The 121,896-nt window shown below is 39.4% G+C and overlaps 2 protein-coding genes across 4 annotated transcripts; both read left to right on the plus strand.

Moving 5' to 3' along the window:
- The first annotated feature begins 52,782 nt into the window (after window positions 1-52,782).
- INTU (inturned planar cell polarity protein) lies at window positions 52,783-87,698 on the plus strand. 3 transcript variants are annotated; one of them, XR_010027823.1, is made up of 16 exons: window positions 52,783-52,916; window positions 56,927-57,513; window positions 65,372-65,457; window positions 70,577-70,771; window positions 74,026-74,144; window positions 74,431-74,520; window positions 74,901-74,978; window positions 76,185-76,368; window positions 78,553-78,606; window positions 79,720-79,782; window positions 80,797-81,018; window positions 82,197-82,601; window positions 83,120-83,217; window positions 83,842-84,031; window positions 85,902-86,067; window positions 86,879-87,017. XR_010027823.1 is itself a non-coding variant. In XM_063157088.1 (16 exons), the coding sequence occupies exons 1-16, from the start codon at window positions 52,789-52,791 to the stop codon at window positions 86,988-86,990; spliced, it is 2,766 nt and encodes a 921-aa protein (XP_063013158.1). In that variant the 5' UTR covers window positions 52,783-52,788; the 3' UTR covers window positions 86,991-87,698. The 3 variants fall into 3 exon arrangements, 2 of the variants coding, with proteins under 2 accessions (XP_063013158.1, XP_063013160.1); XM_063157088.1 differs by having other exon boundaries at window positions 85,913-86,067; window positions 86,879-87,698; XM_063157090.1 differs by having other exon boundaries at window positions 76,233-76,368; window positions 85,913-86,067; window positions 86,879-87,698.
- Window positions 87,699-95,926: 8,228 nt separating this feature from the next.
- Window positions 95,927-120,126, plus strand: HSPA4L (heat shock protein family A (Hsp70) member 4 like). The gene is made up of 19 exons (XM_063157091.1): window positions 95,927-96,090; window positions 99,254-99,311; window positions 99,934-100,074; window positions 101,086-101,208; window positions 102,511-102,610; window positions 103,848-103,981; window positions 104,595-104,839; window positions 104,923-104,999; window positions 106,146-106,297; window positions 106,747-106,853; window positions 107,213-107,346; window positions 108,528-108,730; window positions 110,798-110,899; window positions 111,383-111,520; window positions 111,869-111,994; window positions 112,595-112,702; window positions 113,588-113,707; window positions 114,054-114,215; window positions 115,043-120,126. The coding sequence occupies exons 1-19, from the start codon at window positions 95,984-95,986 to the stop codon at window positions 115,235-115,237; spliced, it is 2,532 nt and encodes an 843-aa protein (XP_063013161.1). The 5' UTR covers window positions 95,927-95,983; the 3' UTR covers window positions 115,238-120,126.
- The last annotated feature ends 1,770 nt before the right edge of the window (window positions 120,127-121,896 follow it).

Here is a 121,896-nt window from a genome sequence, read left to right on the forward strand (position 1 = left end):
TGCTTGTGTCTAGAACTGCCTTTGGTTCAGGGGAGGTAACTAAAGCATGCAATTTAACCTCCACAAAGAAAGCATTGACCTGGGTTGGTTTTGAAGGAAGGGGAAGAGGGAGGTTGTGCTCCATCCAAAGGCTCTAAGCCAAATAGATCTGAAATGGAGAAGTGCCCAGATTTCTTACAGCATACATTCACTAAACCATAGTAACTCATTGTGTACTGTAATTCCCTGCAATTTATCAGATGGCTGGAAAATGGTGGTGTCAGATTTTGAAGCCCTGCAATGCCCATATTCACAGCCCTGGGCTGCAGAACAGGGGGTCAGTGTTCCCATGTCTGCACAGGTCAGCTCCAGATCATCTAATTTACAGATACTTTTGATATGGTTGCATCAGAAACACAAACTAAGCTCACAGACATACTTGGAGTCGTTCCAAAGGCCCGTCCCAGGTTGCTCTGCATAAAATAAACTTTAAATTGATTAAAGAAACAGCTCTGTCATGGCTCTATTTGACTGATGAAGGTGCCAAAGTGCCCTATCTGTTGACTTTCTTACCATTCCTGTATATGAGAATCTCACCAAGCATGCCATGTGTCCTTTCTATTTCTGATATTTCCTGCACTTCTGAACCGGACCTTCTGTCACTAAGCCAGCAATGAATAGATTCTCTATGGCTTGTTGCAAAATATTTGGAGGAGAAGAACCATATACTCATATATTCACACAGAATTACCCCACAGTTATCCCACAACCATATGGCAGATGTTCATATGATAAGAAGGCACCAGGCAAAACATATACTCTGCATGGATTAATTCAAAATCAGATCTTCATTTCAAAGCTCAGATAATGTTTGCACCACATCAGGGAAGGTCTGTGATAACTTGTGTACCTGGAGTTCAACATCCACAGTCTTTGATGCACTCCAGAATCTTCTGCTCTAAAAAAAAATCCCTTAGAGGAACTTTTCCTACTCTGTAAAACCAGTCATTTTCTTGATGGACAGAATACTGCTATCTCTTTTATAAGGTCATTTTGGGAATTAATTAATCTGCAAAGTATTTTGATTGTGTGAGTTAATGATACATAATAGCAATTTAAGTACCAATCTTAACATTGTGGTTTTAGCTATTAATCAAATGAAGTAATGCTACCCAAGGGTTCAGTAACAGCACATTAATAAAGTCTGCTGCTATATTACAAGCAATTTTTATCCAGTTGAGTATTTAAGGATAAAATCTAAAAAGAGGAATGCTAGTGTCTTTCATTCTAAATTTCCTAGCTTTGTTTCACAAATATTCCCCTCCTTGGCATTGTCCCTAGCTTTTAAGTTATATTTCATCAATATTAGAAGAAAATAATTAAATGATGTGCACATTCTCTGTTGTAGTGATGAATTAACCAATAAGAGGCAGGAAGATCATTTATCTTGGCATTCCAAACCATGTTAGACAGTTGATCTCATAGTATGAAGATAAACTGCCATAGAAAAGACAGGGATACACAAAAACCTTTACCAAGAAAGGAAACTGTGTGATATAAAGGGAGAGAGGAGAAAAAAGATAACATAGACGTTTTGACATTGTCTGTTTTGTAAAGCATTTCAGAGTTTTAATTTAACATTTTATTTCCCTTTCAGAAACAAGTATACAAAGTCCTAAAAAACTTTACACCCTTACCTGTAAAATCTGTAATGATTTTCCTCTTAGAACTAGACATCCAAAATATTAAGAAAATTTAACTTTATAATGTCTTGGTATTCTTTTCATGGTGGCTCTTTCTCTCTCCTTCTATTTCCTTACCAGACTTCAAGTTGATCAGTAGTTAAAAAAAAACCCAAATTCCCTGTATTTTTTGAGGGATAAAAGAATTGGAGGGCTCGGACTTTAGTTATTAAATACTGTACAAATATTCCTGTGAAACTTGCAATCAAAATTTAGTATTTTGCACATAGCCCTTGCTTCTGGAAAAGAGAGTTTATATCAAAATCTTTCAGGATTTTTAAATTAACTTTTCAGACCTTGAAAAACATAATAATAAAAAAGAATTAGAACATCAGAAATCAGAAAGCCTTTAACATACAAAATTACTGTTTCTACTTAGCAAATGAAATTACTCTGGAACTCCACTAATTTTTTTTTTTTTAAGTGTTAAAGAAGGGATAAATTATATAATAACCAGTGTCAGCTCTGCAGCTGCAAGAGCACAATAAGGAAGGGGAGAAACACATGGAGAAGAATGTTAAAAAAAAAAACACTTAAACCACAAAGAAAACAGTTAGGTGAAAAAAAATCAGACCCAAACTATGATTTTGAAAAGCTGTTCATGTGTATAGGAGTTCTAGTGTCCCTATTTTTTTCCCATGGTTTGGATTCCCCAGACAGCTCAGATCTCTCATCACACACTGCAGCCTGGGACACTCAGAATGAATTTATGTTGAGCAACGCAGACTTCCAATGATGTTACAGTTGTACAATAGTTATACAATTTCTGTCCTGCTAATAACAAAGCCTATATGAAGCAATAGTTGGAGAGGATGCATAATGTCAGGGGAGCTGAGAAACAGTTACTTAAACACAACTGTTTGTCATAGAGATAGCCATGGAAATGGGAGATGATCATAGCCCACTCCTTTCAGTGTCCAAACTCCTCTTTCTGTAAGGTCTCTTCTTCAGGCCTCTCTATTTCCTGGCTCTCAAGCCTCTTTACTTGTTCTTGTAACTGCTGCATAGAAAGATTCCACATAATATTACATTTCCATAAGGCACTGTGCTGTCATTTCTGCTCTGCACTGACTGCCCAACAACACAATTCCAGCCATATTCCACTATGCCCTGAGGTTTTCAACAAGAAAAGGAATTATTGTAGCAGATTCAGGTAAGAAACAGAATGATTTAGAACTATAAATATATCTCATTTCAAACTTGAAGAAACCTGAAGGAATGTGTACCAGGAACTGACAGAGACAAGACTGTCAGGAAGATGCAGCACTGGGCAATATTGGGACCTCTATCAAGCAGAATTTTTCAGCAAAGTCTGGGAAGAAGAGAAGGAAATAATGATCAGGACATTTTTAAAGCACATGTTGAGAAATCCAGCAGTTTGCAGGATAATGGGAAGAGTTAAACTCACCAGTTCAGTGAGTTCTTAAGCTCCACTGTGACAGCACTAACAGCAAAGTCTGGCAATTAGAAGTCTCAGAACATCCAAAGAGGTTTCACTAAGCAGAGTTTTGGGGATGGAAACCTTTCACAGGAGTTGAGGGATGAGAGGGAATTTCAGGGCACTCCTTCAGGTGTAAGAGCCACTAACCAGGCTGTGATGGCAGCGAGACAGTTGGGTCTGTGTCCCACCCAGACTAACACGAACAGCTGATGGTCTGTGCTAAGCCAGCCTGATTTTCCACTAGCACCTCTCTTTTTCAACAGCAGGTTTAAAAATTATGTAAACTTAACATTTTGTGAAGTCATTTAATAAAAATCCTCATTTGTTAAACAGTGGCCCATTTAAAGTGTCAAAACTTGCTTTAAAGAAAAATAAGTATGAGCAGGGGTGAGAACCATGGGAGCCTCCCACTTGCTTAAGTGAATAAAATTGAAAAAAAATGTAGTTCCAACAATTAAAAAGAGGTCTTGTTTTTCTTAAAAGTGATTAATGCTTGGAGGATAACTCAGAGGCCTGAAAAGTAGCTGTTCATGGACTTGGAAAAATTATTTTTTATAACTGACTCTTAGAACTGTTAAGCAGCTGGGAAATTAGCTATTTTTATATATTTTATTTCAAATACCATGGAACTTTCTTTTAAAAAACATATATTTTACCTCTAAAACTAAAAAATGGTTTTGTTGTTTGAGGAGGAAATATAAATGCAAATATATAGAAGTTATTTTAATCTTCTTTCATATGAAAATTTCGAAAGCCACATAATATCCATAAGCTGATGTCCATCATTGAAGTCAAGGTGGGAAGCATCCCAGGAAGTGTCCGCTAGATTAAGATTCATAACATCAGGCATCAGTTTTTAGCAGTATAACAAGCAAAAAGTGAGAATAAAACTTGAAATATTCTTAAAGATAAATAATTTTCAGAGATTGTTATAAATCTGAAACATTTTTCTATTAAGATTGAACTTAACAAATAATTATGAGATTCTGAAACCAATCTTAAGATTTTAGATCCTGGTTCTGTTTTGCTCTCATATGATGATGAGAAGTCTTTTAAAAGCAATTGCTTTGCTAATGCCAGAACCAGACAAGTGCTGGCTTCAGAAAACTTCCACTGTTTTTCTAATACAGGCCTCCATTTAGTAAGACATACATGTTTTTTAATTAAATTTCCTATGAAAAACAGTGGTTTAAATTGAGGGAAACTGTGCCTCACAAAAATTCAGCAATATTATTGAAACCAAGAGCTTATTTGAGAAGACAGGATTTTTCACAAAAATCCTAAACATACTTGTTTCTCTATTTCTGAAGGTAAACAAACCCTTCACTAATTCCTGCTCAGGTTTAGCCATTTGGGATTTTCTGGGTGAAGAAGAACAAGCAGTGCTTGGTAGCACTGGAGAAGTGGCAGGGCTGGTCTGCTGGTCCATATTCCCAATCCTCCATGCCTCCCCCAGCCACTCAGAGAGCCCAGGCTCATTGTACCTCCCTCCTGTCCTGGGAAGCCAGAGAGGAGGTGAGGAGAAAGGAATGCAATTCCCTATCTCATTGTAATCCGGAGAGAGGATTTGAGCTGATACCTGCAGCCAGGAACTGCGGAGTTCTCACAGACCAAGCTGCTCAAAGTTCAGGAAAAGCCAAACAGAAGAGCAGCAGAGGAAAACACGCCCTGCTCCACAGAGAGAAGCACTGCATTTTACACCACAAACAGTCTGTGCACTTTGGTAATGTCCTGCCATGAGCCCCACGACAAGCACAGACACAAAATCTCAAAACATTGGCTTTGGAATTCCACCTGCGCACAGCTGTTCAGAGCAAATGTGTCCAGTGATGTCTCTGTCAGGAGAAAACAAGTGCATCTACCTCCAGCTGAAAACAATTGCTGTGTCTAACTCCTCACTTTTCCTCCAGACAGCTCCCCAGGTAGCTCACACATCCACACCACAGCCCAACATTTACCTTCTTCTCACTCACAGGAGCACAACCTCATTCATTCACTTAGGAACAGCAGTTCTATTTACTCCTTTTTAGTCAATAAACACCTTTTTTTTTTTAATTACCATGTTCCAAATGCATTGGATGCCATGTCTTGAATGGGCAGTGTTGTTACCAATGATGAACAATCAATTTCCAAATTTGGTGCAGCAAAATTGGTAACTTAAATCAGCACAGTACCTTTGTAATGTCTTAAACTATTTTGCTCATTTTGTTGCCTCTCAGCTCTGTAGCCAGTGTCTTTTATTTCTTATGGAAATATGTCATATAGAAACACAGTAAATCTGAAGGCCTACAAAGCATTTTAAACCATCATAAATTGGACCTGACATGGAAGGCCACCTTGTCAACTCCTGCACCACTCCATCCCTCAGGCCACCTCAAGCCTTTGGGATGCAGCAAAATTATTTGGATTAATCCCATTGCCTACCTGTTATCCAGGTTAAACATGCACAGCTTTTTGCTGGGTTAGGCTTAACCCAGATCATAATTACACCAGCTCAAAGCTGGAGTAAAATTGCTGTGGTAAAGTGAAAGTCACCTGTTGACATGAAATCCAGATGTCCTTTGGTCTCTCAGCCATCACCATCTAAAAAGCAGCACAGATATCTTGGCAAGAGAGTGGATAGGTCTTGCAGCCCTAACTACCTTCTCAGGTTATAAGATCTAGTAAAGCTCCAAGGTAATTAGGCTAATATTCTTCTAAATACAGGTATTTTCCTCCCCATTTTGGGGACATTAGTTTTTAATGTGGACCTCTGCTGCATAAAGCAAACCCATTTGTAGAGGGTTCAAAAGACAAGCATTAAGTTCTTACACTGTTAGAACTTCTTATGCAAAATGAGGGGAAGGTCTGTTTGTTTTCCGATTTGCTTTCTTTAATTTACATTGACTTCTTTAACTTGTGATGTCAACCTCAGAATCCACATTTGGAAGTTCAGGGTGGGGAAATCAAGCTTACTACAGCAGGAAAATGCTTCTTGTTTCATTAGCCTCCATCCAGGAAAACCAACACAGAGCAGCAAGGCCAAAACTGCCAACTCATGTTCCAGAATAGTTAATGGTAAATCATCAGATATGGGAATGGTGAGGGTGGAAAGAGAAAAGAATGGAATTGTTTACTCCCTTGTGGCTTTAATTGAATAAAACACACACACACAAAAGAAAAAAAAATCTAGTTATAGCAAGACAAGGAAAAAATCTTGGCTTGTCTAGAGCAGCCCTGGGTTTTGGACAGAAGCAATGTTATAGTGTATAATTATATAACTTGCTTCAACAGTTGCTTTCCATATGGGAAGTAACAGATTTGCCCAACTGCATTTTGGCAAAGGCTGAATCTACCATTATTCAGGGTATAACAATTTTGCTGAAATTTGGAAGTCTTACAAAGATATTTACACATTTCATTGATGGTCTTTGACAATACTTCTCTTCCTAAGAATAATACATGGCTTCAACCCTTTTCCAGAAGTCCTCAGCCATATTTACCTCCCAGGATTGTCAGCATAATTGTGTTCTGACTACAGATGACTGAATCAGCACTATCCTCCCATGATGAAAGAGCATGGAGCTTCAGGATGCATGGAAAAGGTACCTTTGAAAGTTTCATTTGGATTTTGGAAAATCCTCTAAACACACAGATTTGGTTCAGCTGCTTTGTCATCTTCATCTCAGGTTCTTCTGTGTCTTTCATATCAGTCAGGAACTGAAGTAAGGAAAAATATCTCAGTCTTCAGGAGTCTCAAAGCAGCAGCCAGCATTTGCTGCTTATTTCAGTAGCTTAGCTATGACCCTGAGGTTGATTATACTTCTTAAAATGCTGCAGAATTCCAGACTTTCAATATCTATGAACCTGAACTAACAGTGGCCAGGACTATTTTTTTGTCAAGAGTCCTTCTCCAATAGTTAGAACACTAATTGATCTCACCAGGTTCTCAGCCACCCATTCTAATGTCAAGAATTGGGAGATTTTCAAAATAACACATAGGAAAGTAATAAGCACAGATGTTTGGCATGTATAAGCAGGATATAAGTTGTTGAGTGTGAAACTCAGCAGAGAAGCCACAAAAACTGTCACAGTTTCACAAGACTGATGCCAAAGTGACCTAGTTACCTGAACATCTGAATTCTCAAGTGTGAGTCAAATACATATCAATTGGAACTTTGCTCACAGCCAGCCTTTCAAATACTTGACAGGACATTACTCCTCAAAAAAAGTATTTTACAGGTTTATTTCACCTATTGTTGTAGGAAAAAAGCAAAGGTGTCCAACTTCAAAAAAGAGAATGCAGTGTGAGTTAAGAGAGCACCAAGAAGTGGTTCCACAAGTGCCACTGTAGTCTCCTGGGGAGCACAGCAGCCATGTAGCCTGTAACATTTTCAGTATCCCAAAGGGAAATGACCTCAGATTTCCTGTGTTCTCATTTGTCTGACACGTGTTTTTGTTACATTTTATATCTTTAAGTATTTTATACTCCATGAAATCACTCCAAAAAGCAATTTACCACATAATATTACTTTCTGCTATCTTTATATATCATCAACATTTTGAGAACTAAAACTACTGTGGTTTGGAGAATCCATGGAAGGCATCTGGTACAATTAGCAGAGCTAAAAAAGAGAGTGCTTTTGTTGCCAGATGGTCCTCTGTATTTTGCACGAAACAGTTGTTGAATAATACACAGGAACAGGCCTGGGACATGGAAAAGAACTGAGGCATGTGGGTGAGAAGATTGAATCCTCACAGGCAGACAAAGGAGCTGCACAAGTCTCCATACATCCTGGCCAGGTGCCACAAACCAGAAATGTACCAATGTCTCTCCCAAAGGCAGCAGTCCTGAGTGAAGGTCTCAAGTGGGTGGGAATCCTCCTTGGACCATATGAGAACTCAAATGTAGCATTCACCCTGCCTTTATCTGTCCCCCTGTCAGTGATGGGGGGGCAGATAAGTGTGATCAGCACAGGAGCTGCTCTGGCTCCCCATGTGTTACTCAGTGCTTTGGACACCAGTTTGGGTACCAGCTACTAGCTTGGCTCTGATCTTTAATTTGCAGCTGAGTTTTAAATCCAAACCTTGACCACGACTCCTGGCTGCCAGTGAATACTAGGGAGGAGAGGAAATTGGAGGTGGAGGCACAATTTCTCCCAAATGGTAAATACAGTGAATTGTCCTGTGAAATAACAACCTTCCCCACAGTATGTATGAAGAGAAGCAGCTCAGGACAGACACTCTTCTATGAGGAAGAAACAAAGTGAGGAAATGCACCACAATTCATGCCTTAAGGAGCACCTTTAAAGCAACTAAACAGCTGAACACATTGTCTTATGGAGACACAAAATACTTCCTCTACAGGAGTCCTGCTGTACAATCATTTTCTGAAGTGCAGAATTTTGCTGACTTTACATTCCAGCAAGTGATCTGGAGTAGCTTACAAGATGTTGCCATATTTATGCAGAGGGAATAACTTCAAACTGCCAGCGTTCCACAGGCCATGAAAACAAACCTTCCCCTCAACCCCATAGTTCCTACTTTGTGAACTTGAGTCACTGACAATGTATTTTAACCAGTTCCTCAACAACTGCCATTCTAACTTGCTGCCACTGTCAAAAACTGGGATCCTCTGTGTTTTCAAACAGATTAAATAAAACTTTCTGTAGTTTGATTGTGTCCATTTGATACATATGAAGACAGACACACAGTTCTAATCAGAAGCTTTGAAAGAAAATAAAGTAAGATGATAGAATATGCAAACTATCCTCTGGCCAGGGATGGGTTAATGCAGTGCTCTGGGCTCTGCCCCCCTGTGCTAGTAATAGGAATCAGGCTTCTAGGGAAGGATTTCTTGGAGACTGGCCAGGAAGAGAGCCTATAATCTGCAAAAGATGGGCTCTGGGGCCGAGTCAGGAACTGCCTGAGAGCCTTCTGCCTGTCAGAGCCCAAGCCTGCGTGCAACACCCAGGGGTTCTCACCGAGCCCGTCCTTCTTTGTCATGGAGGCAGCGCTGTGCTGAAAGCCAGGAACAGCCAAACAAAACGTGCTGTGTCCTACAGCCCTGACTTTTGGGGTTGAGACACTGGGGATTGTTATTCCAATTGCTTCTGAAGTGACAGTGCTCAAAGGCACACGAGGTGGGGACAGCTTTGTGTCCTTTGGTTAACTCCAAACAATTGGCTGCCTCAGGGAAATGACCAAGCAGCGCTGGGACTGCAAAACAAAGAGCCAAAAGTTTTGTTACTGGGGAGTCTGGTAAGGTGTAACTCACAGAAGGAAAGCACTTGGAGCAGACTCTCTTCAGAAGGGTCCATACCAAGTCTAAAAACAGATGAAATAATCTGGCAGAGTGAGAAAGGCTCCAAAAAGTTCATTATCACTATAACCCCTGTCCACTAGGGGAAACTGTGATTAGTGCTCAGGTGTTCACTAGCTGAGTCAAAAATCACTCCTATTGACACAGGAGGTCACCAGCAAACTCCCAGAAAATGAGCATTTTGAAATCTAAGCATTTTAGAAAACCCCCAGCATGAGCATTTTGTGTGTTCATTTCAGATGTCTCTATGAATACACTATTTCCATTAAAATCAGAATGGCCAAATACACACAGAGGCAAATACTGAACACCATTCTCTGTTAAGTCAGGATGCTTTGCGTGAAGTAATCACACGTGCTTACTGGTAGAGGTCTTGAAACAAAAACAAAAGAATAACAACCTCAGAAACCCGTTGTTTCTGTGCATTTTACCCAGTAGAAATTTCAGACTGACAGAATCAAGAAAAATACATAAACTAGAAAATTCGTTTGTTCTCAAATCCAAAAAGAGTCGTGGTGTATCTTCCTATTTTACACATTTTACAAAATCAGTGCAATAATCTTTGTGCATAATTAATACCAAGATTGTTGATTAGCTAGAAAATATATACCTGTTTGTGATTTCTTCTGTAAGAAATAAATCAGCATTTTTCTTCTGAAGGTTTTATTCTCTTTTGCAGTCCTCGGTGGTAAAAGTTTAGTAAGGAGCACTCAAAGAGCCAGAGTGCCCTCTCGTGGTCCTGTGTCATATCCCTGTGACTTCATTTTAGGAACAAAGCAAAACAAAAACTGTAACAAATGGAAAGGCTGGGTTGTGACTACTCCACACAGAAATCTTACAGCCATCAAGCCAACATTCCTAAATGTTCTCTTAACAAAGATAATTTTGAGATCTAGACAATTAAGTATGCAGATCCAGACTGCCAGATGGCAGCCATGTAAAATGAAGTCAAGAAAGTAAAGCCCACACTTTATCTCCACCAATTCCAGACATGGCAACAAAGTGAAATGCAAACCACAGCTCAGATAAAGTTATCAATGGCTAACTTGGTTTGACAATATAAACACCACACTGGCATGACATAGAAGTGAGAAGAAGTAAGGAAACAAGTAAGGAAAGTGAAGAGAGGCTTCCATAATGAATTCTGCTGTAGCCAAGACAGAGGACTAATTCCTTCCAGGAGCTCCTGCAGTGGTACCTGCTGGGGCCAGGTTTGAGGCTGTGTTGGGCACACACCTTCAGTCACATTTTGGGCCCCCATCACTGTCATGCCCCACAGCTAATACGGACTGGGATGAGTCAGTTCCCAGGGTATTGCTGCCCTGCAAGGAGGAAAGGATTGAGTCCTTCAATTTGTCCATCCCTCAGCTGTTTCATGGTCCTTCACAGGCTATCTCCAGTTTTCATTCAGGAATGGCATCTTCCCTGCAACAGCAAATGGAAAATTCAAAACTGAGAGACCATCTCCCAGTTCAGAGGAAGAACATCCTGCAAGCAATCAAAAGCAGATGGGTATTTTAATGCCTGGCTCCAGCAAGCTGCCAGTCATGGCTGGACCACAATCTGCATTGGAAGTGGTGCCACTGTGGGCAGAACAGTAAAATATTCTGATAAAGAATATGAGCTGAGCTGCAGACCATGTGCTGCTAGGTCACCACTGGCACACTGCTGGTACAAAAAGAAAATCTAAACTTGCAGAACTAATTCAAGGATCAACAGATATCACCAACATCAAAGGCAACTAATTCAATGTCTGCTCCCAAGAACAGCCCAGCAGAAACACTCACTGAGAATACTTTAGATCATTTTCCATGGATCTCAAACTTTTCATACTAGAGGTCCAATAAACAATCCATTTCATTCTTCTAATGTGTCCAAAAGTAACAAAACTAACACTCAGTCTCCAATAGGACTAAGAAACTAGTTGCAAAGCAAAGCAGAACTGGAATTAATACATATTTTCTAAACATCAGATGTTTCAGTTCCAATACAGTTTTACCCTCGGACTATAAAACAATGATTTAATATACTACTGCCAAAGTTGCCCAAAGAGAGCAAAAATACCCTCTCTGGGCAATGTGTGTGCAAATGAAACAGCTTATTAATGCTTGCTTAATTGAGAACAAGTAAACAAGGGTCTTAGCCACATTGAACCAATTTCTTGAGGCAAACTCCATGGTCTGAGTTTCCAGAAACACACTGGAAAATTAGCAAAAGGGAATGTCTTTCACTGCTTTGTTTTAAGCCACAGACAACAATTTCAGGCCACACTCACAAAAAGCTCCAGTTGACTCCCTCTGGCTGTAAGAATAAACACAGCTTTCAGGGGAAAGAAAAATATCAGGTAAAAAAAAATCCCTGTTTAGTACATATTCCAAACCATTATATGTCACAGAAAAACATCAATATCATTCTGAGTCCTGAAAGCCTGATGGTGGTTTTTACATTCTTTGTTCTTGTTACTGATTATCAGCATCATAATTATCAAAATTTCCTGTTCCTCAGCTGAAAATCATCATCTTAATGGTGATTGACTTACACAGCTTTGGCAATTAACCTGTCCCCATTTGGCAGTGTCAGCTGAAGCAAAAAACATGAATTACCAACACAAACAGACAAGAAAAAAATGTGTGGTTCCTCTCTGAAAAGTGGTTTTCTAAAATAAATAAATAAGAATTATTTCTTGCTCAGTACAAACTGCTTTCTGCTGCTGAACTTGGACCTGCTCACACTACCAATATCAACACCTTTACTGCTAGAACAGTGCTATGATCTGGAAATTGAATAGGGTGAGGTGCAGACAAAATAACAATAACTCAGTGCTTGCTAATTTCAAAATATTCATTTTGGATTGTTAGGTCAGTGTAGCATTCGATATTGTATTCATAACTGTTACTCATAATGCCTCAAGAAGGGATTTTTCTGATGGTACCACAAAGCCAAGCTGAACACACTGCATCTAATTAGGCAAGTTTTGCAAAGGAATGTTGAAGATTTAAAGGAATTGTCCTTTACTCTAAAAATGCCACATGCCAGGGAAGGGAAACCGCTCTTTAAATCTGAAGAATCACTAGAGAAAATATCAAGAGGTCATGCTGGTAGTTTATAGTAACACAAAGAGGTGTAAAACCCCTTTATTTGTGACATGAACACCCTTGAGGTCACCTAGAAATTTCACTGTACGAAATGTGTGGCTGATATACAGAGAAATCTAGAAGAATTAAGGGAAATGGGTGCACACCTGGAAAACTCTTGTGTCATGACAGAAAACTACTAGCAGAAAATACTTTTTCAGTAATTGCTAATGCTTACTCAAAAGATCTTATTTCTCAGTGGTTCCACTTAAATGGTTACTGTTGGTGAACAGAGCAAATAGAAGATTTTAATTACCATAAAATGAAAACCACAGGCATCTGAAGCAGCCTTTTGGTTAATTTTCTTATCAGTAAAAATAGGGACATCAATGAGATTGATTCAGTTAGGAGAGCTACTTGGATAAGTGGAGCTTTAAGTCTACTCTAGCTTTTATTGCCAGCTAAAAGATCTAGCTAGACCTTTTAGCTGGCAATAAAAGATCATTTCCTGAGTAAACAAGGATGTAATTTTGCAGTTTGCTCCATTTTTCTGGCCCCACATCTCCTTTTTTCCCCAAGGGTGAACATTCTTAAAATTTCAATCTAGAACAAACACATGAAAGTAACTGAGTAAGATATTCTCTGGGACACAGAAGAATTTAGAAACTTATCTGCTCTATAATTTAGTGCTTAATCTACCAATAAATCCAACACATGCATGTAAATCAAACCCAAATAACTCCTGTGTTTGGGGGTTGGGCACATGGGTATTCATTAGCAGTGCCACAAAACTCAGTAGCAGTGATGTTTCCTTTCCTTGCAACAGTTCTTCTAATCACAGAGGTGAATTTAGCTGGCAAAGCAACCTCACCTAGTGCAGGCAAGAGATGAGGTATAAAATACAAATCCTTGTTTTTTACATTTCAAGGACAGTAAGGTTCCTTTTCAGTTCACAATTTCTGTTGGCAATTACTGAACTATTGAAAAAATGCTCTGGTCAATTATGATTTACAGAAGTTACTCTAAACTACTTCATCTTGTGGGATCTCCCATTCATTTTTTGACTGGTTCTCTGAATTTTCAAACTTGATGCATTTCTGGGCAATAGAGCTGTTCCATTCAAATTTATGGAGCTGTACATCCTGGTGTGGCTGCACAGAACAGGAACTTCATCCCAATTTTTTTCCAGACTTTTAAATTCACGGAACAACACCTTTAGAGAAACCAGCTCTTTTGAATGCACTGAAGAACAAGGATGCCCAGATATGCACATTGTGGGGAGAAGGGGGATGACCCCTCCTATGTGAGTGAAACTTGAGCCAACCGTCTGAAAAAGTTTTCAGTCCTTCCAAAATTGTTGGATCCAAAATAATCTGACTTCTAAAATGAAGTCTAATTCTTTTATGTTGATTTCTATGTTCCAGTTAAAGTTTGTATTTTCACCAACAGGTGGAGCATCAGTTCTGAAGTCCTTATCTGTTTGTGATCTAAAACAACCTAAAAATTTACTAAACAATAAAATAAAGTGTTTCACATCCCTGCTGCTGTTAAAGCAAGGAAAGCTACACGAAGTGAAAAGGACCAACTATTGAGCCAAGATAGGAAGAGTAAATAGGGAAGTGTGCCAAATAGAAATATAATGCTTCAGTATCATCATGAAAATATTGGCTGTTTTTAGTCTGAGCTGTACTAAGTCTTTTCCCTTCTTAACTGATTTTCTGGAGCAAAAGTTTCTACAGCCAGTAAGAGCAACTTCTAAATATGGCCAAAGAATTATGAAGTTTGATGGCAGAGAAGGTGAACAAGACAGACATGTCTCAGAAGTTTACACACATGGATCACACCGGAAGAATAGTTTATTTTTACTCAACAACACCGCTATTTCTAAATTTTGGACAAGTTGTTAAATTTCAGAGCTGAATTCTACTTCTGTATAAGTGCAACTTCCATCAACTTCTTAAAATAGCCATTCCCCCAAAAGTTACCAAAAATAACATTCCCAAGGAACTTCATATTCATCAAGCTGTTATTTTGGGTCTACTTAATAACAAATTTTCTGTCTGCTGAAGTATCAAATTAAGATTTCCATACTAGAATACATTAAGCTTTCACATACAAATAAGCAGAAACCATTTCCTTGCTGAGGTTTTGGCTTTACTTCTGTTTATAAACCGTGTAAAGCAACAACCCTCTGGGCAACATTTGAGGGAAAAACATGAATAATTACTCCGTGCAGCACTGCATAGGTAAAAATACTATCAGACCATTTACAGTGCCCTAGAGGAGCAAAAAGTTTTTTTCCTTAGTGCAAAACAAGGTGTGCAGGCACTGCAGTTTACAGCAAAAAAGAGCTTTGTTGGGCAGGGAGCAAAAGAAGAAAGGAGAATTTTACCAAGTATAGGAACTTAGCTGAAAGGAGAGGGATACATTCTCAGTTTAAGTAAATCAGCATAAATTCATTGATACTCAGTTGATGTCAGACTGAGAATTTAAGAGGTAAACACAGGCTGTGTTCTGGTAACCCAATTAATCAAACAAATTTACCTTCTTCAATAAATTCCAGCCTCAATAATGCCTAAATAAAATCTCTAATCCAACATTACAACTGCATATTCCTACAATTTCTCTAGTAAAATCATATTACCTTTATTCATTTAAATATTTCTTAATCTTACAAACCATCCCTACTTTCTTCAATGCAAACAAATTCATGAGTGAGGACTGAAGGACCAGATCAGGGTGTTCCTTCACTCTGGAAATGTGTTTATATAAAGTTTTCATAAATCCTCTTTTTGGGCTATGTGTCTTTTCCTACTCTAAAGAATCTTTGATCTCTTTTCTCAACAGGGTTAGAAGAATTGACTGAGCTACTGATATATCCAAACAAAACCAAAAAGCACAGACCCTGTACAATCTGTATAACACAGAATAATTTTTATATAATAGGATATATATGTAAATGTAAAAGTTATTGTAGCATATATTATAGAATCATAGAATGGTTTGGGTTGGAGGGGACCTTGAAGATCATCTAGCTATGCCTCCCCTGCCATGGGCAGGGACACCTTCCACTACCCCAGGCTGCTTAAAGCCCCATTTAACCTGTCCTTGGACACTTCCAGGGCTGGGACATCCACAGCCTCTCTGGTGGCCTGTGCCAGGGTCTCACCACCCTCAAAGTAAAGAATTTCTTCTCAACATCCAATCTTCACCTACTGTCTTTCAGTTTGAAGCCATTCCCCCATGTACTGTCACTAAACACTTTTATATATCTTATTATTTCTAAGAGGTTTCTAAATTTTATATATTTTTAACAGCTTTCATAAACAAGATAAAAGTTTCCTTCAACTGCAAGAGATTTCAAAGAGTGACAACACCCTTCCTGCAGAGGACTGTGCTATCTTCTAATGATATTTTTTTTATTTAACACAAATTTTTTTACACACTTACCTACTCTGTGAAAATAATAAGTTTTCAAAATAAACTATTTTTGCCTGGTATTGCCATGTGATGGTACAATCATGACAGGACTGGGTAGATCACAGTCAAGATAAGAATTTGGTTGGTACTAAGGTCACTGAGATAACATTTTTTAAAGCATCTTGAGAGGTCAAAAAACACTCAGAGTAAGAGGGAGTATGAGGATACAGGCTGGGTAAAATTTATCACATCATTTGTGTCATAAGCAGATTAATGGAATGTTTGCAAAATAAAGTGAACAGTAGAAATATGTTACCAAATCTACTTCCCAAGCAATAAAGCAGAAGTCAACTCCTTTTGATCATCTTCTATGTGACTTAAAGGATGGGGATATTGTAACAGTCCATTTTCTTCAATCAAATTCAATCATTTTGAAAAACGGCATCCATGAGAGTTTCTTTTATTGTCTTGGGAGTTAAAAATCCCACCCTGAGAAAAATATCCAAATACAGCATAAGCATTTTTGCAGCCAGTGACATGAGAGCAAAGGTTTTCCTGAATATGCTATTGTTGAGGTCTATGTTCTTAGCTAACGGATGCCAGAAAAAACAAAATTTAATAAATGAGCTGAGACGACAAAGTTAAATTTAAGTGAGGAAATGAATTGGCAAAACCTTTTACTGACATATGAATCTGAACATAATGTAATTTAATTTTACTTTGTTAATTACCCCAATGTATTTAACTTGCTATTTTATATGTCTCTTCTATACATTATGTATTTCTGAAGAGAAATGTTTTCTTAAAACATATTTGAAATTAATTTATCTTGATTAGAAGCCCCATTTCAACCCCAGTGATATAATGCTCATTAAGTTTCAGGGGGAAAATGAATGCAAAATAAAATCTGTTGCATGATATGTGAAGAAAAGGGGCAGGAATTGCTGAAGGTCATATTTACGAAAGCTTGAGAGGAGATTAAAGTCATGCTGCTGATCTTCTGTTGGTTCTTAAACAGAACCCCCCACAAATATTTAATTACTAATACTTTTACCATGCTGAGAGAATGCTGCACATAGATTACTGTGGAAAATTGTTACTTAAAATATAAGATTTGAAATCAAAAAGAAATCCAGTAATTCCTACCAGGGTTATGTTTGAAATTCCAGATACCACCTTCACTGCTACACAGGCAGACTCATTTTAATTCTCCCAAGTACAAAAGATATAAACAGCCACAATACAAATTAATGTTAATCTGATTACAATGTTAATGTGTGATAGATACATGAATGCTGTATCAATTTTCTCTATGTTACCTAAAGCAAAATGATTAGACTGTATAAATTAGAGTTCTAGTTCCAATGGGCAAATGGAATTTAAAAGCATATCCACAGATGCATCCAGCAGCTAGGCATTATTTTGCTGAATAATCCTCATTATTTTGCTGAATAATTCTCAGATTTTTCTGACAGACATGTAATCATTTTCAGTAAATACTTCTGTCCTTTGCTTTGTAGTTTATTTTATCAGTTATGTTCATTGGCAATGTCCAGTTTTCAAAGCCTTTTCTCTGCCTTTTGAGCTGAATACTGAAAATAATCCCTCATCAAGATCTGGCAGGTCACAAGTGCTGGAAACAAATTCCTCTCATAGACCCTTGACCAAAGCAGAGTTTTTATAGGTGTGCTGTAATGTAATTTTCTCTAACTTCTAATCTTCTGATTTGCATTCTGTGGCTCACATTACCAGCAAAGAGGCTGTAACACAGCGGCAGTCTCCTGAGCGTTGCAGAAGTTGCAAATGGTTTCTGGAGTAGAGTTATGGCTTGTGCCATGTGCTCTGCTGCCTGATTAGAAACTGTTTTATTGCTGGATTCGTGTGCTCTCTGGGATATTTGTTTCATGGCTAACATTTCACTGGCTTCTAGTTCACCAAAAGAAAATTGTGACTTTCTAGTTCACCAAAAGAAAATTGTGACTGTCTCTGCTGACAAAAAATTTTGTGTAACACAAAAGGAACAAGAATCTTTCAGCAGTGTTTTTTCATTTTTTTCTTTAAACTGATATGAAATACTGTTATATAAGAAAGCTACAGGACTAAACAAAAGTACTGAGTTTCAAAGCATTTGATTCAATTCATGACCTCCTGAAGACTGCTGCCTTCCATATAACCACTTTAAGAGGTAAAATACTATTTCTTAAAAGTCAAGAAAATGTCTTATTGTATTCAGTCAGTTGTTTGTATTAGAATCACAGAATTACTATTCATTTTGTGCAAGTCAAGTGGTCCAAAGTGCAGAAGGAGTCAGAAACTTCTAGGAAGGGACTTGTCTGGTAAATGAGAATCTTAAAGAGAGAAATAGCTCCTACCCCTAATTTCACAACAGTTAAAGCACTTACTAAAACAGGAACAGAGACTGTTTGACTTTGGGAAAAAATACAACCGGAGCACAAGTGTGCTGAGGATTTTTGTAATTGACAGCCACCATTTAAATCATGTTGAAAAGAGGTGGGAAAGCAAGGATAACTAGACAGAAATAAAAGGAGAGCATGCTGCTTTCCAGTGTCGGCTTAAATTATTCTTCAAAAGCAATCCAGTGCTACAGCAATTCCCTGATGCTTCACACAACCTGGGATTTCTTTTCTTCTTTCTCTAAGTAGAACACACTGATGAGCAAAAAGCAGCAGCCTACACTGACATTTACATTTCCACTTCATCGTGTTATCTATTTTCCTACAGAAATGTAACTTATTTTCTATTCTCCTCTAGAAATACAAGAGATTTATGTAAAAGAAATAGTCACCCTTGCCTCTCAAGCAATAGCAGTTTTAGGTTTCCTGTTCTTTCTTCTGTTTGGTGTATTTTTTAATGAATAGATACATTGATGGAAAAAAACCCAGCAAAATTCTAGCTAATAGTAAGGTCAGAAGATACTTTGAACTGTTATAAGCAAAAGAAGGAAATATCTATTAAAATGCATTTCTGCAACAATAAAATCAAAAATTCTTAAAACCTTCCCAGTATTATATTCAGGATATGCATTGCACCTACATTGAGAGATCTTGAAGGAGTCTCAGCACAGACCAAAAACTCCTCCAAATTTTTCATATACTTATTCTTATAAATGTATGCAAACTACTCAACCCCAAACAGTTAAAGATAAGTAATTATATCATTTTTAGGTAAAAAAAGCAAGCTGCAAAACTAGCGGCTTTAGCATTAGCCTCCTAGAGCTAAAGTCTTCCTACCTATGTAAATTCCATAATAATGCCAAAGCCAGGTTATCCTTCCTTGACATTTCTCTGTATTAAGGGACAAATGGGTTTCTAATTCATGATCTCATCAACTTGCAAGTGTTACTCCATTGAATTCACTAACAGAAAACAACAAAGTCTCAGGTTCACAAACACATTTCAGAAAATCAATTGTTTTAATGAACGCCTTGATGGAATCATTCCTGTAAGAACTACATTCCACACAATAACAGCCTCTCAGGGCAAACAGGTATTTGTGCTTGTCCATTCCATGGTGCCCTACTTTTAAAAGAAGTGATTTAAAAAGATAAAAAGAGCATTGATGCAAGGGCCAGGGAAAGCAACATAATTTCATGAAGGTAAGGGGGGGGGGGGGGGTGAAAAAGCAAATACACAACTTTCTCAACCCCTTAAAACACCTCTGGTTTCTTCCCCATGCAAACTCTTACTAGTTACCCCTCTGTGTATGCCTCTCTCTGACTACCCAACACTTTTCACTTTCCTTCTCAACTTCCCTGTTTTTTTTAGGCACTCTTCTTATTTGCACCCTCTTCATCTGTTCCAGTTTTCATTGATCACATCCAACTGCTTTTCACCACTTCTGCCAGAATCACGACTCCACAAAACTGAACTTTGCCTGCACGGTTGAGAAGCTCTAACCCAGTTTTGCCTTCACTGTCAAGGATCTTTGATCCAGTTTTCATTCTCCCAAATTTGGAAATGTTGATCTTGTCTCCAGTTCTGCAAGGTCTAGAGCAGAATCACTCTGCTCTGTACTAAAGTATCTTTGCCCAAATAGAAGTCTAAAGCCAGGCATTAGGAGAGAAGATTCACCCTAACAGAAAGCAGGTGATGCTATAGATACCAGCTGGCTCTGTAGTCCTGCATTCCTCTCTTCATCCTGTGCTTTATAAATTTGTCTTTGACCCTTCTGCATTTCTTTCTCACATGGACACAATCAGTCAAACAGCTTAGTGTTTTACTTGGCTAATTAAGCAAAGAAATGTATAGAGTTTAATCTAAACAAAATGCAGAAAGTTGACACAGCATGTCTTTTTACCAGGTTTCAGACCACATCTGAAATTATGCTCTTCCCCTCTCATTCCACAATACTAAAGAAGAAACTTAAATTGCATTATTCTTTTCATAAATGTGTCTGTAAATACTTAGACATTGATCAAACCTAGTGCTGTTCAACAGATGTTAGGAAGAATGGAAGCCAAAACACTGAAACTGTTGCATTCCTAATGAGCAAACTGTTCCCTTTTTTATTGTCTTAGTAGTGGTGCATTGCTGGAAGCAGCCAGCCTTGATCCATGGAATGATGCAGAGATAGTCAAACACTGGGCAGGTGTGCCTTGTTAATGTCAGATATGGAAAGATGGCTCCTCTGAGACTAGAGACTTATGGAGCTGAATGCTTTGCATACTCTGTGCTGGAACAAGCTAGGTGCCACATGGCTAGGCCAAAGCAAAGCCAAAGTTCACAGCTAGACTCTGCAACACAACCAGCAATCAGCCATCTGAAAATGGAAAGCAGAACTTCTGCTTGCAAAGTACCATGGGACATAAACTCACATTTACTTCCAAATTCCACTGGAGCTTTAGTCAGAAATTTTTTTCTTTTTTTTTTCCCCAAGTTTCTCACAGGAAAGGGTAAAATATTATTGCAAGAAGAAAAAATCCTGTTTTGTTTTTTCCTCAGAGGAGAACACACCATTCAGTCCTGGGATTAAGTTGATCACCAGTTCTATGGAAGAGGGCAATGGAAGTTTTAGCCTGCTGTCAGTGCTAACTGGTATGGACTGCAATTCCTCATAATGTGGCACAGTCATGGCCCTGTGGCTTCCTCTGGCACAGGGTCCTGGGGTGATCTTCTGATCCTTTCCATTAAAATCGTAAAAACAAAATCAGAACCAATTGGGCTTTTAAACTCAGATGCTATGACTCTTCTTCCCACCATGGACTAGAATTTGCTGCTCTTATTACTGAATTTTCCCATGTGGCCCTAATAGGTGACTCATGTAAAAAGTGAATAGATCTTATTAATGTTTTAATAAGACTAATCCAAAAGCCACAGATTAGCTCAATATCTATGCCACACAATAGAGCTTTGATTTTAAACTTCATTCACCTTTTCAATTTAAAAAATCTGGAACCTATTCCAGTTTTAAAAACCCACAAAACTGTTTCATTTAGTGCAGGCAATTGAACTGGAGTTTTGGAATTTAAAAGATTCCTCACTCATTTTTACTTCCAATTTTCCTGCTCCCTGTCAAACTTTTTCTTTTCAAACTGATAGGCTAAGTCCTACTGAAAGTGGCACAGTAAGAACTTTCATGGACTGTCAGTATACAAAAATATCAGCAGACATCCACCTACTCTCCACAGAAGCAAGTGGGACACAGAAGAAAGGGAATGTGAGGATGTTTTTTGTACCCCCTGATGTGCCACTGAGTGCCAAGGAACCTGTGCAAAGGCGGTGGTGTTCATCTGGAGGTACTGCTTGTCTAGTAGGACAGGGAATCCAGGATCCTTCAGCACTTCTGTGCAATGCTCCCCTTTCCCTATCATAGGATATGACTATTGACATCTCTTGGTATGAATTGAATTATTATAGCTTATGTTTAATGCAAGCATCTGTAAGTACTCCTGTAAATATTAGAAATTTCACTGCACACATGTTCCAAGGTCTGACCTCTTCAAGGAAGGAGAAAGGGAGGTTAGCTTCCAAATATAGAGGTGTTTATCTTATAAATTCTTATTAAGAAAGGCTGCAGTTGTCAAAAATATACAGTTTTTCATTTGAATGCATATGCATGCATTATGGGTATTTCCAGGTTCACAGCAATGTGAATCACATCTCCAGCTTCGAGAGGGGACTGCAAGACTGAAGTGTTTTGGCAATACAGAAAGACTTTTTCACCTAAAAAGCAAAGTCCAGCAATTTTGCTGGATTTTCTCTACATATATTATAGAAGTCAGGCTTGTCCAAAGTCAAACAATTTGGGAAAGAAGCCAGAGATTCATAGAAATCAATTCACTTCTTGAGAAAATAATTGCTGTGACAGTGTTCCCAGCCTGCTGGCTGCATGAGTTCAGAGAGGTGCCAGGTCCAAAGCAATCTGGGACAGTGGATGTAATACTCTTTAAATGGCAGATGTTCAGTGAGGGTTACAGATTGGTACATGGATCCTTGAAAGGTGCTGGAGAGGATGGGTCTGTTTGGTCCATGGTTAGTCAATGTTGTGTTACTTTGAAAGGCTGAGCAGCTGGGAGAAAAGCTCCCTGTTCCCATTGTCCTGTGCTGTTTTCTGGGCTGAGACAGGAGTGTCACACCTCAGAGCAGGTGAACTTGCTCAGCACAGAAAAGGCACACTTTGTAGTTCAGTGCTCGTCTCATATTTAAGAGGAGAGCTTCACAACAGGGAAAATGGATCACAAAGGCACCTTTAAATTCTGAGTGCACTGGAGTTCTGTCCCAAATTTTCCTCCTCTGGTTTGCTGTGGTTTCATGAGCTGCCAATACAGAAATAGAACTTTCATAAAAGGCTGCTGGCTCTGAGGCAACCTGAGAAATTAAAATGTATCATTATTTTCTCTTCCCACCAAGACCAGCAACAGTTCCAGAGTGTTGCCATCAGCAAATCTTTGGCCTGTCAGAAAGCATGCAGCTCTTAAGTGAGAAGAAAAAGATTTAGCTGGGTATGCCATTAAAGAAAGAGAACAATAGAGGGGAATTAATTCCTCTGTCAACACCCTTCAGACCAAAGAACAGCAACCAGCATCCCACAGAATAATGCAGGTCATCCCTGCTGGCACCAACATCCAGCCATGGATGCAAGAACCACAGGGTATTGATACACTCAGTGATGTGGATCCATCAATTAAATTAATCTGATCAATAAAATAGAATGAAGCTTTCAAAAGAGTTTCTTTTATCTCAAGGCCAGATAACTCCAGTGGAAATTTCGCACCTTGTGCTCAGGGCAAATAAGAGAGCCAGTGAGATTTTCTGAAATCCCCACAAGTAGGGATTAACTTGTAACTCAACTACAGTCATGTAAACCACTCACACACTCAAGGCAGCTGTGTGACATCAGATCAGATCCTCACAGCTCTGACTACTGTCAGCACACTGGGTTTTTTGGATAATAAACTCCATAGCAGACTGGGGATTTGGGAAGCTCTCTGATCCACACCATTGCCAGAAGGCAGCATTAAACAGATATAAAACATTTCTCATACATGTTTTTCCAACCTGTTCTTAAATATCTACAAGTTCTCTCTGAGACCTGCTCTATGTTTATCTAAGCTACAGAATACAATAATTCAATATTTGATCTCATAAAAGCACAGTCTCTGATTATTCCTACCTCAGTGCAGTGGGGTTTATACACCATGAGTGATTTGCACTTTTAAATACTTGAAAACTGCTGCAATTGATCAAGATACCTTAAAATTCTAAGATTATCTGTTAATTCCAGTGTGAAATTATTAAATCTAAGATTATTTTCTCCACAGGAACTCCAATAAAATATTCTATTCCACCATTCAAGTTATTAATAAAACAGTGAACAACAACCAACACAGGAGAGAACCCTGAAGAACTCCACTTGGTGTATTTTTCCATTTGCTTGGCATATTTTATGCAGAGAATATTACTTTGCAGCCAAATCTGGATTCACATGGGAGTAATTTAATCTACACCAAATTGCACTCATTTGTTTAGCTGAATGCCATCTGAGACAACCTCAAAAGCTTTTTTAAGGTGCATGTGACATGCTGTTTCTAATCTACACGAGGAATCCTGCCAGAGATGAAAATTAGACTGCTTTAATATGCTTTATCTTCAAAGTTCCATTTTTGCTCTTTCTAGTCAATTACCTGCTGGAAAACCGCAAATAGATCAGCTGATTGTTTCTTTGCCTATTTTTCTGACAGTTTTAACTTGGGATGATTAATATATAGTTTTCTTTTAATAATTTCATTGTGAAGCCAGGGAGGATTACCACCAATGAATCCCACCTCTTCTTTATGAGTCCTCAAATACCTTAATATTTTATTTATATTGTATTGCTAAACCAATTTTATCTTCAAAAAGAAAGCTTGGGGAACTAAGGTAGATCTGCATGAATAAGGAAAGAATTTCTTAGCATTAAAATTTAGCTGACAGAGCATATTAGAACTTGAATGAACTCCTTAAAATGCTCACTTTTGTCTTTCAGAAGATCTGAAAGATAATGTTGCACATCTTGCCACATTCCTGAAGTCTTCCTCTATTTCTAAACTAAATTCCAAATGATAGCAGTTTAGCTCAAACTGGTGGGCTGCAGCCATTTGCCAGGTTTCAATGCAGAAGAAAACTCAGGCATCCTTACCCTACAGAACACTTGCTACTGCAATGGTGAGCACCAGATTGCCTCCTGGTTCTCCATGCCTTTCTGTATTTTGTACTAGACAAACAATTTCTCTAGAATTTAATGAAATGGCTTTTCTGTCCCTGGGCTTGTAGATCAGACTCTCAAACTGAATTTGTCTCAATTTCAACCAAAAAAACAATATGACCACAAAAGTACTGCCAGTATTCTACACAAGATTATCTGTTACAGCCTTTTGTGAGAGCACAACAAAAGTGTGTGGCTATCCTCTCAGCGCAATAACTTCAACCAAGAAAATAAATAAATTCTACTTTAGTTGAAAAACCCTGTGTGTTTTAGAACTCATTTTTGAATAAAGGGTGGGGACATGGAAAGTGAAGCTGAGTGCTACGAACAAACTTAGCCAGACTCCAAAATGGGAGTGTGGAAAGCCTGGCAAAACTGCACTTGCTTTTAGGTTTCACAACTAGGGAAAAGCCATTCCACCAAAAAGCACTATCAAAGAGTTGACATATAAACCATTAAAGCAGCAATTTCAAACCAAACTGAAGAGCAGATTTCAGCTATTATACTACCCAAGGCCATCACAAGAAGGCATCAGGAATATGTGACAGTGTTTTTCACATGGCAATATCACAGGCATGACAGAGTTGCAGCTGGCTCCCACACAAAGGAGAAGGCAGCAGAAAATGGAGACAAAAGGCAAGAGAAAATATGTGGACAACACTGCCAAAGAGGTTGAAGTGGTTGCTGAAAGAAGGAATAATAAATCACTTTATCAATTTAATAAAGTTACAGTAAGTCAGTTTACACTATCTGAAAATGCCAATAACACACAGAAAAAAAACTTGAAAACTGAGAAGAAAACTCAAAAAGTCTTACTTTTGAAAGACTAGCTCAGCAAGCATCACAGGACACTTGACCAATGAGATGACATTCCCAGAGCTCAACATTAAACATGTCTCACCACAAAGTGATAATTGGAAGACCTACAAACAGCTGAAGTTTGTGAAAATGAAGAACTATATGGGACCAAAACAAAACCTTTGGTATAACAGCACTTGAAATTGAAATACCAGAAGAGGATTTTCACATGAGTGTAACTTACTGTAACAGTGATCGAGGTGAGCAAAAAAACCCCACGAAACTATGTGCATAGTCCTTTTAAGCACCTTACTATTTCTTTTACAGCTGAAGTCAACCAAGAACAAGCTACAAGGACAAGCTGCATCTCATGTGTTGGACAGATTTTCTACCCTCAGTATAAACATCAAAGAAAGCATCAAATACTGTTTTTACCACTCAGCACAAACTTCATAGATTCCCCCAGCACATGGAGAGCTTCTATCACAAACCAGTACAGAACATCTTGAATTGTTATTATGTTCCAACAAAAAATATTGCCATCAATATAGTGGGGCTTGCATAGATCCATATAGGCTTGAAGGAATGGTTAATCACATAGATCGATATTAATTAATGGTGTTGTCATGTTTGCCACTGACTTTAATATTAGAAATAGAGATATTACACAGATTTTGAAATCTAGACTTTGTTGATGACATAGTTTTAATTTCTGGCTCAATAAAAGGGAAAAGACAAAAGCAGTCTCATATTACTACCAAAACATATTTTCCTATTGTGAAAAAAAAAAAAAACCAAAATCTAATTAAAACCAAGGAAACTGCAACTCAATCACTTAATTAGAAAGACAAAGTAACTACAATAGGAATCAGTCAATTTCCATACACTGGCAGTAAAGAAAAATATACAGGATTTTCAGAAAGAAATCTTTAATAAATGGGCAAGGTGGCAAGTGCATTTACCAACCTAACCAAGATTTTATCACTAAAATGTCTAACTTCAAGACTGATCTGGGAATTCGTAACACACATTATTTCCATCATACCATGGATCTGAGAGCTAGACATTGACCAGAGGTACAGATATATATAGATTCTATCTTTAAACTTACCCATAAAGAAAATGAAAATATTCAGGACACGTTAAAAGAGTCAATCAAACTGATCAAAATTACTTATTCGTAAATCTACTGGGACAAGATAGTGTATAGGAACTAGGACTCTTGTCCCGTTTTCATAGAATGGTTTAGGTGGGAAGGGACCTCAAAAATCACCTAATTGCAGCCCCTTGCCATGGGCAGGGACACCTTCCACTAGATCAGTTTCCTCAGAGCTTCATTCAGCCTGGCTTTGAACAACCCCAGTGATAGGGCACCCACAATTTCTCTGGGCAACCTGTTCCAGTGCCTCACCACCTTCACAGCAAAGAATTTCCTCCTAATATCTAATCTAAACCTACTCTCTTTCAATTTCAAAATCTTGTCTTGTAATTCCAGGCTCCTGTAAAAAGTCTCTCTCCATCTTTCTTGTGGACTCCCTTCAAAGGCACCAATGAGGTTATCCCAAAGCCTTCTCCTTTCCAGGCTGAACAATCCCAATTCTCTAAGCCTTTCCTCACAGATGTGCTCCACCCTTCCGCACTCTATCCAACATTTTGTCTTGTGCTGAGCACCCCAGAGCTGGAGGCAGCACTGCAGGTGGGTTCTCACCAGAGCAGGGCAGAGGGGCAGAATCCCCTCCCTTGACCTGCTGCCCACAGGGCTTTGAATGCAACCCAGGACATGGCCCAGAGCCACTTTGAGCCACAGCAGTGAAGCCCTATTAAACCCAAAGAAACCTCTGATACCACAGAAAGAACTCAGACTTCAAATAATCTATTAAAGGTATAAACCAGGCATATTTTAAAAAGATTTACTTGGATTACATCCTATTTATAGTTCTTGCAATTGCAAACACTTACTGAGAATTCAATGTAACAAGAAAGAAGCACAACATACTGGATCAGTAGCTACAAAAGAACAGAAGTCCATCTGGAAACCATGTAACAAATATTAAAACACTATCTATAAATGGAACTTTAATTTAAAGTGTTTCTGAGATTTGATCCTTAAAAACTTTTCCATTTGTTTCAATTGGGCCAAGTCAGCTTTATAGCATGTATGAAAATACATAGAACTGCTTCAGATTATTGATCAGACATGCTGCCAAAGCCATGTTCTGCATTTGGGATTAAACTTCCCATCATAGTGTTACATTATATTGCAAAGGTTCCACATTGTTATCTCCTTATTGCAAGGGCTTCATACCTCCTTGGTGTTTCCCAAGGACAGCTCCTCTAAGCACTGACTCTTCCTTCTTCTCAGAGCAGCCAACTGACTCCAAATCCCCTCTCACCCAGCCACCCCACCCTTTTATAACACTCTTCTTATTGCTTACAGCTGAGGCCTGTTAAAGTCAGGCCTGCTCCTAATCTTAAATAATTAGCCCAGCTGCAACTCCTTAGGGGTAAGATTACTTTCTATACTACCTTTATTTTCTTATATTCTATCCCTGTACATCATAGGAGGAAGCTCTGCTAACAGAAAAACCCTCACTTCCAGCCCTTTTTTACAGATGCTTATTAGCCAGCAGGGCCAGCCAGAGCCACTGGAAGAAGCCATGTGCTTGAAGAGTGGCAACTACTGTTATGTTGGATACCCTAGGGCATCCAGGAGTTTTGCCTGCCTGGGTCTGACAAACGGCAGAGCTGGGCTGGAAGAGCTGTCCTGCCTTATCAGCAGCTGGAAACCAGCTGGGATACACCAAAGCACCTAAAATAACACTAGATACCTACACCTCAGGTATCTAACTCATCCTCATTTTTATATTCTCGTCTGTCTTGTTAAGGTACCAGCAAAGGAATCACAGACTGATCAAATTGTGTACAGAAAGAGGTACAACTTATAGCCATAACTTAATAACTTATGGACTAGGACCATGCACACACATCAAATAAACTGATGGAGGGAGATAGTTTCATTTTCATGTTGCTGCTGTTAATCTGAATAATATTAGTTTGTCTGTACTCATGGCACATATCACTGTTTAGATAAAAATATTTCATTTGGAGGAATAGGTTTTTGAATAATTTTATCCAGATGTTGGATAAAATTCCAAAATAAAAGAGTTTACAAGTACTAGATCTTATTGCCCGTTATTTCTTATCACAGCTGGGCAGTAGAATGTTGTCACCCAAATATCCAGTGTAAGACCACCTTGTTTGACACAGACAGATTTGGAAGTAACTAGTCCTGGTTATGAAGAGGAACACTTAAATGGGATTTAAGGCCCAGTTCTTGTTGTAGCCAAGATATTATTAGACAAGGAATGAGTATGGGCAGAGAATGACAACAAAAGCAAAGCAAACAATCACATCGCTTCCTCTGACTGCTCTGTTAATAATTACAGACAACCCATTCATTCTTCAAGAACCTGTTACCCATCCAAAAAAGTCCCAGCTGTGTTTCAGCCAGCAAGCAAAATGAAAGACTTCACAAAACTACTACACAATGCCTGGACTGCTAGGTTTGAAACAAACTAAACAAGATGCCAGGAGAAAACAGTGCTAATCTCTTCTCATTTCCAGGATTTTTAGCCAAGTACTGCAATGACTTTCACTGAGAGTTTTGTATCAGCAGGGTAATCTATTTTTAGCCCATGGAATTTCCTGTATCACTTTACTCTGTCAAACAGAAATGCTCTCAATGAATCTAAGCAATGACATCCAAGCAATGACAGAAGTTACAGAACGTTGCTTTTTCCCATCCAAGCCTTTTCTCTCCTGCCAAACCTAATAATCTTTTATAGAACCACTGCCTTTCCAGTTTTGTGTCATTTTATCCAATGACCTCACAAGGCTTAGCCTCATACTGTAAAATCCCCAGTAAACATTTAATTAAGGACACAAATCATTGTAATCAATTATTAAGAAAATCATCATGAACATCCAATAGGAATGAGGTGCAGTGCTTATTGTTTTTTAAACATACAGTTGCTGGTTTGGGCACACATGAACAGGGTTTGAGATGCTTTTCTATTTTCAGAAAAGATTCTCTAACCATATTTTATAAGGGTACAAAACCTCTCATACATGTGGAATATGTGCAAGAGCAAGTCAGTCCCCCAAGGCAGAACAGACTATCATGTCCCAATACATTTTTAATAGCAGGTATCCTTTTTATCAGTTCCACTGACATAGCTTTGAAGATATCAGATAGCAAAAGCATAACCTGATAAACCACTCCCAAATAAATGGAGAAAATTTAATTATTCTGCACATTTCTACTCCTATGCCTCTGCAATCCTTCCATGGATAGACATTGCCTGAATTTTTGAAGCCACAGAGAGACTCCCTTGCTGAAGTGAATTCATTCCTGTCCTGTCAGGTGACAGGTGATGTTTTCTCAGAGCTTTCAGTAATGTAAAATCTGGGAGTATTTTCTTTATTTTCACTTGACATAGCATGTATTCTACTTGATATACCCAAGTCACTAATGACATCACAGAAATCTTAACTGAAATATTAATTTCCACCTTCCAAATGAAAACTCTGTATCAAAACCACCTCCAGATAAGAAATAGTGAATTTTCCCCATTACTTTCAGAGTTTCACTGTAGGCACCGCTAACAAAAACTAAAAAAACCCCACATTTCCTCAAATTTCCAAATTCAAGGAAAACAGCCTTTGTGAATTAAAAAAACATACATACTCCTATAAAATGGCCAACTAAAACTATGATATTGTTTTTTCATCTGTAAAAACTTTGGTATTCATGTTTTAGTCTAGCACTTCCTTTTAATTATTCCTATGTGTGAAATAGAGCTATATTTAATTCTCACTACAAGTGTAGCTAACTCAACTTCTGTTGCAATAAAACTAGATACAGCAGCAATTAAAACTTTTAACAGGAGAGACTAGTTCAAAAAAATTAAGATGCTGCATGATAGCAGACACATGAAAGAGACAGTCATACATATATGCATTAAATCCCCAGAAATATTTCTGCTCTGAGATTCTTTCCTTACTGTCTTAATGAGAAAACACCATCTCCCCCTCTTGATTACAAACAGCCTCAGAAAAGTCACTGGTGTTAAAAGGAAAGCATTTGACCCACTCTATTGACAGAAACAATTAGCAGCTTGTTGTAAGAGCAAATGGATTAGGTTAAGGTTATGGAAATGGGAAAGAGAAAAGATTTGGAGCCCTGGAATCAGTAGAGTGGGAGGCAGAGAGTGAGGCGAGCCAGCTGTGATCTTACACTGGAAAAGCTGCATTTGGGTTTAAAAACAACAGGTGCCCTTTGTCACCTTCAGAATCACTCCAGACACACAGCTCAGGGTGAGTTTTAAGATGAATTATTGATATATGACACAAATACATATGCTAAGAAGGAAAATTCTAATGAAAACTTGTTGAATATGTTTTTCTAAATACTTATCTTGGTAACTTCATAATGCTTTTCCTTCAAAAAAGAGAAGTGAAGGTCGCTTTCCTTATATTTAATGCATTTCAAACAAAAGTGGCATGGTTACTGACTTTTCTGTGTGTGCAAGGATGATGCAAATTGGCCTGTATGTCCAAAGAGATTCACTTCTGCTTCACTGTTATTTTTGAAAGGAATTTCTTCAGCAATGCCGTTCAAAGAAAGAAGCCTGGTTTTTTTTCCTCTGTTGTTGCAATTCAAATAGTAATAAAACCTAGTAAAGAGAATACTTCAGAGTCTCTTATTTTGTTATTTGAAACAGGATTGCTGATTTTTAAATAGTTGTTTTTCAGCTGCTTGTTCAGAATCCCTTATACAATTGACTATGCCAGCTTGCCTGTTACTGATGTGCCTGAGGCAGATTGCTATGTTTTCTGAACAAACAATTATTAAAACACACATAGAATTCAGCTGAATGTTAAAAACAAGGCAGTGGAGTCTGTTTACAACTCTCAGCAATGTTTTCACAACAATTGAGACATTTTATTTTATTAAACCAATTTAAAGTTCTGTTTGTCACAGAATTTCTATTGATGTTTTCTCCCTGGATGATCTATTTAAATCATCATTAAGTGATACAATGAGGCTGGTTTAAGTCCTACTTTAGCACTCTCTTTTCCAGATTTTATCAATCTGATGTTTCTGGACCATGGAGGGAAGTGTAACACCATTTGCAAGGAGAATTTTGACAGAGCAAAGCTGTGACTCCAATGATTATATCGTGTGTACAAATACAATCCTACCACTCAAGAATTGTTTCATTTTGAAAAGGGAAACGTGTCATGTTAGATAATTATTTTTTCTGCCCTGCATTTGTGCTCTTGAGAATGCTAACCATTCTCAAGTTTTACTTTATTTTTCAAAAACAGTTAAAATCCTGGATTAATTATAATAATTACTAATACATATATAGTATATATAATATTTTTTTTGCTGAGACTTGAGGGGCTTTTTGGTGCAGCAATGATTGTAGGTCATGTGGAAATCAGTAATGAATGGCGTTCTCTTCATTAATCAATGTTCACAACTTGGTGGCATGTCCTGTGAAATTGACTATTTATCAAAAGAAACATTTTCTTGCTGAATTTGTCCAGTTCCTATTTTTGCCTCAACATCTCACCTGGAAGTGTTTTAGGGGTAGGCAAGCAAAATGAAGAAGTTTGTGGTGGCCCCTAAAATACAAGAGATCCCAGCTGCTGTTTCTGAGATGCTCTAGATCTTCCTTGTCTCCTATGGAAACAGTTAACTGTCCCAAATATGTGTTAAAGAATCATTGGAACAGCAACTGGCTTGCTGATAAAATAAGAGCTCTTGTCACCAGGTCAGAGAATTGTTCTCTCTCAGTCCTTCTGAGTCAGGGCACATTTCAGTATCTTACAGAAAATTACACAGCTTCTGCAGCAGTGCCTTTACAGAGGTACAAGACAGCCCTGCTCCAGTACAGTCATGATCCTGGGAGACAGATTTTTCAGGATCAAATGTAGAAATATCTCCCATTTTTATTTGTATACTCCATTTGCTCTATTTGTAAGCTCCCCAGCCACAGGACTACTACAGAATTCCCTAATCTGCAATACTTATGGGAATTTGAGTTGAAGGTTATGTGGTTGTATCTTCACTTAGTGACAACTTAAGAGAGAGGGTCTTCAGAAAATTCTCTATTCACATTCCTTTCAATTCAACCCCTGCTCACTGAAATATAACCAGCTGTTAGTAAATACATGGATGTGCTGGTGCCCTTATCATTCCTCTGAAATGGGCAGCTCTGCAAGGGTCAGCTGGCTCTTGCAGAGCACAGTAAATGATCCCCACAATGTCAGACCAGGCCAAGCTAAATTGCAGATGAACTGTCCTTTTGCTCTCAAAGTCTGCAGGCATGTTTATGAAGTACAGGAAGAAGTCAGAAGCTTGTGTTGGAAGGAACAAGCTTTAAAAGGGCTAATGAAAGCATAATTAGATCCCAAATTTTGTCCCTTCTCAGCTGGCCATCCTGAACTTTAATTTTTTTTAATTAACTGCATAACTACTGTAAGCTTGCTTTATTTAGATAAATGTAAACAGTGCCTTAGGGTACAGGATGTAGCAAACACTACATTTGGTAACTGGTTACACCTATCTTGCTCCTTCCATGTAAGAGCTACCTTGTACAATCTGGGACATGTTTTACTCCAGCCTTGCTGTATCTGAGCAGGACTTCAAGATGCATTAGTCATTAACACAATAACCTGATAGGACTTAATTGAGAAAGCTGCTGGTTCTTTGCAACAATATCAAGCTTTAGTCTGGTAATTCAAAGTTCTCAAATATCTGAGACAAGTTGCTTTGCCTTAAACTTCCTTTTTGACCTTTTCACTGGCATATCCTTTCGCCTTACACTCTTTTCCAAATAATCTCAGCTTTTTATTGACTCCAGTCCAAAATGTTCTGTTTGAACTCTCTCAGCAACAATTTCTCCTCTACACAATTTGGTGTTATCTGCTTGGTTTTTCTTGTTTTCTTTGACATTCAGCAATCAGCAGGCCTGGCCTGGGATCAAATAAGTGCTAGAGCTGAGTCTCCCTGAGCACATGCAGTGGCTGCTGACATCACAGGGTCAACTGCAGGATACCCTTTCCTGGAGCTTTTGTTATAGGGTATCAAATGGGCTGTTAATGGCTCTTGTCCTGAGACTTTATACCCATTCTTGTCCTATTAATACAATCCAGGAAAATTCTATGGGCTGAAATTGCTGGAGCAAGAAAACATTTACCAGTGGAAGAATATTTTCCAAATATTTCTTTGGAAAAATATTTACCATTGCCAAAGATTTTCATTCACTGGTTCTTCACGGTAAGGATTTTAGTACTGACCTGTTGATAGCAAACCAGACTCTAAGCAATTTTTATGCAATGCAGGGTCTCAATGCCTTATCCTCCACACCTGTGCGTAGGAATCACCATGAAAATCTCATGCTCACATTTCCTCTTAAGACTATCTTGTCCCAGTCTAATTCTAAACATTCAAGAATCAGTATGATAAGTTCCAGCTAGGAAAAACTTGAATCTTTAAGTTATTTAAGGTCTTGCTCCTCTACATATACAAATCTAGTTGCACTCTGTGGTCAGTTTAGGAATGTCCAGAGAACCAGCCAACCCAAACAGTCTGAGAGCCTGAAAACTTGTGAGCTAATGTTTTTCTCATTTGTTTATCAGGAAATAGGCTTATTTATATAATTTAAATTCAGGCATGGTTGGCCTTTCTAGATACATAAAGAATTAGATCTGATATCCTAGTGGAGCCAAAAGAGATGACATACATTTGGGAAAATGAATACATGGCCCTTACATTTCCCAAATCATACCATTAAAACGAGCTTTTTCCTTTACATACAAAATAACCATACCTCTTGGAGTTGCTTCCATGACTGTTCTATTATAAAAATTGAGCTCTTAGGAAAGATAAGATGACAAATTAGAGCAGCAAATACTGAGTGTTGGAACAACAAGGAAGATGTGTCAGTAGTACAGGACAAGAAGGGAATAGAATGGAGAGAGATGAGCTGTTAAAACTTCCGCAAAGGAAGCAGAGGGAAAAAATAGAATCAATACCAAGCCTGAAAGAGGACTCTAAAAAAACCCCAGAAAGATGGCTTATTTTTGTTGTAGAAAGAAATATGTTCAAGGCTTGGGGAGGAAGGAATAATCAAGGATAGAAAGCTATAAAATTATGAGTTATTGCCTGGAATTTCATCTGAGGCTTTGTGACTTCAGTTTCACTGTTAATAATTTAAGTTAATAGACCCACCCGCTATTGTGATAGAAAAATGGCCCCTTGGTTTAGAGTGGACTGTTTATTCTATATTTAATACTCCCTGTAGGTGATGGAACACTTGAGAGTGCCGACTCTCAGCACAGCCATCTGACATTCAGAATTAACAAGTCAATAAATATGCCCCCTTTGTTATGTGCAAAAGCCCAAGATGTTCTTGTGTCTTTGATTTTTCCTATTCATTAAAAATACACAGCCTTTCAAAGCATTCCCTGTCAAACAGAGATAATGGAGATTTCATTGGCCATTGCCTTGTACATGCTGATATATCCTCTAAACAAAAGTGTTGGAATGTTGACACAGGAGGAATCCAGCCAGCTGGAGGGCTTTAGTGAATAATAAAATATAAAATTAAAGCATTTGTAACTGTTGTGTTTAATATAAAAAATCTGCAAAAGTTAATGACTGGATGGGTAATTTAAAACAAAAGCCCCAGCAGGCAGAGAAACATAACTACAAGCTAGCAAGGGGGATTCTTGATCCAGCTCTCTGGAGAGCAGAGTTGGAACATGGCATGTATTTTTGCAATACAAACAATTACAGGCATCTCCAAACAATGACAATCCATAAAATGTTCTGGTGTTCTGATTATTTTTTTTTTCATTAGATAAGGTTGAGAAGTTACAGGATCCCATTTCATGCTGACAGCTCTCCACATCTGATAGGAACACTAGGAGATAAAAATGCTTAAGTAATCAAATGCTGTGCATATTTTTAAATGCACCCATTATGTTTAGTACAGCATCATGAAAATAAATATGTGAACTTGTAAAAATTGAGAGCTGTATTGGTTCCTTAAAAAATCAAATTCAGTGCCTGTGCACATGCTGAAACAACCCAAAGTTCAGCCAGTGAAAGAGGTGAAACATCACAAAATCAAATCTAGCCTCTAATAAGTAATCTAAATTGACTTTTACAGGCTCCTGTTGATGGTGACCATATTACCCACTGTGGGAAAATCATTCATCTTGTCTCTGCAATGCAATGGAAACTTTCAATACTCAGATGTAAAAGGGATTTTCAGAAATTTGAAAACCAGGATGTCCTGCTTCCAGATTCACTCTACAGAAACAAATCAATAGCAAACCTGGTTTTGTAAAGCTACTTACCATTTCAGTTAATCAAAACGTGTTAAGCTGTTCCTAATAAGAAATTTTAAACATAAATGAAAAAATATATGGATTCACTCATATTGAATTCATCACAGAGAAAAATAAAGAAGTTTTCCTTGATTTACATTTGGCTTTGGACCACATTATAAACTGAATGGCAATATGTGTAGATTTTTTAATTATACCTGAAAAAAATATTTTTTAAAATAGCACATTAACTTAGCTTGAGAAAAATCTGTTTATATATCTCAAAGTGTGTATCCATTAGAAAGCTTAATTCAGTAAAACTGCATCTGATAAGATTTTCCTGCTATTAGGCCTAAGTTTACTGATATTTAATATTTTGAGCAGTGATCTGGAAGTAAATATAAAATTGCAGTGGATAAAATGTGTGGAATCCATGAAGAGTGCCAGAATGGAAGTTTGAGGGATGAGCTGGAGAAGGTAATGCCACAGACATGAAGGCACATTCTGCTCTCCTTGCATCCCCTTAGAGTGAGAGAATGTACATTGGTCAGCCTATTGATTTTTAAAAAAAGAACCAAAACCCAACAACTGAAGCATTTTCATCTCCTGAAAAAGAAAAAAGACAAATTCTCTTTAACAAGAGCAACGTGCACAATGGCTGTAGCTGAAGGAAGACAAATGTAAACTGGAGATAGGGTGCAGATTTTTAACTGCATTCACCATTAAAGGATTAAATGCCTCAACTATAAAACATACAACAAAATACTAAAGAGTTTATTATTCTTCACTATAGAAGGACAGGAAGGCAACAATATTGTCCCATTTGACTTCTTAGAAGTTTTTAAACTTAGCAGTTTAAACTTAGCATTTTATAAGTTAGAATGCTGGCCAGCAACTAAAGAGATAGCAAAGTAGGGAAGGAAATCTCTCAAAATGCTTCTTGTTTTCCATTATACCTACAAGGTTGGTAACTACCTTTACCCAAAGGAAATCTTCCATGATTCAGTAAACATGAGCACAACTGTGAGTTGAAAATGTCTAGGATTTTGAAAGTTCACGTTCATTAACTGTATCAGATAAGACAAAAGAGATAATGATCTGTGGTGCAGAAAAAGGTTATCGGGAGCTTCTTACTGACATATGAAGTGTGAAGTAATTCCAGGCAATTCTGGTCAAACAACAACATACAAAGTAATTTGCAGTCAGCTGTTTCCTGGCCTCTCTCCTCAGCTCAGTTCTCAAGAAAAGTTCCCATGATTTCTGGGGATGCAGCTAGCTGGGGCTGTTTTCAGTGCTATCTGCAGACTAAGGAGAATTCACTTCTTTGAATCCTGTACTTGAGAAAGCTCTCTATTATTGAGCACAAAGTATGAGCTGGAATGTTTATGTTTACATCTGAAGAAACAAAAAATTTTTCAAATACAGAAATATTATTTCAAGATTATCTATAGTATAAGTTGTTAGGTATAATGACTTATTAATTTAAAAATAATTTTTTACAATTGATGAAATAGGTACTGGTTTTAAATCTTTGTTTAAATATCTTTTAAAATTGCACAATATGAATTTTTTTCTTTAGTCTTCTGTGAAATCATGTTGTCTGCATTTTCCAGCCTTTAATCAGTAACACCCTGCTGTCACTGTTGGCCTCTTTTGTGGAGGAGATCAAACTGGGATTCTCTCCAGAAATGTAACTCCTTAACCTTTACAGAATTCCTTAACTGGCTAGAGGGCAATTTGTCGTGTTCTCCCTTTACAGAGCTGAAAGAGCTGCCTCTGCTGCCCTGCAGAATTATGAGAGCAATCAGGCCACATCCAACCTCAAAAAGAATTCTGGAAAGTAACTTGTTAGTAACTTTATGTTCTCGTTTGGGGGTGCAAAAGAATGCCCTGGACTCACTCTCTCAATGCATTCCTCAATATTTAGCATGAAATCAGAGAGATTCTTCTTGAAAGCTCTGTCTTCTAGTCAGATGCTGAACTACCCTTTAAAAATCTGCATATACTCCAAAATTATATTTATTATGGAACTGATGCAATATAAATGACAAAATTTTATTTCTGTTTTCATGAAAGTCCTTAAAGTTGAGAATCCAAATGTCCAAGTTAAAGAATGTGGGTTTAGTTACTTGATCAGCTGCTGCTTTCAGAGCTCTTTAACTATTCCTCTCTGTTCTGAACATCCATTTTCAGTGACAAAGAAGAAAACTGGATGCTTTAACCAGCAAATATCCAAAGATCTGCACAGCACCACTACAGGGTATTTGTCAAAAAAAGGCACCAGAGCTACTAAGATCCACGAGCTTTGAATTGTTTGTGTATTAAATTATTTTTTAAAAGCATTTTTGAAATAATGCCTACATGTAATACATGCAGAAATATTCTAAATGTTTCAAATAACACTTGAGGAAAAAAAAGAGGAGTATTTTAGCGTTCACTATGAGCTGGAAACTAGTGCATAATCTAAACAATATGATTGCACCTTGCCCTTCCAGCGATCTCCAGTAAATCCATGGCCTGACCTCATCAGTTACCAATCAGAAAACATAAAGCTAAGCTACAATGTGATTTTATGGCATACCTTGTCACTGATTTATGACAATAATGAAGGTCTGTTATGCATCTTGACATAACTGGGCATTAATAAAAGCAGAGTTGCATTAGCTCTGCCTTTATAAATGTTTCTGGAATGTATCGGTATTATTTTGGCATGCTGGTTTAAATTGAAGAGATGTGCTCTGCTGTACTGCAGTTCCATTTTTTTTCCTATAAACCACTTGTGCTTAAGAGAGCTCCAACTAAACATAAGTTGCAGTGCTTTGTGCAACAGGTACCAGATATTAAAAAGAGTTTTAAGCTAGTCTATGTTCCAAATTAACAGAATATTTCCTTTTTCCCTGTATATATCATGGCAGTCTCCTTCAACATGGCCTGGAGTTTTCATATTGCTTTCCTGAATCAGGAAAGCAATATGAAAACTCCAGGCCGTGATTGGCAATACCTGATCCAAACCCCAATACCTGATTGTCAAAGGATGATCTGGTTTCTCTTCTTAATAATCTTCCTGATGAATCCCAGCCTTCTTTCTCAATAAACTACTGAATATTAACAGGCAGTCACACAGTTGTTCTATGCACATTAAAAATGTACATATAATTTACAGATTAAAGCACCTGAGATTCTCCTGAGAAGGAAATGAGGCTTTATCTTGCTAATTTAAAAATGAAATTACATCTGCATAAAGTACACTGTGACTTTAATGTTCAACTCAATGGACTAGTTTTCCTGTTGAAGTCAAAGGTGTTGTAGCAACAGTCAATAAAAAGTCCTTTAATGCATTTTGGCCAAGTTCTGGTTGTGCATCTGACTCTTCAACCTGGCTACAAACACTTGTCCCATGTTTCACCTGGTCTGTGCCAGGAATGTGCTGGAAACCCTGCCACGGTGCATGCCAGGGAGAGCAGACAGTAGATATTAAAGTTTATGTTGTTTGGAACCTGAAAGCTGCAAAGCTGCAGATCAATGCATGGATTGCTGTGGCAAGTTCACCACCAAACAAGCAGAAATAATTTTCTGAGTAGCCACAGCTAGAAAAAAATGATTCTGTGATTTGCCACCAGCTGGAATGGATGACAAGTACAATGAACTGCCCAAGTTCTTAACTACAGCTGATTATGAACAGAAGAAATTTTTGAGAGGTAAAGAAAACTAGATTTTAAGATTAATATAATGACAAAACGCAAGGTATTTCCAGTGGAGAAGGTGCAGCTACCATGTTTGAATTCCTGAAGATCTCTCATTTAGTAACTTTCATCTCATCAGAGATGGGCTTTAGCTGACCTGCCAGCACCTAAATTCCCTGTCATACCAAACAGCAGAACCCATGGCATCTGACACTGAACAGAAACATTTTCAAATCTTACAGTGCAATTCTTCCAGTGAAATCTAGAGCTAGTGGCCACTCCAGCAGTTTTTCATAGCAAGAAAGAGAAAGCAATTCACAAAAGCCTGAACTGTCAAACACAAATCTGATGCTGCTCCACTGGAAAACACTACAGGAATTCTGGTGCTCATTTTGTAAGCTTCCACTGCAGATTTTCTGTAATTTCCAAACATCTCTGTGTGACCTCAAGCCTCACAGACTTTTATTGACAACTTGTGAAGAATGCAATAAGATGTCTGCTATTTTTGTAAGCTTCAGGTCTTTATGACAGGTAGAGAGAGCTCATTTGATGTTCTCCCTTGCTGAAAGTTGCTCTTTATTCTTATATACTACAACCTTGTCACAAGTGTTCTCAGAGCTGATCACATTTCTCTCCTTGTTTATCTTGAATTATCAGATTTTTTGAAAGTCAACTTGAAACACTAATCCAGTGATGAAAAAATTTCATTTGCCTTTCTTTCTCCCTACAAAACATACTTTTTTGAAATTGTATACAATATTGTATATTGTACAAGTATAAAATTCAGGTCCTCAAAAAATATATTTTCTATTTATGAAAGCATGACTTTAGACACCATAATTTTTATCTGCAAGTCATATGCTACATTCTACATTGGATTTTGCATAAAAGCTTTCATGAAAAGAGAAGTGTTGTCTGCTTGTTTTCTGTATTGCAGAACTTCCTAGAATTCCTCCCTAGGAAGGAATTTCATTCTCATTCTCTAAAGGGAATATGCCTTTGCTGAGACTGGTCTAAAGTCACGGGAGGCAAATTTCATTGAACTGGCTTTCTGATTTTCTGATATTCCTGATAATGACATCTGTGTTTGTATGTATCCTAGTTCTCCATTTCCTGTGATTTTTCCAAAATAGAAAACTGAGTTAGAAAAATGAGTAATGTATTTTTCTTTATATGAAATCTCCAATATTCCTGAGAACAGTTCAGTTCTGACAGACACTGTTAAACAGCTCCATGGGCTGGGTAAATTACCAATGTGCAAAATGACTAAGGAAAAGCATCCAGGCTTTATAATTTTTGGTTAAACACTAAAGCTCTGTGCAGGTTTGCCAAGCTCTCAGGAATCAGGGAAGCAGGAAGAGGCTGCCTTTCCTTGCATCACTTTGCATCACTCACTCACCCCTGACATTGTGGCACCATTTGCACTTTCCAAAAAAACAAACAAGAAAGCCAAAAAAACAACCAAACAACCCACAAACAAACAAACAAAACCACAAAACAAAAAGTAAAGCAAACTAAAACCAAAACAAAAACAAACAAACACAAACCTCTTTGAAGTCTGACACATGCAGACACAAAAACAGATAAAGAGATAAGGGAGGGTAAGCAACTTGTCTCCTCAAAGGAAGACATTCCTCTGTGCATCCCATTTAAGCAATTCTGCCTCAAGAACCCTCTGTGTCCTTGGAATTCTTCCTGCACTGTTATTTCCGGGAAGAACAATCAGCGACATTTACAGGGGACAGAAGCTTCTGAAAAGCCTGAATTTTTGGCAGCAGGATCAAAGAAGAGTCTTGCAAATCCTACTCCCATCACTGACTTCCAAACTACTAAAATCCCCCCTTGGTGTATATGTATTCTGTCTGTACTTTTCCTCTCTCTTTATAAAAACACATGCACAGTTTTGAAGTCACTTAAAACTGACCCTTATGAAATTATCAGCATTTTTTTTTTAATTTTGAACAGAACTTGTACAATGCATATGGGGAAAAAATATTCTACTTTTCAGCCCAGAGATGGCTTAGGATATATAACCCTGACAGGTGCCAGTCACAAGTTACACAATTCTATTTGCAGAAATTGATGTCCTTAACATAGTTTTGCTTCTATTTTCAGAGAAATCCATGTGCAGCTTCACATTATATTGGTTTTGATGGTGTGTGCAGCGTGTGCTTGCTGACCAAAGAAAACACTGTATTTGTCATTTAAGTGGAAGAAGTGTTTTTGCAGTCTGCAATTGGTCTCCACAGCTTTTCCCATCATGTTAGCAAGCTTTTATTAGTTAATCTGAGTTATTTATTAGTTAACTGAGAAGACTGCTGTTACAGAAAAGCATTGTGGAGTTACTACATGGATGAGCACAGAACTTGCAATGCCCTCTAGTGTTTCTTACCTGGAAATTGAAATTTAGAGTGAAATTTTGTTAGCAAGCTTGGTTAGTTGCACTTCTAAGTGCCTTGGTGGATATTGAAAACAAACCCATTGTAAAAACAACCACACCATGAAACACAGATCCTCCATTAGATGGAAAACAAACAAATAGCTGAGATTGCAGAGACCACAAGAAATTAAAGTTGCACTGTAGTTTGATGAGAATTGCATTATCTCAGAGACAGGGAGAGCACCCTACCCTAAACCACCCTGAATTTTATGTGAGTACACACTGAGGAACAGCCCTGATGCTGGAAGACAACAGCCAAGCCAAGACATGACACAATGTATTTACAAAGTTCTCTCCCAAAAAGGCAGAAATCATAAAAGCTACACAAACATCAGGATTCTGTCATCTAGCTAGCAGCTATCTAAGAAATAACAATTATTTTTGGAGCAGTGGCTGCTTTGATTTGACATGCAGCACAGCAGCAGCAATGGATCACTACAGCACTGTGCCCAAGCTAAACAGCTTTGATCGTGCTTTTATGTTCAAGCAACTCTCTCACAAAGTATCACCCTTGCTCTGCAAGGTCCTGGTGGCTGACATCTCCCCACCCTCCTGCTCTGTGCACTCAGGAAGATATGTCCCAAGTATCTCTTAGATTCCTAGTCAGCAATTTCTTAGTTCTGCTTCATTAATCTGAAGAAAAGTACATTTTTACTTGGTTTTCATACTTCAAACACATCAAAATACAACAGAAAAAAGCTTCCAAAACAATGTTGTGGCAAACTCCCAAGCTATCCCCTACTCATTTGTGAGGGTTTAACTAGTTGTTGGTTTGAATGTGATGATCTTTATTTCAGGAATGTGTTGGCTTTATAATTTTTTTACTTCACAAGAAATGATAAAAAATTCATTTTTAGATAATGAATATAAACAAAACAGTGTCACACAAAGTTGTGTTTGTGGGACAAAGTGACCATAACAATACATCAATCACTGAGAAGCAATGAATAGGGAACTTCTTTCAGAAATAAATATATAATGCCTAGAAATTGAATTCTTAGGGATTCATCCTCAGGCACCTTCCTGCCCATTGATTTCAACAGGTTTTAGGCAGCTGAAGTTCTTTCAGGATATAGAGATTGACCTCAATTATGCTTTTATTTCTGAGTACCACAAGGAAGCCCAGAAATAATTAGAAAAAAAGAAAAAGAGCGGTGAAGTTCACTTTTATCTGGAGTCTCTGATCATCCTCAAATCTAAACCACCTGAAGAAAAGCCTAAAAATCATATTTAAATCAAAAACTCCTTACACATGTCCAGAATGTTTAAACTAGAACTTTTTCTAGAAGTCCCTAAAAACTGGTAAATAATGGATAAAGATTTAGAGGGAAGAAAGGTCTACAAGAAAACGGAGCCAAAGATTAATAATAGAAAGAGTGATAAGGTTATTTCTTTATCTAACCTCTAGTTGATGTTGTGAAAGCCACTGGTTTATCCATACAGCAGTAATCTCAAACTGAGAGGCTGGAACTGATCGTGAAAACTTTGATCAGCACCAGGTGGTGCTATTTTGCTTTTTTAAAATTTTGTAGCTTGGTAAAATATTTACACTTATAAATAATAATCTCTGATGAAAACTAAATGAGTGAGAAGAGTATCTATTATCTCATACTGTAAATTATTTGTGGCTGCTTTTGGTGTTATGCATTTATATATTTAAGAAGTGGAGGATTCCCAACATACCTGATAGGAAAATTAAAACTGTCTTTAGTCTTTAAAATAATTCTACTTCTCTCACAATTAAACTAGTTTTATAAACTGTTTAATTCATAGAAATTCTACATATGCTTCTCTCATATTTTCACGTTCATGTTAAAAAGTTCATGTTAATCGAAATCCTGTTTTGTGAGGTGGCACATATAAAGTAGGTGTATTTGGTTATAAGTTTTTAAATTACAGACATGCTGTTTCAAAGCAATGCACTAAAGTTTGTGCCTCCAGAAACTCAGACAAGACCAGAAGCTGGGGATAAGAGGGAGAAAAAGATTTAAAATCAATTCTAAAAAATAAATCTGGAGTCAAAATTCAAAGATTATTTTTTTATGTAGCATGTTTGCCACATATTCCTATACTTTGCCCAGATGTTCCTATAAAAAATACATTGCCCCTTTTTATGGTTCTGATCTATTTCTCACAAGAGCACATGGCCACAAACTGTATTTATAGACAAGTTGACAAGAACTTTATCAGCTTCAGTTTAACAAAGTCTAATCATATTTTATCAGTCTTTGCAATATATCAGTCATGTAATAATTTTTAGGGTGGCTTTTTCAATGAGGTTTAGGTTTCTTGTTGGTATAAGAACTGTCTTAGAGGAAGTAATAAGAATCCAGCAAGTTGTTTTAAAGGCCATGAAGTAGCCACATGTTGCCAACCTATCCACACTGAAGATTCTTGGCAGAAGTGAAAGATTGATATGAAATGAGTGACATCATCCAATGCTGCTCTTCAGCTTGTCACTTACTCCTTGGATTAAAGGTTTCCCCACAGACTATAAATTTGTATTTCCAGGGGTTCCTGTATTGTTGACTTCACCAGTTTGCCAAAAGCATTGCCTTTGTGGCTGCTTTTGAAGAGAGCCCAGAAGTGCAGGAGATTTGTTTGACAAATAAATTGGGTTTTCTCTCTTGCTGCTGCAAGGCTGGGCTGAAGGCAGAGCCTGGAATGCACAGAATGTTTGGTGCCCCTGCAGTCTGACAAGAAGAGATCATTAAACTCAGTGCAGCCGAGCTGTTCCTTCTGCTCTCTGCAGTGCAGTGCTGATGCAGCACAAGGCAGGTAACAGGACAGCTTGGGCAACCCAGCTGTCTCCACACAGACACAAAACAAGGAGCTGTTCTTTGAGTGATGCAGTAACACCAAAATCTCTGTGTGTTTAAGGGTTTTGTTTTTTGGTTTTTTTTCAGATGCCACTAGCTTCAATAAGAATATAAGCAAATCCAGAGGTAGATGTCCATACCTGATTGTGTCAGAGGTGAAAATTAGAGTGTTGCCTCTGCCTTTTAGAATCTTTCCAGTTGTTTGTGGACAAGAGGCACAGCCAGGAAACATCCTCTTGGAAAAATTCCCTAGCAATCCCACTCCTCAGTCTTTTAAACATGGCAACAGACAGGCAGCAGCAGCCTGAAGGATGCATCTGGTGAGGGAGAACCTCCCCTGTCGTCCAAGAACAGCAATGCCCACACCACAGAACTGCCAACACTATCCACTGTTAATCAGCAAAAGATCAATCATACTGATTTTCCTAATCCCTGTAGATTTAAGAAATGTTTCTAGACAGAATGGCAGAACAGGAAAGTAACCTTGTACCCTAACAAACATTTGCCATGGCCCTTACTTTGGGAATGGAATACAGTAAAGTACAGTGTCCCTTACTCACAGGTATGACCAAACAGAAAACAAAAGAAAAACAGGGACTTTCTTCCTTCAATTCAAAGAATGAAGTCTTTCCCAGAACATTTCAACTCTCCCCATCATGTGCTAACATCTCATGACTCATGACATAAATGACACATCATACATATGAAGTAATAAGCTGATTTCCACCTTGTGCAGCCCATAAATGCTGATTAATCTTTGATCCCTGGGTACACTAAAACTCACCAGCCAAGTCAAGGAGATTAAAGGTGTTTGAATACTGCAAAAGTAGCTTTACCACCTCTTTTAGTCTTTTCCAAAAAGGGATTATGACTCAAAAACTTCTGATCTTGTCAGCATAGGAAATAGTTGCAGAGTCTGCTAAAGCCTAACATCAGCTGGAGAAAAAACACAGTATAATTTCAGAAAGAGGAGTGTGTCATGAACACAGCATCAGAGTATTTTGTTATTTCTTTTTTTCTTTTCTATCAGCGACACCAGAATTGTTCTGTAACAAAGCAGAAGGGTTTTCACAAGGCAGTTCAGCTGGCAGCAAAATTACCACAAATAGAAGTGGAGCCCAGGTATGCTATTGTTACTTTGTAGGCAGGCTGTCTCTTAAAATTCTCTACTATTGTCATTTCTGTGTGTTTAAACTGGTTGGATTTCCTCCTTCCCCAATCCCTATTGGTTTGGTTTTGTCTGCATTGCAGGATTTTATAATCTTTCTCCAACTGCACTTATTTTATGGATTCAGAAAAATATCCTGTAGTGCCATGTTCTCATTTGTGTACCAATACAAGAGCTGACAAACTTCAAATGGAATTGTGACCTTCCTTTTAAGTTGCCTAAAATCTTGCAGAAAATACAATGCAATTGCACTTTGTATTTTAGTGAAACTGCAATCTCCAAAACTCAATAAAGTAATTCTTGTAAATGTCAAAGGCTGGGATATCTGCGGGATTGATGCCAGCTCAGACTGTTGTCTTTTAACTTTAAAAACTTATGTACAACTAAGGTAATGCAAATATATTCAGGAAAAAAAATATAGGGCTCTGAAAGTAGCCACTGTATCACTTTTTACTCTCTGCTTCTCTTTCATTTTTCAGTCATGTCACCCCAAAATATTGAGTCTAGGTATACTAAATGTGGTAGAAGTTGTAATTCACACCCAGAAAAACATTCTATTTGATTTTAAAATTAGCCATGTGGCTGTTTATCAACAGTGTGGTGCTATGTGATCTTCCATTTCATAATCTACAAAAAACCTAAGTTACCTTCTTTCATTTTGGCACATTTCGGGGGTCTCTATTCTTATATTTACACATTCTAGCTTTGTTGAGTTGTAAGCAATTCTAATAAAGACCTTCACAACCAATTTTAAACCCATGTAAAAGTAAAATACTAGTAGCAGATGATACTACCATTAAATTCAGCATTAGCTCAGTAGCTTAAGAAACACCAAAAAAAGAGTCTCCCAGTGAGAAGGAGCCCAGGGAAAAAGAAAAGCTGACAAGGAGCTTGAAAAGGCCTTCTGGACACACAGGGTGATTTTGATGGTAACATTTGGGGGTTTTGTTGTTTTCTACCGTCAAATTCCTCACCCAGATGTGGAGTTGGTGTTGTCCTGAGTGAATAGGGAAAACACAGCCCTGTTGTGTACAAATGAAACATTTCTGCTCCCTCAAGGCATGAAAAAGGTAAAAAGGCTGAAATATGGATGGTGCCTAAGTGTTTTTCTAAGGCAATGGTGACACAACCACCAGGAATTCTCCATCAGCTTTCTGAAATCAAATGTGGGTAATGCAAAAAGTTCTTTGCTCAGTGCCACTGTGGAAGCATTATGCTGATCTTGATACTGTACACATCAAACTCTTCCAGCCACTGCTACTTAGACACAAAACCCTGGTGTCCATTCAGCTTCCCTAGCACCCTGGTGCCAGTGATTTTAATTTATTTTAGTCCTGCTGCTGTTGCTCACGTCAATGGAGGATGGTGGTTCTGCATCTTTGACAGCAGTGGGATTCAAAGGGGATTGTCCTTCTCTTAAAATTTCATGCTGGTATCAAAGAGAAAAACAAAACAAAATTTTAAGAAAAGGAAAAAATGTTAAGACACCTAAATACTCGAGTCACACTTCTTGGTGAGAATCCCACCCACAGACTCAGGGTAATTCCGCATTCACCCTCTCCAAACTGAGTTGTTGCCACCACCTACTCAAGCCAAAGTCTCCAAAAAAGCTGAAGCTTTTGCTCCATGTGGTGGCCACCATCCCACAGAGTGTGGTGCTAAAAATATTCTGTGGTTTCCAGTTTGCTCTCCATTGCCTATCATGCCAGTGGTCCTCCTCTTAATGGTCTTTCTGGGAAACTACTGCCTTGCTGTGCTTCTGTTACAACCTCAGGCACAATCTCTGAGGGAAACTAAAATTCATGGGTTTTATAACAGATTGCAAGACTTTATTAGCTATTGATTTTATGTCAGCTGTCAGAGAAAACCTGGAGGAGATGACCACATCTTGAAAAATTAGAGAAAGCTAAACCCATAAAAGGGAGCAGAGAAAATCAATTATAGCAATTCACAGGAAAGAATAAAAACTGTGAAGATATAGGTTTTATACATTCATGTCCCTGTTCATTCAATATACTGCATCAGAATTTTACAGACGGGAACACAGTAAGGAGTCCTGTGATCATCTGAAATCACTTGTAACTAGTATTTTGTGAAAGAGGGAATAAAGACCGGATTGGATTTTGTGCGATTGGTAATTATTCACATTGTTACTTAAGGAAAGAGGATCAACCGTAATTCAAAATTCGAAATTCAAATCGATTACTTTGACCAGCAGGAAAATACACGGGGAAGAACTATTTTCTCACATAGCAGGCGCTGGTCATGAAGCTCTGGGTGGGGGGGAGGTGCAAATTTTCGGCCGCAGCTAGGAATTGCTTTACTTCATTCATCTCAAACCCTGCTTTTCACGCTTGGCGAGTTCCTGACACAAACCACACACGCCGTGTCCCAGCGCGGCGGAGCAGGCGCGCTCTCCCGGCCGCGCTTCCCCCGCGCCCCGCGCCGCGGCGCCGCTGGGCCCCGGAGCGGACAGACGGACGGACGGACGGGCGGACGGGCGGACAGACGGGCGGGCTGCGGGGCTCTCTCCACCTGCCCGCGGCCGCCCGCAGTGCCCATGTTCGGGGCGGGCAGGTACAGCATCCCGCGGCCCGTCACCAGGAACCTGGAGGACCTGGACTCGGTGCAGAGCGTCCTGCTGCACAGGTCAGTGCCCGCCGCGGGGAGCGGGGTGCCCGGCACCGCTGCTGCCCGAGATCTCTTCTGCCCGGGATCTCTTCTGCCCGGAACGGCTTCCCCGGTTCGGCAGCCTCCAGGACCCCTGTCCCTCCGCAGGGCAGCGGAGCCACCCGAGCCCCAGCGAGCTCCCCTTTTGCCAGGGCTGCCCCTCTGTGCACGGCAAGGGAAGGGAAGGGAAGGGGAGGCTGCAGGCAGGGAGCCGAGGCGCCCTGGGGTTCCCCTCCCTCCTTCTTGGAGAGAGGAGGATGTGCAGGTGAGGGGCTCTTACATGTGCAGAGAAACGTGCGGATACTCTTTAATGGATTGTTGCTGTTGCATGCATGCCATAAGCGTTTTGAGCCCTTCGCTAAGGGCAGGGGATAATGTATTCTAACTCGCACACAAATCCACGAGGAATGGGAAAGAAGTCCTTAAGTGGATGTACAGGAGGCGGCACACTCTACGAGAAGCAGCTGCTTTTCCTCCTGCTTTCACCATCCTTAACTTGCGATTTTCCACGGTATCCCCCTACAAAGGCATCTCGACAATAGGATCTTGCCCAGATCTGAAAGCCACCCTTAATGGCATTTTCCATGTGCTTAGCTGAGAGCCGCAGAAACTTTACGCAGAAAAACGCATCCCATTCAGCAGAATCCAAGAGAACTCATCTCCAGTTCTGCTAAAGTGTTTCCTGTTTCTCAGCCACGCTGGTTCATTTCCAGCTGCACAGAAAAAGCTCACGGGCACTTCCAGCGCCAGCTCCAAGCAGCTCTTGCTATGGAAACTAACAAGTGGTTGTTAACGGCTCAAGGCGTGTGAAATCCATTCCTGGGAGCGCTGGGGATGCAAACACAGAGGGCACGCTGCAATCAGCCTGTCCGGCACGGCTCTCTGAGGCTGCTTTATGCACAATAAATGTGCTCTGTGCAAACAGAACCCCGCGGATTTCTCAGTGACTTAACTGAAAATGTTCTGTTTCAGGGCTGGATTAAAAACGTGCTGCCCCGTGGTATTGCTTACGTTCATGTACTCTTAAGTGGAATAAGGCTACTCATGCTTGAAACATTTGCATGTTGACTGACTGCAAATAATGGCTTTCTTTCATGCCTGACATGCCTGCTATGCATAGCAGGTGATCCTAAAAAAAGGGCATTTAAAACATGTAAGGTGAAGTAAAAGCAGTAGGAAAAAATATGAAAATTACAGCTGCTTTTCATTCTGGAGAAAACTCTTAACTCTATGAGACTGTTTTTCAAAAGAATGGGATGAGTTGTACTGCTCTTCCCAGTTTTTCATGGCTGTCTCCCTGTTGGTTTTGTGTTCTTCTGAAATACCTTCTGTGACCAGAGCTGATACAGAATGCTTAAGAAGTCAGAATATTCTGTTTCATTTATTGAGCACTAGAGTGTTTGCTCACAAAATTTCTGTCCCTTTGGTCCCACAGATAGCTTTCATTCTCTGTGGAGTCTGTTTATATGTAAATATGCCAATTAAAATGACAGCCCAGTGTCACTCTTCAATTCATGCCACTTTGCTGTGGATGGTCTCTGCACAGCTCTGTCAGAGGAGATTTTTTAATCACAGTCTTACAGAGTTTTATGGAAACCTGGTAATCAAAAAAAATCTTAATTATTAAGGAATCCTTGTGAAATATGTATTTTGTCCTTTAAGAAACACTTGGGCAGGCGAGGAGAAAGTTGTGTTGTTGTCATTAATCTTTAAAAAAGAGGGAATTATTTCTGACATATTTTGCTCATGCTGTTCCCTGGAGAAATAAAAAACCCCAGGAATCAATAGCTGAAATATAATGTCACTCATTTTTTTTCGCTAGCTTTTCTTTCAGTAAACAGGTGTTAGCAAGAAACACAACTGAAAAACAAAGATGAAACTATTTCCCTCTTAGTTTTATCTGCTTTATCTGTGTATCATTTGTGTCTGTCCATCAGTTGTTGGTAGAGCCTTCCTGGAAATATTAAGTGATGTGAAATCAAGAAAGGAAAAAATGAAACATTAACAAATCACTTAGGGCCTTCTTACCTCATTATCACTAATGAAGAGCTGCAATTGGAAGCATGGACACCAGTGTGTCCTATACCCTGTCTTCTTTTAACTTCAGTTTCCTTCTGAATACAGGCATGGATCAAGGCAGGCTGTTCTTTTTAAAGCACAACAGCTTCTGAAACAGGTTAAGCCAAAAAAAAAATAAAAAAAAGAAATAACAACAAATAACAACAAGGAACTCTTGCTCAGGAAATAAATTTCCACACATGAAAGCTGTTCTTTGCAGGAGCAGCAAATCAGAACAACCTTCAGGCTTTAATTATCCACTGCTAAGTGCTCATTACCCAGTTGTCCAGGGAGGGTGAGCACTGATACTGATGCCAGTGATACCCCCTGGCAGATTTTTACCATTTTCAAGTTAAAAACAGCAACTTGGCATAGAAGGCTCATGGATTCCTTAGTGAGGAGCATCAGCCCCAGCTCCTTGGATTAAGTGTGAAGTGTCTGCCAGAAGACAAATTATTTCAAGTTTCATCCTAGTATTTATGCCCAAGAAATGACAGGCTTTCCTCTCAAGAGGGATTGTGTGGGAAAATCTGTGTCTTCACTAAAATAAGATCCTGCTGTGTGAGATATATATCCTGCAATCTTTAATTGTTCCCACAGCAGCAGAAATTCCACATTTGTTTCAGGAAAGTCTTTAGGTGGCTCCCAGCTACTCCTCTCAGAGGACCCAAAGCCTTCCATCATCCTTCCATTCCCAATATGCTTATTCCTATAAAATAGCAAGTGGTGTAAAACCACTGGCTCCTTGAGAGAGAGCCTGTATTTCTCACTCAGTGAGCAAACAACTGGAACCAATTAATCAGCTCTTGAACTCAGAGAAATTTAACTAACACAGCACCATCTGGCATTGACTATCACTTCTCTACAGAAACACTCCAGTGTGCTGCTCTGTGTATTAGAAGTGCTTGCAAATGTAAGCATAATTAGGGAGGGTGGGACAGTGTATCTCACCTTCTAAACGAAACCATAGTAAAAAAGATTTTTTCTTCAGGAAGTGTTTCTGTCTCCCTCTCTGGATAGGTTTGTAGTCTTAATAACCATGCAACAGTAATTTATCTGTGAAATCAGGTCTTCGTCAGGGACTTCAGAACGGCCCTTCAGTACTTAATATAGGTATTTTTACTCCAGTTGAAGCCTTAATCACATGGATGTGAGTCCAAAACATTTCTGTCTGTTAATTCACTTGAAATCACGCTTGCTAATGTACGCTTCCCTAAAGCAATTTCAGGCACAGCAATTTCATCCCAGGATTCTGTCACTCCTCTGTAGTGTTCCAGGGCTATAAAACCTCACTGCTGAAGCTGTGCAAATATCCCACAGAGCAGAGATTAAATCCAGCCCATGAAACATGTTCCAACAATTACTCTCCATCCCTTTCCCCGCTCACCATGTGTGTCCTGATGGCTTTACTGACACAGCTACCCTGCAAGCTGTCTGCAGGGCTGCCATTGGTCTTGTTTTTCATGGATGTGAATAATTTAAGTCCTGAAAACCGAGTGGGGGGAGTTTTTTTGTGTGTGTGTCTCGGCTGTGCATGATTTTACACGTGTAGACTGCAGGGGCTATTTTAAGGTATTTGTTTGGGCCTGTCACATCCTCGCTTCTCCTGAACAGCCCTGCTAAGGAGAAAGTACCTTAATTCCTCACAGCTCGTTAAATTGATACAACGGCACATAAAATAAAGCACAGAGGCATCCTATTGCTTACCAGCTGCCCTCAGAACCTCTTTTTACCTCGTGTTTTACCCCTCCTGATCAGTGTTTTGTTACAACGCTCTGCGCCTCACCGCAGGACACCGGAGTTTCACTGCCGGTGTGTTTTACGGGACGGCTGCTGGGACCTTGCAATGGGGCAAGTAAATAAAGTGTGGTGCGGTGCTGTTGAGGCAGGGAAAGGCGTGGAGAGCCGGGGGATGCCGGGCACACGGCAATTCCCGCGGCCATGGAGGGTTCGCCCCCAGCGCGGAGGGACGGCCTCTCATGGCCGGGCGCGCGCGCGTCCCTCCGTTCCCATGGCGATCGGGGCCGCCGGCCAATGGGAGGGCGCGGCGCGCATCACGTGATCCCCGCCCGGCTCAAGGCTGTCATGGCGTCCGGGAGCGGCGCTGCCGAAGGGATGGAGGCGGCACGGGGAGAAAGCGCCGAGCCCGCGGGAACCGGCAGCGACACCGACAGCGGCTCCGACAGCGGCTCCTCGCTGGCCGCCAGCTCCGAGTAAGGGCGGGGACGGGAAGGGCGAGCCGCGGGAGCTCGGCTGGGTTCGCGCCGCCCGTGCTCAGCAGAGGCTGCGGGAGCGCCCCGGCGCTGCTGGGCTGGGCTGAGCTGGGTTTAGCTAAGCTGGGTTTAGCTGAAATGAGGTGGCTGTAGGAGCAGAGAGCAATGCGAGGTTTCAGTGCCTCCCTGCCGAGCCCTGGCGATATCGCTGTATGGGCTCAGGGCGGTCCCTGCGCTGGCTCCTGCATCAGCCCTGGGAAACGGAGGGCAAGGAGGGACTTGGCACAGGATGTAGCAGGAAAGGTGCAGTTGTTCATCTCAGTGTCCTAAGTCAAAAGGGAGTTCTGTATAATACGTATTTTTAAGTACCTCCGGGGTTTAGTTAATTTCTATATTTTTTAGTCGGGATGAAGTTAGACTTAAAACATCAGCTTGGTTCCCTGTGTTAAGACAGCTGTGCTTTACACTTCGAATGTGTATTTCACACATCTTCTAAGTCAAAAGATAGTTCTGTAATAATATGTATTTTAAAGTTACAAATGCAACCTCCAGAGTTTTAGTTATTTGTATATTTTTTAGTTTGGATGAAGTTAACCTTAGAACATTGACTTGGTTCCCCGTGTTACGACAGCTGTGCTTTACACTCTGAATGTGTATCTCACACATCTTCTAAGTCAGAAGATAGTTCTGTAATAATACATATTTTAAAGTTAAAAAAACACCAACAACCTCTGGTGTTTAGTTTATTTGTATATTTTTTAATTTGGATGAAGTGAAACATACAACAACAACTTGGTTGATTGCAGCTTACAGCAATGATTTGGTTCCCTGTGTTAGGACAGCTGTGCTTGACATTTCCAATGTGTATTTCAGGGTCTAATCAATAGCATTTCATTCAGCATGTTAATTTCATCAGGCTGTGCAGGGCAAGGGGAAAAAAAAAAAAAGGTTTAAATGGAGAAGTTAGAATTGTGTTCAAGCCTAGTTTTATTTGTAGTTGCCCTGTACCTCTGGCTCAGAGACAAAGCTGTTGTATGTACACCTACCTTACTTTATTCCTATATTTATAAGCCAGAAGTCAACTGTAACGTTTCAGCCTGAAGCCATGGGTTTCTAATATTTTTTATGTTTGGGTTTTTTCTTTTCTCAATTCTTTCATCTGAAATGCCATTTTACTGTAATTCTTTATGTATGTTTAGGGGATAAAGCTGTACAACAGATTTCAGCACATAACATATGTCTACTACTTGTAATAATTTATCTGTATAGCAATTTATCCAGCAGAACTTGAATCCTTTCTAATTTATCTTTCTTCCATGAATGGACAATTTCAATCAGCACAGTTTTTCAGACATTTATCCCAAAGAGGAAATACCTGTGTGGGATCAGTGAAACTATTCTTAGAGAAATGCAAGCCTTCAAGTCTTTTAGCTCCTTTGACTGAAGCTTCCAGTCCTAGAGGCAAGTTGAGGTTATTGTGTAAGCATTTGTTTTGACACAAGAGAAAACAGGTCAAAATTAGGGGTTTTTTCTTTTATTTCTTCTTGCCTTGCTTGATTTAAATTTATTGTGATGCTACAGCATTAGGAGGGAAAACCTCTCATGCTAGGTGCTGACTTGTTTCAGATTCGCTTTTCCAGATGTCTGTGTGGATTTCTGTTGGGAAAGTGAGAATTTTTGGGGTTTTTTTACAGTACAGTTCCTTCTTGACTTCTCTCTGGAGTGGTTCTGTTTGGGTGAACACAGAGTAAACACCAGACATGCCCACAGTATTTTTTTGGCCCATATTGTTCTAATCAAAATAGAGAACAAAGCTGGAGGACATGAGTGTATGAACTCATGTCCAGGCTGAAATTTTGACATCTACCCCAAAGAAGAAACAGCTTTTCCAAAGATCAGTTTTCTTTAAAGAGGGAATAAAATGCTATCATACATAACAGGAGTTTTTGCTAATCCAGATGTAATTTCTTTGTAAATTTCTAGTGGTTCCTTTTTTGTTTCCTTTTTTGTTTGGGTTTTTTTTGTTTTTTTGGAGGGGGTGGAGTTGGTTGGTTGGTTTGAGGATTTTTGGTTTTTTGTTTGTTTTGGTTGGGTTTTGTTGGAGGCTTTTTGTTTGTTTGTTTTTGCTTAGTTTTGCTTACACATGCCAGAATGTGGGAGTACTCCTTAAAAAACAAACCAAGGAAAAACTTTTCTCGTGTTATTTCTTGCCTACCACATTCTGAGAGAAGTTGGATCAGAAAGAGTGTGCCCTTGCCAGCCTTTAGGTTCTGTCAGCATTCTGATACTTTCTTGAATAAGAACTCAGGATTTTGGAAATCACAAACTTGGATTTATCCCTCAGGTATTGGCAGATTATCACAAGTGGTGGCTCTTCTTTTAAACTATCTATTTGGGCAAAAAAGCTAAAAATGCAGAGGACATAGATGATGTTTCTTCTTGTCTGCAAGATCCATAGACTTTTCTCAATAACTGGAGCTCCAGAAAGAAAGTAATGCCAATGTTTGCTGTATTGTTAGTCCAGCCAGATCCTCTTGTTGAGCCCTTAAAGGTGTTCTGGTGCAATGTCTGTATAATGTTCTCCATTCAGCTAAACTTTGTCATTTATCTGTGTTTTCAAATTAATGATTCTCTATTTTTTTTTTACTCTTTTTTCAGTAAAAGTAGTTCTAGTGTAAAATGTAGGAATGTGTGTTAACTTGAAACTATTATAATAATTATGATGTAAATCTCCAGTCTCAGTTTTCCTTATATGCTTTGTATGAAAGAGAGAGACCTCTTTCTCATTGGTTAGGAAGAATTAACTGGTTTTGTCTGTTCCTGAAAATCTTCCATGCAGAACATCCCAGGTAATTAAACCTCTGAGGATTCTTCTTACTTTGGCCATTATGGATTCTCATCTATCTGGAGTAACACTCCATGGTTCTCCTTGAGGTTCATTTGTTTTTTGCCCTTCAGCAGGCAGTTTTTGGTTTGTTTTGTTTTTCCTCAGCCAAAAGAGTATGATTTCCTTCAGTCTCCTTCCATTTAAATGTGTTTATAGGCTACATAGCATTTGTCTCTTTATTCTGGGTGTGTTCCAGTTATTACATCTTCCTTAAAACCTGCTATCCAAAACTGGACATGGCTGACACATCACTGTTGCCAAATTAGGACAAAATTTTTTTTGCACTGAGCTGATGATGTTTCTGTTATATCCTAGAGCTGCTTTGCAGAAATGTCTTGCTCTTGCCTTTGGGTGATCCACACCAGCTGCCAGATCTGTTTCTGTAGCAGTGCTGCTGCCTCTTTGCATTTTTAGTGTGCATTTCTGCAGATGCTATTTGGAACTTGGGTTTTAAAAACTGTTCCCTAGATTTCATCTTAGATTGTTGTGGGGTTTCTTTTAATGTTAAATCGAAGTGATTTTTAAAATGTTTATCTTCTTTTTCCAAAGGGCTGGCAGTGCAAAGTGTGTTCCCATAGCATTACAGAATATCCTGAGTTAAAAGGAGCCCACAAGGATAAACAAGTCTATCTTCAGGCTCTGCACAGGACCACCTCAAAAAATCATGCCATAGTTATATTACAAATGCATAAAGGAAAAAATAACAGGAGAGAACAAACAGAATGGATTTTTTTCTCTTAAGAGAAAATCCCATCATGCACATGAATGTAATTACTAATTAAAACTTGCACGTCAAAGAAATGTTTGTTTTCTGAAAAGAGAATACTGCTTTTTGCAATGGCTGTTTTCCTCTAAGGAAAACAGAATAAATTTGAAGAAACAATTTTACTGGTGAGAGGGATGTCTCTCCTTGCCATATCCATCATTTATCTAAAACAAGCTCTAATCCTTGTGGCAGACTTAAAGCAGTTGAGCTGTCAATGTTCAGGAGGCAAAAATTATTTTTCCTGCTTTTTATTCAACCCTTGCATTCTCTCTGTCCCCTCCCTACTTAAAATAATCAGATCTCACTTGCACAGTGATCTTCCTTATCAGAACTCATTGATCATTCTTTCTTTTCCAGTGATCTTGAGCCTGAGTGGTTGGATAGTGTGCAGAAAAATGGAGAATTATTTTATTTAGAGTTGAGTGGAAGTGAAGAAGAAGTTCTGCTTCAGAACAGCTGTCCAGAAATGCCAGCAGTGAATCATGTCAGGTTTCGTGAAAACGAAGCTGAAATCATTCAAGAGGGATCACGAAAGGAAAGGAAGTACGAACTGAAGAAATGGACCAAAATGCTAAAAAAGAAGAGTCTTTTACCAAAGAGTTCTGGTAAGAAAGGCAGTGGAAGCTGCAATGAGCACCCCTCTGGTCCTACTTCCATACTGAAGCACCGCTCTGCTCAGAAAATGGGTGTCACTGTTCAGCACAAGTACAAAGATGTGTCTGTGTATGTAAATCCCAGAAAACTCTCCAGTGCTGGGGAAGAAGAGCAGCAGAGGCTGCTGGAAGCCTTAGTAGGGATTGTCCATCAGTCCTCATGGAGCAACAGAAGAGTGGAAAAACAAGGCAGGAAGGATAAAGCTACCAGAGGAGCCAGTGAAGAGAAGCTTGTGGTACATGGCTTGGTGCCAGGTAGTTCTGCAATGAAAACTGGTCAAATCCTGATTGGTAAGTAACTGAAGGAATAGCCAATTGCCGCACTCTTCCTTTAATATGAAGATTTGTGGGATTTTTGCTGGTTGAGGCAGCTGACTTGAATATTCTCGAGACGTAAGCAATTACATCAGTTCTGCAGGGGTTGCTTTATGTCATTGCATCTGATGGTTTGGTACCCTGTCAGTTTTACTGTGTTACTGCTTTTTAGAACATGTGGCATAACATAAAAGGTGTTAGTTAATACAGTGAGGAAATGAGCATCCCTTAGTGTTCAGAGACTGAGCAGCTTGGAGCAAGAAATACCCCACCACCACCTTTGACTTAGGATTTTAGCTGAGGATTTCCTCAGTAGCTAAGTGGGACTGGAGCAAACCTATAGCCTGGCATATACTGTATGTAGATTTCCTTCTTCTCCACAGGATCCCCCTTAGATAAAAAGCTTTGCTTATATATGCTTTAAATGGATTTTGTATCATAAAAATGAGGGGAGAAACACTGAGTAAGATACATTCTTACATTACAAACTTTCCCCACAGCCTTGTTTGGTTATTTTTCTATTTAGCAAGTCCAACAGCAGCTTCCTCAGCAGTTGTGACTTTGGGAGGCTCCAGATCCATGGCAGGGCTGCAGTTTGGGGAGGCAGTGAGCCAGTACAGCCTTTGTGGTGGTTTGGCAGTCAGGCCCTTCCATGAGCTGATGAAATAAGCTGGCAGGAACCTCACCCAGAAGAGAAATTGGCTGTCTAGTATTTTGCTGGTGCAGTAAGTTAAACTTGGGTCACAAAAGGTCTGACAGGCACCCAAATGTGAATGACGGAGGGGAATAAACTGCTGTCAGGGGTAAAGAGGGAGCAGAAATTCTCCCACTCCCAGCACTGAGGCCACTCAAAACTTGGCACTCACAGGACATCAACCTCAGAGACAGTAAATGTGAGACAACCAGGCCACATTTGTAAAGGGTGAAAAATTATTTAATTACCCTTGAAGATGGTTGCTCACAGAGTGGGAGAGCAAAGATGTGAGATTGGTTAGAAGATCATTAAAAATCTTAATGCTATAAGTGTAGGGGGACACAGTATGGGTAAATGAAGATGGTACAGAAGGTAACCTTATCCCCCAACAAGTTGCAGCTGAGCCAATTACTAAAGATTAGGAGCAGGCCTGATGTTAACAGGGCACACCTGCAGCCAATAAGAGCAGTGGTATAAAAGAGTAGGTTGGTGGGATCTGGAGTCAGATGGCTGCTGCAAGGAGTAGGAACAGTCAGTGCTCAGAGGAGCTGCCTGTGAGAAACATCGAGGAGGTATGGAACTGTGGTGATATGGAACTTTTGTAATGTACTGATAATAGAACTCCTGCAATATAATGACAACAAATGGTGGCCCCAACATGATTCAGGAAAGAGGACTTGACTATATGACCTTGTGGATTTGGGATAGCCCTGTGGATTCGGGGAAACAGGATTTGACCATATAACCCTGTGAATTTGAGGAAGAGGACTTGACTACTAAACTATTGGTAAAATATATCAATTACAGCTATTAGTGTTTGTTAAATAGGAGTATAAAAGATTTTGAAGAAAAGTACTTTGTAAACTGAGAAAAGCTACAAAACTGACCCAACACTCAGAAATATCTATTTGTCCTGTGATATGTTGTCTGAGCATCTGTATAACTATTGGTTCTGAATGAAATATATGAATATGTCATAATGTTAATTTATTTGAATATGTATTTCTAGAAATGCTGCAACTCTGTAATTAAAAGAAAAAGGCGGAATTGTAGGGGGATACAGTATGAGTAAATGAAGGTGGTACAGTATGTAATCTTATCCCCCAATGAGTTGCAGCTGAGCTAATTACTAAAGATTAGGAGCAGGCCTGATGTTAACAGGCCACACCAATAAGAGCAGTGGTATAAAAGAGTGGATTGGTGGGAACTGGAGTCAGATGGCTGCTGCAAGGACCAGGAGCAGTCAGTGCTCAGAGGAGCTGTCTGTGAGAAACATTGAGGAGGTATGGAACTGTGGTGATATGGAATCCTTGCACTATGATAAAAAAACCTTTGGTATATAAGACAACACCCTTGCACTACGATGATAATAGAACTCTTGATATATAAGACAACATCTAAGTAGCACAAATCCCACAAAGTCAGCATGAGTGCTTTTGAAATTCCAGTGTTGTGTGTGTAAAAAGGCACATAAGTGCTTCAACTGGCTGATTGCTCCAGCATGAGTTTTTGGTAGAGATGCTGAAGAATACTCCAGAGGGAGAATTGGATAACTTTCAAGTTTTATCAGCAAGAACTGATTAGTCAAGAAGTGGGGGATGTGAGGGAGGAGAGAGCGAGTTTCCACTTGATCTGCTTAAGGGTGTTTAATCTAATTAGTGTAAGAGTGGGTGTTTGTAACCTGGGAGTTAATTTGGGGACACAGATTTGCATATAACATTTTTGTGAGAGCAGGTGTGAAGTCTCACCAGTGTAGGCAGGTACCAGATCCAGGAGATCAAGGTGTCCTAACCAGAGACAGTATTTAATCTACTGCACTTAATGCTTCCCAGATCTAGTGGGGACAAAAACTGTGGGTTTGCTTTTTGCTTGTTTGAAATAGAAGAACATTTAACTTCATCTAAGAGGAGTCTTGCACTTTATTATGTCCCAGGCTATCATCAGCCCTTTTTTTTGCACATTGGAAATGAAATAGTTTTAAGCATACTGTGGTTATTCAGCTCTTAACTGGGAAAATGAGCTGTGTTCAGTGCCAACAGTGGGAAATATGTAATTTTCATATAAAAATACTTTCAAATTATATATCTATAGTGAAGCTGACTACTCTGGAATTTTTATGTGGTGTCTAGAAATAGGGATGCTTTGCATAAATTAGATGCTCAGATTTCAGTCTTGTCTGCATAAAGAGTATACAGTAAAAAAAATGCTGTTCTTGTCAAAAATCTGTTTGGTTTACTGCTTCTGTACTTCACATCACAGGATGGGATAGCTCTGGTGTACACCTAGAGCCTGTTTTAGAAGCAACTAGAGTTCAATAGGTAGCTCCTCAGATCATCACAGCAGCTGAAGCTGGACAGAAAGATCAAGCACAATAACAGCAGAACTTTGCCTTTCAGTTGTTGTTGATCAAAGCAGGTTTTAGGAGTCATGGAGAATTGCAGAAACAGCCAGTAAAGGATGTTTTTGTGCTCAGTCTAAAGCTGAAGAATTAGCACAAGTGAGCAGCTTCTTAGGTCATCAAAATGAGGAATACCTTATCAGCACAGCATGATGCCTGCTGGCTGCTCTGCTGATAAGTTTGTTTATAGCCAGTGACCTGTATGCGTATAAACATTAACCTGCTCTTGTTTAGCTTTATAATATTTCAGTGGTCCAGACCAGCTTGGCAGTAGTCTTTTGTGAGCCAAATCCAAATTATCTTTAAAAATACATGCTTTAAAATGACATCTGGTTGTCTTCCTGGTCACCAGTTTGCAGCACTCATTTGGACTCACAAAGTGGTTTATGCTTCAGCATTTTTAGAAGTAACTTCTTTTTCCATCCTTAATAATCACTTTCCTCAGGTGGCTTCCCCTATTTGTTTTGAAATGTGTGTCCTTTATAGCTTTGAACACTTCAAACATCTGTTTATTATTTGCACAGCACACTTTAATTTTTGGTTTGAAGGTTGCATATGGAAGTCGTAAGTCTTGTTGCTGTACTTTATTAACCAAGTGGAATGCAGGCACTGACCATATGAAAGTAAACACAACAGTTTTGCAAGCTAAAAAACCCTGCTGCTTTGTAACTCAAAGAAGATGGCACTCAATCCATGTGTTGTTTATCAGTTTCTTTATTTTTTTTTTACATTTAGCAGGCCAGCATCCATCTTAAATTTTCAAAACAGAGAAGCCCTCATTGATTTTTAAACTCGCTGCCACTTTGATTTTGGTTAAGATGAAATACAGTTGCTTCTATCTTATGCTTTTTAAGTGTCTTTTGTATTTTTGGCAAAACATTTTCCTTACTTCGCTTAATTTGTAACATTATGCAGAGTTTGGTCTGCTGTGGAAAACTTTGAGCATATCTTCAAAAATGAAAACCTCAAAATACGTTTAGATCCTCACAAAAAAGGGTTATGATAGGTAATGCCATTATAATTTGGTTCCCAGTCCCCTTCAAATTGAAACATGTTGGCTTCATGCCAGGGAAAAGTTCTTTTAAATGCTGTTGAGCATAATTTTTATCATAATAAAAGTAAAAAATTAATTCCAGTGACACTGAAAATGCAGTAAAGCTCTTTTCACCAGTGAAATGTACTGTTGTTATCCTCTTTGAAAGAAACTTAATGCTCTTATAGCCAAATAGCTCAGCATGAATCTTCTCAGTATGATACTTTATCAGTGTGTACAATTGTCAAAAAATTGTGAAAACTCCCCCCTGACAAGAAGTAATTGTGTTTGATAGTAAAGATGGGCTATAATAATCCAGTTTTGAACATGTATGCAAAAGCTACAGCTGCTATTGCAGATTTCAATTGAAAGGTTTATGTCAGAGTCCTGTCAGGAAAAAAAGCCCTTGAAAGGACCAAAATACTGGGAGAGATTGTGATTTATATGTGGAATTACCATACATGGTGTATTTGTTGAAAAGACTCTCCAGAGTAGACATGTTGGGCTCACAGGATGGAAACAGAGTTTGTGTAAGCTTTGCTGTGCTCTCGCTGTGGCATTTGGGATGCGGCTTTTATTCTTTTACTCGCCTCTTGAGGCACAGCAGCACTGGTGTGGATGAAAGCAGCCTGCTAACATATAAAACAAGTAATTGATCTGCCTTTCTTCAGTAGGAATGCATTCCATAGTTTGCCTTTTTTGGAAAGGCATATGGGAACTTTTCTAAGTGCTCCCACCAACTCATTACCAAGAATGGAGCAAACTAAATATCAGCATTCCGTGACAAAAGTCTCCTCCATCCTCTCCCATGGGAACAATTTGATTTTCATGATATCAGGAGAAAAAATGTGCCCTTCCCGTCACAATATGGAAGTTGTGCTCAATTGTCAGTCAGTGTCCCTGGGCTTAATCCAGTGGGCATCTACTTTTGCAAATGGTGCTTGCAGGTTTGTCTCTAGGGAAGGGATGGTTAACAGAAGTCATGGTCTTGTGCCTCAAGTGGCAAAGAGATAGGCAGCTCTGAAATAAACGTTCTAGGGATGTCAGCAGTGCCAAAGTCTTTCCTAAACTCTGTCCTTAAAGAGGCAGGAATAATTCCAGCAGCTGTGTGCAGACTGGGTGTTTGAGATCAACACACACTGGTCTGAGTTGCTGCTGACTGGGTGGGAGAAGTCTCTTCTGATGAGAAGAAATAAAATAGAGAGAATTGTTTCATCACTCAGGTAAAGTACAGCCCTGCTTAGCATTGTGCAGATAACATGCATGGATGTCTTAAAGTTTCTTTGTGAACTGAGAATCTTTCCACAGTAAGTGACAGCCCTGAAAAGCTTGATCATTGATTATTATGACATTTAAGTAAAGCTTACTTCATTCCTTGAAAAGAGTCACAGGATCATAGAGCAGTTTGGGTTGGGAGGGTCCCTGAATGTCATCCAGTCCTTTCCCCACACCACAGCATCCAACCTGGCCTTGGATGGGGCAGCCACAGCTCTGCTGGGCACCCTGTGCCAGGGCCCCACCACCCTCACAGGGAACAACCTCTTCCTAATACATAATCTAAACTATTTTCTTCCAGAAGGATTTGTCTTTTTTCTGAAGGTACATTTGTAAGGAATGATATCCTGGAGCTGCCTGAAGAAAATTGCTTTCCTCTGTTGCAGTGGTGGTTCATGAGTGATCCTTTATTCTGATGTTTCTCCCTATATCTTTAATTCAGTGATGTTTTAGATTGGGATGGTTTCACTTAAATCTGCAGACCATTGAGTTAGACTAACTTAAACAATTGCCAAAGCTATTCATTTTGTATATATTATATATACACTTTGATTTCACTTAACATGAATTATTGAAGCATTAGGTAAGTGAAATTAGATTAAACTTAATACAATTGCATTGATTTTTTAACATAATTAATGTCTGAAGACCTGAATTTGTCTTTCTGTAAGTTTTTCACACTGCTAAAGGGCAAGAAACAATTCTCAAACAAAATGTAGATGTCAAGCTCTTACAAAGTACAACTTGCATGTATTAACTCTTTCCCTGCAGTTAATTATCACACTGAGTAGATCTTGTGGTCATGTCCTGCTTTAAGACTACTCTGGGTTCATCATTTTACACAGCTCATACTTTGCCCAGTGATGTTATTTATTCTGATACTTCATAGTCTCTGTTCTTTGACTGCTTTTGTGGGTAGCAAAAAATCCAAACACTCCACCCCCAGTTCTGGAAAATCCACACTAATCAGTAAAGATCTTCTGTTGTGTATCAAGTTCCTTTTCTTTGATACAGGATTTTCTGGCAGAAGGAAGGCAGCCTTACAGGGCTGCTTGGGCTGTGTGCTCTGGAAAACTGTTCCATGATTACATTTTTACCAATTGGATGGAATAAATATTTACTGCTGCAATGCAAGTTTTACATGTGTACATTAGGCGTTGAGTAAATAAAACAGTTGGAGTGTGTAACATGTGAATACTGATGGCTCTTCTCCCTTCAAAGTGGCTTTGTCAGTTCCACCCGGTGGTTCCAAAACATTCCCTCAAGTGCTCAGGTGTGGATTCTGGTCTTCACAAAGTGTGAGCAGCTCCCCTGAATGGCTCTACAGCAGAATTCCTAAAGATCCAGTCAAACAAACAGAACACAAGCAACTTTTGTTTGAGCAGATGAGTTTAAGATGAGTACAAGAGCAATTTATGCTTTCTCTTGTAGTTGTGGGTAATGATCTGTAATACAGTGTTCTTAGCAAAGAACATAGTAATCCTGTTTATAATTCTTGTTATATTAGAGTAGCCTGAGTGCTCTGCTTTTCATTACTAATTTTCATGTCCTGGGGCTCTGGCATGGACTTACTGAGTTCTTTTTAAGTGCTGTTTAACTTTGAGCTTTTCTGTCTTTGAATTACTGTTGTGTTGAAGATTTGACAGACTAAAACTTAACTGTGCTGTGCATCAAGAAGCACAGAGTTTAGGGAGAGAGCTGTTTCTTGAACAAGAAAACTTTAAGCATTTTTATATGTAGAATAAAATGTAGCCTTTTCTTGGTTTTGCATTCAGAGGGAGTAGGAATGAATTTCCCTTTAATGTAAAAGAAGAGTGAGCAACTGATTACCTGGTGTATTAAAGAGGAATACTGCTTGGATTTTGGAGGTAATCAGTGTGTCCTTACTGATGGTGAAGAAGGATGTTCTGTCTCTTGTTGGCCTTGATTTTGATCCCTGCTGATTTTGAGCAATCGACCTTGTACCTGGGAAAAATCCCAGTTGCAATTTGCAGGTATTTAAAACCAAGGTAGAGCATAGAAATAGTGGTAACTGCCAGTCTTCTTCTGAACTTGAGCATTCTGTGGCCTTGAATAGATTATCAGGGAGTGGAAAGACCTCAGAGACTCAGGCTGTGCTTTTCCATGGTGTGCATGTCATTAGCACTGTGTCACTTGGAGCTGAGCAAGTCTTCTCCCTGGAAAATTGAAATGCACACTGAACCTTACAGTGCTGCAGTGCTTTATTTCTGCACTTTCTGCACATCTTTCTTGCCAAGTCCAGGCTTAAAATGTAACTATGCTAAACAAGTAGCAAACATCTACTTAAATATAACAAATGGACATTTGTGACAGCTGGAATGGCATGTTAATTATTTTTTAATAACTTTGTTTTGCTCTGTATTGTGATGGAGTAGCAACTGAATTTCTCATGTCTTGTCTGTTCCACCTCCAGGAGATGTTCTTGTTGCTGTAAATGATGTCGATGTGAATTCTGAAAACATAGAGAGGGTTTTGTCTTGCATTCCAGGTCCTATGCAGGTACAGTATACAGCACTATTGAACATTTATTCCAAAATCCTCTCCAGAAGTTAGTACTGCTTCTAGCCCTTTTTTTCCTGAGGAAACAAAATTTAGGTGGCCTTTTTCTTAAAACCTCCTCCATTGTCTTTTAACTGCATTGCTTGACTTCAGTCAGAGTAGAAATTTCAGAGTTTAATTCTGATAAAAATCAGAATCAGAAAAATTCTATGAAAATAGGTGCTGATGTCTAGCTGAAAAATCAACAGGTCAGCAGAAGAGTAGAGGGGGGGTTTTTGCCAATTACTGTGTTTAAAATGGTAATAATTGCTCTGAAAATACTTTAAATAGAATAATTATATCTTCATCAATATAAACAAGACTCACAAACCACAACAGTAAAAACAAGCCTGAGTTAACATGGAGTGTTGTTAAAAACATTTAAGAGCATTTAAATTGTAAAATTGATACTGGTTTAATACTTAAATACAAAAATTAATTCTTGGGGTTCTAAGAGATGTTAGATTGAATACTTTCAAGATCTTTCAAAACTCCACAGTGATGAAACTGATAGAAGTTAGTAATAAAAACTGGTACCAAGAAAAGTTCAAAAAAAATCTGATAAATGATATTTTTCTTCCCAAAACTTACTGCATATATCTTCCAGCTGAATCATTTTGGAGCTCTAATGAAGAATTAAAGAAGTAATGAAGAATTAGCTGTTTCAGAGCTAAGCCAGGAGAATGTTACTTACCTAGGATGTTACTAGCATAAAATGGAATATTTTGAGTTATTCTGCTTAAATACACTTCCTGATGGACAGGAAGACAAAATAAAAGTTGAAACTTTTATGTGTATGAGGTGTGAGCAGGAGCAGGTTAAAAATTAAAGTGTCTCTTGGTAGTTTTTCTTCAGGTGGAATATACAAGGTAATGATAATAATAGACGTATTTTATAGTCCAGAGATTTTTCAAAGTGGAAATTTGTTTTCTTGAACACAAAGGTCTATTTGCAAGTTTCTGTGGAAATATGTCTTCAGTTGCAGTGAGATTGAGTGCTGGGGATGTCAGTTCAGGAAGCTTTCCAAGATATCTGACAGCCTGAAGTTTCTCCAGAGCTACTGGAGCCGTGGTCAGGTACTGGCAGAGCTCCATGGGAGAAAAGCCTTTGACCAAATAGAGAGTTGCTGTAACTGTTATTAAATGCAGAATGATGAAAAAGGCAGAGATGATGCAGTGTGTGTAATTGCACCCTCTCCAGATGAGGGTGTGGGTATTATTTGTTGCTCAAATGCAGCCCTTGACAGAGCAGTTCTGGTGCAGCAGTGTGCGTGTTTGCTCTGTCAGTAAATCTGTCAGACAGGCAGAGATGACTTGAATTGTGGAACAGTTTGTCGTGGTGGCTTTCCAAATCCTTTCATTAAAGTGCAATTATTCCTTTTCCACTGTGCAGCTTGAGTCAAGCCAGACAAGTGGTGGCTAGAATAGACCAGTGGAGATGTAAATACAGACTTCTGGGTTTTTTGCAATGCACTACACTGCAATCGTGCTGCTGAAGGAACAGAGGGTTGTTGTAGCTGACATTTTGTAATACAAGCCAAATTGTTACTGTGTTTTCATTCATCTTACCTTGCAGAATATCAAAAAATATGCACTTTAAAGCCTTTTTACTTATGTTGTTTCTGTAAGTGAAGTCCCTATTTCTCTGGATTCATGTTAAAAATTGCTGGAATTTTAAAAACTTGACTGCCTAGATTCAATTGCACTATGTGACATAAAATATCTCATTGAATTTCCAGAATTTTGTTTTTCTTACCTCAGTTTAGACAACTAGATCTAGGCTTGTAAGGGCTGGTTTAGTGCATTTAGTGAGTAATAGAAGTCCAAGTGCTACATCAGTCTTTTCAAAATAGTTGCCGTTTCCTAGCACCACAAGACAGAGAATACAGAAAAGGAAGGGCAAGATATGCTGAAGGAATATACTCTTCTTTGCTATGATACTCAGAAGTTGCAGAACCATTTTACTCAAAACTTGCTCAAACTACCCAGCCTGAGGCAGACCTCTAGAATGAGAAATTTCAGCCTGAAACTTTGAGTTGCAGTTGTGCAGACCATAATCACATGGCAAACAGATACTGGCAACAGGAAGCAGCAGGCAGTGCCCCCAGCGCTGTCTGTAATGAAATCCATCTTCCAAGCACGCAGCTTTCTTGCAGATGAAATCATGCCTTTCTGGGGCAGGCCAGTGGCACAACAGCTCCATTTTCTGTTTCTACACTGAGAAATGTATAATGGTATTAGGAAGCAGATTAAATACAGAGTGACCTTCCAATCATTACTTTCCAGCTTCCAGCAAGGACTTGTAATATCAGTTAAGGGTTTCTATGTTCTCCTTTGTTTCTTAAAATTCCTTTGACCTCCACAGCATTCTGGGCCAGTGATTTATGTGACTGATTTGATTATGTTAATTATCACTGGCTTTCAAATTGCCATCTAACCAAGTGCATGTCAGACCCCCATGTTCCTGTGTTCTGAGAATAAGTTAATTGTTCATGTCTTACCCTGCCATGGCTCTGGAGAGCTCTGTCATGTTCCACTTTGTCACCTTCCCTAAGCAGAAAATGAGGATCCATGTCCCTCTCAGTGTGCTGTTCCTGCCACCTTCTTGCCATTTGATTAAAGTCTGCTTGAGAAATGCTTTAAGTATTGAGAACATGAGCATGAAATATAGAGTGGAATATTAATGCTTTTCTCATTCTTCATGTCATTTTCTGTGTTCTGTTATGCATTGAACTGATTTTCTTCAGGAGAAATGGAATCAAAGCTGTGGAAGATTTCACAATCACTACTTAAAAAAGGGGACTTGAGTAGTCATGTTTAATCAGATCCTATGCACTGCTCAGGATGAAGATTGATTTCTTCTCCACAAAAAAAAATATATATATATATATTTAGGATATGTTGAAATGCAGTCTCTTGGTCCATTTCTATTCAGTGATGTGGGAGGCAGCATGGATGACTCCAGACTGAGAGAGAGTTACAGCTCTGTTCAGTCCAGTTTGTTTTGAGCTCTTCCCTGGAGGATTCTATGGTTGTGTCTCTTAAGACAAGACAGACTAAGTTTGTTTTTATTTTAACTGAGAGACTAAAAGATAGACTGCAGCAAGAATGACATCTGTGTGTCATTAATGTAGAGACTGTAGCCTGAGTGTCATGACTAAACGTCCAGAGACAAGATGCAGTAGAAGTTGAGAGAAATAACTATTGAGCCTTAAGGAGATCTGTAAGAAGTTGGACAGAGTATGAGGAAATATTCTGAAATATATGCAGATGGCGTGACAGAGAAACAGAACCAAGTCTCAGAATGCTGGAGAAGAAAACACACTCTTCTGAAACTGTCAGCTATCAAGTTACTGGCTCTTAGAAAGCAGCTGCTTCTCAGCAGAGCTAGATTCCTTGTCAGGAATCAAAACTGGACTGGTGAGGAGAGGGTGAGGGGTGAGGTACTGCCAGAAAAGAAAGAGGTGGTGCAGGACAGGAGAGCAGTACCAGGAAAGAGGAGGAGAGAAAAGACTGATAGCAGCCCAAATAGGAGAGGGGAAAATCAATGGAAAGTGTTGGGAGAGGGAGTGAAGTGGAAGATGGCAAGCAGTGACAAATGTAGCTGTAAGAGCTGATGATGGCACTTCTCCCTGAGCCAGTTTGACAGGCAGTGGGTGTTTTAAAGCACATTATTTCTTGCTGGCACTCCTCTCCTGAAGTTTGTGTACACACATGCACAACGGCAAAAATGATCTGTCTTTAAATGTATAAATTATCTGCTTGGGCTTCTCAAAATTTATTGCAATTGAGAAAAGAAAAATGGATTTTGTTGCATCAGTCCTCAGGCTAAATTGCCACTGATTTTAACAAGCAGGATTTGGTGTGATGTGTTATGTTCAGAACTTCCCATGTTGCAGTATTTCAAGGCAGATAAACAGTCTTGAGTAAAAACATGTGATAAAGGAAACTAAGAGCATGCCAACTTAGTCCAAATATATCTTTAGTCAGCTTGATAAAAAAATAAGGTCTCATCCCAGAACATAAATGAATTTCTTCTCCTTGGAACTAGCATTTTTATGCTCACTCAAGAGATAAGTGTTTCTCACATCACCTCCTTTCATACTTAGGATAATGTGTTCATACAAAATAAAAAATCACTTTCATCACTGCTGAGACAACTAACAAACATAATATTTTTAAGTTGGGGCTTAAAGTAGGTCTATATGGCAAATTTTGAAACATGTTTCCACATGAAGTTTGGATATGTTGTTAGTGTGTCAGGAAATACTCATTTATTCTAAAACTCCTGGATTTAAACTTATTTGGGAAATAAGGGACAGTAAACTTTTTTTTTGCAAAATCAGCTTGATCATGTAAGCTTTAAAGGTTTTGTTTAGGAGAGGATGATGTGTTTGTGTTCTCATCTTTTTTCTTAAGACACAGCACAGTAAGGGATGTAAGTAATTTTTAGGCTACTTGGTAGTTGTTAAATACAGCAACAAAACTCTTATTTTCTGATTTTATAGTTAAAAAAATGAAAGTTAACATATTGAAAATGAAAGAATTGCTACCATTACAATTTACCAGACTTTTGCAGTCCAGTGTAAATTTAAATGGATTTCCCTGTGCAAATGTGTCAGTGCACTCAAAATGGCAAAGAAATGCTCAAGAAAGACCCTTCAGGGTATGTACTTAGGAAACTGCTGACATTTTGAAAGAAGTCAAATACTGTGTGTGTTTCAAAGGCACAGTAATGGGTTTTTGTGCTTAGACAAAGCCAGGGCAGTAAGTCTATTCTTCCATTCTCAAAACCATAAGAATTAAGTATGAAAACACAGCAAACCACATGCTTACTCACATGGTTCATAGACCATGTAATAGCTGGCTTTGTCCTTTGTAATAGCTGCTTATGTAACGCTGAATGTATCATTGGTTTTCTTGAAACAGCAGGAATTTTGTTTGCTTACATCTTCCTCAGTAAAGCTGAGGTGGAGGAAAACCTAACCTCTTAAAGGGCTCCAACTCCATCTGTTTCATCTGCTACTGCAAGGTAATTGGAAGTACAGCCTCATTCTCACAGTAGTTAATTACCTTAATAGGTTAAACTGACATTTGAGACCTCGGTGTTTGAGGCTGAAGGGACTTGTGAGCAAAGGAACAAACAGACACAGTCAAGCATGAACAACCTGGCTCGGCTGCTGTGGGGAGAGGACACTGTGGAGCCTCAGCAGGATGTGCCTCACATTGTCATGTTCCTCAAACTGAAACTGGACACTGAGACGTCCAAGGATGAGGTATGTGCCTGACTCTGGGACACCCAAGGATGAGGTATGTGCCTGACTCGGTCACCCTCAGCTCACTGACCACAGCAGCTCCTAGGAGATTTGATGTAAAAGAATAAATAAAAAATCATCCTAATGGTTTGGAGTTGGCAATAATCCATAAAATAGCCATTTTGGTAGAAATAAGGTGTGAAATTTCAGCATCACTGCTGACAAACTCCTGGCTGGCCTTGAAGTCAGGTGAGGAGCAGCCAGGTGGTGACTCCACAGCCAAGGTGCATTCCCCAGTGCCAGGCTGGCTCTGGGATGCTGACCTGGAGGCTTTCAACACCAGGATCTGCCTGGTGGTCAAAGAAATATCCCCCTGCAGGAGCTGTTGGCAGTCCTCATCCATAATCTGTCTGGCCTCTCCTGTTTTGAAATGCTAATGTGCCTTTTCTTAGAGGGCTCTGGCATGTCTGCTGGTAGCAGTCAGCTGCTGATTATTGCTTGGGCAGCTTTTAGAGCCACTGAGGTACTTCTTATTTATCCTGTAAAGCTTCCTTTCACTCTTTCCTTATTGTGTTCCTCGGGAAAATGTTGCCAGCGTGCATGTAAGTTTGTGTAGTTGTTCAGGGTGTAGCCATAGCTACAAATAATTCCTCTCCACACAGGGACACAGAGCTGGGCTTGGCCTCTTGCCCAGTCTGGGAATGACAAGGGGACAAAATGGACTTCTTAGGAGCAGACATTTGGGAAAAAACTCTGCTAATTTTGTGTGAATTCTCAAATCTAGCATTGTGTCTCGGTGATCTTGTATTATTTGTGCTGAGGAGCCATCAAACAAAGCACAGGTTTTTCCAGTGCCCAGGGACTAAGATGGCAGGACAGTGATGGAGTGGGGAGCAGAAAGACATCATTTTGCTTTCTCTCCCTTGGAATTTATCCTTAGATTGAGATACCTTTACTTTTTTTTAATAGTATTTTTCAACTGATACAAATCTATATTCTCTTGGTGGTGGGTAATAAAGTGTTACAGTTATAAAAATAGGATTTTATTTTCTAGAGACAGGGCTGAGAAGGAGAACCCTAGAAAATGACATGGTACCATAATATGTACTAGTCCAATACCAGTGTTTTCTTGACCACATAAACTTTATGAAATATTTAAAAAAATAATTTCAGGGTGTCTGGCTCCTCTCTTCCACATATAAAAGCCTGGTTGCAATTCTGCACTTGACAGTAAACTGAGTGCTGGTTTCTTGCCCCATTGTTCCTTTACATTCTCCCAAGGAGTGGATTAATCCTGAACACTGAGCAGAGGTAAAAGAGGGATTGTAATGCCCCTGTTGTCCCTTCACAACATGAAATAATTGTTTCCTGAGAAGTCTTGGTGGCAATTATGCAGCCCCAAATATGCTGAGATGCTTTGCTGATATAATGAAGCTCTTTATAACATGTCCTTGCAAAAGAATGCCTCCTTCTTTAAGGCATTTGTCTTTAATTTCATTTTCTGTACTTCAGGCAGCATCTATCCTGTAGATGTACTGTCCCAGATTTAGTTTAAACTGTGCTTTAAATGAAGTTATGGTACACCAAAGCCATCCTGCCCAATAGAAATAGAATGATCCTTTAAGAAGCTGCTTTGCCCATATCCAGGGGAGGCAGAGTATGCAGATCACATCTGTGTCAACTGTGGCAACTGCAACTTGTAAATAAGTGTCCCACTTGGGAGCTTTTGGCACCTAAAATAGAATTAATGAGCTTTAAGACTTGTAAGCTCTGTCTGCTCAGCTCTACAGGGAAGTGGTGTTGGGAATCATTTGGGATGTGTGTCCCTATGGTAACAGTTCCTCAGTGAGTAAGGTCAATTCTGCCTTTTTATATTTTAGTTTAAGGTGGGTATTGCAATTACACATTATTTGTAGCAGTGTGCAACACTCAAATCTTTGTACATGACCTGATTTTGGCAATAGCATGTCTTAAAAGGAATAATGTTCATTTTCCTTCTGCTGTTACTTGAAGATTGTGTCCAGGTTTGGGGCTGGGTTGAGGGAGGATTTACACTTCAAAAAATGAGCTGCTTGTTTTTATTAATCCCATTGTCATTGGCCTGTGACCTTTGGGCTTGCTTTGGAGAGAGCTGATGTGGTGGCATGTGCTGGCCCTTGCTAAATCACTGTATCCGTACATGATAACATTCTGCCTGTTTGTTACACTTGGCTTTTCTTTCCCTGGGGACATGTTCAGGTCATTCTCAAACAAATTTTGTCTAAAAACCCCAGTTCATAGTGGGTGGGGGGGAGAAAAAGTCTCTCTCTAGCCCTTTGCATGCTGCAATTAGAAAACAGCAGGGTTTCTCCAGCTGAGGGACTGATTGCAGAAAAAAGATCCTTGTCACTAATGAGTATTTCTAAATAGAGTTAATTAAATTGGATATAAATGGAGAGTTTGTCAGGTCCTTCTATAATGAAATTCTGCATTCTTTTAGTCTTGATGAAGGAAAAATTTTTAATGGGTGTTGGCACTGGCTGAATGTGATTAGTGACATAAACAGGGAAATTAATCATGCCTGTGTTTCATTTGTTTGTGGAGAAAGATAATTTACTATAATCTTTGCAGTGGAGACGATGCAAAAAAAAATAATGGCCCATCATGATTTGGCAGGAAGCAATAAATGAGGGGCAATCATGTTTGCTTATTGCTATACTGTTATAGTTGCTGAAATAATAAAGTTCTTGAAAGGGCTTGAATAAAAGAATGATTTTTGTTTTAATGGTTAGAAAGAGAAAAATATCTCACAAATATTTATGTCTATAAAGCTTTAGTTTCAAATTACTTGTGTAAGTGTATCTGGTCAGATGTTTCATGAGAAATCTTAGTGGTGTATTTTAAAATTTCAGCACCCTCACTCAGAATAAAGATTTTTTTCCCCTCTCTTGGCATCAGATCTGTTAACAGTGTACTTAAAGCTTTAAGTTGCGGAGGCCACGCTGCTTGTTATTTTACGTTTCTCCATGTAATAATTAATCTAAATAAGTAATGCTTTTCTATAAAATACAGGTTTTCAAACTGTAGGAACATCGATATACCTTTTAGAACTTTCCAGTATGCCCATGCAGCACAACGCTGGTTCCAATGTCTTATAAAAGGATATGATGAAGGATTTAATGTTTAAAAAAAACCCAACTGTTACCACCAAAAAAATCATTATCTTGTGTTCTGTGGGGATTTTTTGGAGGGATTTTGTTTTGGCTTACTTAACTAACAGCTAACTTTCTTCACAGCAAGAAATTATTTATCAGTACCCCATATCAGAAGCATCCCAAAAACTGAAAAGTGTGAGAGGGATATTTCTCACACTGTCTGACATACTGGAAAGTGTTACTGGTACCGAGATTATCAGGTAAAAGTGTTTGAAATGTAATTACTGTTTTTATTCTTTTATACATACATGTACAGCAAACAGGGGTCATGCATCAAGTTCTAGACAAACCTGAGCAACTCAAGCTGTTTAGGCAGTAACTCTTTAACTACAACAGTTGGAGTGCTCAGCCTGGATGTAAATGGATTTGGGGGAGTTTTGTTGTAGTGGGTAGCAGTGACTAGGATTTTTAGTTCAGTGAAATGATTCTCAACTCCTTTATAACTTCACAGTGTTAACAGAAACACTTGTGGTTTCATTTTTCTAGCTCCTCCCTGTTCTTGTGTGAAAAACTTGTTCAAGTTGTTTACTGGAAAGAATCTGACAAGTTGCTCGTCATTGGCCTTCCTGAAGAAAAGTGAGTTTCAAAGGAAAAGGTGTTGTTTTTCTTTAAATTTTGTGTCCTCAAATTTATTGTGTGTACTCTTCTAACAAAAAAAGGCAAGAAAAGGCTTAAAATGTTCTCTTTTTACTGTAACTAGTTTTTATGTCTGTGATTTCACTTTTTTGATTGACTTAATTCTCGCCTTTCATATATCCATTGTTATAATTTCTTTTTCGTTTCCTCTGAAGAGAATAAGATCCAGAAATATCTGTAAGTTAGAAAAGAGTAATATCCTAGGATTTGGTGAACTCAAGTTCTTTGCAGAGACTGCTGAATAACAATAGTAATATTACATATTTACACATTCTAGGAGGCTTATTCATCATAAAGATGTTTTAATTTTTACTTGTCAGTGTGCCACTTTATCAGCTGAGGAACATGATTCAGAGTGTTGTCAGGACCTTGACATTCATGTACAGTTCTTTGGACAGGTGAGTTCTGTCAGAAGTATTTTCTTTTCAGTCACTCATTTTTCATTGGTGCTCACTGAAAAAGACAAATATTAGGATTAATTTTAATGTTTCCAAGGAATATCTTGGCATGTTCCTTTACACTTGTATAAAAACGGGAATTCTGTTGGTCTTGCCTTTTGGTTTCAGCCTTAACATTAGTAAGATACTGTTTCAGCAGGCTTTGTCACTTGAGAAAGTTTTGCCCTTGGTCAGGTTAAATCATTCCCATAATCCAAGTCACTGAGGATGTCAGCAGCACTCTGCAAATGTTACCCTGTGTCTGTGACAGATACATGTGTATCAGTGTTACATTTTTAACATAGTAAAAACTCTGGACTTCTCCAGAGTCAGTGTCTGGAGTGCCAAGCTCCATTTGGCAGAGTGAGTGTCTTTCTCTGCATTTGGAAATCTCCCAGGAGACTTTCAGTGTGACTGTTACCTAAATAAAACTGCCCAGGTGGACTACTCATATTCTTGCATTTAATTCAGGCTTTATGTATGCCATAATGAATGAAAAAGAGCAAATCTCAGTTTCCAAAAGGATGAGGCTGATGTTTCACTCACCTTAAGCTGCTCTGTGGTAGTGCTCACAGGGGTCCCAGGACAAGGGAAGAGATGAGAATCTTGACTCCATGTTTCAGAAGGCTGATTTATTATTTTATGATATGTATTATATTAAAAATGATATAATAAAACTATACTAAAAGAATAAAAGGATTTCATCAGAAGACTAGCAAACAAAAGAATGGAATGATAATAAAATCTTGTGACCAGAGAGTCTGAGCCAGCTGGACCTGTGATTGGCCATTAATTAAAAACAAGCACATGAAACCAGTCACAGATGCACCTGTTGCATTCCACAGCAGCAGATAATCATTGTTTGCATTTTGTTCCTGAGGCCTCCCAGCTTCTCAGGAGAGAAATCCTAGCAAAAGGATTTTTCATAAAACATGTCAGTGACACTGCTCTATGGTAACACCCTACTGGTTTAATCTGTTCTTTGGAGGTACTGCCTGGATATCAGCCTAGTGGGATTTTTTCATGTTAAAAAAACTTTTTTTTCACGTTAAAAAAAAATCCAAATGTAGCACGATGCTGCAAAAAGGGTTGTGTATCACTGAGGGTTATATAAACAAGCTGCACATTTCTCAGAGTTATTCTAACTTGCAGTTCATGTTTGTCCAGTGCTTTTTGCCAGGTGGAAAATGTTTCTCGCCTGGATCACTTTTTCAGCCTGTTCTTCCAGCGTGCCCTCCATCCTGCGAGGTTCCAGGCTGGCAGCAGTGCCCAGCTGCAGGATCCCTGCAGTGCCCTGCTCCCGGGCAGCCTCCCCGCGCTGCGCTGGCTGACGCTGCCCCAGCAAGTCAAGGTCAGGTCCTTCTCACATCTCTCCAGCTTTTCCTGGCCATGACACGCCAAAACGTCAGTGCTCTTCCTCTCTGATTTACCTAAGTGCTTTGCCTATGCCAGATGGTCCATTTTCCTGTAAAATTCAAGTTTGCAGCTACACCGCCATTCCCACAGGATTGCTGTTGTGAGTGTAGTTCAGTGACTTTTCTAGGAAAAGTAGAGAAAGCACCCCCTGGTATGTAGCTCTGTTTGATTTTAACCACTGAAGTGTTTTGGTAGGCAGGAAATATTATTCTGGAAGCCCATTTATGTCACCATAGGACACAAAAGAATGTGATGTGGACACTGCTCTTTTCAAGGGAAAAGCAACTTTTTAATTTCTGACTCCAACAATTATATATTTTTACAAGTGCCAGTGGATTGGAGGGTGACAGTGCCACCCAATGACACTGGACAAACCAACAGTCCATCAAATTTCTCCTCCTCCATAAAAGAATGCCAAATAATAAGTTATTTACATCAAGTGTGTGAGAAAGTTTGTTACAACAATATAAAATCAGAAGGCTTAGAAAATCTTAAAAAATCAAGGTGACACATGTACTTGTCATAATTTAGGAGAGTTATAAATGGCTGTTACAGAATCAAAATAAATACCTACATGTGGTTTGTTGATGCTAGACAGGTACAGTTTTTCTGCACCATTTCACTGTGCCATGTTACCTCCATGTTAGAAACTGAGTTGTGCTTTAAGCAGTAGTAAGACAAAAGGTAGATCACAGTAACTAACTTTAATTTTAATTCAATTATAGCTTAATTATATAAATTATAATAATGTATTTTAATAATTAAATTATTGTATAATTTTATGTAATAATTATATAGATTATAATAATTTATTTATAACATTAATAACATTTTAGCTGCCAGTTGTAAACCTCACTTTCATTACTTTAGTATCTGTGACTCCAGTTTAAAATATCTTTGTCTGTGCCATTGTTCCTAAACAGATTTCTCTTTGCTAATGTGGCTTTCTCCCTTTTTTCCTTTAAAGGAGAATTATCTTCTCCTTTATCTTTAGTCACAGACTGATCATTATTTAGTTCTTTCCACCTTACACTGCAGGGTTTTTATTGCTTTTTTACAATTTGTTGATCAGGAGTCTTTTCATGCTTTTTTTCTTACTTCTCAAGTTTCTGTAGAGAGGCTCTGTTGTGCCTTGCTCTCCAGTTCAGCTTGCAGGCTGCTTTTTTCTTATAAAACAGTAAGTTTTAAAAGTACTTAGGAAACATCATCATTGATACTTATAATACAGGCATCACTTTCCAGAGTTCTTTGAGACCATTCCCATTTGCCAGAAAAGTTTTGTTGTTGCAGAAGATGTCATTTCCAGTCAGAGTTTTGGTGAGGAGCTACTCTATTCTGTAAGGAATATAAAACTAAAAATGTCAGTTCTTCGGGCAGAAAGCCATTTAAATTTTGACTGGGGAAAAGCTGAGAGGATGATTAGTTGTTGAGTGCCAACAACTAGGCTTGCTGACATTTCTCTGTTTGAAAACTGGCTGTATTTCAATTGGGGGCAGCCTGTTAACACAGCTCAAGAAGTTTGCAACTGTGATTTAGGTTCTTTTCATTAAGTAGCACACTTATGTCATGAGTTTCAGGGCCTTGGACCAAGAAAAGTACTCATAGTTAAACTTGATTTAACCAACAGCTCTTGCAGTTCCAGAAATAAGGAAGCTTAAAGTAGTTCCAATGGAACAAAAATCATGTGTGAGAGAGTTTTGGTGACTTGATAGAGACAAACAACTTAAATCCATTGGATAAAAGATTTTTCTGAAAGCTCAGTTGGATGCAGTGATGTGCCAGGTTTGTCTCTAGCCCTCAAGTTTTAAAGCACACTGAAAGTAAGAGTGACATCTCCTTTGTAGCCACACTAGGCTCAGCAGGCACGTAAACAGAGAAATGGGACAGTTCAAAGAGCAGGAAAATAGCCAGCAATTAGGAAGGATTTGTCTTAATTCTGGTGTCCCCAGATATTCTTGATATTTGATGTTACTAATAAAAAATAGGTGCAAGTTTTTATCCCATCGCTTTAAATCCCAATCTGAGATGAGCAAGACAGAGCAAGATGTGCTATTACTGGAAATTAATGTGTTGGCAATGTTTATTAAAAAAGCTTTTTATTTTTTTTTTACTATTTCAGATGGAAATTGACACAGCACTGAGTGAACTGGAAGCAGCTGATTTTGCAGAGCTGGTAAATATTTTGGTTTTGTTTGCTTTGTACAGTATCTCCTTGCCTTGGTGTCACATTCAGTGGTTTAAACAAAGACTATTTTCAAAATCCATCAACTTCTTTTAATGAAGTGGGAGTAAAAGCAGTTTATCCTGAATTTCTCTCCATGCTTAATATTATAACATATTATAATCCTATAGGATTGGTCACTGAAAATCCATGATTTTATATAATTTAAATCCATGGGATGTCTACAAAAATCACAGAGGTGATTCTTGTTACATTTCTTCTTTGTGTAAATAACTGTCTCCTTCCCAAGCAATTGTGAACCAACTTGGAAACATCTATAAATCAGAATTGTCTAGTTTACAGAAGGCAATTACAAATTCTGCTTAGTTTTAATACTGTTACAGAAGGTAATAATAATATAATTTATTTCAGTAACTCTTAGCTGTGCAGGGTGTAAATACATTGACACTTCAGCTTTACTTTGTAATGAAGTAGCTGTCTTGAGATCCAAATTACTCTAAAGTTACTCTAAAATTCTATTTGAAAGAATCCCTGCACTGAACAAGCTGGATGATCATTTACAGAAATCAGTGTTTGAGTCACAGTTTATTGCACAAAAATTGATTCCACCTACTTAAAATCCAGTACATCTATCTAAAAACAGTGCTGCTAATGGGAGAGCACTGGGCAATACAAGGTGAATGAATGGGAATATTTTGAGGAAAATGTCCAAGACTGGAAAAAAATGCTTAAACTTGTAAATTTTACTCTAGGAGGGCCCCTGGTGTCAGTAGTTATGCTGAAGTTACTTTGCTGTTAACTGTGAGAATGAACATATCCTAACAAAAATAGTTTATGAACACATAACAGTTAAATAGAAACTAGTTATTTTAAGCTGAAATTTTTAGAGAAAATTGTAATGACACAAAATTCAATAATGGAGGCTAAAAATTTGGTATTTCCCCGAAATGCTCAGTATTAACTGCTGTACTGGTAATAAGAGGTGGTCAAATATGAAATTATTGAAATATTGATTCCTGTTGGCTGGAATTAGTTCACTTGCATTTGGTAAATAATATTAAAATACAGAATTAAAAATTGCACATGCTTTTTCCTCCCCAACAGTCTGAAGATTATTATGACATGAGAAGATTATATGTGATCCTGGGCTCTTGTCTCTTTTACAAGGTAATATTAATGATTAAGACCTAAAGGTTAGGAAAATGCATCTAGAAATCTCATGTAATGTTTCAGAATCTCACAAATCTGAGGTGAACACATAACTGATTTAAGCATGTATTTTTAGTTACAGACCTAAAGCTTAAACACCATAACAGAAAAAAATCAGTGTCAGGAAATGCTATGTACTGTACAAACAGCAAAAACAAAAATACTTCTTTAAAATTGGAATTTCTTGGTGTCGTCCAAGGATTGGAAAGAGGGAGTAATAAGAAAGTAGTAAGAGTCTGTTCAACTGAGATTGTAGGATATTTTAATGGGAACTCTTGTGCAATCCTATGTTTTAATAGCAGGTGCTCTCTCTTGAATCTGTCTTTGGGTCCAAGACTTGAGAAATTGTATTGACAGCTTTTTTCACTTTGGCCTCATTCATAGCCTTATTTCTCTTTGGTAAATGGAGACAGTGTAATCAACAGTACAAAGAGGAACGTAACAGCCTTTGCTTTAAGAAAACCTGCATTTTAAGAATTTTATCAGGCAATTGTTTTTTGTGCCAGGAGTGTTATAAGAGAAGTGGAACTGCACAGTATCTACCATGAGAGCACTTCAGCTGTGAAGTCCTTAGTGCTGGAACCACTGTAATATGGATTTTCTTTGGAAACTTTATTAATTCCAAATTTTTTTTAATTGATAAAATTTAATAATTTTATTAGTGAGATTTATTAGAGAATTAAATGAGAACTCGAGCACCTTAACACTGTAGCTGTTTTGCAAGCTGGGAAAGACCAGCTCACCTTTGATAACTCGCATATGTGCTGATAGTTGATTTGCTTATATTTAGTGTTTTGATTATTTAGAAAAAGCTCAGTGTTGTACAAATGTACACCAAAAAGTCTGTGGACAGAAACTCTAAGATCTCAGTGCACATGGAGCAGGAGTATCTCTGTATGAAAAGCACTCTGAAGTGTTGTGTGGTGGTGTTGTACCCTCACTGAACACTCTTCTTTCCTGTGTTTAATGAAGGGTTACTTGATTGGCAATCACTTGCCAAAGGAAGACCTTGTTGACGTGGGTTTCTATTGCCAGCACTACTGTCTGTTATCCCTGGCAGCAGAGCAGAGGATTGGGCAGTTGGTGATCTGGCGGGAAGTGTTCCCACAGCATCACCTGCAGCCGGATGAGGAGTCACATTTCACAGGATACAGGGAGCCTGAAGCAAGATACTTCTTACTGATAGTGGGCTTGGTGAGTTGATGCTGCAGCATGCCCATTCTCTGAGCCTCTCCTTTGCTCTTGCGAGTTGTGTATTCACAGATCAACACTTCCCATACATTTCATTGAGTGTCGCCACAATTCTCTTCACAGACAAAAGCAATCCCAAGAATATTTCTGGGTTTCACATTCTCTGAACCTCAGAGAAAGAAAAACCAATTCTTATCTCATTTGCTGTGCCTGTGTTCGTTCACAAGTGGAATGCATTGGTTGTTCACCTGAATGCAAGATTGTTTACCTGAAGAGAATTGGTAATTGGATTGTGGTGTGAGTGTTTTAATTCACTGACCAGTTTAATCCAGGTTTGTGTGTTTCAGGACTGTCAGCTGACAGTCACGAGATGTTGGAGTTGAGTGCTTGGTGGGTTCAGTTGATGTAATGTAATATAGAATAATGTAGTATAATAAACTAATTAATTAGCCTTCTGATAAGATGGAGCCCTCCTCATCATTTCTCCCTGCCACAAGGGTCATCTTGTTCCGATAGTTGGGTAATTTTTTCAAAATACTCAAATTGTAGCTGTTTCATGGGATAGAATTTCCTAGGGAGCATTTTATAAGAAATTCTCATTATTTTTATGCCTTTTAACTTCAGTTGAAAATGTTTCTACCTTCATAATGTTAGCTTTTCAGACAGCTCACATGAGAAATGTCTGGGTTTGGTTTTCTAATGTGGCCTTTGTTTCAAGCAGACAGCTATTGTAGTTGCATTGCCTGCAGACCAACGAAGGAATGATGACTCTGACTCCATGTTCTCAGAAGGCTAATTTATTATTTTATGGTAATGTGTTATATTAAAGACTACTCTACTATACTAAACTAAAGAATACAGAAAGGATACTTACAGAATGCTAAAAAGATAATAATGAAAACTCGTGACTCTTTCCAGAGTGTGGCACTGATTGGCCAATGAGTCAAAATAACTTGGAGCAGAATCCAATGAAACAATCACCTGTGGGTAAACAATCTCCAAACACATTCTACATGAGCAAAACAGAGGAGAAGCAAATGAGATAAGAATTGTTTTCCATTTTCCCTGAGGCTTCTCAGCTTCTCAGGACTAAAATCCTGGGCAAAGGGATTTTTCAGAAAATGTGAATGCCACGAACAGCTGATGAGTTTGTGAGCAGTCTGTTCTGTTTGCATTTACAGAGACACTTTGTCCTGTGTGTCCTGCTGGAGGCAGGGGGCTGTGCATCCAGAGCTATTGGGAACCCAGGACCAGACTGTATCTATGTAGACCAGGTCAAAGCAACCATTCTCCAGCTGGAAGGAATCGACGCCAGCATCGAGGAAAGGCTGGATTCTCCCTCCGTGCCACCTTTAGCCTGTGCTGACTGGTTCCTTCCTGCAGCACGGGACAGGCTGGAGAGCTTGAGCACCTCCCCAATGCTGAGCAAGCTGCAGAGCTCCTGCAAAGCTGGGAGCACTGCAGGGAGCAGGAGGAGCCTCTTTGGGGACACTGGGCACACCCCACGGGACAGCGGGGCGGCCGAGCAGGGCAGCGAGGGGCCCGCGGAGGAGGAGAGCACAAATCCACATCCTCTGATGGAGCAGGTCAGAATTGAACAGCTGCTGGGGGCTTGGGGAGAGGGCAGCCCCTTCAAACCCAAGGTGACTTTTACAAAAGGCACGTTATAAAAGAGAAAGAGTAAGTCCCTTGAATTCCCTATAAAATAATTCTGTTGCCTTGGGAAGTGCTGAGTCAGCCTCAGAGCTGTCACACTTTTTTATTTTATCATTGCTTGTAAATATTTGGGGATTTCACATGTGAAGTGGGCACAGCTACATTGAAAAAAGCAGATGTAATTGGAGACTATCTCCAAAATAACCTATCACAACTAATTTCTGTACAGTTGTATGACCCCAAAATAACCTATCACAACTAACTGCTGTACAGTTGTACAACTGTGTCTAAGATTAGTCTAAAATAGGCTATAAAATATACTTATATAAATTGATATAACTGGGCCTTATTCAAAACACTGTCCTCTTCTTTCTGTTGGTTTGGCTGGATTCTGTTCTTTCTTTCACTGTGTGTTCTCTGTTATTTCATCTATCTTCTTGTTCTTCAGGCCACTAGGAAAAAACACACCCTGCCAAACCCATTTCATTCAGGAAACCTGAAAAAGAACTCTTCAGAGAAAGATACAGAACTTCCTAATGCTATGAGGTAAGAAACTATTTTTTATTGAGTATTTCATTTTTTTAGGCCATGCTTAGATTGTTTTTTAAATATACACAGATCGCAGAAGTCCCCTCGTGATTTTATCCCAACCAAAGCTTTTCTATGCAGAGATTATCAGAAGTGAATCTGTTAAACTGAGAGCTTATTAAACATAAAAATTAGAAATAATACAATAAAAGACAGCTGTTTCTGAATAATATGTCAGTATTGTGCACACCTGTCCCACATCTGTGTGACCTTGGAATTTCAAGCAGGAGTTTCTGGACCACGCATGTGGTTAACTTCTTGCTTCTATGTTATCTCTAGGTAGGTGTACAATGAAAGCTTTTATTTCACTTTCCTGTTTTGGAGACAATTTTTGAGAACACAAATTTATGTTGCAATGCCTAACTAGCAGCACAGTTTTTAATTTGTTGGTTTTTTAAATTGAGTATTATAGTCAAAATCAGCAGGATTTCCTTGGTGTGAAGACAGAAACCTTTGAATGTCTGTATCTATTTTGTACCCTATTGTGATTAGAAAACCAATTCTGCCTTAAGAAACAAAAGCTGCAAATTATTTTCATTATTTTCATTATTTTAATTAAATGACTTCTCCAATATTTTTAAGGTTGACATCTGGTCCTGAGAACACCCTCTTCCACTATCTGTTTTTGGAGACAATGCAAGGAATCTTTATTACTCCAACTCACAAAGAAGTAGCCCAGCTCGGTGGCTCCATCCACCCTCAGTTAATTGAGAATTTCTACCAGTGCTGCCTTTCAATCCGTTCCATTTTCCAGCAGTCCATGAAGAAAGAGGTATGGAAATTTGGATTTCTCTTTGTCCAATCACATTCTCAATTCAGTATTTCTAGGTTCTTTTCACTTCATTATTTCAGTGGTTCACGAGCAGCTGTATTTGCATGTCTGCAGACTCTAAACCAAAGTGGAACAGTGTCAGTTGTATTTTTTAGATCCTAAAGTGACAATTAAAGTGAGTTACGTGAGAAAAGGGGAAAAACAGTACAGACTGCATGAAGGCAGGTTTACAAAGAGCAGCATGGTTTTTCTTAATGTTTCTTTGATGTTACTGAAGAAGTAATTTCTGAGTCCCAACACAGCTTGACACTGGCCAATGAGCCAAAATAACCCACACCAGAAACCAATGAAACAATCACCTGTGGGTAAGCAATCGCCAAACTCATCCCACATGAGCACAGGAGAAGCAAATGAGATAATTGTTATTTTCCTTTTTCTCTGAGGCCTTCTCTTTTCCATTTCTGGCTAGACCCATGTGCCTTGTAAATCTAGGAATTTTTAAGTGTTAAAAATGATGTTAATTTGGTGGCTTGGTCACATGGCACTGGGATTTGGCTGAGTAGGACTTTGGCAATGAGCCATGTGTTTTGGGCATTTCTGTTGGGAGATGTAGAAACCCAAAAGCAAGCAGAGACAATGAATGAGTTTATCTCTAGCATCAAATTGCCTTTGGCTATAGCTATTAAATAGGCATTTTATAGTTCAAGTCATAAAAACTGGGAGTTAGAAATAACTGATGGACATGTCTCTTTCAGCAAAATTTGCTGTAGTTGCAAATTTGCTCTAGCAATTAATGCTGAAATTGGGAGGCTATATTATAGCACAAGGAGAATGTTAAAGAATAAATAGAAAGTTGCCTTGTTCATTGTACATGATAAAAAATCAAATACAGAAATGTACGGTTATACTGTGTGTTCTTTGTCATCTGCTAAATATTGTTACAGTTTGGGATCCAGAGAGCTGCACCAGTAATGCAAAGTTACTGTAAACTGATCAATAATTAATTTTTCCTCTATTTTTGAGAACTGAAAATTCAACAACTTAACTTTTCAAATGTGTCCAGGAGTCTTGAAAAAAATCCTAAATTTAGCAAAGATAAGCTCAGTGGTCTTAAACCCCAAAATATGATGTTTTGACTATGTTTTCTCAATCTTCAGTCCCTATATCTTCAATATTGTAGGCAGGTTGAACAATGTGGTTTCTCCATCTTCATGTGGCAGACAGAAATTCCTTGAGTTGTTTTCTAAAAACATCTTTTCTTTGACCTTTGAAGCAATTGTTTCACTGGCAGATCCAGAGATGAACTGGAAATTTGCAAGGTTTATTCAAAGGCTTTTCTCAAAACACAGCTCTAACAGCTTGAGAAAACACAGAAATGTCTTTGTTTTCTATGATTTTATGCCTTCATACTGAGTGAGAGTCAGAAAATGCTCTGAGCAAAGTGCTTCAGCTGCTTATTTACAAAAAGAAATTCCTGCCTGGCCAAGTTTGCTTAATAGACTTTTACTATCACAGTTCTTCATTAGGGAGGCACACAGAAAAGAAAGATGAGAGCTTTAGCTGTTGTAGCACACTTTTTAAAGTGCTGTAGTAACTCAGATGTCTTATTAGAAAAACAGTGTTTAGCTTGAAAGGAAAAGTCAAAAAAGGAGCATATGTCTAATTCCAACTTGTATAACAACAGAAAAGCCTTTTGATGCCCAAATAACAAAACTGTGGAGAAAAGAATCATGTAAGCAAGTCAGTTCTATCTCCTAAGCCAGGCTTTTTGACAGCAGAGTCACCCATCAGGGAGTCATGAACAAATCACATGCTTGTATTTGCCTGTGTTTATGTCACAATGTCTCATTCTCTACTAACATTTCACCAGCTGTTTTACAGAAAAAGAAGGCAGCAGGCAGTGGGATTTCAGATTTCAGTAAGGCAGCTGAGGACCCAGGGCTGGTAAGAGAACACGGACTGCTGTTTGAGTGCTCTCCTGAAAACTGGGCTGACCAGAAGAAACCACCACCAACAATGAACTACTGGGTTGTGGGGTAGGTTTAAAGACAAATTTCACCTCCAGTTTTTCATTTGGACTATGCCCTTGTGTTCTTGAAAAATAAATTTAACTGTAGCACATCACTTGAGCTGACTTGAGGTAGCTTTAATTTAAGGGCACTGAGAAGTTGCACTGATGTGAATTTCCACCTTTAACAGCTGCTGAGTCAATGACATAAATAAAGTGACAGTTATAATTACTGTTATATTCTAAAAGAGGCTCTTTCATTGGGAAGAAAAATGTTTCAAGAGAAAGAAGAAAAATAATTGTTTCCCAGCATGAATGTATGTAACTGCTGTTTGTGTGGAAAAAATTAAAACATTGAAAAAATGTTTATACTATTGTTGATGCCTTTTAAAAAATAATTATAATAAGAGCTCCTCTATTTTAGCTCTTTCCCTAGGAGCCCTCATTGGATTAATATGTGGAAATGTAACTACCCAGATGTTATTACCTTTAAAAATGAGTAAATATGTGAATCCTGGGGCTTGCTCCCAAGGACCTTGATTGCAGCTTGTAGCCCGCAGACTTGGATTGCTGCAAACAGACCCAGAAGATCCTGAAAACCTGAAGATTTTTTTCTCTACACAGCCTTAAAAAAACTGAGTAGAGAATAACTTGATTTTAAAATCCAGTGTATTGAAAGAGGTAAAGGACAGACACCAACATTTGCAGCATGTTTTAACCAACAGCAGCTTGTTTTAATTTCCTGCTGAAACCTTGCAGTACAACCAGAATCTACCATTTGGGGAGGAAAAAAAATAACACTTTTGATGATTTTCTTCTTTCTTCTTTTTTTTCCCCAGGAGACTCATTCTCCATCCCAAGCCTCAGGAGTGTTATGTGTGTTTCCATGACTCGGTGGCAGAAGCTGCTGTGGAGCTGGCCTTTAAGCTGTCCTTTGGCTTAGCTGCATAGCTGAGCTTCCTGCACACCCAGGCATGCTGCAGGGTGGTGTTCATTCTTTAAAATATCCCATGTCAAGGGAAATGAACTCAGTTTGGGTGCCACCCATGGGGCAACTTTGAAATGCTTAAAAAAAATCAAATACTTTGTGGTATGAAGCAGTTAAAACTTCAGTGGTGCTTCTGATGAGCTCATCAATGGAATGGTTATTTTCAGAGAACCAAAGTTCCTATTTTTATATGCTGTCACTTTTTTTTTTATCCTGGTCCTAACTTTATTATATGAAAACACCACATCATTTGTATGTTCACTGCTGTTCAGTGTACAATATGCAGCATAAAATGGTAAGCTGATCCTCAAAGTACTCTGTGAACATGGAAATTGGTGGTGGAGGAAAAAAAAATTCTCCAGTAACTTTAAATTTTGCACCTCTGAGAGGCTGGAAAACACTGAATGTTTTCAGTATCATTGTGTTAATCAAAACAGAGAGAAATCTTTAAGACAATTCCTGGCACTTAGCCTCACAAAACTGATGGTTTACTATTTTTGCTGTCCTGGACACTCGAGGACTATAGTGTGGTTGATGTTTTACTTGACTCTGTGAGTTTTAACTATAAATATTACTTAAATTTGTTAAAATGCAATTTTGAAGACACAAAAAAAAAGAAGGGGGTGGGCAGGGTGGTTTTAAGATGTGCATGGACTTGGCCGATTTTATATTCATGATTTCATAATAAAAATGTATATTTGTGAAAGAACAGTAAAGCATGATTTTTTTCTTTTTTTACTTAATGTATTTTCGCTTTGGTTTTATTATTCTAATTGTTTTTCATGAGTGCTTTTCATAAAATGCATAACTAGAATTGCATTTCAAGCAACGGGATCAAAAAGTTTAAGTGTTCAGGAGAGCCAATTCAGTTTCACGGGTTCTCATGGCCAAATCTTTATATCTCGTTCTCACTAGTAAAGGACGCAGTTTGGGGTAGTGCTAAAACAGTCAATCAAATGCTTGCAGTGCTCACAGGGTGATTCACAGCTTGTCTTCATCACTCAGCACTTGCTTCAGTTCCAAGCAGCAGAAGTCTTGGGCCTGAAGTGCGAGCTGTGATTGAGGACTTTGCTAATCAGCTTTCTCCAGGATTTATGGTTCCTAGCCGATGAGCAGCAGTATTTCAGTCTGAGCCCACAAATCACAGCAGCAGTGGGTTAGCTCTGTTCTCTGTGTATAAATCAAGTGATGGGAGAGTTACTCTGCTGCACCTCTCAAAAGTCTAAAATATCTGAGATTTAGGCATTAGATTTCCTGGTAGATGGAAGAAGGAACGTGGAGGAAAGCAAGCTTGCTGCAGTGCTTTCAGCTGTTTATCTTAATGTCCAGGAGAAGCCTTTATTTAATTTATTTAATCTAATTCTAAAAGTGCCACTGAGTTTGATACCTGTATCAGCTGTCAGGCATTGCTTTAAGATGGAGTGTGAGCACCTGCTCTGTCAGCCAAAATGCACAGGGAGGCTGCTGCAGGAGAGCAATGTCTGGTTCACTTGTAGATTGAGATTTTCTAGTGCTAACACTAAATTCCTACACTGTTGGTAAGTTTCAAAATAAACCCAGATTTCCAAAAGGAAGTCCTTGAAAAAGAAAGGACCTGAAAAGGAAGATTTTTGGCCTTTGTTGCAGCTCATACCAAATAGAAGTGATATTCTATAATATCCTTAGTATAAACTATAATATCCTATAGTATAAACTTTGGAAATGTCAAAATCTCTAGTTGAGTTTAAAAATCCATTTCTTTCTCTATAGAATCTCTGGCACTGTTTGGCAAACGTGACACACTATTTCCCAACACAGGCTCTAAAGGTTGCTTTTAAGCACCAATGCAAACATATTTTTCTGTCCAAAGGGGATAAAGGAAAACAGGTAAAAACAATCTTTTGCATATTAATTTTAATAAACAAAATAGATCTGGTCAAGAGCTGTGCACTTCTTTCCCTCAGCATGGCTGATAATTCGTGGTGGTACAAAGAGGTAGGTTTCCTGTGTAGCCTGTTACAGCAATAAAATTTGGGTTTCGTCTTAAATGATTGATGACTTTGAGGTGCCTGCAAATGCCTCTCCATTCAGATGGATTCTTGAAAGGCACACAGGCCAACACACCTGTGGAATTAATGACAAGGAATCTTGGTCTTGGAATATGGAGTGTTGATACTGGCATTTGGCAAATTGCATAAAATTCTTTCATATCAACAGAATGGAAAATAAATTCTTCATCTCTGGTTTGTTTAATGTGAAAATAGATGGAAAATCTGCTTCATTTGTCTCTGTCTTGAGTTATCTCTTTCAGGACTTCTTTGATTAGGTTTTGATAATGTAAACAAAAATGCAGTGTTCTGTGTTTTCTCTTGTTGACAGTTCTTTACTACAGTGCCAGAAAATTTCCTTGCCACAGGCTTTTCTGGTAGTGCTGACCAGGAGGAATTCTGTCAGTCACTAAAGTTTGATTAATCTCCTGATATCACATGCAAATTCTTAAGCAGTCCCTTTTCAATTACAGTCATTTGTGTATGAAGAGTTTAAGGTTGTTTTCTTTCTTTACTTATAGTGGAAAACAGTGAAACAGGCATTGTGTAAATAACACTGTTTATAGTTCTTAAAATCTCCTGGAAGTGCTTCCAGATGGCTCACATGTGTATGTGAGCTTGAGACTCAAATTTTAGAAACATTCCATGAATAACACTCAAGATTAATTTCCTTAGGAGTACAATATTTAGCCAAGTGCCACATCCACTGTTGAAGCTCAGGGTCTTTGGATGCTGTCTTACATGTTCTGCTCAGGTCAGGAAATGGGATACTACAGCTGCAGAGTTGTTCCCAAACTGGCAAATAAATAGTGATTTTGGGTACAACCACATGGTCTGTATTTACTGCACAAGATGTGCCCCTGATGCAGATAAAGGCAGCACAGCTATGTCAGAACTGTAAAAACTCATGTAAAATGTTTCTCCTACTGTGATCAACTTGTACCAGTGAAAAGATAAAAAAACTCATTGTAGGAATTGCTCTGAGACTGCCATGTTTGCTGATTATTTTGTAAATACAGTGTTTTGGACAGGTCTTGTTCTTGGTGCTCTGAAGTTTCACTTAGGTCAGTATTCTAACAATGTCATGCTCTGTTTTCATAGCTGTATGCAGCAATCTTTGTGTTTCAGTTTGGGCAGGGCAGCAGGAGGCAGATCCACTGAGATCAGCTCAGTTGTCAGAGCGTGCTGCTCCTACAGGGGAAGGCAGTGAAACTTCTGCAGTGGCAGTGCCAGCTTTACCTTACTAAAGAAATGGATTTTTATAAATGTGCCTCAGGTGTTATATTTACTTCTTTCTAGAGGCAGACCAATGCACAATAGTATTAGAATCCTTTCTGGTACTTAAAAATTTACCAATGTGCAATTAGAAGCATAAAAGTAATAAGAAATGAACAATCCTTAAAGAAAAGGATGAAGTGGAGTGAAAGAAAATTCCCTGGAAGTAGTGCTGAGCACAGCTCAGCATTTGTGTAGATTCTGAAATTTTGCATTTGTTTAGATTCTGTAGGGAAAGGTTTTAACTGGATTTTGCCAACTTTGGGTGCAGAAACCAGAGGAGTTTGGGTTTTCCTAACTTAAGGTGTTATGGGGTGTGATTAAAAGAATTAATGACCATCCTTGTTCTGTATCAAGAATATCAACTGAAGATTTTCTCAACTGGAGATGATTTCTGGGTAGTTTATGTCTCTAGATACATTTCATTCATTCAAACAGGTAAAATTATTTCCTGAAAAGCATGTCTGGAAGGTTTTGCAGTACATCTCTGCTGTCTCTGGGGCTGTTGGCTTTCCTGATTTGCCTGCAATGGACAACTTAACTCTGGTTCTTGTCTGTGCAAGGTTATCCCAGGAATTGGCTGCTTTGCTTCACCTGTTGCTCCCTGTTCCTTTTACTTGGGCTGAACTAATAATTTTGTGATGCCTTTGGTATAAGAAGGTACACAGTTTGGAGTTCTTCAAAGGTTGGTTTATTGCCTGCCATGTTTTCACCTGTAGAGAATCCCAAGAGCTGGGATTTAAAACAGATTTAAAATCCACATCTATAACTTTAACTTTTTTAACTTTGTCACACAGATTTTTTAATTTTTGCTCCACTATAGGGAAAAGCTGAAACAAGTAATACTTCTTATAGATCTGAGCAAGAACGTATGGGGAGGAAGCGATATCTTGGTATTCCATAGAAAAAAATTCTTTCCAGAGAAAAAGGAAGAGAATTTGATCCTTAAGGATTCTGCTGGAGGACAGCAGCTTTGGAATGGCAGATATTTGAGCTGGGAAGTGTTTCAGCAAATGGAAGGCACTACCTGTGGGAATACTCTGTCTTCACCCCTCCAGGTCTCTATGCTTTGTTAGAAATGAGACAAAGCAGTGATCTCCTCTGTTTAAATGTCTCAGGTCTGCAGGCAGTCTGTGCTGGAAAGCAGAGTGCCTGCATGCATAACAATGTGCATAAATTTCTTTTCTATTAGGTGCTGCTGAGCAACAGTTCCAGCAACTGGGCACTGGATTATTAAAATCACAAATACAGATGGGCTGCCTGGACTGTGCAGGGATTGGGGAGCTCAGTACAGGGAATTGTTGTGCACCAAGCCTTCAGTTTTGGATGTTATGGACACCACTAAGGGAGCTTTTACTAACAGAAATGAACACCTTTTAAATCTTTATCATCATGTTTATTAAGAATTCATGAGGCTGTTAGCACCAGCTTTTCCATTTAGTTATTTGTGCCTGACAGACTATTACTGAAGGGCCAAGCCATTCTACAGTAGCAGAAATTGATCAAAATTACATTTCTTACCTACTGGATTTTACAGAACTTGTACAGGCTTCCACTTTTGTTTTGAAGAATTATATTCAGTTCACAGCTTGGTGAAAACTTTCAGTAGAAAACTAGGATGGGTTTTCCTACTCAGAGCCAGGTGTTTGGAGTAGGGCAGGTTTGTGGATAGCATAATTTTACTAGGTTGTTCAGTAGCATTTGAAGTACATTTAATAATGCTAATTCCTGCTGTGAAGATTATCTTCAAATAAATAATTCTTTAAAAAACCATGAAAATGCTCTTGAGAAAACAGGAGTTTGTTCCCTGCATCCCTGAGCAAGTTTTGCCACGTGATAACAGGAGTTGCTAGTTCCAAAGTGTTTTGTTTCAAGGATCTCCTCTCTTGGCATTCCAGGAAGTCAAAATAAAATCTGAATAAATGCTGGCATAGAACTTGCTTAGGTCATTTCAGAAAATACCAGGGATTCTTAAATTCTTACATAATGCCCTGCATACCTCTGGTAATCTGTCCTAAATATCACAAACCTTGAAGCTTACCCCATTAGCACTGTTGATGTCTTCCTTTCAAAGTAAAGGTGATTTCACTGTTTCATGCTTTATCTGAGCAGCAGGCCTGCAGTTCATGCTGGCTTTATTTCAAAGTGCTGTGCCTCTTGAGGCTTTGCCAAAGAATTGCCTCTGCTTCTGGTCATTAACTTGCCACTAGGATAGAGGAGTATCAAGATTACTAAAAACACAAATTATAATAATTTAGATTAAGGTAATAGGTTTACTAGCACAAAATATGAGAATGAGAGGATTTATATGTGCTGTGGGTGTACAAATGTATTTTGTGAGTGATCCTTGTTTCATTCATGTTGTTCTGAAGGTACAAATGAAGCTGATTTATATGATTTTAACAACTTTTTGTCATGCTGCTTATTCTGATCCAGGTGGAGGCCTTGAATTAAATATATCACCTGTTACTTCTCCAGTTAAGACTCTGTTTTCCAGATGGGATACCTTTCTGAAACAACAACCCTACTGCAATTGCTGCTTTCAGCAAAACTGGTTTCTGTCAGCTAAGCAGCAACAACCATTATCAAATAGCCTGTCATTTGCATACATTCATGTTGATCCAAAACAAAATATGCTAAATGCTTTTTAGCAAGGTTGTGACAGCTATTTATATTGATGGACATAAATATTATATTTATTGTAAAAATATATTTCATATGTGTGTATCAGTGGCCTGAATTAGAGAAGATTGTCTTTCTGCTATTATGGAGGACCCAGAACTTTACCTTGACATTGCAAGTGGATTTGATTTCAGATGTACTTGCATTTTAATCAATATTAATTTTTAAAAAGTGTCTTCTCTCCAATATAATTAGGGATTTGGATTTGTCTCTCTCAAAAAAATGTGTGCATGTTTTTTGCTAGTGAAGACAAAAAAAAAAACAGTGCTAGTTCCTAATACAGCCCTTAAAGTATTTTAGGGGACTCTATTGATCACTTATGAACTGCAATCTACTTGGTAAAAAACTATTTCACTCCTACTAAAGAAGGAAAAAAATGAGCTGTGCAAGTTTGAACAGCACTGAAAGAATTCAGAGCACCCTTAGGATGGGAGTGACCTCGTTTAATTCCTAAGCCTTCTACTTGCCCAGTAGAGCTTAAAAAAAGCATCAGAAGAAGGATCACAGCTTTTCTAAATTTAGCCATTGGTACCAGCTAACACAGAGTGTGACACCAGATAAATGTTTAATGGTCAGAAGATCCTCCTGTGGAGTGATCCATTAGGAGAAAAGTTTCTTAGTGTTCTGTACTACATAAAGACCAAGGAATCCAAGAAAATACTTATTTGCCTCTTGTTTGAAATTCTCAATGTTTCCATTTTGCTCATACTAAAACAACATTGAAAAGGTTTTTACCTGGCTGGCAGCATTTTAAGCCAAAACACGGCCCAAAAATACAAAGACCCAAGCATACTTAGTACAGTGTTTCTTGAGAAAGTTTAAAATGGCTCAGGATCCTTCTCAGTATTGGGGATAAATCTTAGCATATACATTAATGAGAAAACTGTTATTTCTGAGGTAGTAATTTTCAAGAAGGAAAGACCAAACCTTGTGGAGTATTGACAATTTAGGATAAAAGAGGCATTTAAGAGGCATTTAAATGTCTGGTTTCAAAGAAATTAAGCCCAGCAGTGTTCCTAAGATTTCACCCCAGCCATTAAGTTTGACGTGAAACCCTTGGCTCATGGAATTTGTACAAATGGATTTACTTTCTGGGGGCTGTCAGGAATGTTTGCACGAGTCTGCTGCTCCCCATAGCAGCTTCAAACCAGCTGGCTGGGGTTGCACAACCACACAGGAGCATTTGCATTTAATCTCTTTGCCCCCGAGGCTTCTATTCAGTCAGAGTCAGCCTCAAGTGCTGCTGCCATGCCTTGAACCACTTTTTTCTAACAGGGATGAAAAGACCAGAGCAGGAATTGGAGTTGGGGATCTGCCTCCCTGGCTGCTGTAGATGGGACAGGACCTGGTTTGCCTTTCTGACCCTCATCCTAGCAAGTAAAAATGAGATAATCAAGGCAGGTGGAGTAGTTGTGTTAGAAATAATTCTGTGTACCGGTGGTTTCTCTTGCCTCTGGAGGTTTTAGAGGAAAATAATGTTTTCATTAGGAAAATTCTGGTTGTTTAGGAGACCATTGAGGCCGTGATAAATGGGGAGATAATCAAGCCTCTTGACAGGGATGTTAAACTAGTTTAGTCGTTTTGTGCTTATTTTTAATCTCTCCAGTGGAACAGAACCGTGCAGTGCAGTGTCACATGCTGTGTCACAAAGACGTCACATTGCTGTGTGAAACAGTGTCATTTTTAGAAGCAAATAAATACTTGGGGAACTTTTCCAGCCTGCAGGTTTATTTTGTGAAGTTTCAAAACATAAATATCCGATACCCATAAAACGCGGGGTAAGCAGAGACACTTGGGGTTCGAGTTGACTTTTCTCCCTAGGGAAAGAAAACAGACGGGTCTGTTTCTGGAAACAGACAGAGCCCAAGCCCAGTTGGGGATGACTCTTCCATAGGTGTTGGCAATGGGTGGGATGAAGGAGCAGAGAGCACAAACTCTGCCTGGTCCTGGCCCAGGAGGCACCCAGAGCTGTGCCCACCTCTGGGGCACACACAGCTTCCACCTGTGTAAAACAACAATCACTTGTTTTTAAAAGTTTAGAAGTTTAATTGTAATAAGATGGTTATAAAAATAGTAGTATAATTAGAGTAATAGAAATTTGAACAATTTGGATTAGGACAATATGAGGCAATAGAAACAAGGAGTTACAGACACTCTGGGTATCTCTCTCTGGGCAAAATAAGCCCCAAAAAGGACCCACATTAACAGAGGACTAACCCTTAAAAGCAACAGCCTGTTGCATTTTCATACATCTCATACATAATGCATAAATACCATTCAAACACAGGATTCTATCTGGGCAGTGTAACTTTCTTCCTCTTAATTCTGACTGCGTCTTCATGACTGAGCTAGGCGGGAGGAAGTTTCTTCCGACAAAAGATGTTTTTTTTAAATTTATACAGCATAACTTCCTAACATAACAGATATGATATTCCTTTTAATATTTGCGAAAAGCCAATCATAAAACACGCGTTTTTCACACACGGCAGGACTCGCCCTGCACCACAGCCGCTGGGGCTCTCCGTGAGGGGCTGTCCCCTCCTCAGGGCGGCTCCTGAGGGCGGCAGCGCCAGCGGCCCCACGGCCTCTCTGCGCTAATTGCTGCGGATTGCTATAATCTCATTAACTCGGCCCGTGCGGCACCGGCAGCCCCGAGCCAGCCGCGCTGCCCGGAGCCTTTAAGGCGGCCGGGGCGGTCCCTGCGCAGCGCTGACGCTGTGCCGCTCTGGGCGGCGCCGCTCCCGCCCCGCTGGCCCGCATCCCTCCCGTTCCAGATCCTTCTGGAAGGGCAGCGCCGCCCGAGCCCTGCCGGAAAGAGCCGAGGCGGCGCCGGGGCCGGGCGGGCTCACCGCCGGCGGCGCCTGCGCACGGCGGGCCCGCTGCCGGTTGGTGCCGGCGCTCCGCAGTGGGGGAGCGGCGGGCGCGGAGCCCCAGTGCCGGTCCCAGCGCCAGAGCCAGCGCCGGGCGCAGCCATGTCCGTGGTGGGCATCGACCTCGGCTTCCTCAACTGCTACATCGGCGTGGCGCGGAGCGGCGGCATCGAGACCATCGCCAACGAGTACAGCGACCGCTGCACGCCGTGAGTAGCGGCGCGCCCGCGCCCCGCCCGCCGGCGTCCCCCCGCGGGATCCCCGGCGCGGCGGTGCCGGCAGAGCCGGCAGGCGGCACAGAGCGCCTTGCCGGGAACAGTGGGGTGTGTGCCGGCGTGCCCTTGAAATCCCTGCCGGAGGAGCCCGGGGCGGTGCGCTGCTCGCAGGGCTCCAGGGCAGCCAGGGATACCCCTGGAGTGAGCGTGTTTGCCCGGCTCCGGATGGGCTGCCGGGGCTGGGAGCGTTCCCATTAGCAATCGCACGAGTGGTGGCGAGACTGAGGAGGAGGAGGAGGAGGTTGATTCAGCGGCGCGATGAGTTTTTCCCTTTTTTTGGAGCTGTTGGTGCTCGCAGCGCATCTGCCGGCCCTGGCATAGCGAGGTCTGGCGGGGAACGGGGGGGCACCGGGCAGCGGCCGTGATGATGGGAGACGCAAGAGGAGGTGGAGATATTGCTCCTCTGTTTCTATGGGATACGTCTAGGATTTTTTAGAGCTCCATCTGTGCATAATTTGGAAGGAGGATTCAGGGATTCGTGTAACACTCATGAAAATCGGGGGTTGGATGGTGCTTCTGTTTTTACAAAGGGGCTCGGAGCCAACAGGGAAAGCTGTTCCTGCTGTGCCAGACTGTAGTAAGTTCGGGGAAATGCAGGTTCGCTTTCTAAAAAGTTGGTTTTTAAAAGTACAAAGAAGTTGGCCGAAGAGCATGCCGTCTGTTTTAATGGGAGTACTCTTGAAAATTCTGTTTGCTGTTTAGAAAAATGTGCTTCTCATATGAGCTCTGAGGAAGTAATTATCCTTGTGCACCAGATATGCAGTGAGAACTGAAATTCTCTGGCCTTTCAAATGCAAAGTATCCCATGAAATTGTTGCCCAGAGAATCCTCAGGCAGCTGCAGTTTCCTTCTCCCTTTTGATGAAGAGCACTTGTGATTTTTAGCTCTTTTTGGAGTGTGTTCTGTGCAGGTAGGCTTACCTGCATTCGATATTTTTCACAGTAGTGTCTGATTAACTGTACTTTCAAGATACTTGCTAAGTGATTGTGAAAGAGGTTCAAGTTAGCAATTACAGCATCTGGCGTGCACATACACTTAAAGGCAGTGCCTGTCACATTTTAAGTGACATTTTCATTGACCTTTTGTGTCTCAGAATGTGGTAATACAAGAGATCTTGAGGAACATTTTTTCTAGTGTTACTGTCTTGAGAGAAATCAAACAAAGGTGAATAAATATGTAACAGGTTATTGCTGTTATGTAAGTTTCTCATAGTAGCTAAATCTTTACTTCAAGTGATACAGACAGATCTAATTCTTCAATCATCAGAACTTCCCTTATTGCACACTGTAAATGAACTTATTTGAACGTGGACTTATTTAAATGAACTTATTCCTGTGGAGGTGCTCGCATCATGCAGGTGCTTGAGTTAGCTATTAGTTAATTACATTCTGTAATCCAGTGTCAGTACAACTGTGTATCATCCTGGCAGCTTTAGCACAAGCATTTTACAAAGAAGGGAAAAAGACCCTGCATTTCAGTAAAACCTGGATATTTCCTGGCTTTTGGCCCTGTATCTCTTTGAAAACTGAGACTTGATTTCTCCTGGCTGTTGAGCACATTTCCAGTGCTTCTGGCACGTTAAGCTCATGGCAAATGGTCCTTTCAGGTGCCTCTGCCTCACCCTCTGTGGTTTTGTGTGAAAACAAGGCCGTTGCTGATAGCTCATAACTTACTTCACACCAGGTGTGATTAATGTGATCACATGCTGTAATTGAGATGATGTAATAAGGAATCTTGGAAACGACTGAATTTTCTGAAGCCAAGGAGGGCACATTTATTTTTTTGGCATCTCTGCTTCCCAGCTGCAGGAGGGAAAATCCATCCATCCCCCTGTGCTGGAAGTAATTGAAATAACCCGTGGCAGGAGCTGTGCTGGCTCTGAGCTGCTCCTGCGTGGGGTGATGTGCAGGTTGTGCTGGCTGTGAGCAGAGGTAGAGTTCCTGCCCTGGAAAGGTGTGATGCAATAGCATTCGTTTGTAAATCATTTGCTTGCCTTGGAAATTGCTCGTTTGTCTCAGTTCCCGTAATTATCACAAGGAGGAATTGGGGAGCTGTAGGATTGTAAGAGTTGTTTGTGCAAGCTGAACAAAATGTAGGGAGATGCCTGGTGTGTTTGCAGCAGTTGAACCTGGAGGAGGTTTTGGATGTCACAGAGAAGAGGTTGCTAGAAAATCCTGCCAAATTGCAGTGCCCCCAGTGATGGAGGGCAAGCAGGAAGCAGTGTGCTGGAGTAACCTTTGTGCATTAAACAATTACATTTGAGCTGTGTGAAATCCGAGTGTCTCTGTTCCCCTTGAGTGGCCCTGGCCAGATCTGCCTTTTGGGGCAGAGTTGTATTTCAGGTCTGTGATGCAAAGGTGCATTTAGTACCTTCCAGAACAGGAAAGAACATTTCCAGAGGCAGTGCTGAGAGGCCAGATGGTGGCTGGGCTCTGAGGCAGCCCTTTGCTGATCCTGGGGGTGTTGTGGGTGGCCAGGAAGCTGCAGGGAGCTGTGGATTAGAGCAGTGCCTGGCAGGGAGCTGTCCCCAGGTCTCTCCATCCCTTGGCGCCCATTCACAGTAAGGACCCGGGAGCATTTCGCAGCTCGTTCAGCTCCCGTGGTTTGTGGGGTTTTAATTGTTGTTTTAGGGTTGTTGCTGAGGGCTTTCAGGGTGTGAATGTGGCCCTGTGAGACTCAAGGGTGGTAGAGATGAGGGATCCTGGCTGGTAAAGTTCTGGGGTTTGACTGAGGTCTCTCAGGCTTCTGAGGTTCTAACCTGTGACCCAGAAGGAACTATCAGTGCCTTTCCTTCCTGATAAGAACTGTGGAACAGTTCAGCTTTCACAGAATTCCTTAAATGCAATTAAAATGGCAACACTTGCAGTTGCTTGTTTCTAAGCTAATTTACAAAATAACTAGAATTCCACTTCAGCTTCTGGTGCTTCATGCAGTAATGCTGTTATTTAATACATCCATGTCCTGCTGCTTGAATTTTTGTGAGTGTTCTAAAATACCACATAAATATTTTATAATGTTTTCTTTTAAAGCAGAATTTTTTCATTTTTTCTTTTCTTTGTCTTTTTTTTTTTTTTTTTTTTTTTTTTTTTTTGCTTAGAGCATGTATATCTTTAGGATCCAAGACCCGAGCCATCGGGAATGCAGCAAAGAGCCAGGTAAATGGATCAAAAACTTTTTTTGACCTGTAAACAAGTTCATCTTGGAGAAGATTGTCTTGTAGTCGTTTATTTTGATAGCTTGAAGTATTGTGTTCGCTGGGATTTGTTTGTTTTGGTTCTTTCTTTGGTTGAAAGGCTGTTCTGAAAATGACTACGTTAAAAAACTGGTGAGAGAAGAGGTATGGGGAGGCTTTACATCCAGATGGGATCTGAATTAGAGGAGAACTTTAAAGGAAGGGAAATGTGTTAATTTGTTGAAGGTTCATTTAAGGTTAATGTAGGTAATAACTTCATTAGTTCCTGCAGGCAGCCACTGCAACAATATAGCATCTTAAATATTTCATGCTGTATCAAAAGCTCCTCTAAAATAAAAAGTACAGTGAAAATTGATGGCAGCAAGTTAATGGATATTACAGAGAGAAGAAAATATGAATTTTTCTAATAGGGGCCATAGATTAAAAAGTAGGTGATTCTTTCACTCTCCTCACACTTTGCTTTTCGGTGAATGTGTGGGGCTTGACACACGTCAGTGTGTGCATTAAGCCCAACAGGAAAAATTCCTTTCAGCACAGTCCTCTGTATCAGAATGTCATGGGTAATGAAAATATCTTTGCCACAGATCATCACAAATGTAAAAAATGCAGTCCATGGCTTCAAAAAACTGCATGGAAGAGCGTTTGAAGATCCTTACATCCAAGCTGAGAGGGCCAAACTTCCCTATGAGCTTCAGAAGATGCCAAATGGCTCTGTAGGAGTAAAGGTGGGTGAGAGCTTTGGGTGGAATCTCTCTGGTGGCAGAGATGAGCACTTTGGGCCCTTGTCACTTAACTTCCTCTGTGGTCAGTTCCATTTTCCTTTAGGAAATCTGAACTTTAGAAAATCTGAAATTTAGAAATCTAAAAATTTAGAAATGATGAGATTTAGAAAATTGCTGTGTCTCTAAATAAGTCTGTACCTTCTCCAAGATGTTCATTGAGGCTTCCCATCAATCATAATAATTTTCCTTAGTCACATTAGCTTTTCACTTGGCCTTACTAGGTTTATCTTCAAATCTGTGTAATTACAGTGTGAGATTATTAGTTCCCATCAGACATGCAGAGGCCAAGTGTCAGGAAAACAACATAATGCTCTGAATATGAAATTTGAACAAGTTAGCTTTAATTTGCTTCCAAACTAAATGGCAGGAGTGCTTGGGATTGCTGGAGAGATAATAGCTTGTTAGGAATTCAGGACACAGAACCTCCCATGGAGGCTGAGGATTCAGCCACGTTTCCTGAGCAGGGCAGGAATGTTGGAATTGCCTGGTTTACACCTTCCCTGCCTCCTGTGCTTCAGTGACTGTTGCAGGAAGCAAATGTTCCTTGGGATTGCTCCAAAACTTTTATTTTTAGCCTGTGTTATAGCACAATGTGATCCTACTTATATTATGCTCTTTTTTTTTTTGCTGCCTTTTTTTTTTAATTCAAAATACACAAGCAGCAGAAATACTGTATCATTGTGAATAATCCCTTGAGATAACTGAGGTGTTAATCTTCCCACAAAAAAGAAAAACCCCAAACTGAACTGTTGAAGATTTGTTGTAGGGAGCACAGATCAATAGAAAGAGAGTTACTTGTGTCTAGAGCCTGGTGTTCAGTAGGTCTCAGTGCTCAACATTATGAATAATAGTCCATTATTATGAATGAATAATTCATAATAATTATTATGAAGTTGCACATCGTGAGAGCAAGGTTGGGATGATTGGTCACAGAATCCCAACTCTCTGTTTCAGGTGAGGTACCTGGATGAGGAGAGACTGTTTGCAGTGGAACAGATCACAGGAATGCTGCTGGCCAAGCTGAAGGAGACTTCAGAAAGTGCTTTGAAGAAACCAGTGGCTGACTGTGTGATTTCGGTAAGTTGTGTATATTAATTGCAGATTTGTGCAAGCGAGGGCCATTTATACCATGGTAAGAGGTTCAAGTAGCAGATAGAAATCATATCCCCAAAAATGGGCCTTTGTGGCAGGTTTTCCAAATGAGAACACTTCTTGAAGCATGTGTGAGGAGATGAAAAGGTTGTTCAATCCAGAGTGTATTTTCAGACAGGACACAGTGCTTCAGCTGATGCAGTCTGTCTGTCTCCAAGGCTACAGACAGTATTTCTGATTACTGTAGCTCTTGTTACAAATGGGAGCTGTCCTAGGTGTAAGCATTTCCTCCTTGCTTCCAAAGAACCTTCCCAAATTCTTGAGTTTCTTTCTGGTTGCATGGGTGAACACTGTTGTATTTGAGAGTTGCCTGAATTAGGGCTCTGGTGGTCATGCTGATAACGTGACACCCCCAAACCACTTGGCTTTGTTTGAAAAACTTGTTTTATTTTGTTGGATCCACAGTTCTGTGTCTGCTTTCCACATGGTGTTTGTTTGCTGGCCCTGCTGGGAAGTTTGGGCAGGAAGGATTGCAGTTATCCCTTCTCTGTCAGGCACAGCCATGGGAACTGGAGAGCTGTGTGCTTGAGCTGTTCAAAAACCTGCTTTGATCTTTTTCCTTGCTTCCTTAAGCTGGGAGAATACCTCCCACACACCCAGGCATCCTTGGCAATGCCCCACAGTGGTAGCCAACAAAACACACAACAAAATGGAGCTCTGCTCAAGAGGCTGCTGAAGAGGTGCCAGCTGATTGCAGCCAGATCCTGAATGGGCTCTGATGGTGCTGGGGCTATTTTTGGTGGCACTGAGCCTTGCAGCACACTGTAAGCTGGCACTGATAGCTGAGAAAGGGATGCAGGTTCAAGCTGGATTCCAGCAGTGCTTCTGCCACTGACTTGCTGTGGGGCTCTGTGTGGATATTTGTTGGGTTGGCTTTGTCCTGCACAAGTGTTTGCAGAAACTGGTGATGATTTTAAGGTGAAAGACTCATTCAAACAATCTAAGAAAACATTTTCAGGATTTTCTTTTTGCATGTTAAAATCTGCTTTATTTAAAACAGCCCTGGATGCAACTTCATTTTTGTCATATTTTGAATTTTTAATTAAAATATGCATTAAAATAAATTTGCTAGCTGTTTTATTCAGACAGCCTTAATAATTTGAGGCTAGCTTATAACAGTTTCTTGTGGTAATGACATTTATAGGATAGCTTGATGGGCAGGTCTGACTACTCTAAATTAAAAAATCCATATCCTGTAATATCCAATGTCATTATTTTTGGAAACAGGTCCCGAGTTTCTTCACTGATGCTGAAAGAAGGTCTGTAATGGCAGCTGCACAGATTGCAGGATTAAATTGTCTGAAGCTGATGAATGAAACTACAGCAGGTAAAGGGCCAGGACTTTTTTTTGTCCTTTGAGGCTGTTGAATGTGAGTGTGATGACACCCTGCTCTTACACAATTGGGAGCCTGGGAGAGAGCTGTCCAGGCTAGTACTGCCCATTCCAGTTTGGGAACTGGAAACACAGCAGTGAGCTGGCGTGCAGCACTTGGGAGGCACCATGAGAGCTGGGGTTTGCTGACCTGAGCACACTCACCCTTGGGAATGGCTTTGGAAATAAACCTGGGGTCTGTGCTTAAAGTGGTGACAGTCCTGTCTGCTGGAGCAATGGCACAACTGTTTCTATAAAGGAATTTACTCCTCTCTTCTGGTTTTGGTGAATTCTAAGGTAGAGCATAGAAATACATAACATGGGGACTAAAGTTGGAGCTGCTTAAAGTAGTAATTTTTATTTTTCTTGATTCTCTTTGCTTTTAGAAAGTGTGAAAAAGCTTTCCAAACGAGTGCTAGTTGTGAAAGCACAGATTTGTGTAAATGAATCTTACAGAACATTTCTGTGACGGTGTTCACAGGGGTCTTAAGATGAAGATGTGACTCCATGTTTCAGAAGACTTGATTTATTATTTTATGATATATATTATATTAAAACTAAAAGAATAGAAGAAAGGATTTCATCAGAAGGCTAGCTAGGAATAGAAAGACTATAACAGAGGCTTGTGGGTTAGACAGAGTCCAACCCAGCTGACTGTGATTGGCCATGAATTAGAAACAACCACATGAGACCAATCATAGATGCACCTGTTGCATTCCACAGCAGCAGATAATCAACAGTGTAATTGTTAATAAACAAAATGTAATTGTTTACATTTTGTTCCTGAGGCCTCTCAGCTTCTCAGGAGAAAAAAATACTAAGGAAAGGATTTTTCAGAAAATATCATAGCTACACATTTCCTTTATCTCTTGGGCATGCTTGAATGTTTCAAAGCTAGGGCATTTCAAGGGAGAGGTGTAGGCATGAGTCTTAATCTGTGCAGTTTCACAGATTGCTTGGCTACAAGCAGAATTGAAATACAGGGGGAGTCTTTATTAGTTTAAACCTTCATATCTTTTTCTCTAGTCAATGAAAAATGTGTTTTCAACACAATTTTGATTTTTTAATAAGAGTTGTGAAGGTCTTTAGGAAGGGTGAACGTGGGCAGTGTCTGTCTCTTGGTGGTGTTTTAATGCATGGTCTGCAGCTGTGTGTGCCTTCCCCTTACCTGCCATGGGTTGATGTTTTCCAGTTGCATTAGCCTATGGAATATACAAGCAAGATCTGCCAGCCTTGGAAGAGAAGCCAAGAAATGTGGTCTTTGTAGATATGGGGCATTCTGCATATCAGGTTTCCATCTGTGCTTTTAACAAGGGAAAACTGAAGGTAATCTTTTAAGTTGTACATTAAAAGCCTGAAGTATTTAAAATTCAAAATACTGCTCTGTGGAAAGATTAGCTGTTAAAAAATAAGTGTCTATAGAAAATATTTTTTAATTGTGAAATACAGAACCTTTCTGTTACATTTTGGCTATTTCATCAAATCAGTTTTTGTAAAATGCAGAAGTGTAGCATCCTGAAGTGTGTTTTGGAAAGTGCTTGATCATTAAGGACACTGCACAGTTTTTGTGTCGTGTCCCTGAAATATTTGCATATTCAGGGAGCTTCTTAAGTGTTGCAGTTGTGCAGCTGACTCACTTATGGGAGACTCTTGAACTGCCTTGAGTCACTGTGAGATGTTGGGGGGTTTGTTTGTGCCATCCAAAGTGTAAATCCAGTGGGAAGTGAAGCAAAGCTGCACAGTCTTTGCCTCCTGGTTTGGAGACTTTTTTGTCTGTGACCTACTAAAGGCTGAGTGCTTTTGTGGGCCTGTCTGTGGTAGCCAAATGCCCTCTGAAGCTGTGTGGAGGGCAATGATGGCACTTCTTACTTTGCTGAGTAAATGACACAGCACAAACCCTGTCTGATAACTTCTGATCTCGTTCTTTGACTTCTGCCAGGTCTTGGCCACTACCTTTGACCCTTTCGTAGGTGGCAGGAATTTTGATGAGGCTTTGGTAGATTACTTCTCTGAAGAATTTAGGACAAAATACAAGCTGAATGTCAAGGAGAACCCCCGAGCCCTGCTGCGATTGTACCAGGAATGTGAGAAGCTCAAGAAGCTGATGAGCGCCAACGCCTCCGACCTTCCCCTCAACATCGAGTGCTTCATGAACGACCTGGATGTCTCCAGTAAGATGAACAGGTACTGGCTCTTGTTCCCTCTCTGGGCCAGGGGTTGTGGTCTCTGAGCAGCCTGGTAACACCAACACTCTCCCTGCCCCGCAGAGCTCAGTTCGAGCAGCTGTGTGCTGCCCTTCTGGCCAGAGTGGAGCCTCCTCTAAGAGCAGCCATGGATCAAGCCAGTAAGTGCAAGTTACTTGAGGTGCTGCTAGTAAGCCACTCATTGCTGATCTCCTTAATGATTATCTTTTCAATGTATTTTTGTATTTATTAGAATTGCAAAGCTAAATACTGAAAAGTTAAATGTAAGTTCCATTCATATGCTTGCCATGAATGCATGACCCCATTCCTGCCTCATTTAGTGCACATGCTACTCTGCAGCCTTGGTTATTGACCCTCATTCACCCTATGTCATGGAAAAGGTTGGCACTCTGAATTTATTAAAAAAAAAACCAAATAACCAAACCAAAATGATGATGGTAAAATATATTATTCTTTACTGCAACCTTCTAGCCAGCCTGTTCCATGTGGTACTTACATGTCCTCACTGACCTGGTAATTTGGCAGTATATTCTTAAATTGAATTACCTAAAGCATGTGCCAATAACAAAGTAATTTTTTTTTTTTTTTGCCTAATGTAGTGTAAAGGAGAGAAGTAGACTTTAACAGGGAAGGTTTTACCCCCAATTCCAGCACCTTCAACTGAAAGGGAAGAATTGTGCTGATCTTGTGACTTGGCTCGATAGCAAATACAGGAATTAAAAACCTGAGTAACTGCTGAGCAGAGCTGTTCAAGGACTGACAATTGTTTGAGATGACTTCATACACATATCCTGATTCCAGAATCAGCAAGTTAACCTTCAAGCACAATGTGCTATTTTTTACATATATTGGCTTTAAATGTTTTCTTTTCTCTTCTGGCAAGCAAAATTCAGCCAAATATAAAATGAGATCTATTTGGGTTTCATTTTGTTGGGTTTTTGAGAGAGGTGAGATAATGTCCAGTAGTGCAGAAGACCCAGTTTCACCTTTCTGAGTTCATGCAGAGCAGAAAGGAGATGCACATGGACAATACACTTTAAAGAATAGCTGTTCTCATTGATGCTTGGCTTCTGCATTTCCCAGGTTTGTGCAACTAGAAAACCTTGTAGCCTACAGGAGGGACAAAGAGTTTTAAAGATCTTTTCAGCCATGAAATACATTCAGCACTTGTCACAGTGTATAGATAATAAGAGAACTTTAATCTTTTTTTCTCTGCTTTTTTTTTGTCCAAAGATAGCTTTCTGATACCTTGATGATAACTTAAGGGCATGCCCTCTCTTTTCTAGAACTTCAGCGTGAAGATATCTACAGTATAGAAATAGTAGGTGGGGCTACTAGAATTCCAGCAGTGAAGGAACAGATCTCTAACTTTTTCTGTAAAGAGATAAGCACCACGCTAAATGCTGATGAAGCTGTTGCAAGAGGCTGTGCCTTGCAGGTATAGTTCCTGAAATAAAACTTTAATATTGCTTCTTTAACAAAATGTACTAATGAAATCCAGCTAACCACAAGCAAAAGGTACTGCAGCTGAGACAAGATGTGGAGTCTTACTTGTTCTTGCACTAACTGGAATTCTGTTACATTCATTACTTTGCTGTGTCATGTTAGAAGGACAGGCTTGTTAAAAAGACCTGTTAAATTTGAGAACCCAAATTCTGCTGTTCCACTTCTGTGTTGTTACTTGGAACCTTCACTGACAATCACTGAAGAAATAATGCCTATTAATTTAGTCAAGTCTTTCAGTTCAATTAACTCTAGGAAGTTTCTGTTAAAAAAAATATGTCTGTGATAAGCAGGACCTCCATATGATAAGTATTAATTCTTGTACTTGCTATTTATTTGATTACATGGATATAACACATTTTTGGTCTCTTTTTTTTTCCCTAGTGTGCAATTCTTTCTCCAGCTTTTAAAGTGCGTGAGTTTTCCATCACAGATGTTGTTCCTTACTCTATAACATTGAGATGGAAATCATCTTATGAAGAAGGAACAGGGTAAGTTGGACAGTGCCTACAAAACAATGTGTGTTTCAATATAAAGAGAAATGTTGAAATTCTAATTTTCTTTTTTAGCATTTTGCCTTTTGGGTTCCAGTTACTGCTTAACAATTGGAAATACAGTTAATTAAAATGCTGGGTTGAAGTTTGCAAATTTTTAATAAGTGTGACATAAATGCAGAGTCCAGCTTTGAGACCTAGAGGCCTTCAACCTCCAACTCTTGTTAAAAACTGACTTAAACCAAATTACTCAGTTGCTTGGTCAGCAGGACTGCTGATTGTTAACACACCTTGACTTTGATTATCCATGAAGTTATGCTCAGAGGTTTAATGGTATCTAATGTTTATTGCTGTAGGGAGTGTGAAGTCTTCAGTAAGAACCATGCTGCTCCATTCTCAAAAGTAATTACCTTCCACAAGAAGGAGCCTTTTGACTTGGAAGCTTATTATACCCATCCACATGAAGTGCCTTATCCTGATTCCAGAATAGGTAAGGACAAGGGAATAAAACCCCCATCCCTAGCTCCTTTTGATATGGGAAAAAGTGGTTCTCCTCTCTTGTGAGATCTGTTACTTCCATATTTTCTAGCTTAGGTTCTTTAGAAAGGCTCAGCACAGGCTTCTTGGTTTAAGTGTAGTGAGCAAACCATGTTGACATCTCTATTTGACATGCCTAAAAAAAATTCTGCATTCATCCTTTTGCCTATCTTTACAGTTACTGAATGCTTCAAAATAAGTAGGCACAAAGAGTTTAGTGCTCTATTGTCTGGTTCTTTTAGTCTCTATAAAATTGATTGGGATCTCATGTGCCTGCCAGCCTGTATTTTTCAAAGAAATTGGATCAAAGGAGCTGTTGCCTGTCTGGACAGATAACTTGTCTCATGCTATCTGTCATGTCTCTTTCTGTTAATCTGAGAATATAAAATATAGGTGTTTCCTCAGTTTAAGCACCTGTAGTATAGTCTAAAGAATTAGATGGCATAAATAAGTGTCTTGTTAGCTAATGCTACTTTTTTTGCAGTTATTAGTACACTTCTTTAATTCATTGTTTTATTCACTGATTCATGAATCAGGTGCAAATTTGCTGCTACCTGTTTGGCTGTCTATGCAAGAAATCTGTGGTGCTGAGGAAGAAACATTCTCCTTTATATATGCACATCATCTACACTTAAATATTCAACAAGTTGCAAAATAAATTATCAACCCCACTGCTTTCAGAAACCTTGCTAAGCACTGTTCATTTTCTGAAAAGTGTAGTGCAGCCATGTTATGAAATTTAAGCAGTATATTTTATCTCTGTTAACGTTTTATTTTTCAGTGTGAAGTTTGAGTTACGTGGACAAAAGAAACCATTTGAGATGAAATCAGAGTAGTTTCTCTAGTGTGGTGGTTACAGAAGGCAACAGAGAAGTAGAACACCTAGTAAAGTACTGTCTTTTTTTTATGAATACAGATAAAGCAAATTTATCAGTGAACTGATAATAATTGGGGAACCAGCTTTTAGTTTATCTACCTGCAGCTTAAATTGTAGGATTGTCAGCTAAGTAGTAAGTTTCCAAACAGTGAGCTTGCTGTTTAAATTAACACCCTTTAAGAAATGTGTTTGGGGTTTTTTCCCCTCTTTTTCTGCACTTTGGGACAACAATTAAAGCCATTCCTGTCGTTCCCAAGGGCGTTTCACTATTCAGAACGTGAGTCCCCAGCACGACGGCGACAACTCCAAGGTGAAGGTGAAAGTGCGAGTCAACATCCACGGGCTGTTCAGCGTGGCCAGCGCCTCCATCATCGAGAAGCTGAGCGTGGAGGGCGAGCACAACGACACCCCCATGGACACCGAGTCTGCAAGTAAGAACCAAGGCAGAGATGAGGAGCTGGTATGTAAAGCTTGTAAACGTCTTCACTGTCATTGTGGCAACAATGAGAGCCGATAATTGCAGGGTAAATGGCCCTGCTTGGCTTCTCGTGGTTACTGCTTCTCCACCCTTCAATTACTTCTTTGGTTATGTAATTGCTTGAGTGTGGCAATAGGAACAAAGAATGGGAAAACGGATTCTAAAAAAGTCACAAAGTGACTTTGCATTGCAAAGGTTTTGCATTGTTCTTTATCATCTCTCTACTAGTCTTTAGTGTTTCTAGCAAAAGGCAGAGAGATCTGCTGACAAATTAGTTCTAAAGGTTTTTCCTCACAAAGTGTATTTTCAATGAGTAAAAAAATCTATGGAATTTCTCTATCCATGGAAAACTGCACTGCCTCCTTGAAATAGCTCCCAGTGGGGTGCAGCTGTGCCCCCTTACAGTGCAGAGTTGAGGTCTGGGTGCCCCTTTGGAGCTGGAAACAGCAGCACCAGCACTGGCCCTGACAGCCTTTCTCCTAGGATTTGGCCTTAGCTTCTCCCACCTTAGTTGGATATTCTACAGGAATTAGAGCAAATGGTTACACAGCTAGCATTACATAATTGGTATAAGCAACTTCTTGAACACTACGCTGCTTTCCAGGAATGTGGGCATATTTGAAGTGCTGAGCATGGTGCAGCTCCATACATGATGTTGGTGATCAAGTGAGCCAAGGTTGGAACTGCTGGAGCTGGCATTTAGTGTAAGAGGCACGTGGAGCATACTGGGAGTGTGCTGAATTCAGTGTGAGAGTAGCTGCCTCCATGCTCAGGCTTTCCATTTGTAGCACTTCTTTCATCTAACACATCTTCTGTTTCACGATGGTGCTTGTCAGCAATTACCTTTCAGTATTGAGGATCATCCCCTCGACTCTGAGGAGGAGGTTTGTCTTGCCTGTGTGTCCTGTTATCCCCTCTCTAGCTGTTTCCTGTAGGCAAAGCAGCTCCTTCCAGTTGTTGGCTTTTCTGTGTGAACAGTAAGAACAGCAAATCAAGATTTAGGTACCACTTTTTTGTTACTCTCAGGTGACAAAACTTTAAATTTGGTAGAAGTAGTCTTCTTGTTCTCCACTTTGAACTGCAACATAGGCACCTGTGCTAGAGTTTGAAATCCTTAAACAATTGTTCTTATTATTTTTCAGAACTAGTACTAATTATTCTACATTCATATATAGTTTGTGAATCCAGAAATATTAATTCCTTGTAATGGAGGCAATCTTGGACCTTTCAGACCTTAGCTACAGCATGTTGGTTATTAATGCTCTGGATCTCTGAGCATTAGAATCATCCTGAAAACACCAGGCTTACTCATTACTCTGTCATTAAAAGTGCTTTTGAGTGATGAAATGGAGCTGTATTACTTAAACCAAGTGATCTGCACTGGTAATTTACCAATCAGATTGTTAAAGTTAGAATAAGGCAAAAGTGATAAACTTACTGAAAAATTTAAGTGAGGCTCTCTTTATTTTGTGTGGCAAGGAGGGAAGATAGTTGCTCATATACTCCCAAGAGGCTACTTTGGGATTAAAAGAAATAGCTACAGAAAAATTACTTTAAAAAATTAACTACAGAAGCTAATTTTTATTGATTTCACTGCCTTTTGAGACAGATGCAGGTAATAACTGCACTGATTAAATGACTTCTGCTTTGGGTGGCAAGCTTTAAAGTTGAAGTCAGAAATGACAGAAGGTCAAAGTTCTGGCTGTTCCATAGAGAATCCATTGTTGTTTCCTGTATTGGTGGTGTGTTGCTAGAATGTTCTTTGATTTCATTTTATGTTTTTGTTTCTAATTTCAAGTGAGTATTCACAAGGCTAAGTGTAATTATTTAATGGGGGCAGACAGCAACATCAAGCAGCAGAGTAGAATTTTCATTTAATTTGAAAGTTATAAATACAAATACTACATCAAAATGCCTGTTTAAACATGGTGAACCATAAATTTTAAAGATTGATTGTGAAGTTTGTATGTTGTGTGGGATTTACTGCAGTTGACATCAGTCCTCAATCTTACAGCAAACCTTTGCATTCAGTTATGTAACTCTCTGCAGGATAAAATGCAGGTTGATCAAGAAGAGGGTGTGCAGAAAAGTCAAGCTGAACAACAGAACCAGGCAGATGAGGAGACTGAAAATGCTGGAAATGAAACAAAGGTTTGTATTTAGTGTTGATAGGACATTTTTAGCCCAGTATTCTCACACTTAACTGATTTTGCTAGTTGGAAAACATGGGACTGTGTTTAGAAGACAGCTGTACTGAAATGGGTAAGTCAGGAATCCTTCCATAGCACTTTAAATTTTCAACATGATTAAGACTTTGAAGTAGGTTTTTAACCTGGTTTTCTAATGAAGATGGAATTTAGGGAGGTTAGGAAACATTGTGAAGAATAATATGCAGTGCTTTAAGCTTTTGAACAAGTTTACTTAATGGTTCTTTAAAGAAATTCATTTCACCTGTTTGGTTCCAAACTAAGGTTAATAGTGATTTTGAATACAGAGACATAATTAGGTGCTTAATTTACATAATATTAATTTGTAGTTGTCTTAACTAGTTTCATTTGTCTTTCTTTTTTGGTCATAAATGTAATAATATTTAAGATTCCTGGAAGTTTCTTAGTAGTGTCACTCTTTTCACAGGCTGCTTCTGGAGAAAAGCAAGATCATCCCTCCCAGCCAAAGGCTAAAACAAAAGTTAAGAGTATTGACCTCCCTATACAGGCAAGCCTCTGTAGGCAGCTGGGACAAGATCTGATCAATTCCTATATAGAAAATGAGGTAAGCAGCATAAAGAGGTGACTGCTCAAATTCATGTCACTGTAAATAAGTATCTAAAAAATATTTGCAATCATTGACTTAGCTAATTTAGAATTCTTTGGAAAGTTGCCCATAATTGTAACAGATTTTGGTTGTGGTTTTGGTTTTTGTTGAAATGTCTCAATTTCTCTGGACTTAGCCCATTCTGGTTGTACTCGTAGTGATGACTTAGACAGAGGTGAACATTTTTTATCAGTAATTGTGAATTATCAGGCCTTTGCCAGCTTCTCTGGTGCAGTTTGAAGAGCAGTCACTAAGCTTGACACTTCAAAACGCTTTCAGTTTTCAGTGTGCCTTTCTCCACCCTAGGGGAAGATGATGATGCAAGACAAGCTGGAGAAGGAACGAAATGATGCTAAGAATGCTGTTGAAGAATATGTGTATGAATTCAGAGACAAGCTGTGTGGAGCCTTTGAGAAATTCATCACTGAAGAAGTAAGACCTGTTTATACATTTCAACTGCTGGGAAAAGTTCCTTTGTGTGGATAAATTTTGAGTGTGTGTTCTGTGGAGGCTGCAGGGGTCTCTTGGACTAGTTTTGGAATAGGAGATGGCTTCAGTGAAGTTCAGGTTAATGTTTACACCTGACATTTGACTTGCAGAGTTCTTTACTGCCTGAGAAGCTCCTCAGTGGCAAGGAAGGGTCAGGGATGCAGGCAGAAAGTGAAAACCCTATGGTCAGCATAGGAAAGTAGGCTCTGAATGGCATGAGTGGGTAGGAGTAAGAAGGAAATGAACAGATAATATGGAGCACTCTTCAGAGGTGCATGGACTGCCTTAAATACCCTCAGGACTGATTTTGTAACTCTGGTAAACTTCACCTGCAAATCACATGAGCAGGGTTGTCCTGCCTCTCTCATCACTGTAAAATCTTGGCTTTGAAGTCTGGTAATTACTGTTTTCCTTCACTCTCACTTGGAATGTTTTAAGCTGATGAAGCAGTCCTTTTTTGAGTAGGGTGGGTTTGTGCCAGGGACAGATGTCTCATTTGATGTGTTCCTTTCTGACTTGGAGTGTCCATAATTTGCTTTGTAGGACTCAAACAAGCTGACCTTGATGTTGGAGGACACAGAAAACTGGCTTTATGAAGATGGAGAGGACCAGCCAAAACAAGTATACATGGATAAGCTTCAGGAATTAAAAGTAAGGTTTTAAGTTGTTTTCTAGAAAACTCATATTTAGAACTAAAAATGCAGTTTAATGTGAGTTGTGTTCCTAATTTGAAGATGGTTGAAATGAAGCAGACTGTCACTACTGGTAATAGATTTAATTGCTCTGGGAATTTTCTGTCAGGCTTCTTACAGTCTGCAAGAGGCTTCTGAGTAGTTTGACTGCACTCCTGGGTAATGAGAATTATGTTCCAGAATATATATTCTGTTTTCCCTGTTCTCAGTGATCTTCTTTAGACGTACAGTAAGACCAACTTTTGAGTCTAATATCCACCAATAAAGGCTCTGGGGTGCTTTAACAGTAGCTTCCATTGTATCATTTGTTTATTGATGACAAATGCTTCAGATTTGAAGGATCTGATGGGGAAAATGAGTTCTGATGAATAACTACCTACTTTATTGGAAGTTGAAGCATGTGTCTAGCCCTTGGGTTCCAGCTGTTTACTCTCCAGTCACATTTCCTCAAGGGGAGGAATAATTAATGGAAACAGTAGATCCAGGCAACTGCCTGGATTCGAGAGAAGGAAAAAAGCAAACAGTGGATAAAACTAGATGTTTTCAGATTAACTACTTAAAAATTAAACCATCCCTTAAAGCCTCACTGGTTTCTGTTCCAAATGTTCTTTTTGCAAAAAACAGCAAAATGCCAAGCCTAGGAAGAACAGTCACTATTCCTGGGTTTAACCTTCTGCTTTTTTTTGGTTTTGTTGTTGGACTAAAGCAATATGCAAAGACTTGGCTCTTTGAAGGGGTGAGAAAAGGAGTTGAAGGCAGCCTTCCTTCCCATGCTGCATTGTATTCTTAGAGCAGACTAAAGGAAATATGTGTTTTGTAAAGATCTTTGTGCTTATTATTCCAGAAATTTGGACAGCCTATCCAGGAAAGATGCATAGAACATGAAGAGAGACCAAAAGTTCTAAATGAACTGGGGAAGAAGATTCAGCTCCTTATGAAAGCAGTAGAAGCATACAAAAATAAGGTAAAGCCAGATGCTTTAGCTACTCAATGATTGTAGGTGTTTTGAGTTTGGCTGTAGAGTCTTTTGTGTTTAAATAAATCCTGTAAAGCTGCTGTAGAGTCTTTTAAATAAATCCTGTAAAGTTGCCTCTTGCTCTGCTTTTTTCAGCATTGCTAGCAGAAAGAGCTGCTTCATGAGAACATAAGTCAGAGGTTTTTGTGTTTTTATGGTGGCTGGTACCACCTGCAATGGATCTCTGAACTTACAGCTGTTACCAGTGTTTCTGTAACTTCAAAGATTAACTTAATTGGGTGAGCAGCATATTTTAATTGGTGGTACAAATACCTCTCTCTCTCTCTCTCCTTAGGATGAAAAATATGACCACCTAGATCCTGCTGAGATGGAGAAAGTTGAAAAATACATTAATGAGGCTATGAATTGGTTGAACAGCAAAATGAATGCCCAGAACAAACTCAGTCTAACTCAGGATCCAGTCGTCAAAGTGGCAGAAATACTAGCAAAATCGAAGGTAAAAAATAATAATTGTACTTGTTGCATTCTAATCAGTTTTTCCTGAACCAGATTTTAGCCTAGATCTGAGCTAGAATTATACATCTACAGAGATTTTAAAGCTATTAAAAGATTTATACAGAGAGGGCAGCAGTTAGAGCACTCTTCAGTGCTGGCTCTTGATTTACAGTAGTAACTTTGCACAAGCCTTTTTAAAATACCCTGGATTACAGCACCAGGTTTCTACAGAATGGGTTGTCACGTACAGGTTTGTAGCAAATCAGAATCTCTTCAGGTGGTGAAAGGGTTTTTTTGAACTTTCTAGACTTTGCAGAATAGAGAAGTCTGGTCCTTGACAATGACATTCCAGGCCCCTAGGTGTTGTGGTGTTGTGGGGGTCCCCAGGACAAGGGGAGAAATGAGAATTGACTCCAAGTTCTCAGAAGGCTGATAATGAATGCGATACACGATACGATATATGATATACGATATACTATATGATATGAAAATTATAAACTATAGTAAAGAGAAAGGAGACATCAGAAGGCTAGACAAGAATTATAATAAAAACCTGTGACCGACTCAGAGTCCAAGAGAGCTGGCTGTGATTGGCCAATAATTAAAAACAATTCACATGCTGGGTAAATAATTCTCCAAGTCACATTCCAGAGGAGCAAACATGGAGAAGCTGAAGCTTCCCAGCTTCCCAGGAGAAGAAATCCTGGTGAAGGGATTTTTCATAAACTATCATGGTGACAGTAGGGACAGTACAAATGAGAGGCAGTGTAGCTGAGTGCAGTTGCTGTGCCACCAAATGACCTTGCTGTCTCATTGTGTCAAACCCAGGAGTTGGACAGCTTCTGTAACCCCATTCTGTCCAAGCCCAAGCCGAAGATAGAAGCTCCCAGTGAGGGGCAGGCCAAAGCTAACGGGGAGCACAACGGGCCCGTGAACGGACAGAGCGCTGCCGAAAGCAAGCCCGAAGCAGCCAAGGACAACCCCCAGCAGACCAAACCCCTCGGGGAGATGGAAGTGGACTAAACCTTGCATTTCTTTTACTTCATTAAAATAGTGCAAGTAACCACAGGGTCCATTCTTTTTGTCTGGTACACACCTCAGATGTTCAGTTATTCTTAGCCAAACTTCTGTCATTTGTTGCTGAGTAGTTTTGAAAGTGTTTTATATTAAGTACACCTCTGATGTTCATTTCCACTGATGCTGCTTATGTGGAGCTTTAGCCAAATGTAGATTGTATAAGTCAGTTGAAGCTTTCCAATATATTTTATATCAAACATACAGAATTGATATATAAATGGCAACAATCTACCTTATTTAAAGCTTTTATTGTGGATAAACCTCAGCTCCTTTATTCAGGAAAGGATACTGTATTGCACTACTGATGCTCAAGTGTAGATCTAATCGCATCTTTATTTTGGAAAAATATTGGAATCGAAGTGGCAAAACCTGTCACTTCAAGCACTGACCTTTTCTAGTTATTGTATTGTTATAATTTAAATATTAAATAGAGGTTAGTTGGCATACCAGTCCATCTTGTTGATGTACCATGAGAATTGTAAGGTCTTTTTCATAGGAATTAATCTGAGCTTAAGCGTTTTTTGGGTTCCCATGCCACTACCAGTGTTCACTGCAGACTGCTCCAGCCCCGTGGCTCTGCTGGGTGCTGGAATCCCTGGGCTCTGCACATTGCTGTACGTGCCCTGCTGAGCTTAGGACAGGGTGGTGCTGGTGAGAACAGCATGACAGGGGACAACATTCATGGCCTGCTGCGTAGCTTTCCCTTGAAAATGTCTTATTGCACATGGAACTATTGACACTTCTTTTGTTTTGAGTTCAATTTTCATCTGATTGTATCTCATCCTGGGGAGGAGAAGCAACAGAAACAGTGCTGTGCAAACTGGGTATCAGCACCCTGATTTTGAGATGGCTTAAATGCTGTTTGGTGCAAACTTGAAAGAAATGCTGAGAGCTTCTTTAAGCCTTGATGCTCAGCACGTAAATTTTTTGGTCAAGGACCAAAACAAAAGAGTTTTAAAACTGGATATTATTACCCCAAAGGTGGAATCTACCTGATGAATTTGCATAGCTTACCACTTAGCTTTGGTCATTTAGCTCTCTAATGAAAGTGTCTGCAATATATTACACAATAGAATCACTGTTTTCTTTGATGTGTTAAAGGTTGTCAAGGTCCAGTCTATGTCCCAAATATATTCCAAATGCTTCTGTCAGTCACTGAGGTGCTGCAGCACTTGCTAAAGCCAGTCAGTATTGACTTCAAAACTCTTCTGTTACCAGAATGGCAATGAGCTAGTCCAAGTATGAAAAGTGGTTTCTTTACCTAGCATAAGAAACTAAAATAAGTTGCAGTGTGATGCTTCAGTGACTTGAAGTCTGTCCCAGAAAGAAATTCAGATGTTAACCAGGCACTCCTGCAGTGGTTCTCCCATAGGAAGTGTTGCTGTTGTAAACAAGTGAAGAGCCACAATCTTGTTTCTGGCATTTTATCTTCAGCCATGCCCTTCATCTTCTACCACTGCTCATGTTATGAAAAGTAACTGATGACCCCTGGGAGAGGTGAATTCAACTCTCTCATACCTTCACAGAAAAAGGAAGCATCATTCATGGCTGTACAGAAATCTGCCAGACTAGTTCAAGTGCTGGAATTGTATCTTTGTGACTGACCTCAAGTGACTGAGATGCATCTACTTTGTTCTCTTCCATGCGATCAGTGTGGATGGTCTGACGCTGTAAGTTGACATGTTTCATGTCCTTGAACAAGAACTGAGTGACTTTGAGAGCTGTTCTGCAGCTCCTCTGTGACCTCAGTCCTGAGTTCTGCCACGGTGGTCACCCCTCTGGTGCTGAGGGGTGACAGTCCTGCAGCATCAGCTGTCCTTTCAGTCAGCCTGGGCTGGCTTGGGTCCTGTAGGCTTTTAACACCATTTATATCCTAATGGCTTTTACCACAGCAGTGTAATGAGCAGCATTCTCAAGTACTGGCTTCCTAAAATCCAGCTGCACAGTAATTTGTCTAGGTAGACTTCTTGGTACCTGTGGTAGAAGAGCACAAAGCTGCGGAAATGTCCGGTGTCAGCTCTCCAGTAGCTAAAGGCTCCTGTGCAGTAACAGTGTGTCCTCTGCTCATGGCCATCAGATGCTTAATACCACATCACAGATGTCTGAGGCAGTGCTTAGGATAAAGGCTAGAATAATTCTGAATTCTGCACGCTTAAAAGCAGATATGGTTCAGACAAACAGCTGTAGTCAAGTTTTCTTACTAGAATAGGAAGTTTTTTTGCTGTGCATCTGGTCTGTCTCTAGATCCCTCTGAAGAGGAGTGCTGCCCACAGAAGCTGGCTCTGAGGTCCATGTTAGGAATCCCATTTGGGATGGCAGAGTTGATCTTTCCACAGCCAGGTTCACATTAATACATGACTTGCTCATATGTAATCTGGTTCCTGTTACAAAGAGGGGATTTTACCAGGACAGATTTAAGTACTTAGACACTATGCACAACTTGTGGTTTTGTGTGTCACACTCAATGAGCAAGGTCCCTCTGCCTCCCCTGACAGCACCAGAGTGAGTGTCTTGTCAACACAAAGTTTTGGTAGAGAACCAGCAGCAGTCTGCTGCTCTGCATCTTGTCTATTGTAACAGCAAGTATTTCTTGATAATGTCTTACTTGAAACTTTCTGCTGAGGGAAAGATACATTTCTAATATTTGAAAATGTTCCCTCAATGTCCCACAAAAAGAAAAAAAGGAAGCAACACTATCTTTGTAAAGGCAGTAAAGTTTGTTTAAAAAACAAAAGTTTTGTAAATCAGGTTCTGAAGTGTCATGTAAAGATCTAGTTAGAAACCAGCAGAGATACATTGGTTCATTTTACCAGCAAGAGCTTCCTTCTTTCCTTTAAAGAGGACTCATTCTCTCCTGTGTGGAGCATTAATGGACTTGCTCAAGAAAGGACTTCAACATTTATTTGTTTTAAATTTCTTTACTAAACTAAGTTTAGTGTAGAACTGATTCATGAGTTCCTTTCCACTTTTATTATTATGGTACTTTAGACTCCAAGGAGTTTCTTTGAACTTCAGATGTAACATAAACACTCAAGTTGGGGTTTTATGCTCTTCTTTCTTGAAGCTGCTGCTTCATGACAAAACACCCCTTGATTGTGAATGAAGGATTTGATTTTGTATGTCTGAATCTGAACTAAGACTCCTCTCCCTTGCTGGCAGTGTCCTTGCACTGATTGATCACTGCCTCTGGGGCGTGCTTGCAGAGCAGTGAGCAGCTGGTCCTGAATGCTCAGGGGCAGTGGGGAAACACCCAGCCTGAATTCCACAAGCTGTAGGGGAATTCAGAGCAAGGGGGAAGCAGTGCAGTGTCTGCAGTGCAGCTCCAGCATTCTGGACACCTTGGGGTCTGAGGGATGGAGATTTTGTTTCTTCCACCTACAAGTGGAAGCTGTTAAGGTAAAGCATCCAATCTGTGTGTTGATGAGACTTCTTTGTATCTTCAACATTTGAAATTCCTTAATGTTTTGCTACATTTCTGTGTGCTGAACTCCAGTCTCTCCTACAGATGGCTAAGAACAGTTCTCAAATACTCCATATTTAAGTGGGGGTTTTCTTGTAAGGATTGTGTAAGTGTAATTTCAGGAAACAAGCAAGGAGCTGGCAGAAGGGTTTTCTTCCCTATTATTTTTTGACACTGGTGTGAAAAATGAACAGCCTTAACAAACGTTGGAATCTACACTTGTCAGAGCTCTGGGTTTCCATGCCTGTCAGTTAAGCAATGCTGGCACCCAAAACACAAAGCCATGTTGCAAAGATGCTGCATTTGCTGGTTCAAAGCACCTGCCCAGCTGCTGTAGGAAAAGAAGTGAAATTCAATTCCCATAGATTCAGCCATCACTAAGCTCATTCCTCAAAATAGGGCTCCTCATTGCTGTGTAATCACACTGTAAGACTTCCCCACTTCTGGGAGCCCTTCTCAAGTGAAGCTCAGATGCCCAAACTTGAGTTGTGGGCTGGTATAAGGTCTGCCTGCTAAGGATGCTTATATTAATTGCCACTAGCTGTGAGTTTATTAACTGGATGGAGGAATATTTTGTTGCCTCTTGCACTTCTGCTACTCTTAGGTTCTCTCATCTTCCAGGCACCAGGAGACAGAAACTCTCAAAAGAGGTGGTAAAGAACATGTTGCTTAACAAAAGGCGTTAATGCCTCATAAATTATAATTTCAGCTCCTAAGATAGCAGTTGGAGTATAAACATAAGCTCTTAAAAGTGTGTGGTGGCTGACTCCTAGCTGAATTCTTCGTTTTCTGCACTTGAAATTTGAAGACTTCAACCACTTACTACACATGTAAATAACAGTGAAAACAACTAAATGTGACTGTTGGCACTGTAGAATACTAAACCAGGAATGTGCTTGATGTGACTTACTTGATACAGCTGCTAAACTTTGGTTTCCTTCTCTTTCCTGGTCAGAAGGAAATGCATAAAACAATGAAAACCAGGAATCATTGCAATGAAATCTATCAAGAATAATTTTTAACAAAAATGCAATTAAGAGCTATACCCACCAGCCACCTCTACCAAGTGTTGAAATAGTTTAACTAAATTGATCAGAAAAGGTGTTAGACCCTGAATGTTGCAGTGCTTGGAAAAGTTTCTTTCCATAGTTGATAACCATAACTCCAGGGGATAAGGGGGGAGGAGATGGGAGCATCAGAATTTCAAGCAGTGTTTAAGTATGGAAAATGTTTACCATGTATGTAAATGGGATCCTTAGTAGTGACAGATCATGTGCAAATTGACAAGACTTGGATTTATTTTTGAATGGCAATACAGATTGTCAAGGTTGTGTATAATTATAATAAATATATAAACAGCTACTTGAATCAGAAATGACCACCCAAGACCTCATTTTTGCATCAATGTTCTTAAAGTCTGATGTTGTGGGTTGATACAACTGGAGTTTGTCCAAAAGGCCACAGGTAAGATAAAGGCATTTTTGGTGCCTCACCTGTCCTGGTGTTGTTTCTCTCACCTTTTTTGGCCCAGGCTGCTGCAGCTCAATCACAGCACTGCTTTGCTTCTGTGGAACTGCAGTTATTTTCACAGCTGCCATCACATCTCTGTGTTAGGATAAACACAAATTCCCAAGTTGCCAGGAATTCATGAATGACTTACTGCAACATACAAGTTCCAGGTAGTTTTCCTGTGCCTTGAACTGAAATTGATGGCTTTGGGCACAACTGATTCTCTGAGTAGATGCAGAGCAGCAACCTGTGGCATTCCTCCAGGAATTTTTCAATGTGCTAGCAGTGTAACAGGAATCCCTGTGTCCTCCACCAGGATGCAATGACTGTAGAATTCTGCATAACCAAGACAAAAGCATCAAAAAAACATAATTCAACATTTTTATATCCATATTCCTTGCTACACTTTAAAAGCTTCTCAAAGTCTGCATTTCATCCAGGCTTTGCATTCTTACATCTCAATAAGTGATAAAATATTTCAGCTATATTTCACAGGACGGGTTTGGAATTTTGGGGTCGCGAAAGGTCCTTCCTACTGAAAGAACTGTATATATTTACATGTATATACATGCTCATGTATAGTGCAAATGTAAAAATGTACACTAGAAATCAACTTCCCCTTATCAGTACAGGGGAAAATACTGCCCTTAACCTACTCTGCTGTCTCAGCATCTCAGACCACTCAATCAGCTCCTTACTCCAGTATTTACCAGCTGTGCAAGGATGTTCTATCGCATTGTCACACAGCAAGAGGACTGTTACAGCAAAATAAGGTGAATGTTGAAAGAATCACAGAGTATTCTGTGATTCCTGTTAATCCTGAGTTGAAAGGTACCCACAAGGATCATCCAAGTCCAATTCCTGGCCCAGCATTCCCACCTAGAGCATTGTCCCAGTGCTTCTTGAACTCTGTCAGGCTTGGTGCTGTGGACACTTCCATGGGGAGCTTCTTCAGTGCCCAGACACCCTCTGGGTGAAGAGCCTTTTCCTATTACCCACCCTAACCCTACCCTGACACAGCTTCAGGCCATTCCCTTGGGTCCTGGCAGCTGAAGGTAGCCAGCTGAAACTCTGAAGGAATTAAAAACACGGCCAATAGTATTTCCATCAAAATGCGTAAGTACATTGTGAGACGCTCAATTTCAAATTTTGCCTGAAAACCAGCTTCTCTGAACTGTAATATCCTAACTCTGCCTCAAGGGGTTGGCTGGATGCAGTTTCAGGGAGAAAGGAGCTGCTTGCAGAATAAAAACTGTTTATTCACAAGGATGGTGTTTGTCACAGAGCTTCTGAAAGAAGAGTGTCCCCGTGATCATTACCATGGCTGCAGCTAAATATTATCCTTTACTTTCTCAGCTTAACTCTGTCCTACATTCTTCATTCTCCCTGCAAATACCAATGTGCTCTTCCTTTCATAAGGTTAATTAGATTTTCAGTGGTGCTGAAGCATTTACAATTACAAAGAAAAAAATGACACCTTCTACAGCAAACACAACGTTTAAAAACCACTGGTCAAGAGCATTTTACTTGCAAATTTCTTCAGAAAATAGCCTTATCCTCACATGAGGGAACACTCCAGGAATAAAACTGAGCATTTGATAAGCATTGAACAGACAGAAGTAAATGTAGGTTACTA

The sequence above is a fragment of the Melospiza melodia genome, chromosome 5 (genome assembly GCF_035770615.1).
Source record: "Melospiza melodia melodia isolate bMelMel2 chromosome 5, bMelMel2.pri, whole genome shotgun sequence".
NCBI lineage: Eukaryota > Metazoa > Chordata > Aves > Passeriformes > Passerellidae > Melospiza > Melospiza melodia.

Coding starts and splice junctions, on each gene's coding strand:
- INTU (XM_063157088.1), top strand. CDS start 52,789: ATGGCGTCCGGGAGCGGCGCTGCCGAAGGGATGGAGGCGGCACGGGGA. Junction 74,521..74,900: donor ATTGGCCTTCCTGAAGAAAA/GTGAGTTTCAAA, acceptor TTTACTTGTCAG/TGTGCCACTTTATCAGCTGA. Junction 78,607..79,719: donor CAGCTGATTTTGCAGAGCTG/GTAAATATTTTG, acceptor CCTCCCCAACAG/TCTGAAGATTATTATGACAT.
- HSPA4L (XM_063157091.1), top strand. CDS start 95,984: ATGTCCGTGGTGGGCATCGACCTCGGCTTCCTCAACTGCTACATCGGC. Junction 96,091..99,253: donor TACAGCGACCGCTGCACGCC/GTGAGTAGCGGC, acceptor TTTTTTGCTTAG/AGCATGTATATCTTTAGGAT. Junction 101,209..102,510: donor TGGCTGACTGTGTGATTTCG/GTAAGTTGTGTA, acceptor TTTTGGAAACAG/GTCCCGAGTTTCTTCACTGA.